Below are 143106 nucleotides of genomic sequence, written 5' to 3' on the forward strand. Positions count from 1 at the left end.
ATTAACAATCTCTATTTGGAAATACATTTTTACTCGGACTATTTTTTTTGTTTGCGAGATGTACTGCCTTAGATTCCTCGTAAAGTTATATTAGGTGGAATGTTCGCACTCAAAGTAAACTATGAATATGCGAGTAAAAAAGAAACAGGATCAGAGTGTGTTTTGTTGCTCTAATCCCCTTATGTTGGCCGATCTCTTCCTTCCAAGTTATCTAAGTTAAGTTTGATCTAGCTATAGAGATATCCGTATACTCCCTCCGTCAAAAAATAAACTAATCTTTCACTTTTATCTATAATATTTGATTTTTCGTCTTATTTAAAATTCTTTTACGATTTATATTTTGATTTTATTAGATGATAAATTATGAATAGTACTTTACGTGTGACTAATTTTTTAAAAAAATTCTTAAATTTTTTTCAAATAAGACGGATAGTCAAACACTGGACACACAAACGTAAAGTTTGTCTTATTCTGGACGGAGGGACTAACTGGTTGGTTGTTTGCATTGGTTTAGTCTAGCTGGCATGAGATTGTGTTTGTTGATTGTATGAGATATATGGTTTAGAAATAATCTTATTTGGTTGTTTGCATAAACTGTAGACATGGCTATCCTATTTTTAGGGGTGATCTTACCACCTATTTTTTTTTATGAAAATTCCTACCAATTAGACAAGATGAACTTTTTTCTATATACAATATTTTCTCAGTTAAATTCATTGAAGTTCATTTTATGGGCTTTTAGAAAAACAATTGTAAAAATTGTCAAATGAGGATGTACACTTGCACAAGTGCACAATATGTCAGTACATCAAATATATTTATTAGTGCTAATGGCATTCTCTGAGGGGATCTCTTATTCACTGGATTTGGCCGAACAAAGGCAAGCCGCGTTTGTTCCTTCGGATTAATAAGCTGGATTATCTTGTTTTTTACGCACACATTTTCTAAACTAGTAAACAATGCGCCAGAAAAGTTATTTTAAAAATTATATTAATATATTTTTATAATTTTTATAACTAATAGTTAATTAATTATATACTAATCTATTACTACGTTTTCCGTGCCGAATAGCCTTCTTACGTCCAAACGCGGCCCTAGGCAACCAAGCAAGATGAAGTTACATCCACAGACATGGGCCACCTGATGCAAGCAACCAAACACGTCTATAACTTAATTAAAAGGGCACCTCCGGCGTTGTTCTATATAATTATATATGCAATACTTCACCAGATATATATTGGCGACCTCTCGTGCAGAAAGTGTATTTAGGCAACTGAACACTGCAAATTAATTAAGATCAGGCCAGTTTATGTCATCTCCTCCTCCAGGCTGGTGGGTATCAAATATCGGCAAAGATTTGGTCTCCAGCTCACTTAGATATCAACAATGGCATCTTCTCAAATCTCAAGCAACTTATGCACGTCACCTTTAATCAGGTCTTATTTAATCCCAAGCCTAATTAATCATCCGCAATTAATACCTTCTCTTCCTTTCTAAAACACTAATATCTAAGAGCAAGTTCAATAATATAGCCAACTACGAGCTCCAATTCATCTATAGTCAATCTAATAGCCAATGCATATAATAGTTAGCTACAAAACATCAATACATGGTTCCATATGTCATACACATATTTTATCTTGGAGCCCGTGTGCAGCTGGCTATAAATTAATAGCACATCTCTTTTCTCTTTTTCCACTTATCTCTTTAAAATATACTTATAGCTGGCTTATAGCCTGCTATTGTACCTGCTCTTATGTAATCATATCTTAACTAAACAACCGAAGTAGTATCAGACAAGAGGGGCATACACTAATCCCTAATGCCAACCTATACACCACAAGGTATATATAAACATGATGCTATATGACCGGTAGAATAATTAATTAATTAATCAGTTAATTAATAAGTTAGTTAGTTAGTTAATTAAAGCTATCAAGCACTCCTTTATCACTTTGGTTCTAATCATGGAGTTTAAGCTAAATCAAGTTGTGTGATTAAAGCCCAATGACACACGATTAATTAATTAGCAACAGGTTTTGGTTCGGCAGATTGATTCCTGGTCCAGGTGCCCATGCCGTGTTGCCATGGAGACAATGAGGCAGTTGGACATAGGAGTGGCTACGCAAGTTGGTCCTGCTCCTTGTGACCTTGTCCTTGATGCGTCCATCAGAAGGGTTCAGCCGACAAGATCAGAAATTCCTCCGGTTTTCTTGAGATCATATCCATATGTGATTTGAGTGAGCTAGCTAGCAGCTGGCAGCAACCAAAAAATTTCAGGATTCCTTTGCAATTGCAAACATGCACAATGAGGTAATTGATTGTTTGCATAATTCATGGTCATCCACAATTCATATATTTTTTTCACACATCTTTCGCGCTACTGGATCTACTATAGATCCTATCTTATGGCTCGTTTAGAATAATGCGGTATTCTAACAAATGCATGAATGATGCAAAAGGATTTGGAGAAAGACACGAAACGAAATTACCATGAGGTTCGATCTCATGTTAAAAAGTCCTTCAAGTTCGATGAATCGAGTCGATTCGTATAAATTTCATACAATCTTGAGATAACTGTTTTTTTTTCCCAAATAAGACATAAGACAAATATCCATGGGTTTCATATCCTCCAAATATCATCGGTTTCAAAGAAGCACTTAAGCATCCGGTGCTATATATCTATGCACACGAGAGGCAGCCATGTCAATATTTTAATTTTCGAAACTGTCTATATCAAAATTTACACTGACTCTTAGATAATATGGAATATTATAAATCGATGGGTTGGATACCATGAATGAGAGATTATTAATGGGACCTACTTCCTTCGTTGCACAAATGTAAGTTTTCTAATCTTGTCTAGATTCATAATAGATGATAATAAATCTAAACAAATGGATGAATCTAGATATAGAGTTATCCATCTAGACCAGATTAGAAAGTCTTATAATATAAAACGGAGGTATTATGTGTTAATTTGTGCTCTCCTCTATAACATCATTTGTGATAAATAAAAAGATGGAGGAGGAAGTACATCCAAAGTTCATAGTACATGACCCATGCCTAGATGAGAGGACATCATCAAAGAGAGATTGAGACAGATAGGATGTGCCGAAAACTGACAATGTGCGCACTTATATGAATGATTGTGCTTACGAATCTAAGCATCTACATCTGCAGACAGCTTCAATTCTTATGCTTTTCTTTGCGTCCTTGCAAACGCCACACATAATCAGGGCCTAGAAACTAGCTTGTAGAATAGTTTTCTTGACAGTTCCAATTCCTCAATTCTTGAACATATATAATTAAGGACTGGCATTTCAGCTCTCATGGTTTATTTTAATAATTAGTGCATGTGAGATTAATTTACAAAACACTGGGGGTGATTATTTGGCTTTTTAGAAAAAAAAACCAAATGGCATATTTATAAATGAAAAATAATTTTTAAATAAAACTTTCATATATGTATTCTTAGCAATCTAAAAGACAAGGCTAGAACTAAAATAACATGAAAAAAAACCTCAAATCAACTCCAAATTTAAGGTTAAAAATTTAAATTTTGTCTTGTAAGCATAAGCAGAAGCAAAAATATGTGGATGATTAGCTTTATACCACACATAGTACTTCATGCACAGTCTATTTTTAAATGTTCTAATAAGACTGATGAGCATGTTTATCGTAACATCGTAGTCTAATTCATACTATAAGGAAAAACTATGAGAGACCAGAAGTGTTTTCAATGCTCTTATGTCATCTTTATATAATTTTTGGATATCAATAAAAGCTTTCAAATACAAAAACATATATTACGTATATTCGCCGAAGCGACGCGACGGAAGGATTATTGCCGTACGTGGACAACCGACGAGGAAAGCACCGAAAGCAAACCTTAGACATGGACGTCCAACACTGTGGGCTAGCTGGCTCACATCCAACGCTGGCCGTCGGTTTCCTACCACTAGCTAATTCATTGTGCTGGCAGGCATGCTAGGAGAAAGAAAATCATATTCCCCGGGTGCCATATATATATATGACACATATCCAAATCTCTCTAAGCATGCACACATATGACATATATATATCATTGTGTGCATGCATCACATTCATTCAGATCAGCCTATCGATCAGGCATCGTGCATCCAGAAGCAATAATTAAGCAGACATCTCCATGTGATTTGATCCGTTCGCCCTCTTTATAATGATGCTCAGTGTCGGCTAATTTGGACACGGACAGTTCTATGCAGAAGAAAAAAAAGAACTTAAGAAGTTCTCTGTAAGGAATGAAGGATTTAAAAGAAATTGATTTTGTGGAAACTAAACTAATAGCTACAAATCTCCTATATCGGAGCTTCGTTGGAATACAAGAATTTTGCAGTAATTAGCTCAGTTCCTACGAAAATCCCTTTTTTTCCCTTCCTCCACTCCAAATTATAGAATGTGCATGTTCTTTACACATTCTCCAATACAAAACTCTGACTAATTTTTGTATAATATATTATCTATGGTTATAAAATCAATATTATAATGAAAGTGCTTTCGAATATGAATCTAATGATGTCACATTCATGCATTTCATGAAATAAAGTGTGTGTTATTGGTCAAGTATTAGTCAAAAGATTGCATATGTTGATTCTACTAAAATTATGGACATCATTATTACCTCCGTTTCATAATACAAGATGTTTGACTTTTCTGGTTGCAACGTTTGATCATTCGTCTTATTTAAAAATTTAATACAAATATAAAAAATGGCAAGTTATGCTTAAAATTCTTTTGATAATAAAGTATGTCACAAGCAAATTAAATGATATTTTCATAATTTTTTAAATATGATAAATGATCAAATATTGCACGAAAAAAAGCAAACATTTTAAGTTGTAAAACAGCGGGAGCACAATTCAAGGATCGCATGCAACTCTCACACGCAGTGAAAGAAAATCAAATCAGACATTTTAATTTAGAATAAAATCTGCAGCGATGTACCACGCTACCGGCCAGTGGATCAGTGGATCTTTTCCAGCCAGCTAGATGCATATCCTGAACGATTTCATGTGTAATGACAGCCAATTGTCCATGGCTCCATGCGATACATTGGAATATAATACTAATTTCTTGATATTTAGATCAGCATGCATAGAGAGAGCGAGAGGTCTTACAATATATAATCAAATCATTTCAGTGTATATTTGGAGAAACTGCCACTCGCACATCTATATATTACACATGCATGCTTGAATATCATAAAAGACATGCATCAAACATATTCCTTTGTGTAGGCAAATGTGCTACTAAACGCGTACACATGTATATAATCCTAAAATTAGCAACACCAACATAAATTATATTTCTTTTTAAGAATCGTTACACATATAAAAAATATTTATAAATTATTTTTCATTACAAATATATCGTTTGATTTTTTTCATTAAAAAGCCAAATGGTCATCCTTTAAATAGCCTTGAGACAGCTAGCTGAACAAGTTGCTTCGTTGAGCAAGTATAAAGAAGAAAAGACCTTGCTCAGTTTAGTTCACAAAAACTTTTCCTAAAAACATCGTATCGAATTTTTGGACATCTAAATGAAACATTAAATATACATAAACATTAAAACTAATTACACAATTATAGAGGAGATAGTGAGACGAATCTTTTGAATCTAATTAGGGAATAATTAGTCATAAGTGCTACAGTAACCAACATATGTTAATGATGAATTAATTAGACTCAAAAGATTCGTCTCGCAGTTTCTAGGCGAAATCTAAAATTTGTTTTGTAATTAGACTACGTTTAATACTTCAAATATGTGTTTAAAGTTTTGATACGATGTTTTTTAAAAAAAATCAAACTAAACCAGACATTAATTATTGTAACATTCTTTGGCACAAGCATCCCATCGGGCGACGAGGAATTGAAGGATGCGAAGCCAACAGACACCCACGTAGGGCAGCTCCGGTCCAACCAATGCCGGCGCCGACGTGATTTTAAATTGCAGCGCGGCGATTAATGAATTACTATATCCAAGTCTGCATGTTGCTGTCGCTCTAAGAGTTAGTTATAGGTTATAATTAAGTATTGCTTAGTTATTTATATATTTTTAAAAGTATAAATTAATATATGAACAAAAATAATATGATGCTCATTAATAAATGTCCATTAAGGGCCTGCTTGGGAGCATTGTATTTTTTTACCCTTGTAAACACATTACCCTTGTAATTTTAGGTTACCAAGAATACTCTTGAAAATATTTTCCGGTTGTATAATAATGCAAGGGTGAGAAACATGTTGTTTGGGTAAATGACTGGTATCTTTCTTCCCCGAGTAAGGAGTGACGTTGATGTACTAATTGAAGCACATTAGAGGGCAATATTATAGCCTGAAACAAAAATCCAGTTTTCCGGTAGTATTAAACAAGTCGTCTGTTATTTTCATTATATGGCCAACACACCAAAATATAATTGGAGACTATATTTGTTACTTTAGAGCCCTAAAGAAGAAGAATTCTAAGTTTGGATGTGTGCATGGGATTTTGTTTGGTCTAGTAGATGCTAAATAAAGTGCTGGAAAGATGAGCAACATCATCTCGTCATCTTCTTCTTCTAGCTCCATGTCCATCAGTAAGAACCAATCTAGTGTAGGTGTAGGACAGAACTGTAATATGTGGGTACAATAATTGTATCATGCAGTGCTATTATGGTTTAAACCATGCAATTCAATCACAACATATTCTTTCACGCCTTGTAGAATTTAACAACAATTTTTTCACTAATTGCATGGCAAATTACAAGATTATGAACATAAATTTTGCACTCAAAGTGAATTGAGCAAGAAGTAAATATAAGCAAATTACTACTGAACAACAATTCAATCAAAAGAAAATTAAATTGCCTCGATTTTAAGTTCTATACCAGAAAATTAACTTGTGAACTCAGAAAATTACCATCTCATCCAAAGATGAATAAATCATTAGACACACGTACAAACAGAGAGATAAACACAGAGAGATTAGGAGAGAAGAGGGGGCAGCACAGTGGCTCACCTAGGCTAATGTGATGGTGGCATTGAAATTGAGCTACCTAGGTGCAGATCCACAACTCGTTGGCACTACAGATCAAGCTACGTTGTGCACACAAATCAACTCTGCCAAATCGAGCTAGGGTTAGGTGGTGGTGATTGAATGAGGGAGAGGGAGAGGGAGAGGGGAGGAGAGGGGGAGGGGGACTTACCAGCACAGGTTGTGGACGGCGGCTTCAACGGCGAGCGGAGCAGGCGACGTCGGCAAGGAGCGGAGCAGGCACCGGCGGCGGCGACGCTGGAGGCTGGAGGCACCGATCGTTCTGCCTGGAGCTGGAGCACGCACGCACGCGCGAGAGGGTGAGCCCGACAAATACTGGAAAAAAAATATGATCCCCTAGACCACACAATTATTCCGACGGATTGGGCTTAATACCACCGAAAAATTAAAAGGATACGGCCCATCCAAACACCACTTTAAATTTACCTATAAAAGTTTTTGCGGGCCTGTATTTTACACCCGGATTGGGCCAAAAACGGGGCATCCAAGCAGGCCCCAAAACATAAGTATTTATACGTTTGTTTAAGACAGTCGCTTGCACTGTGATAATACATACAAACAACCAAATTCCAGCTACTCAGCCCCTCCACGTCCCACCGTAGTTAGGTGTATGATTAACCCGATTATTATGATAAAATTAATTTTCTTTTAAACATGTAGGATCTTTTGACAGTCAAATTTGGTAAGCAATATGAATTTAAATCAGGTGCTGGCTAAACCGCACGCAAGAGATCAAAGTTTTCCCTTGAATGCCGTTTTTAACCACCAATATGGCCGGTCTGACTGGATGCCAATCACAATCTGACCGTAGGTGTCCAGATGCTTCGATCGGTATCCCCCAATCTGAATCTATCTAGGCCTTGTTCAGTTAATTCTAATCAAAAAATATTTAAAGGAATTAGAAAGAGATTTATTCCATACCTATTATATTATTGAATTATTCCTCCTCAATCATCTAAAATCTCTCCCTCTTAGAGAATAACCGAACAGGGCCTAAGATACATTTTTACATACAGTCCTTTTAAATTGGTTATACGTGTGAAAACGGATTTTTACAAACATGCCTTCACCAAGTAAGCCACGTACATTTTTACATACAACTCAATAAAAGAATGTCCACAAAAATATTTTTTAATTAGTAGAAATGTTATCATCTAGATGCAAGAAAGCGGGGGAACAAAGTTGGGCGTGCAATTAATGCACTTTGCTAGTACTTAAGAGTATATGCGAATGCACCGTTAATAGAAATTTGAAAGGTCGATTTACACATATATCTAACATCAAAAAGATAAGATCAGATGACGTTTGCCGCCCCCCACCCTAAAAAAAAAAAAAACAATTCACAATCATGATGTACAGTGACGTCGGTCGATATGAGCATAATTTGGCAATAATGCCAGATCCTGCCACCTCTTGTTGTCCTCTCGAAACCTAACCATTCCTACCCATTAAGCACGGTCGTTAACTGTCCATGCACCGAATTCAATTATGATCACTAACCCACTTGGATTAACGGAAACTAAACAACCAACTTGCTTAATGATGCGTAATTAATAACACCCAATCATGCTGCACATGAGATCGATGGAGAATTGAAGGGAACAATTAACTAACCAAGTGGCTAATTAAACTAGTTAATTAAGACCGGTGGTAATGCATAGTTTTATAACATAGTTAAACTAGATAACCGAGGCAGATGAGTTTTATGGAGATGAAACTTCTCTCATTTTATGAAACTCTCTTATTTAATGACCCTGCTAAGTCAGCAATTTTGCTGACGTGGCATATTTATTTAATATGTATGACATCCTCGGGAAACATACATTAATACTGATTTAATTGCACTCATTAGCACACTAATTAATTAAGCCTAGCCATATATAAGCAGCTCTCCCTCTCACCCCAAGAAGGCGAGAAGCCAAAAGGGCCAAGAGAACCATCCATCTCTCGCCATTGTTTGCTCGTGCTCTTCCGCCTCGTCGATGGACAAGGCGGCGATGCGGAGCCAGCTGAGCGGCGGGGAGTACCAGTACTACTACCAAGGCGCCGGCGGCGCTGGCGGCCTCGTCGTCGACCAGGAGATAGGCGGCGGCGTGACGGTGGCGGCGCCGTCCGAGGCAGCTGCCGTCGACGGGGTGGTGCTCCTCATGGAGATGCTCGATGACGACGAGGAGGAGGAGATGGTGGAGGAGGGCTACTACTCGCCGGCGCCGGCGGGGACCATCGTCGCCGACGCCGACCGGCTGAGCCACGTCATCCGGTCGCTGGAGGCCGAGATAGGCGGTGCGGCCGCCGCCTCGCCGGCGGCGAGGATCGACGTCGTCAGAGACGAGAGCACGGCGGCGAGCTGCGACGACGCCGGCGCAGCGGCGATGAGGCGGCTGGAGCATATGCTCTCGGACGATCTCGACGACGGCTACGGCGCCGGCGGGCCGTTCGGGTACGGCTGGCCGCCGGAGGTGGCGGCGGTGCACGAGGCGGCCGGCTGGTGCGTGTACGGCGACGAGCATCTGTACTATGGAGATGGCCCCGCTGATGAGCAAGTATATAGCCCACTATGGCAGCAATAAATTAGCTAATTAATTAATAATAAATCGAATATTTATTGTAGTGAGTAAAAAGTTGTTTTTTTTCTAGCGAAGAAATTAACTAAAGTTGTTTGATGCATATAGAGTTATGCTATAGAGTAAGGATGGGAAATATGTGTGAATATATGACACAGATACGTTAGTATTTCTCTATATACTCTGCTTGTTCAGGATGGTACAAATACTATGGATCGGATTGCATTGCATCACCTGCTGAAAGCTACAGTTAAAGTATCTTTTTTTTTTTTAACAGGATTTGTATGCGTCTTCTCTTTTAAGGGTGCATCGAGTAAACATGCGACCCACTCACTCCGCACATGCACACATACGTGCGCATCGAACGTACATTTTGTTTAGAGACTTGAGGTTTGAGAGCCATACAAGGGTGACCAAGCTCCGTACTTTGTAAATGAAAAATAATTCGTGAATAAAATTTTTATATATGTATTCTTAGCGATATAAGAGAAAAGGTGAAAAATAAACTTCGGCAAAATAATTCTCAAAATCAACTCTAAATTTAAGGTTAAAAATTTATATTTTTACTTATAAATATAAGCAGAAGCGAAAAAATGTGGGTGATCGGCTCGTGGGAAACAAAATCTTATCGAAATATGTACACGTGTATCCTATTATTAACTAATAGGGGCTAGCGAATTTAATTCTAACAAAATGGGTATAAAATTTCTAGCGTGACACCATATTGACCTCAACTATGTACCCGACCGTTCGTAACATGGATAAGCACTCACATGAGGCCCACCACCGGCCCACGGCCCATCTCCTCTTCACCTTATCCTCTTGCTGTAAGAGTATCCTAACAGTTCATCTAAATTTGATCATCTATATCTTCATTTGGATGACACTACAAGAAATATGATCTTCTATGACGAATTCCTCATGACATAAGAGCTATTCGTCATTAGCACATTCCATTTCATGACGATTAGAATGAGATGGGGTGGCTTAGTGACGAAAAAAGTGTTCGTCGTTAATACCAACTAGAAATCGTCATAAAGTATTTCAATGGGACATTATGACGAATTTTAAATTGTCATAAGGGGCAAAAAGCAAACGTCACAGATTTATATAATGCATTTCAAGAAAAAATATATTAAAAGTTGAAGTAATTTAATAAAGTGAATTAATAAGGAAACTAAAATTTTCCTTTAAAAATCATGGCTGAAAATATTTTTGTAATATTCTATATCGTCTAAATTATTCTTTGAAATTTTACGTGAATTTTCTAAGCTCAATAACAAATTTTAATACCACAGTGCATTTAAACTATTAAAATAAATAAAAAATAAATTAAAATCCCTCTATGTCGGACTTTTTTTAGTGTTACTCTCTCGCTTCCTCAGCCCGCAGCCTCTCCCTCCCTCCTTGTGCCGCCTTCCCCTTCCCCTCCTCCCTCTTCGGGCCGCCAGCCCAACCAATGTGCTCATCCCTCACCGAGAAGTCTATTTTTCCTCCCTCTTCTTAATTAAAATAATTTTGTGGGTACTAAATGATTTCACATGAAAAAGTTGTCAACAACAAAGTTGTATAACTTATCTAGATCTACGACTTTTATTTTGGTCATTTTTCTATATGACTTTGTTTCAATTATTTGAATTCGAATTTAAAATTATGACAACTTCAAACAACATTTTCAAATATGAAATGATTTGTATTAAAAAATTTATCAACAACAAAGTTGTATAACTCATCAATATATACAACTTTTGTTCTTGTCATTTTGCTATATGACTTTATTTCAATAATTTGAATTTGAATTTTGAATTATGACAACTTCAAATAATATTTTCAAATACTAAATGATTTCAACTAAAAAAGTCATCTAAAAAATTGTATAACTTATCAATATCTATAACTTTTATTTTGATCATTTCTTCATCCGACAAAGTGATAGTAACATTATTCATAAAATTTACATATCTTTGGTATAGTTTATAAACTATATAAGAGATATCTATATTTTATGAATAATGTTACAAATTACTTTGTCGGATGAATAAATGAACAAAATAAAAATTATAGATATTGATGAGTTATACAACTTTGTTGTTGATGGCTTTTTCAGTTTAAATCATTTAGTAATTGAAAATATTGTTTGAAGTTGTCATAGTTTGAAATTCAAATTCAAATTATCGAAACAAAGTCATATAGCAAAATAACCATAATAAAAGTTATAGATATTGATGACTAATACAACTTTGTTGTTGATGACTTTTTCGTTTTAAATTTTAGTATTTGAAAATGTTATTTGAAGTTGTCATAATTTAAAATTCAAATATTATATAGGACAATCAAACTCAGATGGAGAAATAACCAAAATAAAATTGGTAGATCTCAATAAGTTATACAATTTTGTTTTTCACGACTTTTCACATAGGTTCATCTATTATGTTTTTTTTGTTACTTCTCAATGGTATAATAAAATAAAAAGAAAAAGAAGGTAAAAAACTGATTTTGCTTCTCCATCATCGAGAAGTTCATTTTGCCTCCCTCCTTTCAATTAATTTTAAAACCTTAAAACTTCGAACTGATTTTTATCATACTAAATCAACTTATGTCAAAAAGTTGTCAAAAAGAAAGTTGTATAACTTATTGAGATCTACCTATTTTATTTTGATTATTTCTCCATCTGAGTTTGATTGACCAATATAAAATTTGAATTTCAAATTATGACAACTTTAAACAATATTTTTAAATACTAAATGATTTCAACTGAAAATATCATCAACAACAAAGTTGTATAACTCATGAATATATACCACTTTTGGTTTGGTCATTTTGATATACGACTTTGTTTCAATCATTTGAATTTGAATTTCAAATTACGACAACTTCAAATAACATTTTCAAATACTAAATGGTTTCAACTGAAAAAATCATCAATAACAAAGTTGTATAACTCATCAATATGTATAATTTTTATTTTGGTCATTTCTTCATTCGACAAAGTAATAGTAACATTGTGCACAAAATTTACATCTCTCTCCTATAGTTTATAAACTTTGTAAGATATATGTAGATTTTGTGGACAATATTACAAACCTCTTTGTCAGATGAAGAAATGACCCAAATAAAAGTTATAAATCTTCATGATGGATTACTTTCTCAGTTGAAATCATTTAGTATTTGAAAATATTGTTTGAAGTTGTCATAATTTGGAATTCAAATTTAAATTATTGAAACAGAGTCATACAACAAAATGACCAAAACAAAGTTGTATATATTGATGCGTTCTACAACTTTGATGTTGATGACTTTTAGTTAAAATCATTTATTATTTGAAAATATTGTTTGAAGTTGTCATAATTTGAAATTCAAATTTTATATTGTCCAATCAAACTCGGATGGAGAAATCATCAAAAAAAAGTTTTAGATCTCAATGAGTTCTATGACTTTGTTTTTGACAACTTTTTCACACGAGTTTATTTAGTATGGTTTTTGTATTTTATTTCAAAATGGTATCGTAAAATAAAATGAAAAAAAAGGTTAAACAAAGATGGAATGAGTCTAAGGCATGTTTAGGACCAAATGGCCCAAATATTTCTCGCCGTCTATCGCTGATCCGACGGCTCGGATAGCCAACCCTAACCCTAGCCACATATAAAAACATTTTCCCCTCCCCTCTCCCTCTCCTCTCCCTCTCACTTGCTCCCATAGGCAGACGGCGGCGTGCGCAGGGCATGGAGCGAGCGCGGCGACATGGTGCTGCCGTGGTGTGGCGGCGACGGCTTGGAGTTGGGCGGTGGCGTGGGGAGGGGCGGATCCGTCGCTTCCCGTCCTCTCTCTTGCTGAAAGGCACCGTCGGCCCAATATCAGCATCAGCCGCCGGTAGGTCCTCTAGATCCGCCGGCCGCAGCTCTTCCCCCAGGTCCGCCGGCCGCCGCACCCTCATCTCCTCCTCCGGACATTGTCGGACGCGATGCCCCCATCTCCTCCCCTAGATCCGCCGACCACCGCTCTTCCCCTAGGTCTATCGGCCGCCGCGTCCTCATCTCCTTCTCCGGACGCCGCCGGACGTCATGCCCCCATCTCCTCCTCCAGCTCCGCCGGATGTCGCGCCCTCATCTTCTCCTCCGGACGCCGCTGGCCGCCGCGCCGTCATCTCCTCCTACGTGACCACCGCTGGCAGCTGCACCCTCACCTCTCCTCAGGACGCCGCTGGCCACCGTGACGTCATCTCTCCTCCTACGCACCGCCGACGGCCGCCGTGCCCTCATCGCCTCCTCCTCCTACGCCGACCGCCAGGCCACCATCGGCTCCTCCAACCCATTATAGATTGTTCATGAGATGGATGCTATTCAATATTCATGCCTTATGTTGTAATTGATTCTGGTTTTGCTTCTTAATATGCACACGTCAATTGGGCTTAGATGTTTGCTGCTGACCCTGATTACTCGATTGCTTCATTTGTAGAAGTTCACATGAAGTTTGGTTTACTGACAATGTCAAATACATGGTACACTGACTATTTTGTGTTCCCTTCTGAGCAGAGGAAGAAGTTTGGGCTTCTCTTGGCCGCTGCCTTGCTAGAGGGAGATTCAGTTTGCTATAGACTTTGACCCAAGGTAAATGAGCTTATCCAAGTTGTTTAGTTAATGGTCGATTGCTGTGCTGCGATGTAATGTAATGGTCAAATTTGTTTGTGAAATTGGTCAAATTCTATTATTTAGCTCCTACAAGAACAAAAGTTTGCCAATAGTTTGGGTAAATACATACTGCATAGTGGTATTGTTATCATTAGTTGATCTGTCATAAAGTTAGGCTTGCCTAATAGTACTATTAGTCTATTGACTCTATTCATGTGGTTTACTAGGACTTCACTACATGCTTTGCCCATGGGAAATCACTAATGTTGGTAGTCTTGTGGATGTGGCCTTTGGTTTGGGTTTGGGCATGTTTCATGGTTGTCGTGGGCTTCACTTGCGTTGCCATCGTTGCCAAGCAGAGGGATTACCTCTACCTTGGTGGTCTGCTCTCTTCTGGCCTCTCCATCCTACTTTGGCTACACTCTGGCTGTTTACCGCATCCATCTTTGGTCACTCCAGCGGCAGCTTCATGTTTCTATGATTCAGTTAAAACAAAACGTGCACTCATAGTTTGATACAGGAGTTTATAGCGTCTACATTATATATTATATTTCCCGTGAACTAACTGGGATTTCATTATAGACTAGACTAGGATTTCATCACCGCGCTTTGGATTAGCAACACCATTCAAGATCTTCCTAGGTCTGTAAGTAATTTTAGTTAACTATCTTGATGACCTACATAAAACTAAGTTATTTGTCTTACTAATATTTGCCTTTTTGTAGGAAGTGTGTGAAAAACAAACTTGATCATAAGAATGTTCAATACCAACAAAAGGCAGGCTCCTACTGCATTGGTTGTGATTTGGATGACTTTGTGTTGACCAATTTGTGATCTGGACATATATATGGCTGATTTTGTTTGCCTGTTTTCGTCGATGACTAGTAGTAGTGATGTATTGTACTGGTCAGTGAACTTGTGATGTAACTGAACTAGTTTTGGTCCTAGTTCATATTGTTTATCTTCATGAATTTGTGAATTGACTATATTTGAACATGCTTAATTGGCAATCTTTCTATTTTATTCATTGTTCATTTAGTTCTGGATATACATATTGGTCCTATATGGGCCTTTAAGCTGGTATAAATATTGGGCGTACATGGGCCTTGAGACGGGCTATTAGTGTTTATAAATATTGGATCTACGTGGGCCTTTGAAATGAGCTTAGCCCATAAATTGATATACTACAGTTGGGCTGAAAATACTTTGTAAATTTCAATGTTTTAATAAGTTAGGCCTAAATCTAATTGGGCTTACAGTTGGGCTTAGGCCATTGATAGCCTGCTCACAACAAGGCCTTCAACATGACATATTGTGACGATTTTGGGCTCGGTACTGACGAAAATGATCGTCATAAACTCAATGACGAAATAAAGAACGTCACTATATTTATGATAAAAAAATAGGTTTTCGTCACAAAACATGATTAGAGACGCATGATAGGCGACGAATGAATTTTCGTCACATGAGCGTCACAGATTCTGTATCATGACGTTTTTTGCAGTGTTTATGACAAAAATGTAACGTCACCTATCATCAAATTTCTTGTAGTGTGATCATCTAAACTAGTTTCATCGTTCATATCTCTATGTACTTCACTAGATCATCCATATATGACATATCTATATCTCTTTGGAGGATGGAGAGAGATCATCCAAATATGAATGTTCTCTCTCCTAATATGGATGACATCTAAAAATAGATGATATGATAATCGTTCTGTTGGAGCTCAATTTGTAGTTTTCATCCTCTATTTTCATGATAGAGGATGAGATAGATGAGCTGTTGGAGATGCTCTTAAGGGTGTGTTTGGTTGGTTGAATTTACCTAGATAGGATATGACCGTCAGTTTTTAGGGGTGTTTGGTTGGAGGGCAAGAGTAGGATTTGATCAACACCTAAAGAATATTTTCTCTAGATGCTGGATATCGAGCTCCGGGCAAAATGGACGGACAATGCGAGCCAGAGTCACTTCTTTCTTTCTCACATCCTCCTTGAGACAATGATATGTTGCCTCTCGACAACATTAGCAAGCTCAAACTCCTAAACGATGCTAGTGACCCAAGTCCTCTTCATGCCCTTCCTCCAGCTTCACTGGCTAGTGGTGGGATCACCATTTTTCCCACCTCTGCTCTTCACCCTATCCAACCTAGGTTGCGTGTTCGGTACTTGGATGACTAACCGGCGCAGAAAACGTAGTAATAGATTAATAAATTAATTATTAATTATAAAAAATATTAATATGATTTTTTAAAAACAACTTTTCTATATAATTTTTTTCTAACAAATATGTCATTTAACAGTTTAAGAAGCGTGCGCGTGAAAAATGAAGGAATATGTGTTAGTTATGTTACGAAACAAACGCGGCCCTAGTCTCTCGTCACCATCTAATATGTGTTAGTTATGTTACCAAACAAACGCGGCCCTAGTCTCTCGTCACCATCTCTCGATCGAACGATCTGTTTCGCTCTGAAATCTTGAGGGTGTGGTATTTTACAAAATCTAACGAATTTGGTTTAGGACATGGTATACTAAAATCCGATTGACAAAGTGGGATAATTCAATTTTAATTCCGTATAACACCCTGCCATATGATCGGGACCGTATGCTGTCATGGTCCATACCAATGGTTCGTCCTCTCATTTTTATTCGTATAGACTCCTTTGTAATTTTGAAAGTCTAATTCATGGCTCTATTACATGGTGCTAAGTTATTTATATTTACCGCTTTAATGTTGTCTATATATGCACGTATTATTCGATAATGGTGCTCTGTTTATAAGCAGAGTTCATACTAATTTCGCACCATTTTTCGACACTGTATCTACACCAAATTCGAATTCACTATAAATAGCCGCAAAACCATGCTTTTTGGGTGAATTCCAGATTCAAGAATAGAAGAGCTTCCCAAAAAAAAATGACGAGAAGAGTCCAATAACAGCCTACTCCCTCCGTCCCAAAACAAATCAACTTTTCAGTTTTTAGATATAATGTTTAACTCTTCGTCTTATTAAAAAAATTTTATGATTAATAATTTTATTTTTATTAGATGATAAAATATAAATAGTACTTTATGTGTGACTAAATTTTTAAAAAAATTTGAAAATTTTTCAAATAAGACAGATGGTCAAACGCTCGACACAAAAACCGAAAAGTTGTTTTTTTATAGGACGGAGGGAGTAGTGATTAGTGAAGAAACTGGCGTAGGACAAATCTGGCCCAAGGGAGCACTACCGGACTTTGTTCCGTTGGGGCCGTACTTTGGGTAGGCCTATACAGATGCACATGTAATTATAGTCAGTGCAGGCCTCTAACATGGCAAGCAGCATCTTCTCTTATTTTTCTCTTGACCTGCTAAGCAAGGGATTATAGCTTTATTGGAGAAAGCTTCTTGTATCTGCAGTTTCTTGTAGATTTTTTTTATTTGTTACAAGCTCATCCAAACAATAATCAAATTCTAAAAAATTGCAGTTTCTTGTAGATTTTTTTATTTGTTACAAACTCATCCAAACAAGCCAGAAGTTAAAAAAAAATCAGCTTTTCTAGATTTCCACAAGTGAATTTCACTTGCTATTTGTCAGAATCTGAAACTCTTTTAAATATGTCTATATAGTACCATATACTGTTCACGTATATGTAGCAGCAGGATTATATGTTAATACCTCTATTTAATATTGTAAGACTTTTTAGTATTGTCTAAATTTATTTATTGATGAATGTATATAATTTATATATATGTCTAGATTCATTAGCATCCATATAAATATAAGCAATGCTATAAAGTTTTACATTGCGAAACGGCGGGAGTACTATGTTAGTGCTTGCTACTGTTTATGCTTATAAAATGCAAAGCATGTTGAAATCGCTGGCAGGGTAAAGGTTTCTTCATCTAGCTAGTTGTGTGCGTACAAGTGGCTCGCCCATAATATAATCAACAAGCTTTAATTTTTTTCTCACCTTTTGCAGTGGATGTGGATGGCTCGCGAAAGTTACATGGCCTAAAAGCCAGCCAAGTGCTCTAGCAAGGCGTGCTTGCTGTGCCGATCTGCTCAGTAAAAAAATAAATGCATATATGCATAGTACATGGAACTATATGTCTAGGCACCGTTTAGTTCTTAAAAACATCACATCGAGTCTTTGAATATCTAAATAAAACATTAAATATACATAAACATTAAAACTAATTATAATGTTTTGACGGAAATTATGAGACGAATCTTTTGAGCCTAATTAGGACATGATTAGCCATAAGTGCTACAGTAACCAATATTGCTAATGACGAATTAATTAGACTCAAAAGACTCATCTCGCGGTTTCCAGGTGAAATCTGAAATTTGTTTTATAATTAGCCTACGTTTAGTACTTTAAATGTGTGTCCAAAGATTTAATGTGATGTTTTTGCAAACCTAAGTCGTCAATATATATGATTTATTAAATATTTTAGTTTTAGCAAATGTTACTTTGATATTGATGAAAAACTTTGATATAAAGAAAAACTTTTTGCATGATGCATATTTTTGATTTAGCAGTGTGGTAATGAAAAACGATAGAATAGCCAACACAATAAACTGGTGTGAACATGTACCGCGTCAGACCTGAAAGAGCAATGGACTGTTGATCATGACCACCCATCATCGTCCATGTCGCTTTTGCTCATGACCCATCATCATCCATCCATGTCGCTTTTGCTAAGTTTCCTTTTAATTAGTTTTGTCGATCTCGATCTTTCTCGGATTGGTCTGTTAAGTAAGCACATGCAAATCGATAAAAGATGACGTTTGATTAAGAGCACTGAGATCTCACTTTTTTTTAGATTACACACACAGAGGCTCATGACACACACTCCCTCCTAAGAGCGCACGCAAACTCTACCCTTATGAGCAAAGACTAGCCAAAGAACTCGCGGACTTGGCGAGACCTAAAATACCGTCAGGTTCGAATTATGTGATGGGTTAGTTTATCATATTGATTGTGCTTAGATATAACTAGAGACCTATATATCCTGCACAATTTTATGCAGAGCCAGGCAATTAAATTAGAATAAGATTTAATAGATAATTTCTTAAACTTTATTTATATGAGCACAGTATGTTGTATTTTCTAATCAATAGATTTTAAAAGTATTGCATTTTATATACAACTTTTCCCTTTCATTTGTACAGCTACAATTGTATTTTAAACAAATACAACTAATTGAGTAACCTATACACCATTATACTTTGGACCTACAATTATTTATTGCTTTAAATGTCTTTCTTTTTCTGATTAATGTGATGATATATTGTCTATAAAACAAACACGGTGGCTTACTTTCAAGCAATCTTTAAATATGACAGATAGATGCTTGCCAAATACTGGCTGCCTTCGATTAAGGGTGATGAGAGAGATTGTGCTAAATGCTAGTAGAAAATAATTTATTAATATTACATCTATTTCACATTATAAAATGTTCTCATCATCCTTGGATGATGATAAATTCGAATACATATGAATGAATATAGATAGGATCAAAACATCTTAATAATATGAAACAAAAGGAGTAACCAAATAAGAGATATGATTGAGTTAGATCATCCAGAAATGGGAGTTGTCACTCACAGTTTTGTCCTATGTCACAATTTTTGTGTGCAATACTTGGGCACTAAGTATATGCATAGCACATGTATTGCTGGAATGATTTGGTTTGGTAGCTAGGTGTGGCCTTTACCTACACTCATAGCTTCTTTTTGTTGCTTTCGAGTACAATGCTGCTTTAGAGCAAAAAAGAAAAATCATGTCGGTCGATCGATCGTGTAACTGATCACCAAAGTACACCAAACATATTATGCATGCATATATGGTCCATCGATATATGGATCACCGACACAGATGGGATCAATCATCCCTACATTATTAATTACCTTTGCTGTGTAGGTAAAAGAGGGTCTATTTACGTTAGAGTAAAACTCCTCCTGACACCATCGGATCATGATGCTCCCGATCGATATATGTATAATTATCCAAATTGCATATATATAACGTATTACAAAGAAGAAGATAATTAATTACATGTGTCGATCAGGAGCATCATGATCCACCACTGACCTAACCTATATATGTGCAAATTAATTAAATTGGCCTCGAGGTTAGTGGCGGAGCTAGAATTTTATCAATGGAGGTTAAATTTGAACTTAATGACTTGTTTAGAGCGATATTTGTCAATAAATTAGTGAACTAGTTCATATTGTTTTGGTCTATGAAAGTTTAAAATGTTATAAAATCAATGGGATTTTCAGCTTGCACAACTAGCTAGACTTTTCATTGGAACATAATTGCATGCATTTCTATAGCACTGGAGTTATATATTTGTTACTGCAGTGTACCGGATAAAAAAGGGCACATATATACCCCCTACCCCTTTCCCTCCACCACTGCCGAAGATGATGAAAGCTATTCAAATATTTCCAAACTGTTGAAAGCACTACATGGTGGACTTGACCCGTTTGAAAGTTAAAAACACATTATTAACATATATGCTACGAAGTACATATTAGAAGTGGCTACTTTGCATCAGTAATTTTCATCTCGTCTAGTGATGTCATCCGAATAGTTTGTTCAATGGTTCAAAAGGCACGATCTGATCTAAAACAAAGTTCAGCCCTAAATATTAATTAGGCAAAATTTGCTATAGGACATCGAAAAAACGCGTAATTAGCTGGTGGACAACGTAAGATTATGAATTTGTTACAGGACACCACAAAAATATGGTAATTAGTTGGTAAACACTCCGACCATTATTTTATTTATTTCTAAGTTAAAAATTTTAAAAATGATGAGATTGCCCTCGGTGGTCAACCCGTTATGCCGACTGGGTCCAGTCGAATTAGACCCGGTCGGTCTAGGCGCCACACCACACCCGAACCCTAGCCTACAGGGCGAGTGAGCCGGTGGCAGAGGCGGCGACCTAGCTGCGACGAGGATAGCGGCGACTCGGCCACCGAGGGCAATCTCGTCATTTTTAAATTTTTTTGACTTAGAAATAAATAAAATAATGATCAGAGTGTCTACCAGCTAATTACCATATTTTTGTGGTGTCCTGCAGCAAATTCCTGATCTTATGGTGTCCACCAGCTAATTACGTGTTTTTTCGATACCCTGTAGCAAATTTTGCCTATTAATTAATACTGGTCATTATTATCATAGGCCAGGATACTGATCCTCCAAAACCCCAGCTTTGGCCACCATGAGGTAGCCCATCACCATGCATTATTTCCCTCAAAGCAAGTTGCTTTTCCCCCTTAAGTCCAACCCACAGCATTGCTTAGTGCCCCATAAAGCACCCTACCCACCTAGAGAACGACACACAGTCATCACTCATCACACCACACAAAAAGCAGACACATATCTATACTATTATAAAAAAAATAATGATTCTGCCTATACCTTTCGTCCGTCGTTTCGGCGCCTAACCACGACCGAGTCAGTCACCGATCGCCGCGGCGTCTGTTTCCGCTGTTTTGTCGTCCGTGTTTTATCGTGTTGTATTAATCTATAAATAAATATCGCGCTCAACTACGGCTCTGTGTCCTGGTGGAAGAGGTGTTGGTCTCATACGAGAGATTGTGGGTTTGATCCCCCGTTGAGATGTTTTGTATTTTAACTTCTTTTTCCAGCGGTAGTCATCCGTTTCTCCGTATGCGTGCACATCGTCAACCAGTAAAGTGAGTCAATTTACCTTTATTTATTTTTTAGAAAAACTGGAATTGCAAATTTGATTTTTTGCAATAGCTTCAGGGTTCTGCTTTTTTAAAAAACAAACCAAACAGATGTTTCGCCTAAACCGAACTTAAAAATCCACATTCAATTCATATCCGTTTTGATTTTACCGTTATAGAATTGCATAATTTATTTTTGAAACTTATTTTCAAAGTTTATTTTAGTGCGCACAATTAAAATTAACTTCACGCAATATAACACATGGGCATTTTTGTTTTATATATATAACTATTATAAAAATTAAAAGTGATTCTACGTGACTTCTGTTGCAGTTGTCAAAAATAAGCAAATAAAGCTTGTTAGCTCATATGGTTAGAGTGATGTCCGTTATATAAAAAACATCAGTTTTATGTTCTTTATCTACATAAGTATTTTTTTTATGTTTCTTTACACATTCTCATTTTTTTATATTTTGTATTTTTTACATTTTCTCATTTTTATGCGTTTTTCTACACAATCTCTTTTTTTGTGTTTTTCTACATATAATTATTTATGTAGAAACTTTTCATATGTTTTCTACTCATTCTCATTTTTATGTGTTTTTCTATATAATTTGAATTTTTTTTTGTTTTCTCTACTCAAATTTTAATTTGGTTGCATCAAATAAAAATTTAAAGGGAGTAGTAATTAGAGGAATTGGTTGAAAATCATATAACAGGGTTCAATGTAGCATCTCAAACCAACTATATATGATTACAATTTACTATTCATAACTCGATATACAATTATTTTTAAAATTTATTTAATTTAAATAATTAAAATTAACTTGACTTGGTGCAACGCACTGGTATTCTAGTAAAAGATTAAAAAGTAATACAAGATTGGAAAGAAAAAGAGACTACTAAAAAATCTCACTGCTAGACTATACCACCTTCCAAGACGAAAAAACAAGGTAACAAACCATAATCTCCAGGTACCAAAGCATTAGAAAATATTTTATTTAGCAACTTGAGTATAATAGACTTGTTTCTTGCGTGGCACCAAAGTGGGAACAAAAATTTTCGATAAATGATATTATAGTGTCATTCACTCCACACATTAATTTGCTGGAATATACCTATTGAAAACACACCACGTTTTTACCATTGGAATTATTTTCTCCTCTCAGTGTCTAAATTGAATTATATTTGCATATTTGCAAAGTGATATATGTGCCACGTTCTTATTGGTTGGTCATGAATATTTATGATTTTGGATTATCTGATTTTATATAGCGATTTAAGGATATAAACGACCTAATCAGCCAGTATAAAATTAAAATTTACCCTATAAAGTTTGGATAAAGGGCTTTTACATAGAAACTCTTTTTTTGCATGAAACCTCACTCGATTTATATGCTATAAAGCGTGCCAAAAAAATCAATACGTACATAAGAAAAGAATAAAACCATAATATTATAATCCAAATTATTTAGTTTTATTTTTTTACTCTAGGTTAGAGAAATAAGCCTATTTATTCTGACAAATCCTTGCAATAAAAACCTATCCAAGGCTCTGCCACAGTGCCACCCAACCAAAGTTCGAAAAAAAAAGAGAGCCGTTTGCCGCCACCGCCTCTCCTCGAGCCTCCTTCCCCTGCCCCTCCCCTCCGCAGAAAAGCGAAGCAAAATCTAATCGTGGCCAAGCCAAATCGGAGAGACCAATCGCCAAAAAGCAAAAGGCGACCACCTCCCCCTCGCCGGCGCAAAAGCGGTAAAGCTTAGTGGCGAAGGCGAAGGCCCGCACCCACGCAGGCGCAGGTGATAAGGGCATTCACAGTCGAGGAGGATGTGGCGTTTAGCCCCAGCCCTTGCTCACACCGCCTCCCCGGAACGGACGGCGCGAGCTCGCCTCCCCGGAGCGTGGCCTGGGCGCTGCCGAAAGCCTCGTCGTTTGCTGCCTCCGCCTGCGGCTTCCGAGCGGGTACGCGGGGGCAGCTTCGCCGCCGGCGCGCCGGCCATCTTCAGCCGCCGCCGCCCCGACCTCCGCCCGCAGCGGCTGCCGCCGCTGGCGCCTCCGCCGTCGCCGCGGCTGCCCCGAGCGCCCGCCGCCGTCGCCGCTGCCGCCGCCCCGAGCACCGTCGTTGCTGGGTGTCCCTCCTTGGCATGGCTGCGATGGAGTTGGAGATCGTGGAGGTGGGCCCGTCGAGCAGGCCGCTGAGGTTGGTGCCGGCGCAGCCGCGGTGGAGGCCTCCCCCGCCCGCGACGCAGCTTCCCCCTCCGCCTCCGCCACCTCCTCCTGAGGCGGAGGCGTCGTCGAGCGCAGGGGACGCGGCGGCGGCTGCTGCTGCAGCGAACCAGTTCGACAGCGAGAAGCTGCCGCAGACGCTGGTGTCGGAGATTCGCCCGTTCCTCCGCGTCGCTAACCAGGTCGAGCACGAGTCCCCGCGCGTCGCCTACCTGTGTAAGAGCTCACTTCCCCTGCCCACGCCCTTGCGTCTCTCTAGTGTTCGTCGAAATGTCCAAGGAGAAGGGAACATATGCTTACGTGGTTTCATGGTTTTGCCGTTTGAGATTCTATACGACTATACGAGATGGTGTACGGGCTACCGCGAATGGATTAGGAGATTCATGGTGGTTTTGGTGTCACTTTGATTCAGCCTGGGAATATTCTGCCATACTCTATCACCGGAAACTGATAGTTGGTTGGAGGCTTAAGCTAACCGAGATTCTGTTTTAGTGGTGACGAGTCATGATCCTAAGATTCCTCAGAGGGAGAGAGGGTGTTTGGCTGCTTTGGGAGCACATAATCCTTGGGAATATTCTGGATATCCCTTTTCTGGAGAAAAGAAGAGATAGGTATCAACAAATGTTAGCTGTCTATAAAACCTAAGGTTGAATGGTCTCTGCTAAGATTCACTTGTCAATTATCATTACCTATCCGTTGGGGTTTATTCTAAGTATGTACTCCCTCCGTCCTAAAATAAATCGATCTTTTATTTGTTAGCTACAATATTTGATGCTTTGTCTTATTAAAAAAATTTTATGATTAATATTTTTGTTTTTATTAGATGAAAAATCATGAATAGTGCTTTACGTGTGACTAACTTTCTTTTTCAATTTTTTGAAAAATTTTCAAATAAGACGGGTGATTAAACGCTAGACACAAATGGTCAAAAGTTTGCGTTGTTTTAGGACAGAGGGAGTAATTTTCTGCCACAGCTGTTGCATGCGTACCCATGATTAGCTGAATAGGTTGTTGGAAGCATTGAAAGTTGAAACCAATTGTTGGTTGACAAGTAGGCAAGTAAAAGGTACCATAGTTTGAGTTCCAAAAGGAAGCCCTTAAGCTTGGCTACAGCAGATAATTTATCCTACTTGAGGTGGCATAACTCGTAATGATGCATCATTAAAGTGCTTACTGGGAAATTCTTAACCTGCAAAATACGTCTATTGTAATCTTGTTCCGCTCTAGTTGAACCTTTCCTACTTTTCACTTTCACAATTGCTAAGCATTTTTTTGGTCAAAAATTTGTCTTCATTATGGAACAAAGATTGTGATCATTGGATGGATGCGGCAAAGAAAAAGGGAGTCCTGCGTACAAGGGATACTGGCAAAATACTGAAGAATGTGTAATTTTACAGGTCGATTTCATGCCTTTGAAAAGGCTCATATGATGGATCCACGTTCTACAGGGAGGGGTGTTCGTCAATTTAAAACTGCACTTCTTCAGAGACTTGAACAGGTACATATACTATGCAGATAAGGCACATGCTTACAGTATAATTGCATCCATTAAGGTTCGTGTGGTGCATTTAAGCTTCATTTGTGTGCAGTTATAGTGGTATACAATAGCTTAGAGAATTTCTCTAGTTCTGTAACACAAACTCACCTTTTTTGGGTCTCATATACACATACCTTGTCATTAATCAGTACCATTGTTGATTAAGAATATTCCTCATGTTGGATTTTCTTTCCATACAGGACGAGAAAAGCACATTTACCAAGAGAATGGCAAAGAGTGATTCTCAAGAGATCAGATTATTTTGCGAGAAGTAAGATTCTTCCTCAGATCATACAAGTCAGAATTGTGTGGTGTAGGCTAGTTTCTGCAATATTATTCAACTCCTGAACCCAAACCAAAATGTATTTCACTCCTTGCTTCTGTATATTTTACAGGAAAATACAAGCTAACGAGCTTAATGAACTCATGCCCGTCTTGGGAGAAGTTCTAAAAGCTGTTCAGATTGGAACTGGCATGGAGGTAGTGATATATTTAACAAAACAAGATTTAAATATGTACAAAATGCTCAATGTTTAATGCTTTCATTAAATTGCAGAAACGGATTGCTACAGAAACTTTTGCAGATAAGTCGGCCTTACTCCGATATAATATTCTTCCGTTGTACACTGGATCAAATAAACAAGCAATTATGCTTCTCCCTGAGGTTTGCCATATTTTTCCAACTGAAAAATATCAATAAGTGTTTCAGATTTTACTATATGCTAAATGACAATTCAAATATGACATGCTTATAATGCCAAGTTTCTCTTCATGTTTTGTATGGTAGAAAAAGCCTTTGAATCTTTTCATGACACTGTGATTTGTACCGAGTTGTCCATATATTTACTCTACAAATGATAATAGTGTCTAAGGAGCAGCATAAAGATCATTTTTCAATAAAATAATGGTTTATGTAATTTTAGTACAAAGCTTTTTCATAACAAAAAGCCATGCATTGGTGTATTCCAGTAAATTTATTGTCAGATGAGGTCCTTTTAACCTGTTAGTTAGAGCGGTTGCGGCCTGCCTTTCAAGTGAAAATTCATGAATTAACTTGTGTGAAGTTAATTATAATCTATACTCCTTTTATAAAAAAAGGTAGTGAATCTGCCATTTCACTACTCAACCCTACAATGTGTTGAAGTTTTTTGCAAGTACATAGTATCCTACCACATTGTTAAATTCTTACTTAGCCTTCAAATATGTGAATTTAACATGGAAACGTTCAAAGATAACTGGATCGTCACACTCATATATGCAATCCAATTTTATAACAAGAGTATACAATTTTGTAAACCTTGTCAGAATTCACTGTAACAAAAACCTGAACAATTTAACATGGAAATGTTCAATGGATCTTTCATTTGTTTAGAAAAATATTAGGACATGTATAATTTATTTTTATCTACAGAAAATGAATGGGAATTTATCCAGTATACTCTTTTACAGATCAAAGTTGCAGTGTCTGCGGTGTTTAATGTTCGCAGTCTTCCATTTTCTAACACCAAGGTTCATAAAAATCAGACAGATATTTTTATATGGATTCAAAGTTGGTTTGGATTCCAGGTAGACTTGTTATTTTTCTTGGTATTTAATTCTCAAATTAGTACCAAGTATTGTTCTCTTGCAAGTATTTTTTTTTTCTTTCGACTCAAAAAGGTAGAGAGACTCCACCTTTTAACCATTGTATTAAATGGTGGCCAAGATTTTACTGTTCATTAATTTGGTTTTGTTTTTTTTTCCTTTGGGGGCGTTAGAAAGGAAATGTTACTAATCAAAGGGAGCATCTCATTCTTTTGCTTGCAAATATGCATGCACGCCTGAGCCCGAAGTCACCCTCTGAAACAATGGTATCCATACGTGAATATTTTGCTTTGCCTATCTTATTTCCTCCATATAGAATAATATTCTGATATGTCCTTTTTAGCTTGATGACAGAGCAGTGGATGAATTATTGGCGAAAACATTTGAAAACTATCTGACCTGGTGCAAATTTTTGGGGAGAAAAAGCAACATATGGTAGACCTGCATAATGTCCCATTTCTCAAAATACTTGCAAAATAACTAAAAATCAGCTAAGGTGGATGTTTAAGAAGTATTGTATTAACAATGCTATGCCTCTTTGTACTGCATCCACAGGTTACCCTCTGTGAAACAGGAGATCCAGCAACATAAACTTCTGTACATAGCTCTTTATCTTCTTATATGGGGAGAAGCATCAAATTTACGACTTATGCCAGAATGTTTATGCTACATATTTCATCATGTAAGTCTTTGCCTTTCATATTTTTGTTGTGCTCTATGTACTAGTGATTCCAAACCATGGTTTATATTGGTATTTTCTTCTAATCATTTCTGTACAACAGATCTATGCTTAAGTTGCCTTGTCTGTCCACCTAAAGTTGCATTGGTAGGCAATAAAACTACCATGTAATGTAGTTCTTTTTTCAGTTCTATCTTGTTTTATGTAGTACTACTTTTTCAATAAGGATTTCTTTTAGCAAACTCTTAACATCTGGTTAGAGCTTTATATTTTCTATCTAGGGAAACGAAACTACTCCACTTACCTTTGGTTATAAGTAATTTCTGTTTCTAAGTAGTATACCTGGGTTCTCGAGTAAAAGTGAAGCACAACATGTTTGGCCCAAAAGGTGTTCTCACTCTAAGAGATAAAATAACCACACTTCCTTTTTCAGATGTCATATGAGTTATATGGAGTACTCTCAGGAGCTGTAAGCTTAATTACTGGTGAAAAAGTCAGACCTGCATATGGAGGGGATGATGAATCATTTTTGAACAAAGTAGTGACACCAATATACAGAGAGATATATGAGGTATGACATCACTTTCTTTTCCACTTTTGAACTCAGCTTTGCAATTGTGAAATGAAATGTTCATTTTCTTTTATCTAATGAAGGAATCACTAAAGAACAAGAATGGAGTCTCTGATCACTCAACATGGAGAAACTATGATGACCTCAATGAGTTCTTCTGGTTAGATACTATGCTTTATTGGCTAATAGCTATTGCTAGTAACAGTACTAATTGTTTTACGATGCAGGTCTGCTGATTGTTTCAAGCTTGGATGGCCCATGCGCCTGAATAATGACTTCTTTTTTACATCGACCAAAAAGAAGAATCCTCAGCTTCTCGTTGTTCCACCAGTTTCAGTAAATACATCTCAGCAAACTGAGCAACAAAATCCCCAATTGGCTCATGGATCCTCACCATTTCAAACTATGCCCAATTCAGAAGCATCTGAGCAAACACAACAGGTGCTTGTTATCTGAAGAAGAGTGTTCCTCAAACAATGCAGTATTTGGATCATATATGCTGGATTATGTACTTTATCAAACTAAAGAAACACCCGTCCACTATCATTGACAAAATAATGGCTAAATAGGAAATCCACTAGCATTTTATTATGTTGGTTGTTTCATGCACGTGCTAGTTCTGATAAGTTTTTGTGGGGGGTAATATTAGAACAATTGTTCTTTAGTTTGTAAAGCTAGTCCTCTCCCAATAAAAAACAATATGCCATATATGATGGGATACATGAAAAAGTAATTATATAATATTTTTCTTCATGTATAAAATCGATCGTCGACTTTATTGTACGATGCACTACATTTTCTAGTGAGAGAGGGAGAGAGAGAGAAGCATTTGTTATGCAGAATTGATATTTATTTCGCAAGTTCTCAAGCTTACACTATCATAAATTTCTGCATAGAAATATCTCATCATGAATTTGAATGTTTTTTCATGTGCATTCACATCTCACAGATTCATAGATTGAAGTGTATTTACATGAATATAATACTATGATTGTTCACTAGCTTTTGCTTAATCTTTCCTGGTATTGCATATAGCGTGCTCCAAGTGAGACATCTCAACAGAAGTGGCTAGGAAAGACAAACTTTGTCGAGGTCCGATCATTTTGGCATATCTTCAGAAGCTTTGATAGGATGTGGACACTTCTTGTGCTTGGGCTTCAGGTCTGGTTCTTACATTAATAGTTTTGGAGTGGGTTCTTTCATAATTAATCTTATTCTTCTTATTCTGATGGAACTTTTGGGCACATTTTTCTTGTTTATTTAATTTCAGGTTCTTATAATAATGGCGTGGCATGGATTAGAAAGTCCTGTTCAGTTAATTGATCCAATAATATTTCAGGATGTGCTGAGTATTTTCATAACCAATGCAGTACTTCGAGTTATTCAAGGTTAACTTGGCTTTTTGTTGTTTCTTATATACTGATGTACTTAGTCCTATAATATAAGGGATTATGTCAAAGATTGAGGAAGTAGCAAACACACAAGTCATGTCAGATTGTAGGTGGGGAATAAATTTGTACAAAAATTGATAAATTAGAAATAAAGTACTACCTCGGTATCACAAAATCCCTTATATTTTGGGATGGAGGGAGTAGCTATATTCATTAATTTCTTGTGCTCTATCTTCACTTCTCAGTAATATACTTTTTTTGTGCAGTTGTTCTTGATATTGCTTTCTCATGGAGAACCAAGAGAACGATGAGATTTAGTCAGAAGTTAAGATTTGCTGTAAAACTTTCAATTGCTGTGGCATGGGCCATCGTTCTTCCTATTTTTTACGCTAGTTCCCAAAGTTACATGTCTTGTTCAACTAGACGACCTAAAACTTTTCTGGGGATGTTTTGCTTGTCAAAATATATGGTAGTTGTTGCATTCTACCTTACAAGCAATGTGATTGGGATGGCATTTTTTCTTGTTCCTGCTGTAAGCAGCTTTTTAGAGACATCTACTTGGAGAATTTGCAATATGTTAGCCTGGTGGTGCCAGGTATGTCTAGCCCTTCTCAAAGTTGAAATGTTGAACATATGCTTATCGTGCCTTTCATTTGATATTGGACATTGTTTAATGTTATAATTAATTAAGTGGAATACACTGTGATTCATGTCAAGAAATCAGTTCATTAGAATACATTGCCATGATATTTTACTTTCTAACGCACTATTAGTTACTGAAAGTTCAAAAAAGAAACCTTATCCTTTTATGAGCTTCTAGGTGGCTGTGTGCAATATCTCAGTTGCCTTTCAATCTTTCATATATTGTGCATCGTGATATAGCAAAATGAAGTAACAATAATGATATGTGCAGCCTGAGTTATATGTTGGACGAGGAATGCAAGAAGGCCAAGTATCTTTACTAAAGTAAAATATGTGTATTATATTTCCTATACTTCATTTCAATATTTGATAAACGAGTTAAAATAGTCTTTCTATGCCTTACAGATATACAACATTTTGGACAATTCTCTTGTCAAGCAAATTTTTATTTAGCTACTACTTTGAGGTGCTCTCTCTCTCTCTCTCATGTGTGTGCATGCATGCCCGTCAAACTAACTCATATAGATGACGTCTGACCATTTTATTTTATAATTAAAACTCCACCCCCTTGACCATTGTTTTCAGAAATTTACTGCTTATTTCATAATTACACCAACTCCTGGCCATTGTTTATGCAGATTAAGCCTCTTGTGGAGCCCACAAAAGAAATTATGAAGGTCAATGTGAATAAATATGAGTGGCATGAATTCTTTCCTCAAGGTGCTTCCTATGCTCTTGATACATTTGCCCTTAATTCAGTATGTTATTTGCAGCCCAATCAATCATTCCTTTTTTTTTCTTTTTTGCACCAGTCAAAAGCAACGCTGGAGCTATTCTTGCTGTATGGGCCCCTATAATTCTTGTGAGGACTCTGTGAACCTGTATATTTATTTGCATATGGATTATAAATTATTTAATTGTCTTTACATTTCCAACAGGTCTATTTTATGGACACACAAATTTGGTATTCTGTATTTTGTACCATCTTTGGTGGTATGTGTGGTATTATTCATCATCTTGGTGAGGTGAGATCAAGTCCCATAAAAACTAGAATTTATTTCAAGAGTTTATACATTCTTATTTGTAATACTCATCTAGATTCGTACAATGGGAATGGTGAGAAGTCGATTCTGTACCTTACCAGAAGCATTCAATATCTATCTTGTTCCTCATTCAACTATGACAAAGAAAAAGGGAATGTTGCCTAGTTTCTTGGAAAATAAAATATTTAAGGTGACAACTGTCCATACCCTCTTTACTTGTTGTGTTGCATTTCTTCCTTATTGCTCTTTTCTCAGATGATGCTCAATTTCAGAATTTAGGTAAAGCTGAAAGACATGATCCGACAAAGTTTGCTCTTGTTTGGAACCAGATAATAAATAGCTTCCGCTCAGAGGATCTAATAAGTAATAGGTAAGGCCTGATCTTTCTACTGCAACTTAAACCTCATACTCTTTGTTAATTGTTTTTGTTGATTCTGTAGAGAGATGGACTTGATGACAATGCCCATGTCACTAGAGCATAAGTCTGGTTCTATTCGTTGGCCCATGTTTTTACTCGCCAAAAAGGTATGCTAGCATCTGGCATGGCAATATACTCACCTTTTATGTTGGCCCATGTTCTATTTGTTGCCATGGCAATGTACTCACCTTTTTTCAGATGCCATATAAGTTTGTCTTGTTCCAATAAACTATGGGCATCTGACAGAAGTTTTGTGTATTCGATAGTGAATCATAAAAGACACATCTTCAAAAATAATGTAGTTTCGCACACAAGCTGCCAAGACTTTTTTATCTTGTAATTTTTTTGTGTAAATACTTGAAAATTGTATTTCATCTTAGCAAAAAAACTTAAGGATAAGGCAAATATTGGGTTTATTTTATAGTTAGTCACAAGCACTAGCTACTTATTCTTTATCACTAATGAGTTAGCCCTAGCCACTAATGTATTGTGTCATCAATCACAACCATGTTGGACATAATTATTTTATCATTAGCTGTCATTTAGAAACTATTCAAAGTATTTACTAATTTCCCCCTAGCATATATGTCTATGTAATATGTCTATGTATCAAATCTACTAAAAGAACATATCATCTTATGCTTGTTTCCAATGGCAGTTTTCAGAAGCAGTGGATATGGTAGCCAATTTTACTGGAAAAAGTGTGCACCTCTTTAGGAAAATTAAGAAGGATAATTACATGCTTTGCGCGATCAATGATTTCTATGAATTGACAAAAAGTATTTTGAAATTTTTGGTTATTGGTGAGGTAGAGAAGAGGTAATCATTTTACTTCATCATTGCATGTACTATTACATATTTCTTGTTTCAAAGTTTTTGTAGTGCATGTCCCTGTGAATGTTATTATGATGTTCTACAGATTTATTCAGGATCATAGCTGCCATCTATACTGAAATCGAGAAGAGTATTCAGAATGCAAGTCTATTGGATGATTTTAGGATGGATCATTTGCCTTCACTGGTTGACAAGTTTGACCGATTGGCACAACTTCTGGTAACCACTTCACTAGTATTATTGTGATACTTCTCTCTTTCCCTTTTTGTGGTTTCGATCACTGTTTAATTATAGTGACCTATTGATATACTTATCTATTTTTTGTTTTTTGAAATTCGGAAGGTTTTACCATTCCATCTTGTCAAACCTTTAGCCAGGGGTAGGCTTTTGTCAGTCAAGTCAATTTTTTTTATAAATTTTCTTGTCTTATCAAAATTTTGGAAACTTAGGCCCCCTTTGATTTAAAGGAAATTCATAGAAATTTTAGAGGATTTCATTCCTATAGGAATTTTTCCTATAAAGCCCTTTGAAGCAAAGGAATGAATCATATGAAATCCTATGAAATTCCTATGGAATACCTCTTCCTATGCAAGTTTTGGAGGAAATTTAACAAAAGGTAGAACCTCATGAAAAAAATTCTTTGAGTCTTTATCTCTCCTCAAATTCCCGTGTTTTTCCTGTGGTCCAATCAAACGGTCATCCCTACGGTTTTCCTGTGTTTTGCAATCCTCTGTTTTACACTTACATTCCTGTCAGAATTCTATGATTTTCCTATTCCTCCGTTTTTTCATTCCTATGATTCAAAGGGGCCCTTATACTTTACAAGTTGAGTTTTGGATATGAATTAGAAGCAAGTTGTTACAACTCATACTGTCTAGGCCCATATTGGCCCGTACTTATCACTATATATACTACACAATCTAATTACTGATTACTTTCCTAATCCCAAAGTTAGTAACATGGTATCAGAGCACGTTTATGATCAGGGTTAATCCAATACCCTAATCCTGCCCCATTTCTTTCCTCTTTTTTGGCCTACAATCTTCAAGCCAATCTCGTGCCACCGTCACGACCAATCAAGCCCTCGTTACAACCATGATCCAGGCCGCATCGCAGACCCAACCACGATCCAGGCTATGGTTGCAGACCATGTTTTGGTCATCATCGTGGCCCCTGTTACATATCCTCGAGTCCTTGCCCATCTGTAGCTACTGCCATCGAAGACCCATCTTGGTGTTTTCTGTCTTCTGCCTAGGAGCATGTTCCTATCTTTCTCCACCTGTTGAATTATGTTGCAGCTCATACATGGTGGCATTTTTTCTGCTCCTGTTCTTGGTGCTGCTATTAGTGATAATTCTTGTTCCTTGCAATTGCAACATGTCGCAGTCTAATGCCATTGTAGTCAGTGTCATTCTTGATGGTTAGAACTATAGAGAATGGGCCTTCGGTTTAGAAACTTCATTGAGAGGTTATGGTCTTGCTTTTCATCTGACTGATGATCCACTTGTGCCCACTGCAAACAGAATAATGGTGCTGATATTAAAACTTGGAAAATCAATGATGGGAAGGTGATGGCTGCCATTGTCAATAGCATCAAGCAATCCATGATTGAGTCTTTCTTTCCATAGCCAAAGCCATGTGGTCCTGTTTACATGAGCACTATGTTTAGAACAGTGGTGCTCTTCTTCATACTCCCATGTAGAAAATTCACTCAATTGAGCAGAATGATATGATCATTGATGAGTATTATTCTGCCTTTGAGTGTTTGATAGGACCTTTTGCTCTCTATGGTGACTCAGTGTAGAACAAATGAGTCTTATATGACCTCAAGCAAGCTCCGCGAGCATGGTTTGAGCGCTTTGTTTCTGTCATCAAGGCTGTTGGTTTTTCACCCAATGATCATGATCCCACCTTGTTTATTCATGTTTCTTCACGTGGCCGTACTTTGCTCCTCTTATATGTTGATGACATGCTAATTATAGGAGATGATGTAGAGCGTATTTCTCTTATGAAAGAAACAACTTGGTGACCAATGTCAGACTTAGGCCCTCTTAGTTATTTCTTGCGCATTGAGGTTACATATTCGGCAAAGGGTTATTATCTTTCTCAGTCCAAATATATTCAAGATCTTATTGATCGTTCTGGTATTATTGATAATCGGACAGTTGCAATGCCTATGGAACACGATTTGCAACTTCGTCCTGATGATGGTACACCTCTCGAGGATCCCTCTCGATATTGCCATATTGTGGGAAGTCTTGTCTATCTCACCGTCACAAGGCCTAACCTTGGTGATTTCGTTCATATTTTAAATCAGTTTTTCAGTGGTCCTACCTCAGTTCATTACGATCATCTCCTTCGTGTGCTGACGTATTTAAGGGGTATGCCTTCTCGAGGCTTGTTTTATGCTCAAAGCAGTTCCCCTAAGATCCATGCTTACTCAGATGCTGCTCGGGCAAGTGATCCTACAGAACGTGGCTATCTTATTATTCTTGGTTCCTTTCCCCTTACATGGAAGACCAAGAAGTAAACTGCTACATCAAGATCTAGTACAAAGGCCAAACTTCGAGCACTTGCCTCTCTACCACAACTGAGATTATATGGCTTCGTTGGTTATTGGCTGATTTTGGTATGACTTGACTCCCCGACACCTGTTCTATGTGATAGTACTCGCGCTATACAAATTGCCAATGAACCCGTGATGCATGGCCTCACGAAGCATATTGGTGTTGATGTCTTGTTTACCCGCTCTCATTGTCATTAGAAAATAATTTTTCTCTAGTATGTGGCATCAGGATTACAAGTTGCAGATTTCTTCACTAAAGCACAAACTCAAGAACAGCATCGGTTTCATTTGCTCAAACTCAATGCTTCAAAACTGCCTTGAGTTTGGGATGGGATGTTACAGCCCATACTGTCTAGGCCCATATTGGCTCATACTTATGGCTTTATATATACTACACAGTCTAATGACTAATTACTTTCCTAATCCCAAGGTTAGTAACACAAGTCACACAACAATAAGCATGTTATATAGTTGAATGTGGTTTGAAGTGAATCCAGGCCAGGGTACATGTTTGACCATTGGACTATTCTATTTTTTTGTGAAAATATGCGAAAATGTAAATGATAGTTAAAATACATTTAGTAATAAATCCAATCAACAAAGAAATAATAAGTACATAAGTTTTTTCGAATAAGACGAATGGTCAGACGTATACCAAAAAGTCAATTATGTCATGTATTAAAATACAGAGGGAGTAGATAGTTCCTTGGAGTTCAGGGAATACAGAAATCTGTAACCATAGTTGTACTACAAAGTGAGAAGGTATAGAGTGCAATGCTATATGATGATATGTCAAATAAGTAATGAGGGGATGCGGCAACTTATAGCTAACACAACACTATCATACTGATGGAGGGTGGATGTGGCATTTTCTTTCATTTTGAATGCTATTATGTTGATACAATATTAATGAATTTTTCTCATGTATGATTCTTTTGTGTTGTATATGTTTTGGCCAGTATAATGAAATTTTCTCCTATTTGATTTGCCAGAACACAAATACACAAGAACTTCAATATGAGGTGACAATTTTACTCCAAGATATTATTGATATTCTGGTCCAAGATATGTTTGTAGACGCTCAAAGGTAAGAATGCATTTAATCATATCCTGCTTTCAATATTTGTTGGTAATCACAATGACCTCTTTTTCAACAGTGTGTTAGTTCTTATTAATTCTTCTAAAACTCTAATCTCGGATGATCATGGAACCTTTGAGTACTACAAACCAGAGCTCTTTGCATCTATTAACTCAATTTCTGAGAATGGTCCACTAAAAGAGCAGGTTTGGGCTAACTTCGGTTATTTAGACAGATATATTCATCTTTCCTTTGTTAATGGTGGCATACTATGGTATGAGCAGGTGAAACGCCTCTACCTTCTACTTAATACTAAAGAAAAGGCTATGGAAGCACCGTCAAATTTAGAGGCTCGGCGACGCATTTCATTTTTTGCCACATCCCTTTTTATGGATATGCCACTTGCTCCCAAGGTCAGCAGTATGCTGTCATTTAGGTAATATCTGTACTATAAATTTTTTTCAAAGAAATATTTCAGTCTGTTTTGATTGTCATCACTCTATAAAGCCTTTGAATTTAAGATAGCCTATATAGCAAGCATATCACCCACTTCTCTCTCACATTATATCTAGTTTTCTAGTCACCTTATGGTGATGGACAACCTTTCTAAATACCTTCTGTAATTTAGCGAACTTTGCAAAATTGTAGCTTTTTTATAATATACCAAAAGTAATCCTTTTGTCATAAACTACCATGCAATCCACGGAAGGCACCATGATTCTCATATGCCCTAACATGATGCATAATATGCTAAATTTTACACATTAACGAGCTGGCATGCTATATTTCAAGTTGTTTTCATGGCATTGTGTTGTCTTCATAAAAATCACAATACCTAGTGTGTGCACTGCCATATTATTGAAAAGATTTAAACCAACTCAGGCTAGATCATGTCTTCCTATAAAACCATCATATCACAATTCAAATGAGTCACAAACCACCTATAAGCTTGGGTAATGTTTCAATACATCCCTTTCCTCGTGCCGTCTAATCCATTTATGTCAATGTAGCTTGGTTGACCGAGCTCTGCTGATCTGCCTAACCACCACCCCTGGGTAGCTTGCTATACCCACACTGTTTGACTCATAAAAGGATGGTGGTTGACTAGCTTGGTGGTCCCTTGAGACCAACTTTTCCACAAATATAAATATCATCCTATAAATTATATATATATATATATAGCAAAACTAATATGTGCACCCCCTTAGAATAAGCTATTCTATGCCCCCCTCCCCTCATAAGGCCCAAACCCACCTCTCACCCCCTTCCAAGGGTCCAAAACCCCTCAACTAGCCTGATCAAAGTCCTCCCCCATCGGTCAAACCCGCTCCTTTGACCTTCCTCCACACCCCACCTAAGCAACTACCGTCTATCTAAAAAGTGCAGTAATACGAAGGCAAAAAATACAGTAACATGCCTTATAAAATACAGTAACAATGTCAAAATATAGTCATGGCAGATCTAGTTTTTAAATCACATTTTTTTAACCAATGTGGTGAAAACAGTTTTGAAAAATAATATAAAACACATGAGATATTGCTCTCTAAAGATTGGGAATACAATATTTTTAGCTCTCTCACATGCATTAGTTGTATTATAGCAACAATATACAGTCATAATGTTACTGTACTTCTATCGTGATGTTACTGTATTTCTATCAGGACGTTTCTGCAACTGTGTAACACACATATTACTGCACGTATATTGCGATGTTACTGTACTTTTATCACGACGTTACTGCACACATATTTTATAGCAACATAGTGTTATTACTGCATAGAAGGCACATTATTACTGCACTTATAGATATTTCTTAAGATTTTGAACTTTAAACAATTTTATCTCTCACCTCATATATTATTTAAGAACTTTTGTACCATATTGTTTGAAAAAATGTTCTAAAAAAGTAGATCCCTCATGGGTATGTCAACGTTGTTACTGCAAATTAGTTATCGTGTTACTGTATTTTTGTCGTCGTGTTACTGCACAATTCCTATGAGACGAGAGGTGAGTTTAGATAAATATGAGGAGAAGCCCATAAAGGGGTTGACCTACGGGATTAATCTTTTGACCAGCTTTTAAATAAGATGGGGGTAGTTTTTGGGCCTTGGGAGGAAGGTGGGAGGTGGCATGGGCCTTCGGAGGCCTAGAAAGGGTGGAGGGTATAGAATACCTTATACTAAGGGGGTGCACATATTAGTCTTGCTCTCTATATATATATGTGTGTGCGCGCGCGCGTGTGTATATATATATTGTTTTTGGAGATTCACATCAAATCACAACAATATCATAATAAAGCAAGTATAATGTACTTTTGATGGCACCCTAACATCAGACTGCTTTATACAGCATAATAACTCCCTATTTCAATGAAGAGGTGAGGTTTTCAGAGGACGAACTTCATTCAGATCAAGACGAGGCATCCGTTCTTTCCTACATGCAAAAGATATATCCAGGTAATTTATCTCCCATAGTTTGATCCTTTCTGCTTAATTTCATTTTGTTACTGAGATTCGGTACTCTTTTCCATAAAAGATGGTCATGTTTCCCGTTGTTTTAGATGAATGGAAAAATTTTTTGGAACGGCTTGGTCCAAAGGTCACCCAAGAAGAAATCAGATATTGGGCTTCTTTCCGTGGTCAAACATTAAGCCGAACTGGTATGTATAGAAATGTTATCATTTCTTGTAATCTTGTCATGTAAACCCTAGGCTACAAGTTGTCTGACTATTTCTGTTATGCATTGTTAGTCCGAGGAATGATGTATTACAGAAAAGCACTGAGACTGCAGGCTTTCTTAGACAAGACAAATGACCAAGGTGCGTGTAGAATTTCCTGCTTCATCATGTAATTTATAAGTAGCTTCCTATAGCAACAAGATCAAACAACATGTGATGTTTGATATCAGAAACCAAAATGCAATCAGATAATAGTTCTCACCTTTGCATTTTGGAAATACTTAATTTTTGAACGAGAAACTTGCACAGAATTATTCAAAGGACCTGCGGCAAATGGGCGACAGACTAAGAACATGCACCCATCATTGGGAACTGAACTAGACGCACTTGCTGATATGAAATTTTCATACGTCATCTCATGTCAGAAGTTTGGGGAACAGAAATCTAATGGTGATCCCCATGCTCAAGACATTATCGATCTAATGACAAGGTATTATTTGAGAAATGAAAATCTGTAAATTAATGATTTATCACTTACTAATGCTGATATTTGTCACTTCTGATGCGCCCAATAAAGATATCCAGCTCTACGTGTTGCCTACATTGAAGAGAAGGAAATCATAGTAAATAATAGGCCACATAAGGTTTATTCATCAGTTTTAATAAAAGCAGAAAATAATTTAGACCAGGTAATTATCTTACCTTATGATTTAGCAAATAGAAATTTTTTGTTCTTTAGATCGAAGCTTTTTTTAAATATCTTTTCGACCTTTCTTATTTATCATTATGATAATACCTTTTTTCATTATAATGTTTATTTCCATTGACATTCTTTATTTTGAGAACTTATGAATAAATCTCTCCAAGTTCTTAGACTAGTGTGCTTACTTGAAATTATTTACATAGGAAATATACCGTATAAAGCTGCCTGGCCCACCCCTTATTGGAGAAGGGAAGCCTGAAAATCAAAATCATGCTATTATATTCACCCGTGGAGAAGCTCTACAAACAATTGATATGAACCAGGTAACAAATTAACATTCTTCTCTCTGATAAAGACTTTGTGCTCATAAAAGATTTTATCATGCTATCAGGACAACTATTTGGAAGAAGCTTACAAGATGAGAAACGTCCTTCAAGAATTTGTTAGGCATCCTAGGGGCAAAGCTCCAACTATCCTTGGGCTTAGAGAGCATATCTTCACTGGAAGGTTTGTAACTTTCAACATATTTTTCAAACTTGTTTGGTTTGTAACTTTCAACATATTTTTCAAACTTGTTTCTATCTTTATATTTGAAGCGTATTTTCTGTGCAGTGTTTCTTCGCTTGCAGGATTCATGTCATATCAAGAAACAAGCTTTGTTACAATTGGACAAAGATTTCTTGCTGACCCCCTCAGGTGAAAATATCCTCTTTGTTCTTGATCTAAATAGTTTTTGCAGTGATGGCACAAACTAACTTTTTTTATATTTGAAGTTCTGATTTGTCATACAATTTATGTTACATGTGTCAGCGAGTTAGATATTTAGTTCCTTCTACATGAGAAGTATTCATACTTCAATAGAACTTCTATATAAGAGGCCTTTTTATCTTTTTTCAACAATTAGCCAGAACTTTTATACAAACAATATTAAAAGGTCACTCCCATGGCTGCAGGGTGCGGTTTCACTATGGCCATCCAGACATTTTTGATCGGATGTTTCATTTGACAAGAGGTGGCATAAGCAAAGCGTCCAAAACTATTAACTTAAGTGAGGATGTGTTTGCTGGTAAGCTGAACCTTTTCTTCTGTTAAAATTGAAATCTTACTATTTAATTGAAATGCAGTTGCAGCTTTAACATTTACCCTGCAGGGTATAATTCCATATTGCGCCGTGGACATATAACTTATAACGAGTACATTCAAGTTGGCAAAGGGCGTGATGTTGGTCTTAATCAGATATCAAAATTTGAAGCTAAAGTTGCAAATGGGAATAGTGAACAAACACTTAGCCGTGATATCCATCGGCTTGGGCGACGCTTTGACTTTTTCAGGATGCTGTCTTGCTATTTCACAACAGTGGGATTTTACTTCAATAGTCTAGTATGATCTATCTCCTTACCAATTATCAGAATTACAAGTACTTTTAATAGAAGTGATATGCAATAATAGTACTTTCTAATAACAAAAACATTAGGAAAGTATTCAGTGAACATGAGTTTTCTTTATTTGGTTTAACCTTTTGACTGTCAAGTATCACTTCCTTACCTATCTAGTGGTCCTTAAAATTCAAAAAGAAAAAAAAAACTATCTAGAGGCCATTTCTTCGAACCTTGCATACAGTAAAAGAAGATATTATGGCCCTTACAAAGGGCCATCTTGTTGAGCAATCCCATAAAGCCGATCTTCTTAGAACTCTCCGGTTCAATCGGCAGTCTTGCCTGTTCAAAGTTGGTTTGAGAATGACCATCCTTTTTATTTGGATGAATGAATGGCCAGTTCAACATGTCCATAATGACAGTTGAGATGCCACACGACAACTTCATCCTAATATTTAGATTATCTTTCGAACAGGACATTGAAATATATTACAATGGAGATAACTAGAAGGGTGAAATCGGAAGTTACCACATTTACCTTTTGAGAATCCTATTGTAAAGCATGGCATGAGTCATAATGATTTCACCTTTTTACTCTTCCATGTTTAAATTTCATCAAAAGCATATTTATTCAATAAGTTTTGAATGTTAAGGATTTGAATACTTTATTTTTTTAGATAATGGAAGCTTTATTAAATTCAATTAATTATAAACTGAGTCCACCCCTGCGCTCTGCATAACTAAGATGAAAACATTATATTGATATTGATAATCATGATCTCAATTGCATATCTGAAAATTGTTGCTCGTTGTCTCTGCTATAACCATTGAGATCATTGAATCTAATTTTCCCATTGGTCCATGTGTTTGCAGATATCAGTTGTAGGCGTTTATGTTTTCCTCTACGGGCAATTGTATTTGGTTCTTAGCGGCCTGCAGAGGGCTCTGTTAATTGAAGCTCAGACTCAAAATATGAAGTCCTTAGAAACTGCCCTGGTATCTCAGTCTTTTCTCCAGCTGGGTCTGCTTACAGGATTGCCTATGGTGATGGAGCTAGGTCTGGAAAAAGGTTTTCGAGTAGCTTTGAGTGATTTTATCCTCATGCAACTGCAGTTGGCTTCAGTTTTCTTCACATTTTCTCTTGGAACAAAAGCTCACTATTATGGACGTACCATTCTTCATGGTGGTGCAAAATACCGACCAACAGGGCGTAAATTTGTCGCTTTCCATGCAAGCTTTACTGAAAACTATCAGTTATATTCCCGAAGTCATTTTGTCAAAGGATTTGAATTGGTCTTCCTTTTGATAATTTATCATATATTTAGAAGATCGTATGTGAGCACTGCGGTGCATGTGATGATCACATACTCAACGTGGTTTATGGCAGTGACTTGGCTGTTTGCACCTTTTCTTTTTAATCCGGCTGGTTTTGCTTGGCGTAAGATTGTTGAGGATTGGGCAGACTGGACTATATGGATGAGAAACCAAGGGGGCATAGGGGTGCAACCAGAAAAGAGCTGGGAATCATGGTGGAATGCCGAGAATGCACACCTCCGTCACTCCGTATTGAGTTCTAGGATTCTTGAAGTGTTGCTCTCCTTACGCTTCTTCATCTATCAATATGGACTTGTCTATCATCTCAAGATATCTCAAGACAACAAAAATTTCCTAGTCTACTTGCTTTCTTGGGTTGTTATTATTGCCATTGTTGGGTTAGTTAAGGTGCATGCTTCATCTCCAAAGTTTTGATGCCTTATTGTATTCGTTCATTCTTGTGCCCATTTACTTAAAAACTCTTATGGTTGTGTAATACTCTCTGCAGCTTGTTAACTGGGCTAGCCGTCGGTTGAGCTCAAAGCACCAACTTGTCTTCAGGCTTATCAAATTGTTAATATTCCTTTCAGTGATGACCTCCTTAATTCTTCTCTCTTGCCTCTGCCAACTATCCATCATGGATTTAATCATATGTTGCCTCGCTTTCATACCAACCGGTTGGGGTCTCCTTCTTGTAAGTGTAAACAATATGGTCAATTTACCATTTACACAAGATTATTTTTTTCATTTCTGTCAACATAATAGTTTCTTGCTCGTACAGATTGTTCAAGTTTTGAGACCAAAAATAGAATACTATGCGATATGGGAGCCTATTCAGGTTATTGCTCATGCTTACGATTACGGAATGGGTTCACTGCTCTTTTTTCCAATTGCTGCATTAGCATGGATGCCTGTTATCTCAGCCATCCAAACCAGGGTTCTTTTCAACAGGGCATTTTCCAGGCAATTGCAGATCCAACCTTTTATTGCAGGGAAAACTAAACGCAGGTAACTAATGGTTTCGTTTGGATGCGAACTGGAATTGTAAATATGATCCATTGGTTGGTCAGGATAGTAATCTCTCCTTGTACATATTATACGGTATAATTAAGGTGATCCATCATTCTTTGGCCTATAGAAAGTTTGACAGATCTATCATCTTAGGCGTGATCTAGACTTGGTTCTATCTTCCACATACCATTTGTGTTACAAGAGAATTCTGTGTTGTTGCTGTTGAACAGAAGTCATGTTAGATTATGCAGTATCACGAATATTTGCTTTCTAATAACTGTACACATGTTTAATTGGGGGATTTCAGCATCAATTCGTCACGTTTCTTGGAGCAGCTTAGTTTATGTTATGCTTGCTTATTCTTTTTTCTTTTTGCTATGTCTGTCGTGGGGGTATGGACATTATGGAAGTTCACAGGACCGATATTCGCGTATGGTCCTCATTTGTTTTTTGTGCCTACAAGCTATGAAAGGTTTGATTGTTCTACCAGAGCAGCAACAAGAGTGTAACTTTTCATTTCCTTTTTCAGTAAATTTCACAAAACTATAGGTTCTTTGACCAAATTATCACAAACCTACATATTTAATTTCGTGTATCATGAAACTACACATTAGCAGCTAATTTATCAAAAAAAACATAGATCTAAGATCTTGTATATATTTAGTGGTAAAATTAGCGAAGAAAGATTTTAGAGTTCCACAATTATCATTCTTAAGTTACAAAAGTTGTAATTTTGTGCTAAATTTGATGTTAAATATGTAGTTTTTAGATTTCCACTAAAGTTTCAACAAATAAACCCTGTTCAAAGTTTAATCTAAAGTTAGAAGCCTGTTCTTGTCGGTTTTTTTCTTTTTCGACGTAGGTTTTCCCTTTGTGGGTTGAAAGCCAAGTTCGTCGGCCTTGGGCCTGGCCCAGGCTAGCCAAACCCCTCGGTCCTCCCCTATCCTAGCCAAATAACTCTCCCCTCCTCTCCTTAGTATGAATTTGCAATTCATATAGGATTCTATCTCCATCTATTCTTTCTTTTTCTTTATCCTTCCTTTTTTTCAAGGGATTGGATTCCTAGGTGGGTTAAGTTTCTATTCCTAATTTCCTATAAATAGAGGAGCCTCTTCTCACCTTTCCCCCACCTCAGCCGCCAGCCCTCCTCTCCCTCGCGCGTGCACCGCTGCTGGCGCCTTCGGTAGGCCGTTGTTGCTTGGCCGCCGCCTGCCTTCATCGCTGTTCAGCCACTAGCCCGCCTTCTTGCAGAGCTGCTGTCCAGCCACACCGCGCCCGGTCCAGTCGCTCCTCGCTGCTGCCTAGTGTCGCTTTGTGAAACCTAGATCGTTGTTGCTTACGTGGTTGTTGTTAGTTGCTGTTTTGCTTAGACTATCGCCGCGTGAAACCTAGCAAAACCAATATTGTTACCGCTAAGTTCTACGCGAGTCATTAACGGATTATTATGATAATATATCTACTGTGTGAATTCTTCTTTTCGTACATGTAAGTTGATCATCGTTAAAGTCGTGTTAACGAGTTGTTAATTTATCGTTTTTAATGGGTCGTTACATTATGTTTTTAGCGAGTCGTTTATCATGTTGCTTACCGTATCATTGTTTTTGCTGTTACACCACGTTGCGACATGCCCAACCACTCCCCAACGTTACACCACGTTGTGGCAGTCCCAAACCAATTCCATATTAATCAAATTATTAAGGTGAGACTAATCATAGTGAATTTGGCAATTCACCCATAACAGCGGGCATGACTATTAGAATAGGTTTATACTTTGATTAGAGATGTACTACTGTACCCACAAGACACAATTCCACTATACATGAACGTGCGCCGATGTGCCACCATGACACACTAGATAGGAATCTGTGACAGGACCTGTCGCAAAACCCTCCATATTCAATCACACCACACTTTTGGTTTTGCCCCCTCCTTTAAACTAAGTCGGGCAGCCTACTCCTATGCCTAGGTGAATCCAAAAGTAGAAATGACCGTCGCAGGGTCCATCCATACTCCATCACGCCCACCCTTGCCTGGGTACGTCGAGTAGTTCGAAGCTACACTTCAAATCCCGTCGTTGCCCATTCTGGCTTGTGGTTAGCACTAAATTACTTCGGATTTCCTGTGAACCGGTCATTAATTGCCATGGACGCGACCCTCAAAACCATACACCCACATCCCACCATTAATCAATGTTTTAGTTGGCATTAACCTTGATTGGGTCTTAAATCATGATCAGGAGCTATCCAAATCTATCATTGATTAAAGTGTGATCCCATGTGCTACTTGGACTAAGCCAGGCTAAGCATAACTTAGGCCAAATTTACATTAATGACCATGGTATGACATAAATAATGAAGGATAAATAACGGGTAATAATAGGTAAAGCTTGGAAATTAAATAAAGTAGATACATAAAATAACGGTGCATGTTTGAATAAATAAAGCGAGAACTTTGCAATAATGGGAGCAATATGTTCAAAGATGAATGCCACTTGCCTTGTTTAGACCCCTGGGGCACTTCTGCGATGATCTTGAAATAAATCAGTGCATTGACGGACTTCGAATCTAAGCGACAAATAACAAAAACAAGCAAAACATGTTATAAGTCTACTAAAAGAGCACAAGATTATATTTTCAATGGATTCTTAGATTTTTTTTCCGAATTTAATGAGAGTTGAATGGACTAAAATGGAGACTAGATGAATTAGTTATAAATTTTAGAAACTTTCTGTATTTTTACTAAACAAAAAAGGCTAAATAACATTTATTGCGCAATAAAGCGAGGTGCTGACGTTAGCCTAGAGAGGGGGCCGGTGCTGATAGGCAGGGGCCACCTGTCAGTGAGAGGGGGCTGACGAGTGGGCCCTCGGCTTGAGAGAGAGACCGAGAGAAAGGGGCCCACCTAGCCAGTGGAATGGGGTGTGCGAGGGAGGAGGCAGAGCCACGAGCAACGCCCAACTTAGGGAAGAAGAGAGGGAGCGGGCACGCGAGCACGGGGACACCGTCGGCCGCGATGGCTGTGGGCTGAGCGGGGAGGACGAGGTAGGCCAAGAGCGGAGGGGAGGGAAGGATTGGCTGCGGTCCAATTGAAAAAGAGGAAAAAAAGGAAAGGCCTATATTTTTGCCAATTTTTAAATTAATTACTTGAGGGGATTTCATTCACTGAAATTGAAGTTTAAATCATGTTAATAATTTTAGTGTTCCCGAGATATTTTAGACTATTTAAGTGAACCTAAATTTAATTAAATTAATTGCTTTAAATGGTTTATCTCCTGAGATAATTATACGATTTGTTTTCAGCGATTTATTAATTGACTTAGGGTTAGGATAAAGCTCAGGGCGTGACAATGTGTCACATAAGGCGCTTATCGGCTCCTGGGTGTGTCACCTAGGGATTCCGCATCGCCACCACCCCCGTCGTCTCTGCCACTGGCATATCAGCTGTCGGTGTCATCGTCGTCTCTAGTGGCTGCCCATGCCCCTGCAGAGGCTTGGGTGCTGGCGACCGTGTGTAGGGAGCAGTCCTAGAATACCCTAGTCTACAAAAGTGAAATGATAGTAAGTAAGAAGAGCCAAATTGGCAGCACTAGGAAATAGTTGGGGATAACCTGTAGGAACAACCCGAGAAGGACCATGCACATCCCGTATAGGGGCCAACCTGGTGCTTTGGTAGAGAACTGATGAAGAGGCACACTTCAGTCGTGGGGTTGAGCCCTCGAGGGTCGCTGTCATGCCGCTAGATTTGTGTCCATAGGGGTGTTACAGTTGCATTAGTGACACCAAGTCCTCATCTTAAACCAAGACCATGCCCTGGCATTCAAGCTTGGGTCGCTTCCCATTCCCACGACGCTCCCTAGCCTTCGAGGTCTCCTTGTTGCCAGGCCCCCACTCCGACTCGCATCGATGCATTCTCGGGGATAACCCCACCAGGGACTCTTGACGGTTGTTAATTGGGCTCAATTCTCTTCAATGGTTATCGTGTTGAAGCATTCCACGATCCCCACCAAGTTGAAGGCGGGGAGCTCCCACTGGATGCACGCCCGGGTGGAACTCATAGCTTTCACATGGCTGTTAGCGACGGCGAGGCATCGACCACCACTTGAACCCTACCCGGGGGTAGCTCTTCAGGCTTGCTCCGGGAGGTGTCATTGGGCCCATGAAAAGCCAGGCCCCGTGGCTTCATCGATGGACATGCGCCAACCGTCGGTCGGTGCAATCCATGAGCACCATAGACCTTGAAAGTGCATCTAGCCCCTAGTCAAGTTTTGGATGATTAATGACATTGCTTGTTGGAGGGTAAACTCCTCAAGCGGGAAGCCATAGGGCCCCCCTTTTGGGTTTGGACCAGGGGTACATGTGTGAGCATGAGGATCGAGGGCGGAATGAGAAAGAGATGGAAGGGATTAGGCCCCTTGGGAGCAATGCGGACACACTCGAGTTATACAAGTTCGAACCGCTGAGAAGCGTAATACCCTACTCCTGTGTGTGTGGTTGCTTGGAGCGTAAGGAATTACTGATGGCTTCGCTAGTAGCCAAGCTTACTAAGTGTCTATTGGTTGTCTACCAAAGAAGCCCCTTTTCATTCCCTAGGCAAGGGCATCCTTTTATGCTGCAAGGGGCTACCACAAGTGCCAGGATCCATCCTCTCAGGAAAGGAAAACATTATTTTACAAGTGATTAATGCACGTTAATTCTACCGATGTGCAAAGCGGCACACGCCTCACCGCAGCATGGGTCGCATCTAGTTGCAACGTGGGCGGAAAGACCCACATAATTCTTCATTAAATGCTAAAGACTTTTGGCTTCTTGGTCCCACTGAGTAGCGGCGAGGGAGAGAATGACCTAGCGAAGGTAGAATGCCAATTCAGTCTTGAGAGAGGGGCAAAAAAGGTCTCTCATTAATGGTCGATGAGACGGTGCTGACATAGGTCATGCCTACTGCCAAGGGCAGACGCATGTGTGTAGGGCTCTAACTCGTTTCTTGTCTGCCGTCACATCTGTCATTTCTATCCCAGACGACTTACCGCACCTCAAGCACATCGCATTCAATGTGGTGCCCTTTCTATCCTAGATGACTTACTGCACCTCAAGAACATCACATTCAATGCGGTGCCCCGCGAGGGGCAGAGTGCCCTTAAATATGGTAGTAGGGCGTCGAGTGCGCCTGCACGTGACGCTTTCCATGCCACGTGCCCCTTCGCAAACAGATTGAGGAGAGAGGGATTGGGCGGCCCGACCCTTGATGAGAGAAGGTGGTTGCCTCTCTAGCCTCGGGCCTAGCCCTTTTCGGGGCACGCCACATGGCCCAAGGGCGGCTCCCTTCTCTTTGGGTCATGCACATCAGATGATAAATATGTAAACTTGTTATTCTGTAGCAGTGACAAAGGTTGCCTCGATATGATGACGCTCGCTCTTGTTACCTCCGTTTCATATTTAGAGGTTCTGTTACTCACTAAATTTATACGCTAATAAACTTAGGTAATACTAAAACATCTTATAAGCATAAAAATTTAAACTTTTATTTTTTTCAATTTTTTGAGAGGCATATTTTTTGCGACTTGCTTTGTCCTAAAAGTATTTTAAGCACAATACTTATTTTCAATATTTGAACTACTTTTTAATCAAGATAAATGGTCTAACATTGAGTCTAAAAAGTAAAACGTCATATAGTGTACTAACTAGCGTGGTGCGAATATAGCATTGCTATATCTTTTTCACTCTAGGGGTCATATTTTTGCCTGATGAATTAAAAAGCCAAACAATTGGGCTACGACATTGGCCCATCGAAACCGCACTCCATACGCCGAACCTCTCAGACATAGGCTTCTATTTGTGGGTCGGAGCATTGGTACTCCTTCGAGACTTAGTTGATGACTAGTTGCAAGTCGCCTAACACAAGGGGGTGACGGATCCCTATTCCAGCCGCGGCCCTGAGTCTCGCAAGGAGTCCTTCGTATTCCGCGATGTTATTGGTTGCCCAAAAGTCTAGGCGACCACGCTCTAGGCTGACTTCGGCCTTAGGGACGGGAGCCCGAGGGGGTCATGATCGGCCAAGGGAGTCCACTCCGCTAGGAAGTCGACAAGGGCTTGGCTCTTGATGGCATGGCGTGGTTCGAAATGGAGGTCAAACTCTGACAGCTCGATGGCCCATTTGACCACTCGCCCAGTCCCCTCTCGGTTGCATAGTATCTGCCCAAGGGGGTAAGATGTTACCTTGGAAACCAGTTGCAATTGGAAGTAGTGGCGCAGCTTCCTCAAAGCCATCAGAACTGCGTATAGCATCTTCTGGGCCTGAGGGTAATGGGTTTTGCGTCCCTCAACGCCTCGCTGACGAAGTAAATCGGCCGCCGTACCTTGCGACGAGGCCTGGTCCTTTTGAGAGGGGTGTCGATTTCTAGGAGCCTGGGGTCTTCTGCGAAAGTGGCCTCAGGGTCGAGGGATGTCGGGCTGCTCTTCCCCTCCTCAAGGGCCTCGTGGCCACTTCGAAGTCCAAGGGCACTCGATGCTCATTGACAGGAGGGTTGAGGGTCATCCATACGCTGGGGGAGGGGCGGGGCCTTCACCAGCGTAGGGGCCTCTCTGTCCAACTCTGGCCCAGGCCTGATCTGCGTAGGTGGTGGGACCACGTGTGAGGGTCTTCCTCCTCGTGCTCCACCACTAATGTTTGTGCTGATGACTTGTGGAGTCACCCTAAGTGTAGTAGCAACGGTTCCTCCGATCTCGAGGCCACTTGGACCGAAGGGAAGGAGATCTCGGGGCCACTAGGACTGGAGGGAAGGAGAGGTAGGCTTTGAGCTCGCTCAGCACCTAATCTGACCGGAGACTCTTAATGGGTTGAGATGTGAACACTAAAGTTTAATTCTATTGAACTTAGTGGATTATAGGTTCCATCTGAGAATTTAATTTTAGTTTGGTATTTTCAGCGAACCGAGGAGATTTGAATCGATGACCAAATTTCTCTATATTAATCTCTATATTCGGTTAGATCTTCTTCCGTCCGCCCTACATGCATGTGCTACGTACCCTGGCTCCTCAAAGAGACACGTTCACGAGTAGTACTGTAAGTTATATTATTCTCCACAGAATTTTTTTCAATGGGTTTACGCACGTATTTTTCGAACTGCTAACCAACACATATTTTATAAAAAAAGGTTTATATTTAGAAGTTTATCATTTCATATTTCTAAAATAGATTTTCAACTTTGTAGCGATTATTTCATCGTTTATAGGTATCGCAAAAATCAGAAAACCGTTCATTTCAGTAGTAAATAAAAAAAGAACGCAGCCCTCCTGCACATGAGTAAACATTTCGAAAATTAACAAGGAATTCAGAAGCAAGCTAAGCTAGGACGACAGCCGTAGGACAGCAAGCGAGAGAGACAGCAAGAGACGGAGACGGAGGTACGCGCATCACGAACACGGCAACAGTGGCGACGCATAGCCCAAGGGATACGTACGTACAGTACGAGTTTTATATTATTTTATACATACAGGATGGAAATGGTGGTCCAAAATGGATCATGGAAATGCATGGCGGAATAATTAAGTGACGAACTGTATTTATTAATTTATATATGCATGTCACATGTGCACTCGTAAAGTGCATAAACGGCAGGGATATATATACTTTCACAGTATACAGGTATTTATATGATTTAAATCGTTCTTAATAATATAAACATTTCCAGCACTTCTATTAATTACTTTCTATTAAAACTTCTTCAAATTATTTAGTAACGAACGCCGAAAGTCCGTTCTTCTCAACCTTAATTAATCCATACTAAATAACCTTAAAATTCTTATATTTTAGAACGGAACCTATATATTATCCCAGTAAAGATGAAATAATTAATTAAAAGTTGTGTAGAGATGTAAATAAGCAAGTTGGGTAGATAGATGAGTGTACAGTACGCATGCAAATATAATGCTAGCTGGGTGGAGTGAGAGGGAGCAAGCAGTGAGGCCGTTGCATGTGACATGCATGTGGAATGATCAGCCTTGTTCGTGAGAATGTCCTACGGCCACCCACGCACACGCACATGCATGCATTCCTTCCTTCCTTCCATCCCATCGCATTATTTCCCCCACTAGGCTACCTTGCTGCCTTACCCTAGCTTGCTCCCCTCTTGCCATATACCCATGCCAATATGCCATTCTAAATAGACAATAGCGGTTTTCGTTGGTGGGCTGATTAAGGCCCTATTTGATTCAAATGAAATTTTATAGAAATTTTAGAGGATTTCATTCCTATATAAATTTTTTCTACAAAGTCCTTTGAATCAAAGGAATGAACCCTATGAAATCCTATGAAATTCCTATGGAATACCTTTTCTCATACAAGTTTTGGAGGAAATTTAGCTAGAGGTAGAACCTCATAGAAAAAATTCTTTGCGTCTTTACCTCTACTTAAATTTCTGTGTTTTTCCTGTGGTCCAAAAAACAGTCATTTCTATGTTTTTCCTGTGTTTTGCAATCCTCTGTTTTACACTTACATTCCTGTCAGAATTCTATGTTTTTTCTATTCCTCCATTTTTTTCATTCATGTGATTCAAAGGCCCTAAAGTGGTAACAATAGTTTATGATTAAAACTTATATTCAGTTTTTAGCGACTTAAACGTACGTCAAAGCCAAAATATATATAAGAAAAAGTTAAGGTACAGAATTCAACTCTTAGGAGTGGCATGTACATTTTAGTAAAAAAAATAGTGTCTGAGGTTAATTTGAGGAGTTGGAGATTCTAAGAAGCGACCAATAAGTATTCAATCAGTCAGTGAGACTGTGCGTGATAGTTTGGATACCACATATAGGTAACCAGATTCTACAGAGACTATTGAGCTATTGGAGGGTTAACTAGAGAATTTGTGACTAGCTGTAGGTATTCGTGATTGTTTGGGCTTTTTTTGAATTAAACGGAATATTTACAAACGAAAAGTAATTTATGAATAAATCTTTTATATACATATTCTAGTGATTTAAAAGTCAATGCTGAAAAATAAACTTCGGTGAAAAATCCTTAAAATCAACTCCAACTTTAATGTCGACTTATAAGCATAAGTACTGTAAGCAAAAGCATGGCACGATAATCTCCGTCCAATGGTGGTGTTGTAACAATATGCTCCTATTGTGACTATTTTTTTAATGGCCGATGTGATAGAAGGGAATAATTGATGATTAGAGGTGAGGGTTAGCTAGAGCCTAGAGGGGTGGACTTTGATATGGAGTCAGAATAATTTAACCGGCAAGCATGTTTTCTTGCTAACCACTTCACAGGCAGCATACACATCACCTAAACACGCGTATCCTTCGGTGCACGTTGAGCATATATGCCATGCTCTCTCTCTCTCATGTGCCTGATATGATATATAATATATGTATGTATAATTAACAGCCAGACAGCGCATGACAGTAGGGAGCAAAATAAAGCTAGGATTTGCAATGCATGCATGCCCACTGCTTCAGCCCCTGCCCTCCCGATCGATCGTCTTCATGCACCGGCCAGCATATAGATCTCTTTGAGTCCCCGTTTGGCACACGTCAAAACAAAACACAAAAAAATGGGGCATATTTTCAGAAACTAAACCGACAGCAGAACTGTCAATTTTATTGTTTAAGTAAGAGTTAAAATCTAGACAGGATTATATGAAAATAGAAAATCATCTATTAACGAGAAAAGTCTGGCCAAGCATTTGAACCAGGGACAAGCACTATTTATTTAAAAATAGAGCAATGTTTTCACCTAAAGATCGGTGTCTACAGTTTCGCCCCCGAGCCGCCTGCCTAGGGATGATGCAGGGGTCATAGACCATCTAGGAAAAACACACATAAATATAAAATACATAAATACATGTATAAAATAGAGGAATAGAAAATACAGGAAATACTGAGTTAAAGTTGTGTGGAACAATTTTCTCCCTCCATTTGAGAGGTAATAAACAGTAACACTACTTGGTGCTCTCTTGTCCGTACAGAAATTTTTCTATAAAATTTTCATTGAGTTCTGCTTTCATATGAAATGGTAGGAAAGTGCTCAAAAGGAAATCAAACCTGAAGAATACTATTCACAAATTCCTTTGTTCCAAACGGTGAGGAAAAGTGATTTTTTTCCAAAGGAATTAAATCCTTCACAAATCTGTTGAAATTCCTTCAATCCAAACAGGGTCTAAAAGAGTGCAGTAGTCGTGACAGCTAATCTATCACCCTGAAGAAAACTTTATCGTAAATACATACACCTTGAGCCTTTTAATATTAAAAAATAATCATATCTAAATGGATAGCCACATATAAAATCAACTTACTCTATAGCAAATGGATGGTTAACACATTTCATGGAATTTTATTTATTTTACATAATACTACAGTATTTTATTCATAGAAAAGCATGGTCAGTCAGCTCGTTACTTGTAATGCTTAGTTTGAGGAATCTATTTTGTGCTAAAGTGTACATGTATATATAGGGCATGCCCAACGTAGGCTACTAATGAATGATCTAAATGTGCCACCATGTAATACCACGTAAAAGCCACACCACACTCGATGGAGATCATACAGATGATTTTTCTTCGACCCTTGATCACTTAATATTAATAAATCAATTGAAAATATTGTATTTAGACCCCAATATAACCAAAAATACCTACATATATATCCTTAATAATTCTGTACCGGTCAGTCTCAATTTCTCCTATCCTTCAGCAAGCCCCATTCTCCCCGCCCCCTCCCCACACAATATAACCTTCTTCGCCCTCCTCACTCTACGCATTTCCTCCCTCGGTCTCCTATCCACCATCTGTTGGTGCCACCCTCTCCCTCCCTTCCCATCAGCGACACAATACAGAGAAGCTCGACAATGGGTGCAGACAAGCTCTTTAGCATGGACAAGGTCATTGGCAGTTGATCTAGAGCCCACTGACATAGAGGAACTCACCAACAACATACCTACTCAGGTCGTTGTCTAGTAACACAGCTCTCATCTCTATTGTTTCTCTTCCTTCATCCCCTCCCCCTCTGCTAATCTTATTATCCTAGTGCATCATGGGGGCCCCGGCATCACCCAATATATGTCTCTAAGCTCAGACCGTATAATAGCATCGTGACCTTTGCATGTCATGCGCAACCTCACAAAGCCACCGAGGTACAGACTCGATTGCCACAACATCGCAACTCCATGTGAAGTCTCGATACCACCATCCATGGTGAATCTTTAGTTGTGACCTTAGAATTTCGGTTTGTCATAACCATAGTTAGCTCCCCAAAATGTTGAACAACCCTCAACCCCCAACCAAAGGTCCGAATGTCGTCGAAAATCTAATCAAATTCAAGTAAGTCAATGCAAATGTTTCAAACAAATTACAAAGGGACCACCACCTTCGTCACATGCCCAAATTGAAGCCACCTCCCCTAGTAGTACACGCATGAAATGAATACGGAAAGGCATGTATTTTCCATAAACACCAGCAGCAAAGCTTTTCTCTACTCCTCTCTAGTACTCGTACGTTTTCATATCCTTGCAAAGAATCTGGATCTGGAAAGCAAACAGACGCCCGATTTGATGTCCATCCCAATGGCACATTGCCAGTGACATCTCACACACATACTGGTACACTGACAGTGTGGGCCCACTGGATGCAGCACGTGGATGAACTGCCAGCTGAAGAAAGCCTCAGCTCCAGAACCAGAAGAGGAGCAGTGCAACTCCATGATTAACAAGGAGTACTACTACTGCTAGTATACTGAAGAATTGCATCTACTGCAGCATGCATCTCAAGTACTACTGTCTCTCACTTAGCTGTTGCTAGCTGTCCCCTTTCCTCCCATCATGTGACTTCCTAGCTGCTGCATATGCTAACACTTTCCCATTATAAACAAATAAAATTAGTAGTAACAAACTCCTCTTCTGAGCTCTAACTAACTACTCATGTGTGAGTGATTATAGCTAGGTTAAACCAATGTCATCCTAACACTCAAAGGCTCAAAGCTAGCTAGCCTCCCATGCACATGCCATCAATTATCACACATATGCAACTTACCATGCACCTTGACTACAACTTGCAAACAGGTAACTAACTAACACATATCAATTCGTGCTTACTATTAGTAGTAGTTAATTTTGCATTGCAAAGCTGGGTTAAGCAACCCCTTTCTGCAAGTAATTAGAGTCATGCATGCATGCATGATGGTAGTAATTACTAACTACCAAATCTCTTGGATCTTGAGATACACTTTACATGCATGGCTCTTCTAATCACATGCATGATGCTAGCTACTATAGGTGACGATGGTATAGCTAGCTTGCACTCTCACACACAAACATAATAAAAGCAAGGCTAATAATATAGCTAACAAGCCGATTATAAGATTTTTTTTAGTTTTTTTCAGTCCATCCATATAGACTAATAGGTAACTCTTGATCATTAATGCATGATCCACTCGTCCCTCTCACATAGTTTTTTAGTTCTTGTAACCAAGCCGGATGTAAGTTTATAGTCCACTCCTCCTCTGAAATCTCTTCCACCTCTATATTTAACCCATTGGATTGCATATTTGGCTTCCATGTGCTCTCCCTCATCACAATATATACTCACCTCCACCACCTACACTCACCCCATACACATTCTTGCTTGCTTACCACATGCCATACAGCAAGACAGAGAAGACACTAGCCTATCTAGCTAGCTAGTAGCCTACTACTAGTAGTAGTAGCCTAGCTCTAGCTAGGATGGCGCAGCTGCCGCCGAGGGCGCCGAGCGCGGCGGTGGCGGGGCAGGAGTGGATGGCGGCGGCGGCGGCGCCGGCGGGGGCATTTCTTGGGTTCGCGGCGGCGAGGAGGGGCGCGCATAGGCGGTCGGCGAGCGACTCGGCGGCGTTCCTGGACGCCGTGCCAATGGACGACGTCATCGGCGGCGGCGAGTTCGACCGGCTCGACGACGAGCAGCTCATGTCCATGTTCTCCGACGTCGAGGCGCCGGCGGTGTCCGACGGCGGTGGGGAGAGAGGGCCCGGCGAGGCGCACCTCATGGACATGGGCGAGGGGGACGACGGGTTGGCGGCGACCTCGCCGGCCGGCGCAGGCGCAATGGCGGCGGCGGCGGCCGCCGCGGACGGCATTGCTGACCCCAAGAGAGTTAAGAGGTCAGTGGCAGTAATTAATTGCAGTAAAAATATTCTGTTTTCCAGTTTACCATCGAAGAATGATATTTATCCATAAATGGAGTAAGAGTAACAGTCGTGGGAAAGAAATCTAGCAAGATTTCACACAATTTAATTTTGTACAGCATGTAATTTTCGGAGACAGATGCACAACATTTTTAAAGAGAATTGTTCAGATCAAATTTCTGCATAAGAACTGACCAAATGTACATTCTTCCTTGTCAATCTGATTTACTGAAACATATACTTTTTCTACATAATTACTGTATAAGAAATACCATATGCATGAATCACTTTTAATTGCCCCAAAGACCGTGAATTTGAGTGACAAATTGTGTTGATTTAGTTGTAATTTGGTTGGTTGGCTGCATTTGTTTCAGGATATTGGCAAACAGGCAGTCGGCTCAGCGGTCAAGGGTGAGGAAGTTGCAGTACATCTCTGAGCTCGAGCGCAGCGTCACCACTCTCCAGGTGATCCATCAATTCAATCCTCTCCCAAAAAAAAAACATCAATAAAGAAAAGAAAAGGAGTATAAAGGGAGCACTGTTTGCTAAGTTAGCAAAAATTATGTGTTGGTTTAGTTGTAATTATTGGCAGAATCCATTCTTGTACACTCTCTGGATGATATAATAGTTGAATTTCTGCCATTTGTTGATCTTGAACCTAAATATTTAAGGAATTATTAAAGAGAGAACAAAGAAGAAATCAACTTGTATATCTGGCTGCGTATGTGATCCAATTGTGACTGATGGATCTTTTAACTGCAGATGGAGGTGTCAGCACTGTCACCTCGTGTGGCTTTCCTGGATCATCAGAGGTCACTGCTCACCGTCGGCAACAGCCATCTCAAGCAAAGAATTGCAGCCCTCGCACAAGACAAGATCTTCAAAGATGGTAACAAATCTTCCTATCCATCTTGATTACAATTCTTACAATTTCAATAACCACCATCCTAAATGTTTTGAGTTACTCTTTTGAAACAAACTGAAAGTTGATTTGAAACTCTGCAAAACTTGTTTATGGCCTCCTAATTTTGAGCTAGCCATGAGATTTCTCGTTAAACTGAAATTTGCAAGCAATGCAATGCAATGCAGCTCATCAGGATGCTCTGAAGAAGGAGATCGAGAGGCTACGGCAACTGTACCACCACCAGCAGATCAAGGCCACCGGCGGCACCGACATCGCCGCCGCCGCCTCGATGCAGGCCAAGCATGAGCTGCTGGCATGCGAGGGAGCTGCAATGCGATAGCGGCAGGCCGCCGGTGACCATCGACCGGCCGGTGGTGGTTTTTTTTTTTTCTTTTTTTGGCAAAATTGACCGTGTGTAAGATGACATGACACAGCTTGTCAGTAGTTTTGTGCAGCTTGTTCAAAGTTGGTTGATTTTTGTTTCGTTTCTTTTTCATGTGATGTTTTTGCTCATCCCTGGCAAAAAAATTGTGCTGGGGTGGGGGAATTGCTGTGGATGTATTGTTTGGACCGCAATTACATTTGTATGGAAAAGGTGGTTGATTTCTAAAAGTTTTTTTCTCTTGCAAACTGCAGCTAATCTAGTTTGTGCCACGAAATACTTCCAAGTTGAATCTTGGTTATGCCAACATCAGGTAGATACAAGATTTGTTTCTGCACATATTTACATTGTAACAATGTCAGATGTACGAATAAAAGGTCAAATGGGCATATAATTTACAATATGGTTGCCAGAAGGCTGGTGCAAGATCAGAAGCATCTCTAAAACTATGCCAGCTTTCTTTATCTCAAACTTAACTGATTCAACTGAATGAACAAAAGGAAAAGAAATTTCCAGACTCTATATTGCTACTTACATTAACACCAAACTTATAAAAGTAGGGCTGTCGATAAGCACGTTCGAGCTGGGCGACGAAATAGGACCCCAATTTTTTCATGTTTTGGTCAGTGCTAATGCATTCCAACCTGTTAAAACTTCTCTTTCCATTTTTTAAAATGTTTCGCTCTTCCTTTTTTACTAATTTTTCATCATCTCCGAGGCTCGTAACGAAGATGGGAACGTGCATTCCAAGCATCGAAGACTTCATTTTCCCGCTTAACAAAAATTCAAAAAAAAATAATTATCATTATTCCCTCCTTTTCAGGTTAAGATATTTTGGTTTTCCCTAACTTCATCTATGAACCAATTTATATGTTTTATGTATATGTTCAGATTCATTAGCATATATACAAATATATGAAAACCAAAACATTTTATAACCTAAAATAAGCGGGAAAGTGAGTCTAGCCTGGTGAATTATGCAACTTTGGTGAATATATATAGCAGCCTGAAGTAAAATTTACTCTCTACATTTCTTGGCATTTTCTATCTATAGAACATCATTTTGTATTTTGCACCAGGCCTCAAATTCTTACATACAACGTCCCTGTGTAAAGAGTACAATGATCAAACAGGAAAAAAAATCTCACAATTTTAAAAATTGAAACACAAACCGTGCCGCGTTAGAATACACAAAATATCAATTAGAAGAAAGCTCATTCAGTACTCAATTATGTAAGCAGCACAAACATGACTGCCGGCCATACAAACTGACAGAAATACAACGTTGCGCTGGCAAATGATTCTAAAGGCTACCACAAAAATTTCAAGAATTTTGACAGGTTGATTTATATGTTAGGTAAGTGCGGCTGATGCCTTCATGTGCCATTCTACTCTGGGATCATCTGTTCGTTGTCTGCGCCACCCTCTTGTTCTATTTGAGGTTGCTTTGGAGCTGAACTGGCTCCAGGAGCTTGCTGCTTCTTGATACCACTGACAATATCATCAATCCTCAGGAGCATACAAGCAGCCTCAATAGCTGTCTTGAACGTCTGCGCCTTGACACTGTATGAGTCCCAGATCTGAAAAAGATAGATAGACAGTGAGGTTTCAAGATGAATAAACACATGCAGAAAAGCACATACATGAAGAGGGTGGTGAACCTTGCGCTCTTTCATATCCACAATATCACCACTGCTTCCATCAATGCCAACCCAAGCATTTTCACCATTTGCGTGCTGCAATTATTTGGCACATTAGTGAAAATAATACAAGATAAATCACAGGAAACTGCAAAACAGTATATTATTCAACTAAAAAAATTATAATGTGTCTTACGTATGAAGGCACAAACCTAAAGCCAACTTACGGAATTAATGAAAAATCTGATTGTACCTTTCCCTGAAGTTGTGTCATCGTCCTAATAACATTCAGACCACAATTCTGTAAAAGAGTTCTTGGAATTGCCTCAAATGCTAATGCGGCAGCTTCGTAGGGCCACTGGTACACAAACAGAAAAAAGTGACTTAAATCAGTTCATGATCATATAGACAATGAAACTAAGTGTAAGGTCTACATAGTACTTCCGTATATTATACATAATCACTCAATCAGAATATTTTGAGGAAGAATACTATTGAAAGTATTCACGCACATACAGGAACAGGTTCGGTATCTGGCAGGTTAATCATGTAACAATTCGTATGTTGGCTATCTGAAATCTCAATCATACCTTCTCGATACCTTCAACTGAAGAACTCTTTTGTTTCAGTGTAGCAGATACAGTTAATTCAGTCGCACCACCTCCAGGTAGCAGCTTAGGGTTTTTCAGAATGTTCCTCGCCACAGACATTGCATCCTACAAACTATAAATGTTAGACAAGACATTTCCACTATAGAATATAACAAAATAACAGGGGAAAACACAAGTGCACACCTGCAAGTTCCTCTCAACCTCATTTAAGAGGTCCTTGCTTGCTCCCCTCAACAAAACAGTACATGCCTTGGGATCTTTGCAATCAACAATGAAGGCAAAGAACTCATCACCAATCTTCTTGACCTCAAAGAGGCCAGCTCCTGTTCCAACATCAGATTCTTGAAGTTCCTCTGGCCTATTCACTATGACTGCTCCACAAGCCTTTGCAATCCTGTTATTGTCAGTCTTCCTGAGCCTTCGAATTGCACTTACACCAGCCTTGCCTAAATAATGGACAGCAAGGTCACTCAATCCTTTCTCTGTTATAACCAAATCAGGCTTAAATTTTAAAATCTGTGCACAGAGGTTCTCTATATATTCCTCTTCCATCTTTAGCATCACCTCCCTGCAATAAGCCATTAAACCAAACTAAAATATATACACACACACAAGCATTTTAATTGCCTGTATTTTTAATCAAAAGCTGTATTTAGATCCCTTACCAATCTTCTTCTTTCATCAACTCAGCATTGGTCTGATTTTCTCCTTTCTTGTATTCAAGAGGACAATCCAAAAGAATGATGCGTGGGTTAATTATCTTTCTTCTCATTTTCCCAGGAGCTACAACATCTTTGTTGATCATGACTCCTTTAAGAACCTTGGAATCTTCCAGCTGACCTCCAGGAACCTTTTCTACTTTGATGTACTTTTTGATATCAACTTCACGAATGCCTTGACCCAGGTCAACACCAGCTGTTGTGGTAGCATCAATAGCAAGATCCTGAAGCGAGAAATGTTAGCAGCCCTAAAAAAGAGCTATACTGGAAGAAAATGGACCAAACCAATTTCATGTAAAAGAAAGGTACTTACTGCAATAAGATCACCAAACTGACCGGTGAGCTTTGTGCCAATGGAACTCTTCACCAGACCAAGCATCGCAACACCTAAAGTATGAATTATGAAAAGCCTTACTAATTCATATCTCCTAGAGACCTTAAAGAGCAGATAATGATTTCTGATGCGCTAAGATCCAAAAAAAATTATATGCCAACTTTAACTTACGGTCATCGACGTTGACAGGAATAGCAATCTTATCAAGAACAGCTATAGCATCATCAAGAGCTTTGGTGTATGCTGCAAATGAATAAATACAGACTTCTATAACATAGAGGTCTTAATTTCAAAGGACTGATTATATTTTTACAAGAAAATTACCTCTACAAATAACAGTGGGATGGTAGTTCTTGTCAATGAATGTTTGTGCAACATGGAGCATTTCACCAGCTAAAAAATTTCCAAAACATGACATATGTGGATTAGAAGGGCATAAATCAAATGAAATTTGCTCATTTCAATAATTGGAAGGGCATAAATCAAATGAAATTTGCTCATTTCAATAATTGATTGAGTACAGCAACAAAACAGATAGAGCATACATCAAGACTAAACTTTTCTACCCTTCTGAATAGGTAAAGTCAACCTGAAATGTCTTTATTCAGGACATATTAATTTAATATGATTTGTTAAATTTTCTAATACTACTTTTGCAGCATATGTGTTTTATCTATTGATGCAGCGGTCAGTTATGATCCAGCTGAAGCATATGCAGTAATTCTATGGTTTAATTTTGTCAGATAACCCTAGATTATTTATTTCATGAAATTCAAATGTAAATACAGCATGCCATGCTATTCTGCCATATTAACCAATTTAATTGTTTACATGAGCACAAAGGACAATAAAAGGAATACCAAGAACAATAACAGACGTCGTGCCATCTCCTACTTCTTCATCCTGTGTGCGGCTTAGCTCAATCATAGACTGCACGGACAACTCATGAAGTATTAGGAACACATGAATGTTGGTGCCTCCAATAGAGGACGACACTCTTGCACCGAGAATAGGACTAATCAAAGAGCTTAAGGTTCATGCCATGTGGGTTTCAGTCTTTCGGGTGGCATATGACCAAACATTTCGTATGTAGAAAGCATACCCCAACTTCTAACCTGATGCCCGCTCCTAAGGTTCTAATCTGACACCTAGCACTATGGTAATTGATCCAGCTCCTAGTATGACTATATTTCAGCCCCATCTATGATATAGTGTAATTCTGCCAAATTAATCGCACATGACTATTTTAGCATGTGACAACATAATGTGATTGTTTTGAAATTTACTTTTCATGCGGTTGATTCCTCAAAACAAGTGAGCAGCTTAAGGTACACATAAGGGTGTGTCAACAAAATAACCAGAGCTTAAGGTGAATTTAAACAAAAAAATGAATCTAATTCAGTTGTTTTGTCTTCAATGGAGATAAAATTAACCAGGTCTTCGTCAAGAGTGACTACCAAAACTATGATAACTTAATATCAGAGTGGACCAACCTTTGCAGCTGGGTGTGCAAGGTCTAACTCCCGCAACATACAGTTGCCATCATTAGTAACAACAATACCTGCACAACCAAAGAATTAATTCAAATATGGTGAAAAATGTCAGGACATTATTACAAAAGTAGCATATATTTGTGTGTTTTATTAACACATGAATGCAAAAATCTATCAAACATCAACTCCCAATTAAATACTTAATGCAGAATTCAAACTATTCCTTGAAACATCTGTATTACAGATAGAAGTTACATTTAAAGAACAAAACACTTAATGCATCGTCCAAATTATTAGATGGATTGATCTTATTAGATAGAATTATTGGATGAGTTGGATGCAAATAAAGGTTAAAATGGGTAGTTAAGAATTCCAAATAAGTTGAAAACAAATGCAAAGGTTGGTCAAAAGATAAATATGTAGCTTCTCATTATGTTCTAGAAAGGGTAAAGAAAAATAATCCTCCCCACATCACAAAGTAATTTCCATGAAACTGATTATACTAGAGATCTACAACGCACTTGAAAAGTTCTGTGTAAAACAATAATGGTACAGATAAAAACTGAAGATTCATGAACAGGTTAATTGTAAACTGCAACTCGTACAATGCTATCGCGGTGCAACATGAAAGTTAGCAATATCATGATTGCCATCTATATATTAAAACAATGCTACGAAGTCATTCATTCAGTCCAAGCTAACATAGAATAGACAATCATACAAACTGCGAAACAATAATGATATAAACAAAAAACTTCATATGTTGAGGTAGGCACCTCCAGCAGCATCAAGCAGCATCTTCAACATCGACCGAGGTCCCAACGTAGTGCGTATGATGTCCGCAACAGCCTAAAGAACAGATATGATACTTTATAGTACACTACAGCAAAGAATATAGTAAAGCAGAGAGGGATGGCGTAAACAAGGTATGATTTTACTCATATAAGGTTTCGCCAATCTCCTAAGAATGATACCATCAAGCAATTCCAAAAGGTAGTGCTCGGGCATGGAAAAGTTCATAATTTTTAGCAATTTAGCTGCTTAAACCAATGATCTTAATTAACAAACATTGCAACGACATCAAACATTTACACTACAGGAAGGAAGGCTAAAGAGGCGGCCAGTTCTACTACCTTGGCTGCCTGGATGTTGGCATGGTGCACCTTGGTGCCAGATTCCCGCTTCAAAGAATCCTCTGCGTTGCCGAACAAAGAACGGGAAATAACTCAAATTAGTGACCAACCATAGATTAACATAAAAGAGCAGCCGAGCGAAGGATCAGCTCAAGAACCGAATGAAGGCTACTAAGCCAGCGGCGGATCACGAGACCGACAGAAGCAAGAGCAGAGTTGCGAACGCGAAACCGGGCACCGGATGAACAAGCCAGCCCTACCCCAGCAGCGAGCTGCCGGCCTGCCGCAGCGGTGAAAACCAAAAAAGAAAAAAGAAGAGGACGAGGAAGAAATCGAAGGAAAGGGAGAACAGTCCCACCTTTCGCGGCAAGAACCCTAGCAGAGGGGGAGGAATGGATGGGCGACGAAGAGGAAACTTACTGAGAACGAGCACCGGCGCATGCAATGCCATGGACGGCGGGAGGTGGCTGCGGCGGCGGCGCGGGTTGGTTTGCGGGAACGGGAAAGGAGAAATTTCAGTATTTAACACTCAATTCATACCACCTTCAGGATTTAACATCTAATTCGCATGGCTTTCGAATTTCACCACTGAAAGTGTGAATTCTTCTATTTGGTACCCCTTTCATCTCTTTTTCTGAATTTAATTTCTTTTCTCTCACTTTCTTCTCTCAAGAAACATAATATTTCCCTCTTGCCCCTACGCCCACAGCACAGAAGTGATCAATCTCTTCTTTTGGGATCGATCGATCCAGATTAAGACAAAGAGATGCCGTATTGACCCTCTTTAGGACGCCGTTCTGCCACTTCCATCCACGGGACATCGTCATATCATCCTTCTCCAGCGCTGGCTCGACCTGCTCCGGCTGAAGCGCACCCCACCGTTCACCGTTGGAACCACGACATGATTGTGTTGCAAGTAGGTTTCCATTGTGGCTGTAGGAAATATGTGGAAAGGTTAATTCTATTCCATGTCAAGGCACAGGTATATATTGAGGCTGGGGTGGCTGTAAGCCAACCGCACAGCCTTGGTACATGCCACTAATCAAGGACATCCTACTATAATTACACTTGCTATAATTACAATAGGCTAACACTCCCCCGCAGTCTAATCGGGAGCATCGCGAACATTCAGGCTGGATCGAAACTCCTGAAACAGTGAGGTAGGAAGGCCCTTAGTGAAGACGTCGGCGTACTGCGATGTCGTAGGAACATGAAGGACCCGAACATGACCGAGGGCGACCTTCTCTCGAACAAAATGGAGATCAATCTCAACATGCTTCGTCCGCTGATGCTGCACTGGATTGCTGGAGAGATATACAGCACTGATATTGTCACAGTATACCAGGGTGGCACGACGAGGTGGGTGGCGAAGCTCAAGGAGCAACTGACGTAGCCATGTAGCTTCAGCAACACCATTTGCCACAGCACGGTATTCGGCTTCGGCGCTTGATCTAGAGACCGTGTGCTGACGCTTGGAGGACCAAGACACCAAATTGTCCCCAAGAAATACTGCGTAGCCAGATGTCGACCGACGAGTCTCAGGACATCCGGCCCAGTCGGCATCCGTGTACACCACAAGCTCAGCAAGTGACGATCGGTTCATGGTCGACCCAAGTGACAATGTCCCCTGCAGGTAGCGCAAGATCCGCTTAAGAGCAGCGAGATGTGGCTCCCGAGGATCATGCATATAGAGGCATATCTGCTGAACAGCAAAAGCAATGTCTGGACGGGTGAAGGTCAGATACTGCAGGGCGCCAGCTAGACTGCGGTACTCTGTAGAGTCAGCGACAGGAGGTCCATCAGCAGATAATTTGGAGTGTACATCCACAGGCGTGCTGCAAGGCTTGCACGCACTCATCCCGGCGCGCTCCAAAATATCCCGAGTGTACTGTCGCTGAGAGAGAAACAAACCATCTGTAGAACGTGTCACTGAGATGCCCAAAAAATGATGAAGCGGACCCATGTCGGTCATAGCAAACTCACGCTGGAGTGCACCAATGATATGCTTCAGAAAATCATCCGAGGAGGCAGTGAGAACAATATCATCCACATACAGCAACAAATAAGCCGTGTCTGGTCCACGACGATATATGAAGAGCGAAGTGTCTGACTTTGTTTCAACAAATCCAAGTGATACAAGGTGAGAGGCGAACCTGTGATGCCAAGCACGAGGAGCCTGCTTCAAACCATATAAAGACTTGTTGAGCCGACAGACATAATCTGAGCGAGATGAATCCACAAAACCAGATGGCTGCACACAATATACTGTCTCCATAAGAGTGCCATGTAAAAATGCATTCTTCACATCCAGTTGATGAATGGGCCAATTCTGAGATAATGCCAGTGAAAGAACGACACGAACTGTCGCGGGCTTGACAACAGGGCTGAAAGTCTCATCATAGTCCACCCCGGGCCGCTGTGTGAAGCCCCGAAGGACCCAGCGTGCCTTATAGCGATCTAGTGACCCATCTGCAAGCAATTTGTGTCGATAGATCCACTTGCCAGTCACAACATTGACACCAGGAGGGCGAGGCACAAGACTCCAGGTGTCATTGGCGAGCAGAGCATCATACTCAGCCTGCATAGCAGCGCGCCAATTGGGGTCTGACAGGGCATCACGAACAGAGCGCGGGAGAGGCGACATGGGCACAACGTGGAGGTTGAGACGATCCACGGGTTGTGCGATGCCAGCCTTGCCCCGTGTGCGCATCGAATGCGCATTGGTGACCGGAGGTATGGCGGTCGGTCGAGTCGCAGTTGTACGGCCGGTGCCGCTGGCAACAACCTGGGCGCGAGCACCAAGGGCAGCAGAACCGGCAGTACTCTCGGGTGTCGTGGAGGTGCTGCTGGCAGCAGCCTGTGCGGGGTGCACAGGGGCAGCAGCACCAGTCGACGTGGACGGAGGCGCGGAGAAAGCCCCATGGGAAACAGTGCTGGACCCAGGGGACTGAGGTCCTACGCCAGGACTGGGCGGCGCAGGGGCGGCCTCGGGCACGGGGTGTGTCACCGAGGGATCAGCACTACCTGCACGCACAAAACGAGCTCCAGGAACTGAAGCGGTAAGATCATGATCATCGACTAGAAAATCCAAGGCTGAGGAGGCCATGGGTGTGGTAGACATGTCGGAGAAAGGAAAAAAAGATTCATCAAAAACGACATGTCTAGAAATAAGAATGCGATTCGACTGAAGCTCGAGACACCGATAGCCTTTGTGTTCCGAGGAGTAGCCGAGAAAAACGCATAAGGAGGAGCGTGGTGCAAGTTTGTGGGGCGCCGTGGAGGACATGTTGGGATAGCAAGCGCACCCAAAAACTTTGAGGTGATCATAGGAAGGCTCGGTAGAAAATAGGGTAGTGTATGGTGTGGAGGAAGCGAGGGTCGTAGTGGGGAGACGGTTGACAATATATGTGGCAGTGTGAAGGGCCTCAACCCAGTAAGCTGGAGGGAGACTCGCCTGAAACAAAAGGGAACGCAGAGTGTTATTGATGGTGCGAATGGAACGCTCTGCTTTACCATTTTGTTGTGAGGTGTATGGACACGACATGCGGAGTGCAACACCGTTGGAGAGGAAGAACGTGCGGGCCTGGGAATTGTCGAATTCACGGCCATTGTCGCACTGGACGCTCTTGATGGTGGTGCCAAACTGCGTGCGGACATGAGCAAAAAAATTAGAGAGAGTGGAAAATGTCTCGGATTTAAGGCGAAGCGGAAAAGTCCAAAGATAATGTGAACAGTCATCAAGAATAACAAGGTAATATTTGTATCCTGACACACTAACAAGTGGAGAGGTCCATAAATCACAATGTATTAAATCAAAATTATGAGTAGCTCGAGAGCTAGATGAACCGAAGGGTAGACGTACATGACGGCCAAGCTGGCACGCATGACAAATGTGATCGATATCATCTTGATTACAAGAAATGACATTGGACCTAATGAGTTTGGACAAAACATCACGCCCAAGATGACCGAGACGGCGATGCCAAAGGGAGGTAGGTGCAGCGATGAACGCGGAGGCACTGGTGGAAGGTGCATAGAATGGGTAGAGGTCACCAGAACTATTGCACCTGGCGATCACGTTCCTGGTTTGCAAATCCTTCACAGAAAGACCAAATGGATCAAACTCAATGGAACAATTATTGTCGGTGGTAAAACGACGAATGGAAATTAAATTTTTAATAATGTTGGGTGACACAAGAACATTATTAAGAGCAAGGGTACGATGCGGTAAGGAAAAAAAGTGTGATCCAGTGGCTGTGACAGGAAGTAAGGCACCATTTCCCACAACAATAGATGAAGGAGTAGACAAAGAGGGTGGGGAAATGGTGGAGAGTATACCAGCGTCCGAGGTCATATGCGAACCAGCACCTGAATCAGCGTACCACTCAGAGGTTGGCGGGTTCAGCGTCATGGTGTTGAAGGAGTGCGCCAGGGAGTCCTGGTGCCAAGAGCCGCCGTGAGTGGGGTTCCAGGGCGCTGCCTGGTAAGCTGGTGAGGGCGAGGGCGCCTGGAAGAGCGGCGGTGCAGCTCCCCCGTGGTACATGCTGTACGAGGGTGGCGGGCCAGCGTATGTGCCACCATAGGCACCGGGAGGAGCACTGTACCCACCATAGTGCGGGGCTGTGTGGAATGCAGGTTGCGGCGGCGGAGGACGTCCTGACGGATCGTACGGCCACATGCGCACGCTGCCAGCCCAAGGGTGCATGAACGATGGGTGCACACCAGCACCGTTGTAAGCGCTGCCCTGTCCACCAGGTTGTGCACCAGCGTTGGGTGCAGCAGGAGCACCACGTCCACCGCGGCCACGACGGCGTCCGTTGCGTTGGCCCCCAGTCGGTGCAGCGGGGCGTGGAGGAGGGGGTGCGCCCGGACGTGGAGCAGCAGCTGCACCTGGTGCCGCTGGACGCGACGGTGCGACGACGAGGGCGGCTGGCGGGGACGGAGGACGAGCGTCGATCTCCATCTCCTCCAACAGGAGGTGTGTACGGGCTTCACTGAACGTCGGGAACGGCTTCTGCATCTTGAGGATGGACACCATGTGGCGAAACTTGCCACTGAGGCCGCGGAGGAGCGTGAGGACCATTTGTGTATCACCGATGGGGTCGCCGAAGTCGGCGAGGGAGGCAGCCATGGACTCAAGGCGGCGGCAGTAGTTGGTGATGCTCAGGGCCTCCTGACGAAAGGTACGGAACTGTGTCTCAAGGAGAAGGGCACGGGACTCCTTCTGCCCGAGAAATTCATCCTCGAGGTAGCACCACGCATTGCGGGCAGGACCTTGCCGCATCATCAACGACTGCTGCAAGTCGCTGGAGACGGTGCCATAGATCCACGTGAGGACACAGCAGTCCGCCTGGATCCATGCCGGGCGGGCGGGGAACGCCTCATCCTCAAGGGCGTGGCGGGTGAGGGCATACTTGCCGAGGACGGTGAGGAATATGCCGCGCCACTTGGTGTAGGTGTCCGTGGCCTTGTCGAGGACGATGGGGATGAGGGCCTTGACGTTGACGACGGCAGTGGCCTGCGCCCAGAGAGCCTCATGCGTTTTCTCATACTCGTCTAGAGCAGCAGCACGAAGACGGTCTTCTTCAGCCCGGCGTGCTGCATCAGCACGGGCAGCGGCCTCGGCCGCGAGGCGATCGGCGGCCTCCTTGTCCTTGGCGGCCTGGGCAGCTGTGGCGTCGTCGTCGTCCGCCATGGCAGACGGGACCAGCGACCGCGCCCGGTGACGATGTCAACGACGGGGCGGGTGATCGGGAGCGAACTGGCGGCCACACCCGGCAAGGAGAGCAGCACGAGGTGTGGGCGATTGGCTCGGGAAGCAGGTGCTGGCGATGAGATCGCGACGTCCGGCGACGAAATCTGCGGCGGCGTGGGGTGCGGAAGAACAGGATCGTTACGTGATTGATACCATGTAGGAAATATGTGGAAAGGTTAATTCTATTCCATGTCAAGGCACAGGTATATATTGAGGCTGGGGTGGCTGTAAGCCAACCGCACAGCCTTGGTACATGCCACTAATCAAGGGCATCCTACTATAATTACACTTGCTATAATTACAATAGGCTAACAGTGGCGACTGCTCCAGACGACGGCGCGGTCGGCGGCGCGCGCGAACCAGACGGAGAACGTGAAGAAGGTGGACGACGCAGCCCGTGGCGAACGTGCCGTCCGGCGAGCGCAGGACGTCGTCGGCGTGGTCCTCGGCAGCGATCGAGGCGCCCCGGGCGAGCCACTCACGCACCGGCACGGCGTCGACGCGCCATGGACATGGAAGCATGATCACAAACAGTGTGGCGCTGCTAATTCTCCATCTCGCCTCTTGCTTGAGAACGAACAGGCACGGGACGAAGAGAAGTTGGGTCGATCTCATCTGTCCAATGCACGTGAAAGCAAGGGGCAAAATTGTAATATTATATTTTCAGATAAAAGAAAAGAAGAGAAAATACATTTAATTGGGATAAAGAGAAGAAGGGGTAGCAGATAGAAGAATTCACCTGTTTAGTGGTAAAATTCGAAAGTGCTGCTAATCGGATGGTAGATTCTGAAATGGGTGCGAATTGAGTGTTATGTTCTGAAATTTCTCAACGGGAAGGGGGGAGAGAGACGAGAGGAGCGGCGTTTGGGGGGTTTTGGAGACGAGAGCATATGGAGGCCTGCCAGGCCCAGTTTCTGATCACGTTGGGCCCAACAACACTTTTGGGCCTTACTGCTGCCACTTGTTGGTGGCAAAACTGTTACATGTCTTCTGGGATTTGTAAATAGAAAAATGTCTGACTTGCCCCCCTAAACTTCTGCAATATTTCGATTCCCTTCCCCCCTCCCTACGTTTCGATTCGCTAGTCGAACCAGAACCTTAAATACTGTAATACTCTTATGTTCTGGAACATACATTAAATACTCTAAACTCTTTAAATTGGACTAATCATTCCCCTCGGTTACATAGAAGGTGATTTTAGTCCAACGTGATTATACAGCCAGCAACATTTAATAAAATAAATATTTCTTAGAAGTAAACAGATAAGAGTGATAGATGGTAATAAATCTAGACATTAAGACATACATATAAATTATATATATTAGCAACATTTAATAAAATAAATATTTCTTAGAAGCAAACAGCGATAGATGGTAATAAATCTAGACATACATATAAATTATATATATTTATGCATCGATGAATCTATCGGGGCTAGAGAGTCTTATAATATAAAATGGATGTACTAATATCTTTTAATAGGAGATAATTTTATAATGACGATCCAGTGAAACAAGAATCATGTTCGTGTTGCGCACATGTGTCCACACTCTTTCGGGGCTAGAGAGTCTTATAATATAAAATGGATGTACTAATATCTTTTAATAGGAGATAATTTTATAATGACGATCCAGTGAAACAAGAATCATGTTCGTGTTGCGCACATGTGTCCACACCCCAGCGTTACACATATACACCAATAGTGTTCCATCGCTTTTGTCCCAGCGACCGGCTCTGCGTACGTAGGTGACAGGTTTATGTTGGCTAAAAGTAGATCCTGTTGCATACCTAATCTCTTGTTTTCATGACGCGGGGACACGGGGGTGAGGTTGAAGAACTCGTGCAGAGGGATCCTGTTGCATATCTAATCTCGAACCATACATGAGATTTTCAACTCATACGACTACTCGTTCAATTCTTTCGAAGGGATTCTTTTCCTCGTTCGAGAGTCTCCGACGAGGAAAAGACCACTCGTCGCCCACCCGCACATGCCTTTGCATTCCCATCTAGGCCACGTGCGTTTCGATGAGGTATGTTAAATGTCAATAAATTAGTACATGATTTATTAATTATGAAGAAAACATAAATTAGATTAATATGATTTTTTAAAAATAAGTTTTCTATAGAAAATTTTTATAAAAAATACACCGTTTAGCAGTTTGGGAAACGTGCGCGTGGAAAAGAAGGTGATAAGTTAAGGCATTCGTAGCTCGAGGTTAGTTATCTTATCACTATCTTTTTCATACGCACGCTTTCCAAATTAATAAACAGTATATTTTTAAAAAAATTTTCTATAAAAAACTTATTTTAAAAAATTATATTAATCTAATTTATATTTTCTTAGTAATTAATAATTACTTAATTATGTATTCTATTAGTACGTTTTTTATGCGGGGTAAGTTAACCTACCCACGTCATCATCGAACGCGGCCCTACTCGTGTGATCGATCCCCACTGTGCCGTGTGCCCGATATGATATAGCCAAATAGCCCCCAATAGGTAAGGACCCCGTATGCACATACGTCAACGGAACACGTGCCCATTTGGGCGCTTGCCCGGCCTGCCGGTGGGGCGTTCACGACGCGCGTGTCGCACGGTGGGCCGGCACACGTCGCCTTCTACCAAGCCCCAGACTAGTCAGAACCACCGTGTATGTATGTTCCTGTGGACGTGGCGTCATCGACGGCCATGGACCCATGGTACCGTTAATTAATTTGTTCCGGTCCATAAAAGGTACTCTACCTTGATGCTGGTATCATGAGATCCATATATCTCGCGGGTGGTTATTTTTTATCGAACTATAGCAAATCTCTAGCGTTAAACTCCGTTTATCTTTTAAATTTTAAACATATGACTGGTTCAATATTTTAGAGATACAAGTGTAAATGCGAGCACCCGCGTTTCGAATTCGCATAAGGAAATGTCACTGCCTCCGTTTACAAATAAACTGGAAGACATACATTTTTTAAAAGAAATGGATCCAAAGTTCCAAACACCCAGTCATCTAGATTTACATTTTAAATTGATTTTTAACGGATTTTCTACTTTCTAAAAAGCTATAAATAATTATAAGATCTTTGTTGACATGAAATATGACCATAATACCTTCGTTAATTACAACCTAATAATCATTTTAAATTATTAATGGTTAAATGAAATATTGAAATTTTAAATTCTCAAGTACTACCTCCAACTCAGACCAACTTCGTTTTATCTTATCTTTTTTTTCGTTAAATAAGTTTATTTTCAGCTGTCGTTACATTTATTTTTTAAAGAAGACATTATAAAAATGAGATACATATATATTAGCATATTTTAAAGTTTGAGAGTACTATAGTAAGTTTTCTGTTTGTATTGGTATCGAAAAAAGATATACTAGTATAGATTTATAGTATTAACAAATGTCTTGTCCGATAATAGATTTGTTTATCTCATCTCTGCCGCTTAAAAGCATACTCGTCCGTCCTTCTCTCTCACATCACATAAGAAACATCACTTAAAAAACCAGCAAAAACAAAGTTTAAACTCGTATTTTTCTGCCCGAGCTCGCGTATAGTTTCTTCTTATTAGCATCTCCGTTTCATATTATATGAGATTTTGACTTTCTATTTATAATGTTATTTATAATGTTTGACCACTTGTCTTATAAAAAAAATTAAAAATATTATTTATTTTATTTATTTAAGTATTACTTATAAATTTTGCACTAAATGAATAATCGTAATCCCATATAATCTGGAACCGAGGGAGTTGCGTATAATCCATCCATTTATTATGATGCACGATTATATTTTTTTTATTTGACTCAATTTGGCTTTTGAGTCAATATTGATTATTTTATCTTATTTAAAAAATTATATAATTATTAGTTACTTTATTATTAAATAAATTTTCGAAATAATTTATAATTTTATACATTTTGAATAAATGAACGTCATGGCTCCAAAAGTCCCCGGTATCGAGTAGTGCGTGAAAAGAGGGAGCTGCAGAAAAGAGCGTGAAACGAGAGAGAGAAAAAAAAAAAACAATCCAATTCCGGCCGCCGCGGCGCGCCCTCTCATATCTATCCCGCCGCGGATGCGTCCCCCACCACCGCGCCGCTATCCCGCCGCGACTCGCGCTCTCCTCCCTCTCCTCTCCTCCCCCCACCGGCAACGATGCCGACGCCGCCGCGCCTCGCCGTCCCACTCCTCCTCCTCCTCTTCGTTGCGCCATTCCTCGCGCACGCCCGCCCCTTCATTTCCGACGGCGCCGGCGGCGGCGCTTCGGGTTCGGGGCGCGGCAACGCGACGGTCTCCGTGCTGCGGCTGCCGTCGGAGGCGGAGGCGGGGTGCGAGATGTCGTACGGGTTCCTGCCGTGCACGGCGACGGCGGGGGGCAACCTGTTCCTCGTGCTCGCCTACGGCTTCCTCATGTTCAAGTCGGCCACCTACCTCTCCTCCGGGAGCGAGATGCTGCTCCAGATCCTCGGCCCCGGGATCGTCGGGGGGCTCTTCCTCCCCATCCTCGGCGCGCTCCCCGACGCCCTCCTCATCCTCGGTTCGCTCCCCCTTTCACTCTCTCTCCCTCTCTTCTCTCATCTGTTAGGCTAGGCAAGCCATGGCGATTTCCCTTTCAAGACTTTTGCAGCTTTCGCGTATGTGGTGGGATCCGCACCGGCGGTGTTCGCCCTTGGCCGTGGCTACCTCCAAAGCGCACTTATGTTCTGTCTCGCGATAGTTTAGGCGTCTGATAGTTCAGAAACGACGACAATATCCTTCAAATCATACGAAAAGGTCCAACTTGGACTGTTTCATGGTAGAAAATGTTCACTTTTTGCTTGACTGATATACAAGCTGACGTAATTGTTGGGATTCAGTTCAGCAGAATATGCTTAATTGTTTCACTCTTTATTCTGATTTTTATTGGATGAATGATACCAAAATAGTATAATGATTACATAATTATGGTTTATTGGGCCCTTGAGGTCTCATACAGTGCCAAAGGTGGTCACCAAGGCCACTTCTGAGCTAACAGCTGCTTTAGTTCTTCACTTGTAACTAGCTAACTTAAGCTTGCACAAAATGCCTATAATTAGACCATCATGTTATTTGTTGGTACCTACGTGGAGTTTTGTCTTTAGTTGCTTGTGCATGCAGATTGCTTAATTTGGCCCACGTTTTTGTGTTTCAGTTTCTGGGCTCTCTGGCACTAAAGAGGTTGCTCAGAGTCAGGTTTTGATTGGAATGGGCCTGCTCGCGGGGTCAACGGTTATGCTTTTAACCCTACTCTGGGGATCTTGTGTTGTGGTTGGTAAGTGTGATTTGTCAGAGGAATCAACCGCAATCGATTCACAGAACACCAAAGGCTTCAGTCTATCAGGTATGCCAGATACTTATGCTATATGTTTCATTTTCTTTTGTTAATGTCATTGCATTATGATCTAGATTTACGGTCAACTTAGAACCAGCCTGAAGAGCGCAGGGAAGATGATTTTAAGTTCAATTGACAATTTGGTGTATGAACTTACCTACTGATAGATTGATACACTTATTAAGGATTAGCATTCAGGGACGTGACACCCTGCATGCTTAACAATGTAGTTATGCAGATAGTGTCTGTCTTTCTCTAAGTGTTCTGATAAGTTAGTGGACATCATGAAGTTTAAGGAATCTGCTGATGGCTGGAGGATATTGTGTTGTTCTTTCCTCAATTTAATCTAATTTGCATATTGTGAATTGCTAGATGCATATCATTATAACATTAGTTAAAAGAATAACATGTATATAATTGCAGGCTCTGGTGTTTCAACTGATAAGCAAACCAGCTATGCAGCAAGAATTATGGCAATATCCATTCTTCCTTTTATTATTGTTCAAATACCAAAAATTTTTAAGCTCCATTCTGGTCATCGGGTAACAGTCCTTATTGGGCTTATTGTGGCAGCTCTACTTTTGCTTTCATACTGCCTATATCAGGTATTGTAATGACCTTGGCATATACTTCAACCTCATGTTTTAGTCAGTATTAATGCCTATTTAATTTTGTATTAAAAGATTAGAAATGTTCTTGCATCAAGACACTTGATGACTTGTTAAACATGAGGTTGAATCAGAATAATGGTGCCCTTCATCCACATGGATTCATCTGATTTTTCTCTAGACACTGCAATTGGTCAGGACTCAGGAAATGAAATCTGGTCGCAAATATATGTAGTGTCATTTGTAGGCAGCACTTTTTCCTAGGGACAACTGTACATTTTTTTAGTTGATTACAATCATATTTTTATCTATATTGCCCCATTAAACAGGACTTGTATTTTTTCACAAACAGATCTTTCAGCCATGGATCCAAAGGAGAAGATTAGAGTATTCAAGACTGAAGCATGTAATGTCTGGTGTTCTGAGACACGCTCAAATGCATGCTTTTGGTCGCCTTCTTGATGACGAGGGAAAACCTAATGTTTCTGTGATAGAGAAGTATGCTTCTGGTCCTCGTTGTATGGTGTTTTAGCTATATTTCATAAAGAGGTGCTCTGTTAAATGAAAACTGAAAAATTGGCAGGTTATTTCACAAGATTGATCTGGACAATGATGGAAAGCTAGAACACGGCGAATTACGAGCTTTCATTGTTGGTATTAACTTTGAAGATATTGATTGGGACAGTAACCTTGCTGCAGATCAAGTCATGGCTGACTTTGATACATCACGGAACAATGTTATTGAAAAGTGTGAGTTTGTTAATGGAATGGTGAGATGGCTGGATGAAGCTAAGCGTACTGTTGCATCTAGTGCCTACTCCAAAAAGTTCTTGAATGATTTTCACGCGGTAAATTTTTCTGTCACTTTTTTATAGAGTTGTTTTTTTCATGGGAAGATAAATAATCAGCATCTTATAATGTTTCAGAGAACAAGGGATGAACAAAGCCTTCTGCCAGACAAAGATGAAGAGGAAGGTGAAGCTGATGGAAATTCAACCTGGACCTGCATTAAGGCTATCTTACTTTTGCTTCTGGGAACTGCAATGGCAGCTGCAGCTGCAGATCCACTTGTTGATGCTGTGCACAATTTTTCAAATGCTACACATATTCCCTCCTTTTTCATCTCCTTCATTGCAATGCCCTTGGCTACTAATTCGAGCGAGGCTGTCTCAGCAATTATCTTTGCTAGCCGGAAGAAGCAGCCGTACTCTGTCACTAACCTTTTCTGAGGTATATCTATTGGGTACCCTGCGCATCTTATTGACTACTGAACCACCTAAATACATACCATAACTATTTAATTCCTTGCACCCGAGGGTGTAGGTGTTGCTTCTGTTATCTTAAAATACACATTTTATTGCTACTTTTTTCTTGATCGAAACATTTTGTTACTACTCAGGCTTCATTATCATTTTCCTTTGTAACTTATCTTCATTATCATTTAATTATCATTTTAGGGCAGTATCACCCATCACCGAACACCTTTCATCTGACGCCATCTTTTTAACTGCAGGTCTATGGTGGAGTGACCATGAACAACACACTCTGCCTCGCCGTGTTCTTGGCCCTTGTTTACCTGAGGGGCTTAGCCTGGGATTTCTCATCAGAGGTCCTCATAATCATCCTTGTGTGCATCATAATGGGTCTCTTTGCCAGCTTCCGGACCAGCTTCCCTCTCTGGACATGCTTCGTCGCCTTCCTTCTCTATCCATTGTCGCTGATCATGGTCTACATCCTGGACTACAAGTTTGGCTGGTCGTAAGCCTACAACCTTAATATGTCCGATAATACATATGGATGAGAAGAAGCAGTATAACCAGTAAAGATTCATCAACCTTTTGTAAATCACATCGTTTACCATGTTACCCTGGGAAGGATGTTCTGCTGCAGGCTACCTATACATAGCGCTGAAAAGCACTGTCTAATTCCAAACGTACGCATCATACTGGTTCCCTTTGTTATTTATTTTATCTAAGGATAGGATCAGCATGTTGCAATACTGCACTGAAGCTATGAGGACTTGAAAGTTAATAATTAATCCGTGAAAAATCGTGAGATTATTCTTTTAAGCCTAATTAATCGATGATTAGCCATAAGTGCTACAGTAACCTGCATACGCTAATAACAGATTAATTAGCCTCAAAAGACTCATTTCGCGGTTTCTAGGTGAGCCGTGAAATTTGTTCTTTTATTCGTGTCCGAAAACCACTTTAAACATCCGGTTAAACGTTGGATGTAATAATCAAAAATTTTCATTTCCGCAACTAAACACCCCCTTTGGTTGAGCCAAGCAATTCATGTCAGCCTACCTGTTCAGAAGACTAGAAATGTTAAAGCTTCGATAAGTTAGATATAATATTCAGCTGTATTAAAATATGAAAAGATGACGCATCCAGAGTCAAAATTCAGAGAAAAATACTCTCTGTTTGGAGAAAATCAATCAACAAATGGATCCATCTCAGGTAGATATTATGCAGATGAAAGTAGTAACATCAAACAGATCAAAACACAAAACAAAAACTACAAACACACGCATGATCAACAAGACTGCACTTGCACGCGCACCTCCACGGTGGGGGCGGCGTTGCCGGCGCCGGCGCCGGCGTCCACCGGAGAGCGGCATATCGGGCACGTGGCGTGCGAGCCGAGCCACATGTCGATGCACTCATCGTGGAACACGTGCAGGCACACTGGCAGCCGCTTCGCCGCCTCCCCTTGCCTCATCTCGCCCAGGCACACCGAGCACTCCTCGCCGTCGACTACCCCGTCGTCGTCGCCGCCGCCGCCGCCGCTGCTCCCTCTCCTCTTCGTCTTCTTCTTCTCGTACGAGTACGCCGCCAAGAGCGCCACATCGTCGGCGATCGGTGGCGCAGAGGGCTGCACCGCCGCCGGCTCACGTGGGAGCGAACGCTGCGCCGGCGGCGGCGGCGGCGCCACCACAACAACGACGGTGCTGCTCGGCGGCGCCACCACCGGTTCTTGATCACCCTGAACCACTCCTTCCCCCGCCTGCCTGGCGCCAGACCGGCGACGGCGCGACCAGTGCACAACAAGGACGACGACAACCAGAACGACGATGGAGATGGCCCACGGGACGCCGGCGACGTACATCAGCACGCCGGCGACGACTGCCAGCGGGACGACGGCGAGCGCGAGCTTGAGCAACATCTTGAGACACGACGCTTCCTCTCTCCTCCACAACAATGGCAATCAAACCAAGGCAGACGCGGCTGCAAATGCGTGTGGTTAATTTGGAGTCGCAAGCAAGCGATCAGGTCAGTCAACTTCGTTGATTAATTCGGCTATTTAAGTCTACATTTCGATCGCAATTTGGTAGTGACACGACGAGAGCTGGACTTGGGGCAACAGCGTACGTACACGTCAGCAAAGAAATTTTTTTATTAAATAAATCTTTTTAGCAAGTAATTTTATTACTAATCCATCGGACAAAATATTTTTAACGCTGAACCTTTTGGCCACGCCAGTGCCTGTGACGTGGCAAGACAACACTACCACGCAGCCTGAGCGGCGTGGCATGGCGTGACAGCCTTGCCACGCCAGTATCAGTGATGTGGCAAGACAATACTGCCACACCACTGACATGACATGGCCAGCCATTTCGCCACATCAATGTTGGTGGCGTGATTAAAAGGTGAAGAAAATATTTTTGCTGGAGGTTTAGTAATAAAATTATTTGCTAAAAATGTTTAAAAAATAAAAAAATTCTCCAGCAGACTGAGCTGTTTGGCTCTTAGGAGAGATCTGGCCATCTGGGCCGTTCGTTTCAGCGCAAAACTTGGAAAACGAGGCCTTCTCTGTCCACGCGTCACATCGCCGTGCCGTTTGATTTGGGTGGATCTCGATCTTGACGCAATCGGGTCAGCTAGATTTGGACCCCCAAGAGTTTTTAAGGAATAGGTTCGTGGCCGTGCGTCGCTACGGACAGCAGAATTTATATAACGTATATAACTTCACATAAGACAATAATTTAATATTAATTTATGTTAAAACGAAACGATCAGGTCTATCATATATTTAGACCCATGATGTAATTAAGATAATGCTTTATAGGTGTTAGAACCATCTTTCGATATATATTTGCTTTGTGTGTCAACACTTTAATGACGAAATTTTGCTGCACTTACATTGGATACTAAATACAGATGGAGTCTATATACGTTAGTATATTACGCATGATTGACACAATCGTATCCTGAATATTTTGGTATATATAATATAATAAGAAAAGTACACTTTTTTAAATCAAATTATATGTTGATCATAATTAATATTCTCGACTCAATGCGTAATATATTTTTATTTACATAATTAAAATTAACTTAATCCTGTACAACGCACCGATATCTTCTCTAGTATTAAAAAAACTAATCTCAATTACAATTAAGTACTCGCTCCGCCATCCAGTTTAGAACACAGAGTATACGAACAACAGAAAGAAAAAAAATAAAATGATTGTCAGGAAGATTAGAAATTGACTTACGTCATCTGTTAAACATTATGACGTTTTAATAGATTCTCATTAACAATTATGATCAAATTCTATTTGATCGATATAAAATACTAATCTCAATTACAATTAAGTACTCGCTGTGCCATCCAGTTCAGAACAGAGAGTATATGAAGAACGTAAAAAAAGAAAATAAATGTCTTAAGAAGATTGGATTTTGAATAACTTCATCTGTAAAACATTATGTCGTCTTAACCAGATATCTTTACAATTATGGCCACCTCCTGTAATGATCTCCTAAAAAATGACAAGGATGCGATAACTCAGAATCAAAAAGAAAAGTATCGGGAATGAATAAAAAACTTGACCAAACACATACAGGCGGCGGAATGTACTCCTCCGTGCCAACAAATGAATTGGATGCTCGCATAGGTTCAGCAAAAAATATGGTGTAACTCCTGCTTTTCCTCCTTTTCTCATCAGCATCTTCTTGAACCAATATAAGTTAATGAAAAAAAATATACATCAAAGATAAAAGCATTAGGTCTGTTCCAAGTATTAAATATTCGTAGGCAGAAGCTAACGGTAACAGTTCCATATAAATATTGTTTTGTTTCTTTTATGTCACTATATATAGCATAACTCGAAGCCAGAAGTGCACCTTGTTTCTTACTGCACCCATTCACCCAGAGTCAAAAACAACCAATTCACCATCGAACTCTTTTCCAGTATGTTAATTTCACAGGTTTTTTAAAAAATGGATTTGAATCCTAGTTCATTAAAAGGAGAAAGGAGATAAAATACTAAGCTTTATCCTAAGCATTAATCATGTGTGGTTTGCTTGACCTTATTGAACACCTCAAAAAGCTTATTCACTCGTCTCTCACAATAAAATTTTTCGTAGGCAAGAGCTAGATCTAATTGCTATTTGATTCTTAGCTGCATCAACACCTCTAGACAAATATTGGTTTAACTGATTGATTAGCCAAATTTTAGAAGCAACAATAAGTACATTTTGTCGGGTAAATTTTAGAAGCAACAGTAAGTACATTTTGTCGGGTAATAGTGGTACCTTGGATGTGCAAATTGATCAAAATCTGATTATCTGAAACTGTGTTATTTGAAACATTAATACCTCAGTCCTCAAACTCTGCTATCTGAAATAAAACACCTGAACATATATGATTAGTATTTAGAACCATTGCAAAATAACAGAAATAACATAGTTGTTTGCTATGTGATTCTTAGCTGCATCAACACCTGTACACTGAATAGCAAAACATATATATTACCAGATCGTTGGAATGGTTCATTGAAGGCAGGCAGTTTCATGGTGGATACCAAAACTGACATTGATCAACCCAGAAGCAACCTGTACGCTGAATACCAAAACATATATATTAGCAGATCGTTGGAATGGATCATTCAAGGCAGTGCAGTTTCATGCTGGATACCAAAACTTACATTGATCAACCCAGAAGCTGCCTGAGACCATCAATAACCTACTCCCGGTTTGAAGGATTCATCATCTGAAAATCTGAAAAAGAATAAAAAACAGAATAACTTATGATGTAAAACTTCAGAGAAGGCCAAAGACCATTTGGCAAAGCTTTCAGCAAGATGTAAAACTTCAGCGAGGTGAATCCAGTGGGGTAGCAGCGAGGTGAATCCAGTGGGGTTGGGAACGGCCGGTTGGGTTAGCAGCAGGCGGCGGCGGAGACATCGTCGAAGACGGGGATGTCGTCGAGACCGGCCGTCTAGACCAGCTTCGGCAAGACCGGATCGATTAATGGTAGCGGGGAGAAGGGGAAGCAGGGAATGGTAACCTGGTCGGTGTGGTCGCTCGGCGGCGATGTCGGCAGGACGGCCGCGCGCGGCGGCGAATGTGCTGATCGGAACCGTCGCGATCGGCTGCTCGTCTTGATCTGCCGTGTACGTCGGAGGTCCCCTCGCTGCAGACGACAAGAGCGAGGCCGCGCGGCCCGTTGTCGTCGTCGGACAACACACTGGCGCTGTGATACGGACGGGAGGAAGGAGAGCGCGCTAGATGCCGCCTGCGATACGGACGGGGAGGAAGGAAAGCGATGCGACATAGACGGGGAGCGAGATTGATGGATACGATCGGTTTTTGGAGAGGAAAGGAAAAGAAGGTTGGGGTGCGACGCGACTCGCCCATAAGTGTTTTTTAGGAGCAGAGACTTTCGTGTAGGCGATTTTTTAATTATCTTATTCTTTTAATAATAATTAAGGATACAAATGAGTGAATTAAATACCATAAATCAAACTTTCGCTTTAGAAAATGTTTACACGGAGTACACAACGTTTATATGTATGAGAAACGTGACAACAAAATAAAGATGAAATTCTGAAGAGAAAAAATAACAGGGCCGTGGTGTATTTCACCTTGTCCCCCCTTTTTTTTTTCTGCCCTCCAAAAATTTTGGATTATGGATTATATCGAAAGTATTAACAGTTGATTGAAATTAACTGAAGTCAAATTATTTCTTTGAAGAAAATATCAGTAATATCTCTCCATCTTCTTCCAACAAAAAAAAAATAATTCATCGAAGATTTCGCCCAAATCCAACGGCAACTTTACATCAAGAATTGACGTCGACCACCATCTCCGGTGGCGGCACCACGGTGCACCGGCAAACCGGACACGTGGCGCTCGCGCGCAGCCACCGGTCGATGCACGCCGCGTGGAACACGTGCAGGCACCCCGGCAGCCGCCGCACCGCCTCCCCATGCTCCACCTCGCCGAGGCACACCGCGCACTCGACGTCGCCGCCGCCGCCGCCGCGGTGCACGTAGCTCGGGATGCGGCCCGCGGCGAGGGCGGCCTGCAGCTTGACGCCCAAAATCACCGGATGCTGCTCGGGGCGTCGTCCCCCGAAGCCGTCGCGCGGCGATCCTTCGTTCGCGGGCACGGCAGCAGCAACGCCGACGCGGTGGCGGGGCCACGGCGGGCGCTTCAGGTCGGCGTAGAAGCGGAAGCAGAGGATGAGGCTGACGGCGGTGAAGAAGGCGGCGACCACAGCGAAGAAGATGGCGTGGGCGGAGCGCGGCCTCCTGACGAGGTGGAGCGCCGCCACCGGCGCGGTGACGAACCCGCACGCGAACACGGCGTGCGCCACGGCGAAGTCGCAGCCCCACCGGTAGCAGCCATCCTGCTGCACCGACATGCTTTAGCGTTCGTGCGCGCCTCGTGGAATGGAAGCAAAGCAAACGCGAGGAGCAGTAGAAAAAAAATTTAAATGGCGGCGAGGCGTCCTAGTAAGATTCGCGCGCGCGCGGCGTTAAGCGAGTTAAGGAGATGGAAACGATGAGCATTATTATCCTGTTTACTGCCTTTTTTTGTTGGTTAGGTTGGACTGGACTTTATTACCTCCGTTACATATTATAAAATTTTTTAAAGTTGTATTCATTTATATGTCAATGTCGACGTATATGTTTTGTATATGTGTCTAAATTCATTAATATGTATATAACTCAGGTAAGAGCAAAAAGTTTTTATAATATTAAACGGAGAAAATACTACTGTACTCCGTAGTCCGTACTCATATTATAATCATGTCATCTTAGGATTTCCCATCTTCCTGTGACAATTGTATGATACTCCCATCGTTTTATAGCAAGAATTTTTAGCTATACCTGTATATTCATTGATCAATATATATTATGTATAGATTCATTAGTATCCATGAGTCTAGACAATATTAGAAAATATCATACTGTAAAATAGAGTTATTAGTAATACTCGTTGTCTCAAAATAAAATAAATAAATATTAAATTAGATATATTCTAGTTGTACAAATTAGATAGATGTCCTTCACATCGATATTGCTAGGATATATTACCTCCGTCCAATATGTTATATAGTTTAGTAGAGATTAAGATTAAGAAGGAAGACCATAGCACCCGTTAATAAATAAGAAATGATTATAAGTGAGACGGTAGGATTAGATAAAATAAGAAGTGATCGATAGAATACTATTATAAATAGTGCCATAAACACTTAGATTTTAATATAAAATTTAAATACTGTAAATACTAACGGAGTATCGATTTTTATACCTTAGGACAGACGAAGCAATTCACCAACGGTTCACTTTTATATTTTTTTGGTGTGGGAGTATCTGTCACATAAATGTCAGCTGCCGACAGTATCCATCCTTTACTGACCAACTTCTATTATTTTTTCAGTTGTTAACTGGTTAATATAGTTAGTTCTGACAGGTCTTTAGGATATAGTAATACTACTATCCGTATGTGCCTACGGTGTAGTAGTAAGACGGCACTATATTGGCATTGCTGGTAAAAATTTGTACGATGCAGATCCACAGCAGCACGTCCGTCATCTTTGTTAGTTCCGTACTCCTTTCGTACATCGTTGACTTTTAAATTTACGTTTAATTATTCGTTTTGTAAAAAAAGTTATATAATTATTGATTATTTTTGCTATGATTTAATTTATAACTTTAAGTATGATTTATAATTTTATATATTTGAACAAAATTTTTGAATAAGATAAATGATCAAATGTAAACTCAAAAGTCAACTGCGTAAATGAAAGTGAGTATTCACGTAGGTATGGCATGTACGGCACCAATGACAAAATGTACCGTGGAGCCAACAAAGTCCTTACAGAGGTGGGAAAAAAAATTTGGACGGCCCTATATAGTTTTGTTGTGAGCTTGGTCTGTATATGGTGGAAATTTGTGTAATCATGGCTAGGCATGCCAATAGTATGAAATCCACCCCATCCTTGGCCCAATCCACAGTACCATGCTAAAGTAACTCGAACCAGTCCAATCCATTCGTTCCCTCATGAGACCCAAGCCAGCCCAACCCATTTGTAGCCTAAAACCAAACCAAACCAGACCGATCCATTTCATCTTTATACAGGTTGAAATGAATCCACCAACTAATCCATTTGCAATCCACCCTACAAGCACTCAACCAATTGACCTATTCACGTAGCAGCAAGCTACCTGGGGTGATGCTCCAATTGCTCGGTGGCGCAGCATGACCCAGGGGCGGCGGCAGCAATCACCGATGAGTTGATTTGCAAATGACTTATAAAAGATGGGACTGTGATATGGAAATGAGTGATGGTTAGGATGAAATGAGGTGGAGGGCATGGATGGCTAGGATACAGTGTTACTATTCTTTATAGGTGTGAATGTCGTACATATCATTCTCCTATTCCAATTTGTCAACCAAGCATTAGGATTTACTATAAGTTTGCTCAATTTGTTACCGTTTCTATGCAATATGAAAAATAATTGGATACAATCTTAACTTTGTTTGAGCAAAGGCATTATTTCAAAACTAGTAAGAACAACCTATAGAAGACAGAGAAAAACCATAGTCTTCTCCCGCCTTTGCCTCTAGTGGTTCGCCGGTGGCTACCGATGGGAATTGGTCGTGTTACACCATCTAGTAGGCTAGTAATGCTTAGGCTTAGTCAGGTTTCTCACGTATCTCTCATATGAAGTAGTGTGTCTCAAGTACGGAGTTATTGAGTATGATGGCAGATCGGCGGGTCATCATCAAGCTCTTGCCGGAGTTCTCCTTCTAGCCTTCTTAGTCTCCAGCCTCATGCTAAGGGCTAGAAGGAAGCTCAATGTGCATAAATAATGGCCTTATCGCTCCTCTCTTCCTATGTCTGGATTCCATTTCCTCTTTTTGGTTGATTGGTCATGGCGATGGAGGTGTTGTCTTGATGTGTGTTCTAGAGGCCTTGGCGTTATCAGCTGGTGTCTTTTCCAATAACTAAGCTAGCTTTGTGTTGACGCAAAATTTGTACTAGTATTATTCAAAAATCATGTTGACACATAAAGGTCTAGGACACCTGCTGAACTTTAGTGCAGGACCTGAAGAATTGGATTCAGGGCGTGCTAGTCAATTTGACCTATGCAATTGACAATGAGCATAGAAAGAATTAAATCGAATAGTTAATCGGTCAATGGACCGATAAGACTAGCTGATTGACCTATGAGCATTGTAGTAGGGCAGTCGACTGTGTTATTGATATAAACACAACGAGTGCGAACTGGCAAGGATCATCGTCTACAACCAACTGATAATCAACAAAATTTATAAAATATCTAAACTAACTTACTAGGAGTAATCTTGATAGGTCAGATCAAACTGATGTAGCATTAGACTATGCGTAGCAATGCTAGATTAGATACTAAAAAAACAAAATTGATTATCACCAAGTAGACAAATAGCCAACGACTGCTGCTAGGCGATAGCAAACATATATATATGTATCAACATGATCTACCTAATCTAGCTTATTAAGGATAATCTCGATAGGTTGGACCAAATCAATACAACAGAAGATCACACTTAATAAGAGATAGATTGACCAACTACAAAACTAGGTAGGCTATCAATCTGACGAGTCGATGACGTATAACTCTAAAACAGTGAGCCTGATAAATCAATGTGATATAAATTATTTGATAAACACGATTTAATAGATCGAATCTAACCAAGACAATACGAGATTGAAGCTATCAAACGATAAATATCAAGTCAACATAAATTAGTCAGATTAACCGACCAGATTAATCTAAGATACAAGAGTAACTTAGAACTGAGCCAATAGAATCACTAGGACCAACACATGTTTGATTAGAATATTGAACCTAACCAAAAAAAAGTCTCAATCTAGCCAATACGATTACTAGATTAATTAACCAGAATGATTGATGATACAAAAGTAACTTGAACTAAAACTAATACTAATAGTTGTACAAACCATATTAGATTATCGGACATAACTAAGAAAATTCTGATTCAGCCTATACGACTGTCATAGTGACGAGAACAAACTCACATGTCGTAGGTTAGACCTAACCAATACAGCCTGATCGCAGAGAGCCCACTTCATCAAAATACTACTTCTAAAGGTGACAATACGCCGAAATTGTACTAAGATATGTGGAGATGAGTTATAAAGGTGAACCTATTTATACCCTCGGGTTGATACAAGTACACATTACACAAGATAAAACTTTCTAAACAAGAAAAGAAAAATAAGTAATTATATCTAATTACAAGAGATATTTTAATAAAGGGTAAAAACTGTCTGGCAATGGTCTTCTCAGTTCCATTTTTGAATTCGGTCTTTTCATATATCGATGGGTTTTTTTCTTAATTGAATCCACTAATTAATTTTATCAAATTTTGACAAGAGTAAAAGAACACAAACAAGAGGCAGTTGGATGGATTCATTGCAGCGCTCGTATTTCACTAGTCAGGCCCTTACACAATGTCTTTTTGTTTCTACTTATATTATAAGCTAAAATTAAATTTTAAAATATAAATTTAGAGTTGATTTTAGACCTTGTAGTTCGCTAATATATATACACACATATATCTTTTTCGTTCAGAAACAGAAAAGCTGCTAATGCACAAGAAAGGGGAAAAAAAGAAGCAAGATCACTCCGTAGATAATGTCACCCGCTACACCATGTCAGGCGGCAATGGCGGCGCCGCCGCCGCGAAGGCGTCGCACCGGCAGACCGGGCAGGTGGAGTTTCCCCGCAGCCATGGATCGATGCACCGCTGGTGGAACACGTGCTGGCACGCCGGCAGCCGCTTCACCATCTCCCCCTTCTCCACCTCGCCGAGGCACACCGCGCACTCCGTCGCCGCTGCCGCGCCCTCCTCGCCTGCGCCCCCACGCTGTGTCTGCTCCTGCTCGTACGCCGACGCCGGGATGTCGTCCGCCGTCGCCACCCGCGCGCCTCCGCCTCCACGCGCCGGAAGCCCCCTGGGCAGCACGTCCAGTTGGCTCCGTTGGCTTTCTGATACAGACTGCGGCAGACCAGAGACATCGCCGCCGCCGCCGTCGCCGTTCTGGCGGGGGAGCAGCCTGAGGACGCACAAGCAGGGCGAGCAAACCACCCGACGGGCGCGGCGCGCGCACAGCGCGACCGACGGCACCCACGGGAAGAACGCGCCGCAGAAGGAGGCGCAGACGCACGAGCCGACGGCGACCCAGAGCGCCAAGAAGAGGGCCAGCACGACGACGGCGCGCGCGCCGCCGCCCGTCCGCGACACCTGGACGATGCCGTAGATGATCATCGCCGCGCCGCCGAGGAACACGCCGTTGGCGACCCCGAGCATGCCGCACCTCGGCGACCAATCCATGGCTGCACTGCACCGCCCGCCCGCCGGCCGGCGGCGTACGGATCACGATGCGATTTATTTTCTGACCTCAGAAGGGCGCGTCGTCACGTAGACGCCAATGGCGTTGACAGCGATTTTTGCCGCGAGATTTTGTAAGTTTGTGCGTTTGTTTCGTGCTTTTCTGAGTGTCACTTGCTTCGGATAGGCTGGAACCTACTAATTAATCTATGTGAGCATATGACAACATAGTGACCTGTTTCTCTTGTGGACTGAATTTGTTCAGTGTTTGAACTATGTTAATCACTTAATTGGTAAAACATTATTTTTAAAATAAAACTATTTTCAGAGCTGAGTATTAGAATTAACAAAATAGGTTAAAATAGTCGTTGTGATTAGTTCCGATATGGTTGGAAAATTGATTTTATTTCAATACAATTATTACAGTTAGTAAAAGTAGTTTCATCTTATGGCGGGACAACATGTTTCGTTTTATTTTTGACTATTTTGTATTTTATTTGCTTTCTGCTTTCTTTATTAATTAATAGATGAATATAAGGAGAATTAAAACGTCTTAAAAGTACGGAACTCAAAGGCAAAGCGTGTTTTTAGATTCCACCGAATACCTGTAAAATTTGATGTGACATATGTCAATATAATGTCGACATGAGCATCCTTGGTGTATGTGCATTTTCCAAAGGCATCAACAAACGAAAAGTCTATCGGTAACGAAAAAAATAATTATATTCTACGTATATAATAAAGAAAAAGGGAGAGGTCTGACGGCGAAGACGTCACACCATTTGCGCCGACAATGGCGGCGCGGCGAAGGCGTCGCACCGGCAGACGGGGCAGGTGGAGTGGCCGCGCAGCCACGCGTCGATGCACCGCTGGTGGAACACGTGCAGGCACGCCGGCAGCCGCTTCACCATCTCCCCCTTCTCCACCTCGCCGAGGCACACCGCGCAGCACTCCGCCGGCGCCGCAGCCGGCTGCTCGTACGCCGGGATGTCCTCCGCCGTCACCCGTGCCCCCCCGCGCCTCGCCGGCGGCTCGCGGGGGAGCAAGTACATGCGCGGCGGCGGAGCGGCAGCAGCGGCACCGCCGGACCCGGAGGCGTTCGCCGCCGGGCTGCTCCGCCGTAGCAGCCCGCGCGCGCAGCGGCACGGCAAGCAGAGCGCCCACCCGACGGCGCGGGGGAGCGGCGCGAGGCAGCGGCGCAGCGCGGACCACGGGAAGAGCGTGGCGCAGAAGACCGTGTAGACGACGGCGTTGATGGCGACCCAGAAGAGGAGGAAGAAGGAGAGCGCGACGACGCCGCCCTTGCCGCCCGGCCCCCGCGACAGCCTGACCAGCTGGTAGACGAGCAGGCCCGTGCCGCCGACGGACACCGCGTTGGCGATGGCCAGCGCGTACACGCGCAGGCAGCAGTCCATGGCCCCCGCCGCCGCCGCCGGCGAGTGATCAGTGGCAGGCTTCCTCGCCTCGGAATTTCGAGGTCGTTGTGCAAGAGTTCCATTTCGACTTTTGGAGGAAGTAAAAACAAAGGCGATTGATTTGCTGTTCTCCACTGCACTTCGTTAAAATAACGCATTATGAACAAATCTTCTCCGCGTAACGAAAACTTGTACGTTAGGGTTCTATTAATATTTACCGAGTACGTACTTCCTCCATTCAACAAAGTCAGAGGATTTATATTTATTTTTCTAAACAGAATGTCTAGCGTACGTCCGAACGAATCAAATTGAACCGCTACGTTTTGCTTTTCCGACAAACCGCTGCCAATTTGTTCCACCCCTCCTCGCCTCGTTCCCCGCCGGTGCTCTCCCCCGCGGCCGCACCTCCGTCTCCGTGCCGCCGGCGCTGTCTCCACCGATGCTCCCGTTCCTTCCCTTGCCGCCTCTGCTCCACGCTGCTCCCCTTCACACCGATCTCCGACGCCACGCTGTTCTCCTCTGCCGGCTTCGCGCTTCATCACATGCCTTCCCTGCGGTCCGCCCCACCCTCCGTGCTGGATCGTCACATGGCATCGATAATTCCAAATGATACTGTAATGACTGTGTTCGAAACAAGCTGTTGCAAAAGAAAACGATAAACGTAATTAGTATATGATTAATTAGGTATTATTTATTAAAAACTTGAAAAATAGATTTATTTGGTCTTCTAAAATAATTTCTATATAAATATTTTCGCACAAAATATATCATTTAGTAGTTTGAAAAGTGTGCTAACGGAAAACGAGAACCAGCAATTAGTATTATGTGCTTCATAATATTTTGATTTATTGAGATAATGGTTTATCAAATATTACTTTGTTCATATACTATTTATGTTGCATAAAAGTATAACTATAAGGGAGTACTCTCGGAAACGAATACAACAATATTATTTTTGTTTATCAAAATTATATTTTTAAATGAATATAACAATATTATTTTTTATCAAAATTATATTCTAATAAGGTAATCTTTATTTAAAACCAAAAAAAATATAAAATATATTTTAAAATTGTGGAGGGAGTATTTATATTTTATAAAAAATTTACAATGAATTAATATCATAAAGTAATATTTGTACCTGCTCGGCTGGAGTTCCATTTCGTAGTGATCGAGGAACTAAATTGAACAAGCCGGTTGATTCATGGTTGTATAATCTACTTTGCTTAATTAATAAGTACGCTTTAATATTTTTTCTCCGCGTAATAAAGTTTTGCTATCTGTGTATTTCTTTGACTTATAACAATATGTGATTTACTTTGCCGCCTATAATAAAATACGTTGCTTGATTGTTGATGACCATCTTCAGTATATTATGCCTTTTCCCCTCAAACTACCTTAAGCATTTAAAATATATATGGTGTAATATACTCCTAATGTCCATTCTTGCGATGTGTACACAGAAGAATTGGCGTTTTTGGTTCTCTTCTGCATGTTTTGACGGATTTTGTTTCCCTTGTCCTCTGGGGGTGGTCTCGGTGCCCGGGACCCCACACAAGAAAAAAAAATCTAATATAAGACATATATGTATGGAAAGAAAACTCCGAGGAGAAAAAAAAGAAAAAAAATCTAATATAAGACATATATGTATGTAAAAAAAAACTCCGAGGAGAAAAAAAAGAAAAAAAAACTCAATAAAATGTGATGTAATTTTTAATTAATTTTATACTCATATGGTATATTTGACATGGTACATTTATAATATTTATAAAGATAAATTAGATCACCCAAATTATAATTTTAGATATGTCACTGCCTCTCACACGTAATGTACAAAAAGCACGTCCATGAAACCCGACGCCAGAGGAGTTACTATAATTTAAGTTTACGGATGTACTGCTACTACGTTTGGGGAATTTAACTTTTTGTCACTTTTACAAGTGATGATAATAAATTTATCGCTGAACTCATATGTCATAGATTTATGAGGGCCCACGTATTATAAACAACAAGTGATAAATCTATTTTGATCACTGGCAAAAAGTTAAATTCCCCGTTGACGCGGCGTGCATATATGAAAATAGGTCTCTTAGTTGGTACCCAGAAAATCAAGGGCAATTCAAATTGTTTTCCCATGAAAATTTTACAATACAAACTTTGAACATTAAGGCTATAGCTGGTTTAGTATCAGAGCTGTACGTGTATGATTAAATTTAGCATGTTTTAAATATTGACGACCTAATTATATATATACATATACATCTGGATGAGTCTTGACAGGTTTATATGTTATATCTGGGACTAACTGTATTATGGCGCCACTTTTGAAATATCAACATGTATTTTACACTATAAAATCCATATATTTATATGGTAATTAAATATCAACCAGTATACTTTAATTACTACCCGTTTTATATCTACTTGAATTGCGACGTGTAACTAAAGCATTTTTTTCCATATACATTTGACACATGAGCAATTTGTCGGTGAAAAAGGGATATCTTATCTCCGTCTCTTAAGCCTCTGTGAAGAACGAGGGTGTTTGGTTGGAAGTAATGGTTTGCTACAAATTTGACATGTGAGTTTGATCAGCTCAGCCGAACGTTCGATTTGATGCTATAATTTTTGGCGTACTGCAAAATCTGAGACCAATATCTAATATGTCAGAAACAAAATTCAACCACCTTCTTGCCTTAGCTTGTGGCTAAATATTTTTTAAGGACAACTTTACTGTAATTGAGAAAATACTCTTAGTTACCAAAATTTATACTACCTTTATATTTTTTTATATGACGCCGTTGACTTTTAGGTTCACGTTTGACCATTCGTCTTATTCAAAAGAATTATATAATTATTAATTATTTTGTTATAATATGATTTATTATTATAGGAATTTTAAGTATGCATTATAATTTTGCATATTTGGATATAAATTTTGAATAAGACGAATGGTCAAACGTAATCTTAAAAGTCAACGGTGTCATACATAAAAATATAAAATTATGGAGGGAGTACTTAGAATTTTGGAATCTCAAGATAATTGAATGTATTAAATCTTACAGTAGGAAATATTATGCATTCCGGTACTTTCTTAACGACATGTTCTAGTGCACTGTGCACACCACACTTTTAAATTAAAATGTTTGCCAACTTCAAACATCAATCCAAACAGGCCAAAGAAAATGCCCCACCTGATAGGGATAAAAACGGCTCGGAAACGGACGGAAACCACCTTTATCGTTTCCGTTTCCATATCTTTTTCGGAATCAGAATCGAAATCGGAAATCTCGGATATGAAAACAGAATTCAATATTATCGAATACGAAAACGGAGCGAATTTGAATCGGAGCGGATACGGTAACGGCAATTTATCATAACATAAAACTCTCAAACCGAGGTTTTAATTTTGTTAAAACAATAGATCAAAAATTTCAAATATTAGCAACTAACCATACCACCTTTTATCATTACAACCAAGTTCATAGGTCACTTTGTTAATTATTGTCTAAATACCAAATAAAGACTATAATTTAAAAATTATTATAGTAAAAAGCAAATCACGCGAATTATTATAAAAGTTTACATAACATATTATAAGTTATTACAAAGTAAAATGTTTGTATATATGTTTTTATTAAGGACTTAAGGCTAATTTGCTGAAGTGGGCTAGGCTATTTAGGCTGATATTTTGGATGGAATAAGCCCACTTAAGGTCCTTCAACTTGTCACGTAGTTTGATTTTCGTCCCTACGTCGCAAAACCAGATATAACAGGTCCCTTAACTTATAAAACCAGTACAAACAAGGTCACTTGGCGGTATTGTCGCCGGTTTTGGGTGACGTGGCGTATATGTGGCCTCTTTGACTATGTGATCGTTCCACGTGGCACTGACGTGGTGCTTTCTCTAGCTTCAACTTGTTTGAAACAAACTGGTACTAATCAGTAGACAACGAGGGATGAGAAAGAGGATGCGCGTGTACAAATTCTCACAAGCAAGGATTAGGCGAAAGCAGTAGGATTTCCACGGGGCGTCAATGCCGGTGCTCACGGGGATTGGTGTTGCTTGGCTTAGTTCGGCGGCATGAGGCAGAGGTGGCTGTGACATCGAGGTAAGCAAGCAGCTAGCTTCTTGGCCAGTGAGAACGCCGGCGAGTGGGAGGAGTGGCTCCATCTTGAACCCGTTGGGCACCACCACAGCGAGGAATGGCCTCTGCCGGTTCACGCGTCTCACATCCCGCGCTGTGCTCGCCGCCACGGCCGCTTCCACCACTGCACCCAGCAGTAGCAATGGCACCAGCAACGACGACTTGCCTCCACCCCCACCACCCCATTGCCGGCAAAGCACCACCACCACACTCACTACCTTCGCCGCCACCATCACCCCTTGCCGAGGCTTTCGATGACTACCAGCGCTCTAATACGGCGAGCTCGACGTCGTTGATGCCCTCCTCCTCGTCGGTTGCCACTGCCACTTAATCTCACCAGCTGCCCTCGCTCCCCATTTGATCTGCCCTTGCCGACGGCGAAGGGGAGACCGAGTGAGAGAGAGAAAAGGACAGAGAGGCCTCCCTCCTCGCCGGTTGCTGCCCTGCCGACGAGATGGCATGCTCGCCGGCCGCCACCGCCGCTTAATTTGGTCGGCTTGCCAACGGTGAAGGGGAGACCAAGTGAGAGAGATGAAGGGGTAGAGAGATATTTTATCTTTTTTTGAAATATCTGATTGACAGGTGGATCCCATGCTGACTCAACCGACTGATGTGGGGAGCCCACGTGCCACATCAGCTAAAATGATCCATAATACTGCCGAAGGACTATGTTTATACCGGTTCAAGGACGAAAATTAAACTGGGCAGCAATTTAAAGGACCTCAAGTGAACTTATTCATATTTTGGATTTATATCATATATGCCTGCAGAAAAATTCTGAGAAAAATTTCGGAAAGTTTCCGAGAAAATTTCCGGAAAGTTTTTGACCGGTTCCGATTTCCGACGGATAGTGCCCTTACCGTATCCGTTTCCGTTTCCGAGAAAAAAATTCCGAATCCGTTTTCTTTTCCGATAAATTCTGAAAAAATTCCGACCGACGATTTCCGTTTCCGAAAACTGGTCCAGAATCCAGAAAGATTTCGAACCGTTTTCATCCCTACCACCTAACGCAAATTCGGTCAGCGCTCTTGTTGACTATGCACCATTAGACCAACCCCACAGTTTCACTCTGTGCCTATTTGCAGGTGTTCTCTCAGCTGCAATACCGGTGTGCCTGCGACCAACTCTGTGCCGAAGTCTAACCAAATGCATCAACTGATAAGGGCTAGAATAGTAGTCATTGTCTATTGCAAAATTTGCAATTAGATCAGCCTAGTCTCTCTGCAGCAGCTATCATTTCTTCCATGATGAACAAAACACAAGTCGGCAAGTAGGTTGGATTCAATATATGAACAGTTTTGTGTTCTTTGTGTAGATGTTACAGTTTATATTGGCTGATCAATTTAGGATCAAACAATCCATGCTTAATCTGAACTACTGTCACTTCTCTAATCATTTTCTCCATTATATATGGAGTCACACCGGCGGCAACGTGTCAGTCGGTTGCTGCGCCGCGGCGGTTGCGGCTGTGGCTGTGGCTTTCACCACGGTGGCTGCCGGCGGCGAGACGTTGCACCGGCACAGCGGGCACGTGGAGTGGGAGTGCAGCCACATGTCGATGCAGTCCACGTGGAACAGGTGCCCGCACGCCGGCAGCTGCCGCACCATCTCTCCGGCCTGGACGTCCTCCAGGCACACCGAGCACAGCGCGCGCCTCCCCGACTTGCTCCCGCCGCCGCCGCCGCCGTCGTCCGCAGGGCGCGCGTACGCGAACGCCGGGAGCGCGTCGATCGCCGCGCCCACGAGCCCGCACGTCGCGCACACCGCCACGGGCGCTCTGGCCGCGGCTGTCGTCGGCAGCGCCGGCGCCCCGCCGGCATCCCCCACGCACAAGCACAACCGCGAGACGCAGCAGATGGCGCCGAACACCGCCGCGGCCGCCGCGGCGAACTCGCACGCCCTGGCGATGCTGACCGCGGCGGCGAGCACCGACAGCAGCAGCAGCGACGCGCAGACGATCATGACGGAGTAGCACGCGAGGTAGCCGCCATCTCCGCCGCCCCCGCGCCAGCTCGCCGCCGACGGCCGCCGTCCACCGTTCAGCATGACCAGCTCCGACCGCACGTCTCTCGGCACAGCTCCACTGACCACGCCACGAAGCGAGCAGCGGCGTCTCGGTGCCAAGAAATAGCTCGTGGCGCGAGCGCCGGGTGCGCGCGCGGCGGTGGCGTTGCCGGTTTAAGGTTTGAGCCCGAGGTATTAGCAGCTGATGGCCGCAGATTTGGGCGAGCAACAGTGAGGATTGATCGTGGTTTAGATTCTCGAACGGATCACCTAATCAATCGATAATGATAGCTTTGGAGATGATCATTGACGACACGTCGGAAAGCCACTAGATCAGTCCACGCGCAGGTCCATCCCGACAGGTCCATTAGACTTGACAATTTTTTTTCGCCGAGAAGGCTATTGGGCGGACGTTCGTTTGTTTTCTTAATCGGTGGACGTGCTCTACCATGGTTATGATTTGTTTGTGGGTTAAAATGGATCTTAAGATTTTGTTTGCACTCAGAGCAAGATGAACAGTATGTTTGTATAGTGTTTGTAAGCTTGATTTTCCTATGTGTAATGCAATGGGTCTCTGTTTTTTTTCTTCCAAAAAAAGTATGATATGGTGGTTCTTATGGGTTCTAACACCATCGTCTTTTCACTTCTAAAGTTAAAATTTAAATTTTTAATCTTAAATTTAAATTGATTTTGAGAATTTTTCACCAAAGTTTATTTTTCGGCATAGACTTTTAATAGCTAATAATATGTATATGAAAATTTTATTCAATAAATTATATTTTATTTACAAATATGATGTCACAATCATCCTCTTAGATTATAGTTAGAGTGAAGTGCACTAGCGGTCTCTAAACTTGTATGCACGTGTCATCTATGTCCCCGAACTCTCAAAATACATTTTTGGATCCCCGAACTTGTCCGGGGTGTCATATAGGTCCAAACGGGCTCCGACCCGCTCCATTCACTCACATGGCATGCCACGGTGGCGCCTACGAGAAGGGAGAGAAAAGAATAAGGAGGAGAGAGATACTGACATGTGGGACCCACATGGCACCACCAACATGTAGGCGTCACCGTGGTATGCCACGTCAACGGATGGAGCAGGTTGAAGCTCGTTTGGACCTATATGACATCCCCGGATAAATTTGGGGACCCAAAAATACATTTTGAGAGTTCAGGGATCTATATGGCACATACATATAAGTTTAGAGATCGCTGGTGCACTTCCTCTTATGGTTATCTTTTGCATTGCGTGGTTGAATCTCTCACGTGCTCAGGTTTTGTTAAGAAAATGACAACTAGTTTTCTCGTTATATTGTTATGTAGCACTATAGCCACTAGTTTCATCGTTATTATTGTTATGTAGCCTTATAGCCATGCTACTAACCTTTGATTGACACATCAAAGTGTTGCTTTTCTTGCTCTACTTTATTGATTTAGTATGGTGTATAAAATGGCCTGGTGTACTTTTGGACACTCCCCTGCCATTCTGCTCCCGAGGTGTCCCACAACTTCCAATTTGCGGTCAACATATTTCAAGAAGTTACTATGGATATGAAGAAAAAGTATCTAAAAAATGTCTAGATATTTCCTTTGTGATATGACATCTTTGCTTTCTAAAGCTTCACACATGTTCCAGTTAGGGTGCGCTTGAGAGTGAGCAAAAAATGAGTAGATGTGCTAAAACGAGATAAGTTTTAATACATGATTAATGATTAATTAAGTATGGTTATTTCAAAGTTCAAAAACGATTAATTTGATTTTAAAAGCACTTTTCTATAATTTTTTCTTATACAAAACATGCATCGTTTAGTAGCTCGAGAATCATTGTTACGAGAAAGGAGTGACTTGTCATCTCTTATCATCACCTCAGAACACTCCCTTAGGTAAAATGAATATGCATATATTTCTATGAATCATATTGATTAATCGATTGAAATTTCCGAATCCATTGATCGATTGATATCCAGCAATCGGTATGTCATCTTCAACCTTGGACCATAGCATGGAGAAGAAATCAACGACAACCCCTAAACTTTGGTAGAACACCTATAGATTAGCGTTTCAGGGCTAGAAGCGGTCGGAGGAGGGCGACTTTAGAGGGATGATCGAAGCTATGGAAGACCTCCGGTGGGTGACAGAGAGACGGGTTGCGAGAGCAAATCGATGGCTAGAGATGAAAGGAGATAGTTCTATTGTTCACGCACGAATCTTGACACAACTTGGGCAGTCCAAAAATTAGTTGATGGATTAGTTTTTTTATTAATCGATTGATTGATGAATTGGAACACCCTAAATTAATTAGTTATTGTATTGACTTTGCAAACATAATTAACAAATTGTTAGAATCTCCGAGCATGAGTAGTGGGGTTTTGAGCGCCCGGTACTTGTTCGATCTTCAAGTTGAAATTGCCTAGAGTTAAAAACAAGGCAATGCACCCCCCATCTTTTTCTAGCTGGATTTGCCCCTGTTCTAAGTGGCTTAAACTATTCTGTATCGAACCATGAATACTCCGAAAAATATATACAATAATTCACTTGAGTTGTAACGAATTTTTCCCATCCATAATCACATATACAATTTCCTATCTGAAATTTTGTTGAGTGAGTTCTAGTTCACAATGTTGAGAACTCACATGACACAACCAATTTCGCCAGCAAATGTGCAGGGCAATCAATTCGTCAGCTCTAACACTGCAATGTACAAACCCAAGAGAGCCGCCCTCCGATCGAGTCCGACGACGAAGGCTACACCGGCGGCAGCGCATCGGCATCTGCGTCGGCCGACGTCGACTCCGCCGCCGCCGCCGTGGGTTTCGTCGCAGGCCGTCGCGGCAAGACCTCGCAGCGGCAGAGCGGGCAGGTGGTGTGCGAGTGCAGCCACATGTCGACGCAGTCCCTGTGGAACAGGTGGCCGCACGCCGGCAGCCGCCGCGCCGTCTCGCCGCGCTGCACGTCCTCCAGGCACACCGCGCACAGGACGCTCCCGCCGTGCTTGCTCCCGCCGCCGCCGCCGCCGCCGCCGCCGTCCGCGTGGCCCTCGTACACGAACGCCGGCAGCGTGGCGATCAGCGCCGCGCCGACGAGCCGGCACGCGGCGCACCGGGACGCCCGCGCCCGCGCCGCGTCGCCGACCGGGCCAGCGGCGCGTGGCGGCCTCCCCGCGCCGCACAGTGGCACGAACCACCCCATCACGCCGAACAGCAGCACGACGAGCCCCGCCACGGCGCAGGCCTTGGTGACGCTGACGGACGCCGCGAGGACGCAGAACAGGAGCAGCGACACGCAGGCGACGGACACGCCGTAGCACGCCCTGCACTCGTAGTCATCGTCCCCTCCCCCTGCCCCGACGCCGCCGGCCGCCCTCGCCACGCCGACACCGCTCATGCCGTCCGTACACAACAAACAAATACTAGAGCTCTTGCTCCTCTCGCCGCTGCCACCGCCATGGCGGTGGTAAGATATAGGTTGGCGCGGGCGGTGGCGGAAACGGATTAGGCTGTCATGTCGGGACCGCGCGCGCCGGAGTTAGGTGAGGTTGGAACCGGGAGCGGACGCGGGCCGGGGCCGGTTTGGGCAGAAGCAGCGCACAAGGTTTGCGCGGCGGCGGCGGCGGCGGGTGTTACCGCTTACCGGGGTGACGGTGACGGCGATGGCCGCAGTTTAGGAGCGGCCGTTTTCGTTTTGGTTTGCGAGATAAAAAGGCGGCTGGTCGCAATGCAACGCAGGTGAGGTGGGGTGCGGGTGCGGGTGCGGGTGCGGGTGCGGTTCGGGAGCGCGACAGTTTCGTGTCGTGTCGGGAGAGTGCAAGTTGTGTGATGTCGACGCGGCGGCGGCGGGGGGGCCTGGTCGACACTGAGTTTGTGAACGGTGGCCGCGTGCGCCGCTGTAACGAGGATTTTGATCGGGACAGGCCGCCTACGGCTCATCTTCTCGTTTATACTTATAGTTTTATAGTTTTATACTTATAGTTATAAGGTAAAATTTAAATTTATAGTTAATTTTGGCTTTTTAAATTGTAAATTAATTTTTAGTTTTTCTTGCTTTTAGCTCATGAGATACGTACGTATGAATGTTTTATTCACAATCATTTTCTGTTTGTGAATATACCTTTTGATAATTATTGAAGAAAAACTAAAAGACGAGAGCCGTGATTATCCGAGAGTAGGAGAGGAGTTCAGTTCGAATATAAGTATGTTTTTAAGTTGTTTATGAAAAAAAATTAATGTCAACAAGAATATGCTTCGGTGTCTCTCAGTAAATAGGAAAATAATGGTTGTGACAGGTATTCATATTATGATGTGATGAAATTTAAGCTGAAAATGTCAATGTGACAACTAGCACTAAAAATATAATATTTATATTTTAATTTTTTTCTAGAGGTCATTATAAATAAGCACATATCTTTTACACTCTCGTTGTTATTAATCAACCTATGATTGTATATTTCGGAATATTGGGTTGATTTTGTAAATTTTTGATCAGGTGTTGCTATTGCCTATTGGATTGGTGGGCTTGAGGCGAGCACTTCCCTTTTGAATAGTATTGGATAGGAGCTGCTACTCAGTTTGATTAAATTACTATCTCAGAGTAGTAGCATATTGCAAGGCAACAAAAGTAGTGAGAATTAGAGCAAGTCAAACGATATACTCTCTTGATAGTACAAGTCACTTTGGTTTTGTTCTAAAATGAACCGTTAAGTTTAATTAAATTTATATAAAAATATAATACTATTTTCAACATAGAATAAATACTATAAAAATATATTCGATGATGATTTGATAAAAATAATTTGATGTTGTAAATGTTAATATGTGTTTATATAACTTGGTTAAACTTTAGAACGTTTAACTTGGAACACGAATTTAAAGTGACTTATGATATAGAATAGGAGTAGTTAGTTGGAACACATTTAAAATAATTTCTAATATGAACTGGAAGGACCAGTTGGATGCTAGTTATAAAAACTATCACGTAATATATATTTGACATGAAGTTGTTGGCTAGGAGACAACTGACAAATTGTTGGCTAGAAGACAACTGGACCGACCGTGCAGCTAGCTTTGTTAACCTGAGACAAGTATATACTCTGACTTAGGCCGCGTCTGAAGTGGGGTGGATAAGTTAACTTACCCCTTGTCACAGAAAACGTAGCAATAGATTAATACATGATTAATTAATTATTAATTATTAAAAAATATAAAATAGATTAATATGATTTTTTAAAACAACTTTCCTATAAATTTTTTTAAAAAAATACACCGTTTAGCAGTTTAGAAAGCGTGTGCGCGGAAAATGAGAGGAATAAGTTATCTAACTGGAACCGCCGAACGTGGCTAGTTTGCGTTCGGCTCACCCACCACTAACCCTAAGGGATTGTTTAGATGAGGCTAAATTTTTTAGCCCCATGTCACATCGGATGTTTGGACACTAATTCGAAGTATTAAACATAAACTAATAAAAAAACTAATTTCATGAATGAGTGCTAATCCATGAGATGAATTTTTTAAGCATAATTAATCCATAATTAGAGCATCTTTACTGTAGCATCACATAAGCTAATCATGGGTTAATTAGGCTCAACAGATTCGTCTTGCGAATTAGTCTAAGATTATGGATATGTTTAATTAATAGTCTATGTTTACTATTTATAACAAGTGTCCAAACATCCGACCCAAACAACCCTTAAATTTCCTAGTTTTTTCACTGGTATATTTTCCAAACTGTTAAACGGTGTATTTTCTTAAAAAAATTTTATAGAAAAGTTACTTTAAAAATCATATTAATTTCTAATTTTTTTATAATTAATAATTAATTAATCACATACTAATATATTACTATATTTTCCGTGCCAGATAACTAACCCTCATTCTAACAATTTTTCCCCGTAACCTTGTCTAATTCACCTAAATAGAAATCTTATGTATGGAAAAACTTTTATAGCTTGCGGCTATTGGCTTACGAGTTGGTGTTCAATTCGGTGATAGGAGCAGAGGTTATTGTTTGGTTTTTTTAATAAAAAATGCTAAATAACGTATTTATAAATAAAAAATAATTTGTGAATAAAAAAAATATATATATATATATATTCTTAATGACTGAAAGCAAGATTAAAAAATAAACTATGATGTAAAAACCTCAAATTTAACTGTAAATTTAAGGTTAAAAACTAAAATTTTATCTAAGCGATAAAAATAAGAAGTATTTGACTCCTCACAGAAAAACAAGAGAAACGTTGACAAGAGGATGAGAAAGCCGTGCGAAGACAAAAGAAGCCGTTAGTAGGGAAACACGGTTATGGGGGCTTTGCAAATTTTTTATTGATTTTTTTAAATTGTTAGGATGCCACTTGAATAACAATTGTATAATAGTGGTACTGTCATAATATAATATTCTAGTGATAATTTTACAATAAAGTTTCAAAGCAGTGATAAACTTGTAATTGTCCCGTTAAGCTGTTAGAGGGAAGACGCCGTTAACTTTACTTTGATTAATTCAAACCAGGCAAGAAACATGTAGGGGCAACTGCAACTCAGTGGTGGCGGCCAGGTGGGAGCAGCAGTCCGCCATCGGCGCCCATCCCCTCGCCACTCCGTCGCTACACACCCAAATCACCCACTGCACCACCATAAGTCCCTCGCCTCCAACAGATCATCCAAGAAGGGTGAACGCTCATCGTCGACGGTCGACCTCCATAGCACCCTGGTAGCTAGCCTTTGGTGCGCCCCTGGCGCCTCCAAGGCTCCAATACAGGTGCTTACGTAACAAAATCAGTATATTGTTAAGCACCTCATTAAGCACTCTGCATTGGAGGTGTTGCTACCTCCAGGCTCCAAACCTTGCCAAGCCATCCCATGCCAATGGTTTCATTTCTCACGGAAGGGGCTGAAACCGGTCCTAGGCAGAGTGACGATAATCACGATTATCGTTAAAAAACCATGCGAATTCAAAATTAAAAAAATCAAAAAAAAATCATAGTTTTGGATGTCAAACCACATGGTTTGACATAATTATCATGTGGTTTGGTGTGATTATCGTGGCGATTTTGAAGACAACGGTAATCATGGCTTCGATCACGATAATCATGCAGTTTGCTACGATTATCACAACGATTCTGAATTCCTCCGTATTGGGCCTTCAAAATTGTGATTTTTATTTTTTTTCTCTCTCACACATTTTGACCATTTTTAATTGATTTATGCCTTGCTTTTGAAAATTTTCTTCATCACTAAGTTTAGGATAAACATAACTGTCATCATGATTTTTTTTTTGGATTTTTCTACTATTCTTTTTCAAAATTTTTGAATTGGGACGACCTTTGCAAAACTGTATCATCAAAAACCGCTACTGTATCTTGGTGATTTTGAGTTTATAATTGAGTTCCTCATGTAGTTTTTGATTTCTATGATTCTGATTCTTTTCCTGTTAACTCAATCAAGTACTCATGTAGTACCAAGTTTTATGATAATTTTTCTACTATTTTTTTTTTCAAAAATTTCTCAGTGATGATTCTTGTAGCAAGTGCTTGTCCTGCTTACTCAGCTTATCGGTAATGCTAAAAGGATATCCATGTCTGCCCGAGAGGAGAATTAATATTTCATTATATTTGATGTTTATTCATGTTTGCCTGGGATGGGAACTACTGTTGAGTTAAATTTTGAGTTTCTTTTTTAAAAAAAAGAATTTATTCTTGTTGCTCTCTTTTCTCAAATATACAGTATATGTTTTAGTTCTTTATTATACTTGCCGAGTATTTTATACTCATCATTGTGTTTTATTTGGTTTTTAGTTACCAAGTATCACTGGTATGCATGGGCGGGAAGTAGCACCATATTACTCAATACTTACACACATCTTTAACTCTAATTTAGTTTTAGTGTATTATGACAGTTTACATAGTGATTAGATGATCTTATATATGTGACTCCGTGAAGTTTGGGATTTAGTGGGGGTTTTTGAGTGTTTTATGTTGCATTCCAGGTTGGTAAAAACCTAGAGTGCTATAGGAAGTAAGAGTTGGAATTAGATAGATAAGCAGTGTCCAAGACGAAATTGACTGGAAGGGGTCTATTTGCTGAAACAGACAATGTAAATAGACAATGTAAAATAGGATAGTTTAGATTTATTTATACATTAGGAAAGTTTAGTTTGGTTATGTGAAATAAGTTAAGATAGAATCCTTATCTATATCTAATAAGGACAATTATGTTTTTCGGGTACAAATATGTCCACCTTGGTCCATGTAACTTGTTATATTCAGATGAATACACAAAATTGGTGCATTACCACCAATTTCGATGGAGCAAGCTATTGGAGAAAAAGTTGGGTTGATCAGACTCGTTTTTGTGGTGTAAGTTAGGTCTCGTCATCCGCATCGAGTAGATTTGATTGGACTTTCTTGGTTAAGTTTGATATTCTATCTAATTTATTCAATGCATCAATCACGATTTGTATGTATTATCAACCGGATTAAGGGTTGCATTGGTTTCATGATCAATTATGCCTCAGTTCAGTCCGATCAATTATGCATGTTTTCAGTGGTTAATTTAGATCAGGTTGTACATAGATTTGAGTCATTTATAGGAGTTTTAGCCAATAATCTATTTAGTGGTGTATTGACTAAGTGTTTAAACTAACAAATCATTGGTTTAATTCTTGTCTTGTTGAGTCCAACCCTATACTGTTTCGGCTCAGTCTGATCTGTCATGGTTGCTTTCAATAAGATCAAGGATTACTTATAAATTTGCTTAGTTTGAGGATTCAGGCCGATAGGTCACCCTAGGTCATCAGTTAAGAATTGAATATATATGTTTAATCCTAGTTTAAGCCTATTTTCACTAGTTTCAATCTTAAACTGTCTCGATTCGGTCCGATCTTCTTAAATTATGATTAGTGACTATTGGCTTAGCTAGTATTACACATGATTTAGTCCTTAAAGCGATGAGATATGTCTTTATGAGCACAATTACAGAAATAATCCTATCGATTTACGCTTAATGGCATAACATTGATGATATTGGTTTCTATTGGCATCAATCTTGAACCATCTCGATTCGGTTCAATCTTCTAATATTGTTTACAATTTCGCGCCCATTCCTCACCGGAGGAAGTATAAAAATACTACAGTGTCAAAAAAAAGCTCCCACTATCAGCTATTTCTCAATCTAAACATATACTCCCGGAGTACTGTTTTTTTTGTTTTACGTGTCAAAAAAGCTTATGATTGGCTCTTTACAATCTAGTCATATTTTTGTAATCCATCCCCCGGTGATATAGTATTAAGATTACTCTAGTAAAAAAGATTTATATTTTAATTTATCAGGTAGAACATTATATTTTTCAAAAACAACGATTGATCTTTAATTAAGATATTCTTTTCGATAGGGTTACTAAATGACATGGTGAGGAACTCTTATATATATTTTATTTATAACATTTTGATTAAGAAAGTTTCTATAAACAACCGAAACTGTTTTCATATAATATTATGGGTTTTCTATAAAATGTTGATATACACTTCTTAATAATGTAGTTTCTATAATTATGCGCTATATATATTTGCAACGTTAATGTAGAGATAAATTTATGCTAGAGTCATCGATGGAGTCTAGACGTTAGATCACACGAGCAGCCGCCTGGACAGAGCAAATTACTTGAGCTGAAACAATAGTGTAGATGCTAGAGTTCTACATTTGAGCCTGGCCAGCTAAATCGATCAACAAACACGTCAACAGGTTAGGCAGCGGCAGGTAGCTCCGAGTTGATGCTAGTTGCAATTTGTTCCTTCTATTTATTTTCACTTCTAAATGAAAATATGCATTTCAATATTCAACAATATCATCACTTATATGTAAATAAATTTTAGCAAGTGTGTCTTGTTTTGTTGTAATCTGATTCCTGATTCAGATAATTCATTTAATTAGGACCAAAGATTGTTGAATGATATATAATCTTTCACACAATCTTGATTACAGTGAGTTATTCAATACAACAAACGATAAGTTATACTCCATATTAATTAGAAATAGGTTGTACTATTTATATGAAAATAAATTTGAGAAATAATAATCCATAATGGTACTTTATATAATCAAGCATATTCTGATACCGTAGTATTAGCACATGCACATTACTGGTTAATATAATAACGCATAATGGTACTTTATATAATCTAAGAATATATGAATGTAAAATAGTACTATCTCCCCTAGAAACATTATTAAGTGCATTTTATATTGATTTATTTATTAGATGCCAAATGTTTTAATAGTTTAAGAAAAAATATTTTATTTGGCCAGATTTATCATTATAAAAAAATTTCATACCATCAATGTGGGTCATGCTGCTACATCTAATAATTAGTATTGATATTGATAGAATCGTACGGAATGATGTAGAATGATTTAGAAAACATGCAATTAATTCGTATTATAAGATAAGCATAAGAGGCACATTACTATGTATGATACGATTTGTGCTTATGGAGAGAAAATCAAGTTATTTATAAGTAAAATATTACAATTTATCTTTATTTCATATTTTTGAGTAAGATCTTATTACTATGAGCTGTAAAAATGAAAATATTTTTTTATAGAAAACTTATTATAAATTAGAATATGTACAATTAGAATAAGTTATATGTTCATATATTGAATAAACAAGTATCACTATAATCACATAGGTTTCTTTCATGGTTGGATTGAATTCATAGAGTATTATATTTTTACACTTTATGTATAGTATATTTGTATAAGATCCGAATCGAATTAAAACTTAGTTAAATTGATTATACGAAAATTATTTTGACTAACATGAAATGTAATAACTTAGTAAGAAACATATTATGATACCAAATGTGAGGACGTTCCAAAGTCTAGGTGGTGCAATGCTCCGAGACATGTCAGCGCGAAATATCTGGATGGATGGGGTCTCAAATTAAACCCAAATAATTACGGTAACCATCCAACCTCATCGCAGACCCCGACATGTCTTGAAGAGGGCACTCCAAAGGCTCTAAGCCATCGGATATGAAATAGAAGACATAACCATTGGAATAGCCATGCCAGTCATCTACGTCATACGCCTGTCAACCACTCGATGGTGGCAACCAAAAGCGTACCCCAGAGACTCGATCTCAACAAAGGCATATTCCCCGGTTATCTCAACCATTTCAAACCCATCCTCATGTGGGACTAGTTGCCCAGGAATGCAACATAGTCTCACATAACTCATCTCAAGCACGATATCCGAATCATAAGTGGTTCTAAGCATAAAGCATAATAGTCTTAATAAGTTCTAAGTAGTACTTGGCGACAAGCCATACATATTGGTTCATGCGGTAAGCGTGCTACCCAAAAGCCCATAGGCAAACCGGCTAGGGTAAATCCCTAGTTAGAACCATCCTGAAAATCACAAGCTGCATCAAACTCCTCATCCAAACAGTCAATACCTGCAGCAGGGTCTGAGCCAAAAACAAATAAAAGAAAGCAAGAAATCAATACATTAATCAAATTAATGTACTGGCAAGTCGGTGACAACCCTAGCATGCTACATGTTGGCCATATTCAAGGATAAGCTGTGTATAGGTTAATTTGCATAAATGCCAGTTTCAGTTCACAACCTTTTCTTAACAGAAATTTTTTTTTAACAATAGTATAGAGTTAGTAAAACTTGTAATGTAAATGAATAAATAACACGCGTCTACCTCTCAAGGTAGATCATCACCACTTACCATCATATCATCACCATTCACCGAACTTTACCCAAGTTCACCAATAAAACATTCCAACAATTTTCCAAGTTCACAAGAGTTTATCAAAATCACAAACTATACTCATGACACTTCACCATGCCGCTCATGACCGTGAGCACGGCTAATCGATTAGTTTAGACTCTGCAGAGTTTGTACAACTTTTAAGCCCACATGATATGGTTCGCTCTAGTTTGTCCGATACCCGTCGGTATCACCACATTCTACACATTGAGTGTGATCTAGAGGTCATAACAAAACCGTTACATTGTTTATTGTCTAACCTTGCACCAGCCCGATGTGTGTTTTACCCACACTACTAGCAAAGTAGCGCCACTAGATAGCGGGCCCACGCTTTAACCTAGCGCCGTAAGGAACCCTACCCGGAATCCCTCACGAGGCACGGCACCGTTGTATTGGACAGACTGCCCGCTCAAATCATCACATATCACATGCCATTAATCAATTTCAACAAATCACAATCCATAGGAAGTTCCGATAAGTTACCAAAACCCGGTAACCCATACCCTTCGGCCTACCCAGATGCAAGGCTAAACTCTAAACAACTTAATAGGTTATGGCCAGCCCATACTTAGCACATGTGGTTTGTACTGTTTTCATTAGTTGGTGACATAGAGTGAGGTCCTTAATCGACCCGGGCGAACGCTCCCCCTATCGGTGCACATCTACTACCATATGTACACCACTCGCTGCCCAAGTCAAAAAAACAAGTTTCCTCCATTTTCTATTCACAATACTCACACATTTAAAATTCTGTTCAGCAGCATCAAAATAACCTTTTTCACATATAACATTTATCAAAATGAGTAATTTGTAAGGCGGTAACCGAATATATAAGCATTTAGCGGCAATATAAGCATAGCATAATCCCAAATAACACAATAATTGTATCCAAGAGCACCCTATGGTTACAACCAGCAAGGATTCAATATTTCAAGGTAGGTTATGCAGCAATTTGGTCATATCTACCATTCCCATATTTATAAAATTTCTTTTTCTAAAATTAATACTAGCTAACGTATGCATGTTTGCAATAGAATCATTTAGCCCATTAAAACATAGGATCAAAGTGGTCAAAGGAGGGACTGACTTGCCTTCGTCCGCAAACACCTGAACCTGGTCTTCAACAAACTCACCCTCTTCTTCTTCGACGTATTCTTCCTCTATTCAAAATACGCGTGTACGATAAATACAAAAATGCATAAAAACCAAAAATGCATGAAAATGCATGAGACTTATGCCGTGAGTGTGTGCTGGTCTCAGGTGGCCTCTAGTAAAGAAATTTTTATTTTATCACTTTGTTTTACAGAGATATGCATTTAATAATTAAAAAGGTTTAAAAAGGGCTAAGTTTTATTAAGCAACATTTTTGTATAGAAGTGAAGAAAATTACTTTTACAAAGTTACAGAGCATGATTTTAGAAAACTAACAAAAGTGGTTTCACAATTTTTAGAGCTATTTTCAATTTGTTATGGATTTAACAAGCTCTAGGAGACATTTAGGGAAAAACAAAAATAAAGGAAAAGTTTGTACAAAAAGTACCAAGTTTTATATTTTTCTAAAATAGTTGACAGTTCCACGGATCTAACAAAACTGGTTTCACAATTTTCGGAGTTAAAATGAATTTTCTACAAAATTTTGAAGTTCTGCTCATTCTCAGCTAAAAAAAATAGAAATCAGTTTTCAAAATTTAATTTCAGCCGGGCCCACATGTCAGTGAATGGCGTTTTCTGAAGTGAGGGGCATTTTGCAGAAAGGCCCTCGTAAGATAGGAAATCAACCCGCACTCCCGTGCTACAGTAATATGTGTCTAGGCAGTTTTCGGATAGGACCCTAGCTTTAGTCGAATTCTCCGAAGGAGGTCCCTCGTCGGCTCAAACAAGGGGCAGCCATGGGTGAGTTGGATTTTCAGCTCGCCGGCGACGATCGGTGGCCTGAATCGATTCGAGCACAAAAGAGAAAATGTAGAGGGGGTCCTTGCGCATCCGTGAGTGGTGGTGGTGAGGGAAATGGTGGTCCGTAGCCCATGGAACGCGAGCAACAACAGTGTTATGTCTTGGTATGGCCATGCATGTGCTTGTAATGGCTTGGTTAGTGCATGCAAGGGCTCGGTTAGAGCAAAATAGTTAGTGCCAGAGATGTCTCAAGGTACTAGGGTGCTCACCAAGCGAAGAAACGGATGAAACGATGTCCACGGAAGCGGTGAAGACGTTGGCCGGCGGCGAGGTCGGTGACGCCCACCACGTGTTCGATAGATTGCTTCTTGGGCAAAAGAGGCACGAATGAGCTCGGCGTGATACATAGATCACATTCCATAGGAAGAAAGTGAGAGGGACTCACCGGGGATGGAGAACGACGACGCCTAAGTTGCCGGTGCCGGGAAAGACGGCCGAGCTCCGGGCAATCTGGGCATGGGATGCTTTTGCTCGGGCTTGGAACGTGATGGGGGGAGGATGCCCTTGCTACTGGCGCGCTGGCTTGTGAAATAAGCAAGAGTGAAGTGGGGGGGAGTGAGAGAGAGAGGGGTGGCTAGTGAAATCATGGGGTTTCTTGGGCTCCCATTGGGCATGGAGGGCGGTGGAGGCTGTGAGGAGAGATTGGGAGGCTGCCATGTGGGTCCTAGGAGTGTGGAGCCCACTTGCAAGTGAAAGAGATTTGAAATCTGGTTTGGAGGCTAAGTCATGGAAGGTTGTCTGCCATGGATCTTTGGAGGGGATTGAAGTGAGATTTTGTACAGCAACAAGCGTGTACTAGTGGTCCTCTTGGTCGGGGGTGATGTGGAGAGTGAAAGGGCTGAAGTGGTTTTGGTTAGAAGTCTTTGGTTTAGGCTTAATAAAGGGATGAACATGGGTTGACAGCATGATTAGCAGCCGTTGACAGTGCAGTTAGTAGCTGATTCGATTTTTGGAGGGAGAGAAGAAAGGGTTAAAGAGTGATCTATGGTGTGCCACTCCTCGTAGTGTTAGAGGAAAGTTAGTAGAAGACTTTGGATGAAACCAAACTTCAAAAAGAGGTTTTGAAATAAATTTTACCAAGAGAGCAAGTTTGAATCTACTAAGCAGTTTTTCAGGATTTTCGAGAGATTAAAATAAATCAAAGAGATAGCAAACCTTAATGAAAAATTTTGAAACTTTGAGGGTTGATTTCTGACATACCAAGGTATTTTTCAGAATTTTTGTAGAATTTTTGGATGCACATAAATACCAAATTAATTATTTTTGTGACTCTAGGTCTATTATTGTATGTGATGATGAGATGATTAAGATCCAAAAACAATTAAAATCACTCCCAACCACATGATGCATTTAAGTTAAATTTAGTTCTCGGGTTTACGGGCTTGGGTATGTTACACCAAAATGTTAGCACGAGTATATTACTGGTCACTAAATAATATTTGAACCAAATTATATTGGTTGTTTAAAGGGTTAATTAGATCCATGTCATTATAAATTTGCTGGTTTTAAAAAATACCATTATAATTCAATTATTTGTAAACATGCCATTATAGTTATTTCTTTATCATAGATATGTCATTTTTTACTATAGTTATTCCTCATAGATATGTCATTTTCTACTATAGTTATTCCTCATAGATATGTCATTTTCTATGCTTTGAATTACGGTGGACCACATGACAGTCCGATATATTTTCATCTCACCTAAAATGCCCATGGTCATCTTGCCGCACTCATCTTTGCGCCTCGTCGTCGCGCCGTCGAAGTGCCGTTTGGCCGCCCGTCGCCGTCGAGTTCGCCCGGTCACCGCGTCGGGCCCCGCCGTCCTAATGTTGAGCTGCCTGACCACCCTCGTCGTCGTCGTTGCGCTGGCCGGTCAGCTGCCGCCGTTGACTCCGCCGTCACCGCTCCAACCTCCGTCGAGTCCACCCGTTGCCGCGCTGGCCACCAGCCGTCCGCGTCGCCGCGCTGGCCGGCCGCCCTTGTCGTCGTCGCACGGGCCGACTGCCCGTCATCCTCGCGCCCCGACCGCCGTCGAGTCCGCCCGTCGCCTCTCCGGCCACCCGCTGTCAAGTCCTTGCACTGGCCGGCCGCCCTCGCCGTCGTCTCGTCGGCCGGCCGCCTGTCACCACGCCGACCACCCGCCAGCCGAGATGACCGCCGTCGAGTCCGCTCTTCACTGCGTCGGCCACCCGCTGTGGCCGACCTCTTCTCCACACTGGTCGGCCTCCCTCGTCTCCGCGTCATCGCTGCGACGGCTGGCTGCGCTCGCCGTTGCGGCGGCCGCCCGTCACGCTCTGGCCACCCGCCCTCCGCGCCGACCACCGTCGAGTCCGCCCTTCACCGCGACGGCCACCTGCCGTCCTCTTCTCCATGCTGGTCAGCCGCCCTCGTCTCCGCGTCGTCGCCGTACGGGCTAGCCGCCCTCGTCTTTTGCGTCGGCCGCCCGTAACCCGTGCAAACCACTTGCCTGCCGCGCCGACCGCCATCGAGGTGCGGGTGGCGGAGAAGACAACACAGGCGAGGTCGGAGGTCGGGGGACGTGGCGGAGAGGACCCAGAGCAGCTCGCCAGCGGGGAGCGGTGGGGTTGAGTGGGTGGAAGAAGAGATGAAGCAGGTGCTTTTTAGGCAATACGGAAATACATTAGTCTGTATGTGGGTCCAATAGCTCTCAAGTTATATAACATGGCATGTTTCTGAAAGAGTAAGAATTGCAATGACATAATTACGATTAGATGAATTGTAATGATATTTTTCTAAACTGCCATATTTGTAATGACATGGATTTGATTAGCCCTTGTTTAAAACTATTAAGATGGTTGCTTCGGTTTAGCATGCTATGTTTTCGCACTTATATATTATATGCAAATGAGAAAAAACAAAAAAATTATGGTGTCTTAGTGCTATGTGAAACTCTTATATGTAATGCTAAATAGTGGTTGGATTTGTTCCAAGTGATGACCATCCCATGTTCTCCATAAGCACTTGCATATTCTCATAGATAATCCTAACTCTAAAGTAACTGATATCAATACTCCTTCATGAAAAAAAAATTAACTCTTGTAACTTGCACACCATTATCGGATTTTCTCATGTCTAAGTATTGCTTTATTCTCAATGTGTAGTTAATATTGACATCCATCCATCCATCACTACACATGATTGCAAATGTAGAACAAGACATACGTAAGGAAAATGACTACAGACTAATGCAAGTGCATCATAATGATTAAAAGAAGGGTAATTTTACTATACTCGAGAAGATTTCCATGGCGTGCCATACTTGCTAATGAAAGTTTTTGGTACTTTTATATACTACATATATGAAGGGACCAAAATTTTATCGTAAAAATCAGTTACTAAGATACTTTATTAAGGATCATTAAATTTCCTATAAAAATAGCTATACCCGGCTAATGGTAAAGACCCAATTTAGTGATGTAAATAAGATATCCTAAATCCAAATCAATCATATAAGCCAAATATTTGAAGGTGTTTATCTATCTAGCATTTGTTAATTTGATTATCTAGATAGACTATGATAAAATAGCAGCAAACCAAAAATAAATAGTTATTATTGTAGTTTTGTACAATTAATTATAAGATGCACACCTTGCAAGTGCAAGGTTTTAAATTTGGACGGTAATTTCAGAACTTGGAAGACTATGTTTATACACTAATTTTAGAAATATTACAACATCATGTTCATACACTAATCTAAGGTCAAGTTCTCACGTTGTAAGGAAATTTTAATTCAACAACTCATTTACATTATCTAAGATTAGCACAACATTTAAACTTTATAAAGCTAAACATAATGAAAGCTACTTTATGAAAATATGAATTGCATCCCATACACCTTACCATTTTCTGAAATGAAATAAAAAAATATTGACATTTGTATATATCAAATGAACAAAACAATTGTGTAACGCTCAAATAACACGTAATTCAAAGTTCAAATTTTCATGAGTTTAAAAACAAATATCATTGTGTCTCCTTATATTACATAAAAATAAATGAAATCAAATATGACAGTACAATGCCTAGCAAATAGTTTTACCAAAGGGAATTACGTGTGATGTTTTTAATGGTTGTGTTTTCTATTCATTATTATCAAGAGGTTGACATATTCTTCGATGATTAAAAAATATTCAATAGTAACGCAACAGTTTACATATCAGCGATTTTACTTATTTCATATAAAAAAGATGGTGGCAACACAATATTCCTAGAACCCCAAATACTTATTCTTTTTTACCATATATTTAATTATCTCCGATATTATTGTTAATGATTTGGTCATTTTTGCGTTCGATAAAAATGGTCTAGAACCTTCGTCGATCTGATGATGAGCGCAAATGCGACATGATGATGAACATAAACTTTGTTGTCTTGCCATCATTGTTGGCGTTTTAATAGTATTTTGTGTTGGCTTGTGCTACTAACACTAGTCGTGTTGATGTTGTGATTGAACTTTGATCCTCAAAATATATATTACATATTTATATAACTGTATAATTGAAAAGTTTATATAATTTTCTTAATATAAAGTCTTTTATATATATAATTAATATTTGTATTTGTCTTTTTCTATTCGGAATGGTAATTTATAACATATGGAAATTCTAAATATGGTAAGATAATTTATAAAGTCTCCAATATATAAAGTTTGCGTAAAAAGTGGTAAAAAATCCATCATACAGATCCAATCTTATGAAGATAATTTTAGTCATCGGACATAGAGTGATGATTAAATTATGAGTTAAAGTAGTTGGTACACTGTGGGATAGAAGAAAACTAAATTTTGCAAGGCTCTGGGCTGAGCTTATTGGCAAAATGGAAAACATATGCATGTCCAACGGAGCCCGACATTTGAATTATCGGAGAGGTTCATGTTGTGTTTTTTGTTAATGAAAAATAAATAATGAAATAGTTTTTGATGTTTATGGTAGTCATTTAATATTATAAATGATAAAATTAACTACTATAAAGATGAAAAATCTATTTTAGCAATGTGTGATGATAAACTTGTGTGTTATAAAAATACACCATTTAACCATTCGAAAAGTGTGCAAGTTAAAACCGAGGTGAGGAAAAATCTAGGGAAAGTACAAAACCGTAGTCCTCACTCCTGAATCCATCTCTTGGTCTCCATAATTCCGGTCTTCAAAATTGTTGACAAATATTACATATCTTCGAAATTTCCTAATTGTACAAAAGAATACCCAAAATAATTCAACACGGCATTTTCCGACAATGTGCAGACCATGCCGCCATTTTTTAGCCCAATGATCTACACAGCCGGCAAGGCGTCGTCAGCCGGCGGCGCCGTCTCGGCCGCCGCCTCTTTGGCGGTCACCTTCCGGGGCGGCGAGAGGTCGCACCGGCACATCGGGCACGTTCGGTGCGAGTGCAGCCACATGTCGATGCACTCCACGTGGTACAGGTGCTCGCACTCCGGCAGCTGCCGCACCATCTCGCTGGCGTGCAGGTCCTCCAGGCACACCGAGCACTGCTCGGCGCCGTTCCCGGCCTCGAGATCGCCGTCGACACCGGACGCGTACGCGAACGTCGGCAGCGCGTCCACCGCGGCCTTCTCGAGCCCGGACAGGCTGGAAGCTCCCGGAGTCCGCCGTTCCGCGGTGCCGGTGGCCGTCGTCCCGCCGCGTCCGCACCAGCTCGCCGGCACGAGGTAGCCGGCGACGCCGAGGGCCAGCAGAAGCAGGCCGGCGAGCAAGAACGCCATCCACACGCTGCCGATGACGGCGAGCACGCAGAACAGGAACACCGACGCGAAGGACGCCGCGATGCCGTAGCAGGCGCGGCGGCCGCGGCCGCCGCCGCCGCCGCCCTCCTCCCCACCGCAGAGCGTCGCCGACAGCCTCGCGATCACGTTCGACATGATCGCCGCTCCCCGCTCGCCCTTGCTTGCTACCTTCGCTGCAGGCTCGCCGTCGCCGGTCAGGTGGTGCGTCTGCGCGGTGAAAGATATAGGAAGCCGCCGGCGTCCGAGGTCGTGAGCTTGAATGGCACCTCGGCGGCGGCGCCGGCGGCACACAAAACCGGTGGCTTTTTTGACGAGAAATGAATGTTTCCGGTCAAGTTTAACGCGCCCGCCATTGGCTAATTCTTGGCTTGGACAAAAACTGTAAAATATGAACTCAAAATGTCCGTTGACGGCCACGGTGGAAAGCTACGTCGGTCAATATGTGAGGTCAACAAGAGCGCAATGTTTATGACTGTCATGAGAATTTATAAAGTGCCCATAATTTCGAAAACGTTTTGTCAGTCTAGACAGAATTCAGCTAAATTGGGAAAAACTAAAGAACGGAATACCGTTTGGACGGGATCGTTAAATCTCACTTGTATGCGTGTAAGATCAAGGAGTGATCTACATGTTTTTGTGATAAACAAATTGGTGGTTTGCGAGTTAAATGTTTTTGTGAAAATTGATCGGGCGGTCAGACTGTAGGTATATGGGTGGTCAGACCTTTCAGATAACTGCGGTCAGATCGCAGGTATCTAGGCGGTCAGACCGGCAGGTCAGCCCCGAAAGTTTCAGCTTTCGGTTTTCTTTTCGGTTTCGTATTTGTTCTTCGTGAATTCGACTTCTAGTTGGTTTCTATACGTATGGGTACTGTTGTTTTACTAATCATGAGTCAAGTTGGAGTTAGCTTGGTCTTGGAATATGGTTTCTTTGTTTGATTTATGTATAGGTGATTTGATGCCTCGGGAGAGTATTGCCGGTGATCGATCGGGAGTCAACATGGAGATAAGGTGATGTCTGGCGGTCGAGATATCATGCGGGATACTTAGGCTAGAGTTCAATGCACGTGGTGGTGAAGATCCTATGTGGCATACGATGAAGATATTGTGTGCGTATGGGATATGGAAGTTGAGTTCGGATAGAGTCCGAATTTCAGAAGATTTGTTGTATTAAAGATAGAGATATGGTTAGTTACGGATAAGTATTGGTTTCCCACGAGATTGGGAGTTCTAATTCGTGCTAGATACGTGGGCCTTGCAAACCCACGTCGAGGTTATAAATACGTACCGAGGGGTACGCCCCCGGAGAGCTTTTTATGCCGTTTGAGAGAAAAAGTTAGGGTTTCGACTTTATTTCGATATTAGATCGAAAATTTTGGTTAGGAGTGCTTTCTATGCACTTTGTAAACACTGGTTGATCAATAAAAGTCGAGAGATTCAATCTACATCTTGAAGCTTTGTCGATCGACGTTTTTTCAGGTTCCCGACGGTCTAACCGCAGGTAGGCTGACGGTCTGACCGGCCACACAACGTCGGTCTGACCGAGGTTATGCGAGCGGTCTGACCGGCCACATAACGTCGGTCTGACTGGTGGTATATTCGCAGTGCGACTGGAGGCTTCGGTAAGGCTTTTGTGAAGGTAGTCTTTTATTTCCGCGAAAAGATTTGGGTTTTTGATCTAGCTACTATTCACCCCCCTCTGATAGGTGTTTTACTCTGTTACGATCCTTCGAGTGGTATCAGAGCCTCGTTTTCTTCTTTGCATTTTAACAGATCTAGAGATTTTTTTTTGATTGTAACCGATCTAGAGTTTTGTTGCCATGGCTCACAAATTCACAACGAAGCCTCATGTTTTTTATGGATTGGATTTTCCTTATTGGTGTGATAAGATGCAATCGTATATTATGGCTGAAGATTATGATGTTTGGCAAAAAGTTGCACAATCATATGTGATTCCTGAATAGATTAATACTCCTGCTTTGAAAACTGAGTTTAGCAACAATTGCAAAGTTTGTAATATTTTATTGAGGGGGATTTCTCGTTCAGATTTTTATCGTATTTCGCATCTTAAAACTGCTAATGAGATATGGAACGCTTTGAAAAACTTTTATCAAGGAAGAACTAACATAAAAGAACTTCATCGAGATCTTTTCAAAAAGGCTTATATCAAATTTGAGATGAAACCTTGAGAAGCTTTGGATGATTATCTTGCTAGGTTTAATAAAATTTTCAGTAATCTTAGATCTGTTGATTCTTCCTATGATGTTAATTATTCTCAATCTGAGATCTCTTGTCACTTTTTAAATGGTCTCAATATGTCTCTTTTGGGAGATGAAAGTTACTACCATTCAAGAATCTGCTGACTTGTCTACTTTGACTTTGGATTCTATTTACACAAAACTCAAAACACACGAGATGAATATCCTCTCTCGTAAAATTGATTCTAAATCCAGTGCTATGGTTTCTCCCTCAGCTTCTTTTGATGTTGGTGCTTCACCATCTAATTCTACCGCTCTTGCTTTAATTAATGCCATGTCCGATGAGCAACTCGAACAATTCGAGGAGGAGGATTTGGCTTTGGCTGCTAACAAGATTTGTCGAGCTATGAACAATGTCAGGTACAGGAGAAGAGGAGGACCAACTCGTTGCTTCGAGCGTGGTGCGCTTGATCACATCCGCTCGCATTGTCCTAAGCTCGGGAGAGGCAAGAAGGAACATAAAGGAAGATAATGATGGAGACAAGACCAAGGACGATAAGCCCAAATTCAAGAGCACATTCCAGGGAAGGAGGACCAAAGAGAACCTTAAGAAGATGTTGAATCAAGTCTACGCCGCTTTTGAGCCTCTAAGCGATGTAGATGGAGGGAGTGAAGATGAAGATAAAGCAAAAAACATCTCTGGTGTCTGCCTCATGTCGCGTGGTGAATTAGATTCAGAATATGATGACAATGAGGTGAGTTCTCTTGAAGAAGCGATTCATGTTTTGAGTGCAAAAAATAAGAAGTGTGAGAAGATGTATAAAAAACAAGAATTTATCATTGAATCTTTCTAGATTGAAATCTCTTATTCCAAATGATGATGATTGCAAAAAATTGTGAGGTTTTGATGCATGAAATTTCAGAAATTAGAGATGTCAATGTTTCACATGATTTGAAAACTAAATCTTCTGTTGCTCTTGGTTTTGCTTTGCTAACCCGCACTTGTGATGAGTTGTTTTTAACTAAAAAGATGTTGAAAAAATATCAAACTGCGTTTTATGCTAGTTCGATGTTTAACGTGCTTTGTGCTAAAAAGTTGAAACAACATCGTGATGTTTTAGATTGCTCAACATGCACAACAAATAAGATGAAGCTAAAATTTACTTTAACTCGTGTTGAGTACATGGAAGAAATTATGAAAACTAATGAAGTGACGTCTTGCCCCAAGTGTCGTAATAGCAAAAGTGTCAAGATTTATTGCAAAAACTGTGCTAATCTTGAAAAGGAGGTTTCTTATTTGAAAAGTTCTTTGAAAAGATTTTCCGATGGTAAGAAACAACTTAACATGATTTTGGATCAATCTAAAGTAACTAGCTGCAATAGGGGCGTTGGTTTCAAAACTTTGACAAAACCAAGTAATGAAAAAACTGTGTTTAAGTCTGCTGGCTTTATTTCCTCTCCTTCTGAAACACTGAAAGAAACAAAAACAAAAGTTCCAAAACCATCTATTTCTAAACAAAAATATAATTGCTCCTTCTGTGAAAAATATGGACATCTTGTTGGTTTTTGTTTCAAATTAGCTCGTAAGCAGAAAAGGGAGAGAGAAATTGCTTTTGCAAAATCTAAGCTACAAAAATCTGCTTTTTCTTCGAGGAAACAGGTCAGACCGCAGTGGGTTGCACGGTTAGACCGAGGACCGGTCAAACCGGCTACTGAGCCACAGTCAGACTAGAGGTACTGTAGGATCGAACAAGATCAAACAAACCTACCAGAGGGGGGTGAATGGTAGGGAAAAACAAAACCCAAAAATCTTTCGCGGAATAAAGGATTACCTCTGTCGAAGAAATTGACGAAGACTTGCTACCTTGATCACGTCGCTCCTGTGTCGCCGCTACCTTGATCGTGCCGCTCATGTACCGCCGAGCAGATCATCGAATCGCGCCACTCCTATGACGTCGATCGGATCGTCGGAATCCAAAAAATCACCAGTAGATGAAAGTCGAAAACATAGATTGAATGATCTTGACTTTATTGCATCAACTGGTATTTACAAAGTGCACCAACAACACTCCTATCAAAATCGTCGATCTAGAATCAACAACTAAGTCTCACAAAAGCACACCAGGGGCATACCCCTCGGTCTCTATTTATATCGAAAAGTCTATCACCAAATAGGAGTAGGACTCCTTATACTAATATGGTTCATCTCTTAGTTTTTCTAATCAAATCCAACATGCCAAAATCAGACACAGCCGTAGAAGTCTAAACGTGCTACAGTAGTCCGACTGCTACAGTACCCGCCGCGCTACAGTAATCCGGGTACTACAGTAATCCGATCCGGTTGCTACAGTATCGCGCGCTACAGTAATCCAGGTGCTACAGTACCGTGGTGCTACAGTATACGGCGCTGCTACAGTGTCCGAACCTGTAGCAAATTCCTTTCCTTTTCTCATCCAGTTTTCATCTGATTTACTTCCCGATTTTTCCGGCGCTTACACACATAACATGTGAAGCCCGTTACGATTCCATCCCACACGGTGTTGCTCCACCATGTGCCAACTCGTATTCAATATCGTCACTTGGCATTCTCGATCGTCCGGACCTAGGTCCTCCCTGAGCCTAGTCACGATCCCACCGCCATTGACCGATATTGACCTCAAGTCACCTGCACAACTAGAGACAAACCAACCGTTTCCGAGCACAGATATCGCAACCTGACTCACATTAGTTACACACACTCGCACCAACACCTTAATTTTTTCCAAACCAAATTCAATTTATAAACCAAATCGCAAGCCAATTGTTCATCAGAAAATATTAATCATGCTTATGATCTTACAGGTACAGAAGTGGTCAGACCAGCCCTCGGTCAGATCGGCTACTGCACCTCGGTCAGACCGGCCTAGCAGAGATTTTTCTAAAAATTCTCGAACTGTTTTTGCACGACGATATATGCCTATTGGATCTACTGGTCGTGTGTCTCAGTACTGGATTCCTAAATTTCTTTTATCTAACCCCAGTACTGAGGCTTCGACGTCCTCTCATGTGTATGCTTTGGTGGCAAGGAAGGAGAACGTGTGGATCGTGCATTTCGGTTGTTCGCATCACATAATCGGTGATAAAAATTGGTTTTCCTCCCTTAAACAGGCATCCAAGACTGAATCGATTATCTTTGTTGATGCTTCTACTAGTGCCTATGGTCAAGGTAAGTGACAAGTTTGAATTGAAAAATGTAGCTTTGGTTGATGATTTGAAGTATAATTTGCTTTCAGTTTCACAAATTGTTGATGAGAGTTTTGAGATTCATTTTAAGAAAACTGGAAGTAAAATATTTTATTCTTGTGGTGATTATGTGCTGAATATCTCTCGCTGTGGAAAAGTTTTTAAAGCCGACTTTGATAATCCTGTTTCAACTGTGATAACATGTCTTGTTGCTAAGTTTAGTAAGGATGTGATGTTTTAGCATCGTAGACTTGGACATGTTGGCTTTGATCATCTCACTAGGATAAGTGGTTTGGATCTTGTTCGTGGTTTGCCTAAAGTTAACAAGGATCCTGATTTGGTTTGTACACCGTTTCGTCATGCTAAGATGGTTGCTTCTTCACATGCCCCAATTGTTTCTGTGATGACTGATGCACCAGGACAACTGTTACACATGCACACTGTTGGTCCAGCTAGAGTGCAATCGGTCGGAGGAAAGTGGTATGTGTTAGTTATAGTTGACGATTTTTTTCGATATTCTTGGGTTTACTTTATGGCAACTAAGGATGAGGCATTTCAACACTTTCGTAGTTTGTATCTTCGATTGAATCTTGAACTTCCTGGTTCTTTGAATAGAATTCGAAGTGATAATGGTGGTGAATTAAAAATGCCTCTTTTGAACAATTTTGCAATGAAAAAGGTCTTGAACATGAATTTTCTTCTCCTCGTGTCACTCAACAAAATGGTGTTGTTGAAAGAAAAAATCGTTCTTTGGTTAAGATGGCTAGAACAATGCTTGATGAGTATCACACTCCAAGGAAATTTTAGGCTGAACCAGTTAACACTGCGTGTTATATTTCAAATAGGGTTTTCTTGAGATCTAAACTTGGAAAAACTACTTATGAACTTCGATTTGGTCGTGAACCCAAAGTTTCTCATTTGCGTGTTTTTGTTGCAAATGCTTTGTCTTGAAATCTGGAAACTTGGACAAATTTGAGGCACGCTCTACCGATGGATTGTTTCTTGGTTACCCCAGACATTCACGTGGCTATCGTGTACTTGTTTTGGGAACTAACAAAATCATTGAAAGCTGTGAAGTTACTTTTGATGAAGCTAGTCAAGATACTAGACTAGAAATTGCAGGTACAATGTCACAAATTCAAGGGGAGGATGGTCCTATTTTTGAAGACGAGAGCGACGACGACGACGAGGTCGGCTCGGCCGGTCAGACTGGGCGCCAAGCCGGCCAGACCGCCGACCCACCTCCGGTCAGACCGACACAGGAAGTGCGGTCCGACTGGCCACGGTCGTCGAGTTTTGGTTCTGTTGGGGCAAATCACAATGGTCCTCCAGAGGCTTCAACCTCGACCAGTGAGAGTACAGAACGTGAAATAACTTCAGAAGTCGCTGCTACTTTGCACATTCAACGACGACATCCGCCAGAACAAATCATTGGTAACAACTCATGATGTTTGTGCAAATTCTGCATTTGTTACTTCTTTTGAACCCAAAGATGTTACTCATGCATTAACTGATGAATCGTGGATTAACGCCATGCATGAAAAACTTGAAAATTTTGAAAGGAACAAAGTTTGGATTTTGGTTGAACCACCTTCTGGTCATAATATTATTGGAACCAAATGGGTTTTCAAAAATAAACAAAATGAGGATGGTTTGATTGTGAGAAACAAAGCCAGACTTGTTGCTCAAGGTTTTACCCAGGTGGAGGGTTTAGATTTTGATGAAACTTTTGCTCCTGTTGCTAGAATTGAAGCAATTAGACTTTTGTTAGCTTTTGCTGCTTCCAAAGATTTTAAACTTTATCATATGGATGTGAAAAGTGTCTTTCTAAATGGTTTTATACAGGAGAAAGTTTATGTCAAACAACCACTAGGTTTTGAAAATCCCGATTTTCCCAACCATGTTTTTAAATTGTCTAAAGCTTTGTATGGCTTGAAACAAGCACCTAGAGCATAGTATGATAGGCTTAAGAACTTTTTGCTTGCGAAAGATTTTCGAATGGGACAGGTTGACAAAACACTTTTTGTTCTTAAACATGGTGATAATCAACTTTTCGTTCAGATTTATGTTGATGATATTATCTTTGGTTGTTCATCTCACACCTTGGTTGTGAAGTTTGCTGAGGCTATGCGTAGGGAATTTGAGATGAGCATGATGGGTGAGTTATCGTACTTTTTGGGGTTGCAAATTAAACAAACACCTCAAGTTACGTTTGTGCATCAAACGAAGTATATTAAGGATCTTTTGAGACGATTCAAGATGGAGAATTGCAAGCCAATTTCAACACTAATTGGTACTACAACTGTGCTGGATCCTGATGAAGATGGGGAAGCAGTGGATCAAAAGCAGTATAGAAGTATGATTGGATCTTTGCTGTATCTAACTGCTTCTAGGCCAGACATACAATTTGCTGTCTGTTTGTGTGCACGCTTTCAATCTTCTTCTCGTGCTTCACATCGTCAAGCCGTCAAGCGAATAATGAGGTATTTGCAACTTACACTTGAGTTTGGCATTTGGTATTCTACATCATGTTCTATATGCTTGAGTGGATATTCCGATTCTGATTTTGCGGGGTGTAGAATTGATAGGAAAAGTACTAGTGGAACATGTTATTTTCTTGGTACTTCATTGATCGCATGGTCTTCTAGAAAATAGTCTAGCGTTGCTCAATCTACTGCTGAGTCAGAATATGTTGCTGCTGCTAGTTGTTGTTCATAGATTCTTTGGCTTTTATCAACTTTGAAAGATTATGGTCTTACTTTTGAGAAAGTATCTCTCTTTTGTGATAATACTAGTGCTATCAACATTGCTAAGAATCCTGTACAACACTCACGCACGAAACACATTGATATTCGTTTCACTTTTTGAGGGAGGTATCATGTCAAGAAGGGAGATGTTGAATTGATATTTTTTGATACAAAATTGCTACTTGCTGATATTTTTACTAAACCACTGGATTCTTCTCGCTTTGCCTTTCTTCGTGGAGAATTGAGAATAATTCATCCTTTTGGCATGGTTTGAGGGGGAGTTTTGCACCTCTTGGTTTTATCAAGCAAAATATGACAACAAGAAAAATTGACAAATAGAGCTTTGTTTTATACATATGGTATTTCATGTGCATGCTAGCAATACTATGAAGGTCTATTTGTCTCTAGCATAGCTCGTATGTATTCTAGTCTTTTTATGAAGCTTAAATATTGCTTTTAAGGGATATGATGCATGACACTTAAATTCTATACTTGAATTAAGAAATTATGTAATATTGATGCTAACATATGGTTTGATTAATAAATGCTTGTATATATACTTTATTGATTTGTTATTCCTCAAATAGCTTTTAAATTGCTCATTGTGCAAGAGAATAAAAAATATGAGAGAAAAGATGAATATCGAATCATTGGACAGTCTTGAAGACAAGGACGTATTCGATGTGAGAAAAAAATAGGTGCCAAATCCTTGGACAGTCTTGACGACAAGGACGTACCCGGAATAATTGAGAGAAAAATATGAGCAAAAAGGCTCAAACAAAAAAATTATTAAAAATTCTCTTGAAAATTTTGTGCTAAGGCTAATTTGAGAAAGAGTGATAAATGCAATAGGTATATATGTCTAGTGTTTATTCTTCAATCTATGTGCCTGTAACAGTGTTGCATTATAACTCGTTTGAAATCATGAATTATGATTGTTCAGTTGAACTTAATTGTAAAATCTTTGGTTCATGATTATACTTTAATCCATGCTTGCAATATTCTAGATGAGTTCATCTTCTTTTGATTGCAACACATGACTTGATATGCTATGTGTATGCTAAGCTCTTAAATATTAATGAATATAAATTCTACGCTTGATGAAATCATTGTCAAAAGGGGGAGAAGAATTTTGGAAGAGAGAAAGCATGTTTTTGGAAATTTGGAAATTTCTTTCTTTTCAAAAGTGAAAGATGTTTCTTTTAAATGCTTTTTGGAGTTGCTTCATAAAAATAACAAACAATTTTGAAGTGTTTGCCAATATGTTCATAAAGGGGGAGATTGTAAGATCAATGAGTGATCTACATGTTTTGGTGATGAATAAATTGGTGGTTTGCGAGTTAAATGTTTTTGTGCAGGTATATGGGCGGTCAGACTTTTTAGAGAACTGCGGTCAGACCGTAGGTGTCTGGGTGGTCAGACCGACAAGTCAGCCCTGAAAGTTTCAGCTTTCGGTTTTCTTTTCGGTTTCGGATTTGTCCTTCATGAATTTGACTTCTAGTTGGTTTCTGTACGTATGAGTACTGTTGTTTTACTAATCATGAGTCAAGTTGGAGATAGCCTAGTCTCGGAATATGATTTCTTTGTTTGATTCATGTGTAGGTAACTTGATGCCTCGGGAGAGTATTGTCGGTGATGGATCAGGAGTCAACTTGGAGATAAGGTGACGTCCGGCGGTCGAGATATCATGCGGGATACTTAGGCTAGAGTTCAATGCACGTGGTGGTGAAGATTCCATATGGCATACGATGGAGATATTGTGTGCGTATGGGATATGGAAGCTGAGTTTGGATAGAGTCCGGATTTGAGAAGATTTGTTGTATTAAAGATAGAGATATGGTTAGTTACAGATAAGGATTGGTTTCGCACGAGATTGGGAGTCCTAATTCGTGCTAGATATGTGGGCCTTGCAAATCCACGTCGAGGTTATAAATAGGTACCGAGGGGTACGCCCCCGGAGAGCTTTTTGTGCCGTTTGAGAGAAAAAGTTAGGGTTTCGACTCTATTTCGATATTAGATCGACAGTTTTGGTTATGAGTGCTTTCTATGCACTTTGTAAACACTGGTTAATCGATAAAAGTCGAGAGATTCAATCTATCGATAAAAGTCGAGAGATTCAATCTATATCTTGAAGCTTTGTCGATCGGCGTTTTTCCAGGTTCCCGATGGTCTAACCGCAGGTAGGCTGACGGTCTGATCGGCCACACAACGTCGGTCTGACTGAGGTTATGCGAGTGGTCTGACCGGCCACATAACGTCGGTCTGACCGGTGATACATTCGCAGTGCAACCGAAGGCTTTGGTAAGGCTTTTGTGAAGGTAATCTTTTATTTCCATGAAAAGATTTGGGGTTTTGATCTAGCTACCATTCACCCTTCTCTGATAGGTGTTTTACTCTGTTGCGATCCGTTTACTCTGTTGCGATCCTTCACACGCATGCCTTTGCAGCTTTGCTGCAGTGTGGTAGGGCAACACGCGGATGCGTGGACGTGATTTGTTTTAATCATCCCGTCCGTACAGGATAACGTCGGCTAGCGGTCCTCAGCTAAATTTTGTTGAGACGATTCAACCACAATTCAGTAGCTCTCCTTTCTGGTCTTCATGTAGTACTGAATTTCCAGCTTCAGATCGCACTCCGGATTGTAAAATTTGCTATCTGCTTCTTAATTACGATACTCCAACTCTCGCTTATAACAGCGCGTGAGGTTGTCTTCTCTGTTACTAGCGCCTACATGATGCGTTGATGCCGTGAGTTCATGACGCACAGACGCGTGAACAGGGGCAGAGCTACAGCGTTCCGAATAGGTATTTGGTGTAGAAAATTTTTTTAGTTAGAGTTAAATGGGTGCCAACGCTAGGCCGGTCGTCCCACGCTGACCAATGGGTAGTTCTGCTCCAGCCTTTATGTGGTGGTCTCTGCTCCGCCATCTCCATTGATATCGTAGCAACCACACATCAATTGCTCCGCTGTGTGGATTAGAGGATAATGCATACCTTGTCTAATTAGGTACAGTGGGAGCATAGTGAAGCTTGTCGATGGTGTAGTATACTACTACAAATATGATTTTCATCGATGTTCCCTCATAGATCTTAGGCGTATTTATAAATACATTATCTATAGAAATCATGGTAGACACTGTAGATCTAGCCCCGCACGAAAATTTATTTTTACCTATAGTTCCCTTACGAAATCTATTTGTAGATGGATCACTTAGGTCATACATAGTGTGAGGACATGACGAGTGGTCTCATTATACCACGTCCATCACTGTCTGCCATGTAGGAGAGGTGCGCGAGGACGAGTACCTTCGTTAGGGCTGACGCATCTTTCGTAAGACGCAAGTGGCCTTGGCAGAAACAATGCAGTGGTTTGGCAGGGCGTGCGCTAGGGAGGTCGTACCTCTGCCTTGTTGTGCTCCAACGTGGCCACACCGTCGTCGGCAGCGATATTTACACTGGCGACAGCTGCATCGATATGCACCACCCTAAGTCCTGGCGCCCACCGTGGCGCCGTTGCCCCATTCTACGTCGTTCTCGAGCGCCACCGTTGCTACCCGGATCTATGTCACCTCCACCTACTGATCTGCACCACTGATCAGTGCTACATCCGCCCCGATCTCCACCGCGTCTGGCCCAATCTCCGACAAGGAGGGACATTGACAAATGGATGGAAGGGATGAGGAAAAATAAGAGATAAAGAAATAATACTAGTCTTTGTATTTGTTTTGATTTTAGAGGGGCTAGACACAAAATACTGGACTTGATGTAAATTAAGAAAAAAACATAGGGGCTTAAAATGAGACATATCAAGGGCATATAAACATGAAGCTACAGCTAAAGTCACTCGCACTGTAAAACAATATTTCTTAGACAAGTGGTCTCCATCTAGGTGGCATTTAAAACCACTTAGTTGATGTTACTTTCACGGTAAATACCTTTAAAAAGAACATGCTACAAAAAATCATTTCCGTACGCACCGGCACTCACCTCTCACGGTCTCACCGGCCCGTCCTCATCTATCTTCTTATCATCCATTCCTCCTCACCCACTTATCCACCTCTGTCCTGGCCTATTTTGGGCTTAAGTTTTTGCTAGTACCAAAATCGAAATAAGTGTGTGAAAAGAGCCAATTTGTCAAACATACGGACAACAGTGATATGGTAAAAAAAAATCATTTGAATTTTCAAGAAGACTACACACTTCGATCAATCGTACAAACTCTAACTAATCAAGTAAATTTGACCGAAGTAATTAAGCACCGTACGTTTCTCTGTAACATGTTTTACAATACACGATCAATGTAATTAATGCCAACAGTGGGGAGGATTGGGAATTTGAGATCCCTCATCTGCAGTCGACTTCTCTCTTCTCTACAGCTGCCGTTGACACGTGGGCTAAGGAGATGCTGGGTCCACGTGTCACCGACCTGTATAGTCAACTGCAGAGGATCCGGTTCTCAGCAGGTAGGCTACACCGGTGGCAGGTTGTCGTCGGTCGACGGCTCCTCCTCCGCCGCGGCTTTCGCCACCGCCTTCGTCGGTGGCGGCGAGACCACGCACCGGCACGTCGGGCACGTCCGGTGCGAGTGCAGCCACATGTCGATGCACCCCACGTGGAACACGTGCCTGCACGCCGGCAGCCGCCGCACTGTCTCGCCGCCGCGCACGTCCTCCAGGCACACCGAGCACGCCACGCAGCTCCCGGCCGTGTCCGCCGCCGCCTTGCCGCCGCCGCTCTCGACCGGGCACTCGTACACGAACGCCGGCGGCGCGTTCGCCGTCGACGTCCGCTGCCGAGCGGCGCCGGGCGCAGCACTGGCACCTGCAGCCAGCTCCGCCTCCGCGCTCCCACTCCCGCTCCGGCTCCGGCTCCGGCTCCGGCGAACCCATCTCTTGGGAGCGAAGAAGCCGACGACACTGAGCACCAGCGCGGCCATGGCGGCGTAGGCGCACGCCTTCCAGACACTGACCGAAGCGGCGAGCACGCAGAACAAGAAGATAGACAGGCAGACTACGGCGATGCCGTAGAACACGCGGAAGCCGCCGTCGACGTCGCCGCCGTCGCCGGAGCTCGCCGTGGATGGCGGCCTCGGGTACAAGTTGAGCATGACGAATAGCGATCGAGAGACGAGTGCAAGATCGTATAAATACGCGCTACGCAAACCTAATGCTCGATCGATCTCGCGATTGCCACGACTAAACTTGATTAGCAATTTCTAATTTGCTTGCTAATTATGTTTTTAATTTACAGCTATAAATAGCGTGTAGCTACGTGGTATTGCACAAGGTTTTAGCGTGTTACGGCTGCCGTCATGGTCAATTTGGTAGCAACTAAATTAACCAGCGAAAATTTCAGATTTAGACTGAGCTGTACTAGGTTAGTTTTGTGTGGATTAATTTATGTAGATTGATGGCTACCCGGATGAATTAAGGATTAATCCTTCGTAATCACGGTTAACACATCCCTAATTGAAAGCTTCGGGAAACCCCCTGAAGTGTTTACTCGGCGGCATTCAGAACTTCAGATGAGATCTACGTAATCGGCACGGTATACTGTTTTATTTTCTCATCTAAATGGTGAAACTGTGTGAAGCTAACCACGTCCACTGTGGTGCACAATGGAATACTATGGCATGAAGAAAGTTAAAACTTTTATTTAGAGCATTTTGAGAAAGTTGGAATTTTATATGATTTTCAAACAAGATAATTCATCAAATCCTTCATTTTTTTCTTTAAAACATTATCCAAACCAAAAGGACCTTAGTTCTGGTTATATAAGATATGTCGAACCGCTCAAGTGACATATATTTTATTATGGGCCAATACTAATAGTTCTTCGTTACTTTGCTCTGAATTTTCGCTCGCCAACTCATTTGAAAATCACGGTTAGATTTGTTGTTGAAATCTAGGAGTGAATGGGCCATACTCTTCTACCCTATTGTTCTTGAGGCTTCGGGCTTGCTCCCTTGAGATGCGGTATGCATTAGCTATCACATCAACTGGTAAGGCACGTAATACCGAATCTTCCCCTGCGAGGTGACCCCGAAGGCATTAGCATTTGTCTTGATAGCAATATATTGGTATCCTTCACGCTGTGTTTTATTTAAAACAACATAATATTGTGGGATGACCAATAGTTGTCCTGGAGGAAGGACACCATCAAACACCATCTTTCCAAGGTTACTAATGACTTGAACTTGAGAACGCCCTTGAATAATATAGATCAAACTATGAGCATTAACATTCCAAAATGGTGTGAGAATAGCATTCTGCAGAGAGAAGTTGAGGACAACATTATATATTATGGTATAAACATAATTTTCAAGAAACTAAAAAAAAGGAAATGATTCTTTTATAAATACCTGATATAGGTTTACTCTGGTAGCACTCATTTGGATGACATTAAGGATTGGGAACTTCTGACCATCAAGAGTTGTCATCCTTCCAGCACGTGGAGTGTAAGAATCAGCAAGCTTAGGATTTTCAATGTTTAACCTTGGCTTGATTGTGCAAAAGTTCTCATCCAAACCATTCCATCGGGAAGATGTTTGTTGGTCTTGACTATATTGAACTTCTTGGTATTGAGCTTGCACTTGTTCTTGACGTTGTGTCAGAGTTGGTTTCAACAATTGTAGACCATTCTTTACATGTACGATCTCTCCTCTTTAGTCATTTTGGCTTTGTAGCCTCTTTGATGTTAATGTATTGATGCCTAAAGCCTTACTTAGTATCTCAACACTAAATCCGTTGAATATGTTTTGCCCAGAGTGTCGTTGAATTGATTGACTATATACTTGTTGAACCCTATTGTTACCCGCCAACAAGAATTCCTAAATTTTTTATCAATGAAGAAAAACATAATTTACAATGCAAACATATGAAAAATATAAAGCAATCACAAATCTGAAAGATACATTTGTTGAAAAAATAATTACCAGTTGCCTTGACTCAAGCTGATTAGCGTTATTGTTTATGTCATAAACATATATGGCAACAACAGGTGCATCACCATCATTGTAGAACCAATGTGCAACACCAGCAGGGAGTGCAACAACATCACCTTTCTTAAATTGATGAATTTTTTGGTGTTCGTCTCTAAACTTTTGGCTCTGACTTTGGTCTTAAGACGAAAATTGTTGGAATTATTGATGGCAAGTCGCAGGGCAACCAGGGAAGGTTAAACCCATAGAACCACTCCCTGAAATTATAATGTTCATATCAAGTGCATGAAACTTAAAATCATATTATTTGACAACAAAGATCTGCTAGTTCTATCGATAAAGTTTTGTACTACATTTGTTATTCATTCATTATACACACCTTGGATGATGTAGACCATGCCAGGAGTATTGGCGTATCGAGGTACAAGAAGACCACGTGGCTGAATGACGCGTCGTATAACAGATGTACCTGTACACTGGAACAATTCGTTCGCCTCATCAAAGTACTCGGTCACCCCAGCCTCTGACGTTACTTTTCGAAGGGGCTCAAATGCTTGTAGCCTATCAAATCTACACTTTTTAAAACTTCCTTGCCGAGGACTATGCCATGGGTTTGTGTTTGGATTAAATAGTTGGGCCATAGAGCCATGGTATAAAAGAAAAACATATAACTATAGGGAAAGCTGAGAAAAAATAGTAGTTGCCATAGCTATTTGTATATGCTAATGAAAATTTAAGCTAATTGATGTGAGTTCAAGGACAAATCAAACTAGTTTATATAGCAAAGAAAAAGTATGTAGGAGGCAGTGATAGAGTTTGTAGCATTTATAAACAGTATTTGATTTGTAGTGTTAAAACTTTATATTGGGAAAGGCAACTTTTCAAGACTGATTTATACATATTATGACTCAGCTACGACACATTTCTTGTGCTTTTGGAGTAATACAAATGCTTTGTGTCATTGCCTTGTCATATATTTGTCTTTCACTATAAAGTTTCTAGACCCTATAGGTTGAATTTTACTTCAAAATTACAAACTTGTAAAAATGTTGTCTTTATTTTGTGACACATCAAACTTTGATAAAATACACACTCCTTCAAAATAACAAACTTTTAGGTTTATTGTCATTTGTACACGACACACTACACTTGATATTTATTTATCTTAGGAAATTTCATCTAGCATCATATTTTGGTCGGTACAAAGTAATACTACAAGAATTATGCAATTCCTCAAAATACAAAGTATTGTGTTTAAATGTTCTAAAATTTACACTGCCATTAGGTCTTGCCATCTTGGGTTGTTTTTTTTTTCAATTTAAGGTTGAATTGTAAAATTTACACCGCGTTACCATACATTAATTATTATTCTCTAGATTAAACAGGTACTCCCTCTATTTTTTTATTTGAAGTTGTTAACTTTTAACTCTATGTTTGATCATTCTGTTTTATTTAATTTAAGAAAATATGCAAAACTATAAGTAATGCTCAAATTTTCTTAATAAACCAAATCATAAAAAATAATTAGTAATTATGTAACTTTTTAAATAGGATGGATGATACCCAAAAGTTAGTGATGTTAAATAAGAAAATAAGAAAAGATTGAAGAGTATATTACATGAGCATGGGCAAGCCAATCCGTTGTCTGTCTCATTTGCCATATACAATAACTTAACGTTCAGATATATGTAAAAATTTAGTCAGACATCTTCTGTCCTAGGGGTGCTGGGTAAGTGGACAGCAGCGTATCCCAGAAATGTCCCCCTTTAAACATGAATACAGTAAAAGGGATAAATTACCAATGGGCTCACAATCAAAGCCCAAGAGGCCTAGGTGGAAGAAAATTTCACAGGACATCAGTCCTTAGTTGGAAGGAATGACTTCGTTTTCAAACCACATGTGTCCACGATCACATCAAAAATTTGCTGGTAAGTGAGAAGGTGCCAAGGAGGACGAGTAGAATGAAATTAGCGAAACTTGCTTTAAGATTGGTACGTACAGGACACGTGTCGCTTGAAAAATAAATTCCTTCCTTCCAGCGAAGAACTGAAGTTGTATGAGATTTTCTTCCGCCCCAGCACATAACAGGCCACCGAATATACAACGTCGGGCCAATTTGGGAAAACTTTGAGAAGTAGTTGTTTAGCCAACTTCGGAGAATCTACATAAGCTCTGAAACCTAGCTTTTTCAGCTTTTAGTTTCTTAAAGCATCCCCAACAGCTTATCTAAATTTGGTTATCCATATCTTCATTTAGATGATCATCTAAAACACTTTCATCCTTTATATCCTTTTATACTCCAGCAGATCATCTATATATGACATTATCTATATCTATTTGCAAGATTAGAGACAGAACCTCTAAATATAGAGTTTCTCTCTCCTAATATGGATGACATCCAAAAATAAATAATGAGATAGATGTTCTGCTGGAGCTCAACTGTTACTTTTCATCCTCTATTTCTAGGATGAAGGATGGGATGGATGAACTGTTGGGGATGCTCTTAGTTCATTTTTCAGAATCCGTGACTACAGATTCTCAAATGGTGTGGATTGTTTGAGACAGCTTCTAGCAGAATCAGCTTTTGGGAAAAACTACAGCTAGAATAAGCTCCCTCAAACAAGCCCTTATGCTCATAGCGTGCGCAAGATTTGCCTTGATGCCAGGGCCAAGGTTATCGTGCCCACGCGATAATCACAATAATTGGGAGAAAGCAAGAAAAATTAAATATTTTTTAAAAAAATAAATTGTTTTTAGTTTAAATTTGATTACCACGGTTGCTTAACGTGATGGTAATCGTGGTTATTATAGTAACCATGCATGTAAGGTATGGGATAAAGGCACCTCCAATGCTAAGTGCTTGGGAAGGTGCTTAAAAGCAGCGTTAACTCAGCACTGTACTTAAGAATAGCACCGCATTGGAGGTGGCCTAGCACACAACAAACAGGTGGTTTTCTCACCTCTCTGGTGGTCAGGGGTATTAGGTCACCATTAAGGTTTGCAAAAGAATTTGACTATGAATTTGACTTCCAAAAATTTAAATTCAAAATCCATGGTAGGATGGTTTTATCATGGTTTTACCGCGGTTAACGTGGTGTGTTGAACAAATGAAAGATTGAAATAGGAAAAGGTTAAAATGACTAAAAGACTTAAGGTAAATTGCAAGTAAGTACCATAATATGCATGATACATGTTGGACAAATTAATTTCTAAATAGAAAATTTTGAGTTACGTCCGTTATTTTGCAAAATTTCTTTTATTCTTTTAGGTATTATTTATATTGTGTTTTGAGCTAGAATTTGAAGTGACGAACATTATTTTTGCGAAAATTCTCCACCGGAGGGCTCTACAAGTTGATAAAAAAATTAATTTTTCACTATTTATAATTGTTTTTAAATTCAGGCAAATTTCATCCTAATCTAACTACTGTGTCTATTACAGTAGTAACCGGTGGTTTCATGAACCCTAGTCACTGCTATTGGCGACTAGGAGTCAAGGAGCAACAACTCGCAAATTATTATTTTTAACCTTTTTACAATTTTACTGCGATATCTTCCTCTAAGTGGTATTTAAATTGAATCAACTAATAAGAGGAACATGGGCATTGTTTATTTCTTTAACAAAGCGCCAAAGTTTTCTGCGTCACATAGACCTCATGGTGATGGGGAATTCCAAAGCAAGAGTAATTGAATAGAGTACAAATGAATTGCAATTGATGTTGTTTTGTCCTACTTTTGATATATCAAGACTAAAATTGCGTTTATCTACAAGAATGCTTTGATTTAGTGAGGTTTGCGTGCGCACGTCACCTCGGACAAAAATCTGAATGTGCCACTTCGTTTATCCTTCGAGGTGGAAATGACAATAGCAATTAATACTATTGAATACACACATTCAAGCACTGAGTTCCTATACATTTTAATAGTAAAGTCAATTACTAACTATGAACACACTATAAAGCTAACATATATATAATATATTAGATATAAAGTTGACTTCACTATTTTTCTTCGTTTTAGGTTACAACGCGTTTTGACTTTGGTTAAGGTCAAACTATTCAAATTTGACTAAGTTTATATGAAAAATTAGTAATATTTATAACCCAAGATACACATATTATAAAAATATATTCAGTTATAGATTTAATAAAACTAATTTAGTGTTGTATATGTTACTATATTAGTCTATAAATTTGATTAAACCTAGAGTAGTTTGACTCTGACTAAAGTCAAAACAACTTATAACTTAAAACGGATACAATATCTCTTTCTTTCACTTACTTAGGGGTTGTTTAGTTTGCAAATTTTTTTGCAAAAACATCACATCAAGTTTTTTAATACACATTTGAAATACTAAACATAGTCTAATTACAAAACAAATTTCAGATTCCGCCTGGAAACCGCGAGACGAATCTTTTGAGTCTAATTAACCCATCATTAGTACATGTTGATTACTGTAGCACTTATGGCTAATCATGCACTAATTAGTCTTAAAAAATTCGTCTCGCGGTTTCTTACCTAACTATGCAATTAGTTTTTTGGTTTATCTATATTTAATACTTTATTTAGATGTCCAAAGATTTGATGTGATGTTTTTAGAGAAACTTTTTGGAAACTAAACAAGGCTCCTTTATGAGATTTAATGCTTCTTATTTTTTGAAGTACGTATAGCACTAGCTCCTGTATGAGATTTAATGCTTCTTATTTTTTCACTTATCTTGTTCTTTACATCTACTTGTAGTTAAATTATAGTCTTTATATCGTTATTTCTCTTAGGAGTAGCCTTTTGTTCTTGTCTCATTTATTTCGGGCAAACTATTCTCATTTGTTGCATCATCTGCCTATCTTGGATGAACTAATACTACTGATATTACATATTTTAATCACCTAATGCATAGTTGGTACGGCACGACATGGTATGCTAAAAGAATATTTGGTCGGCTGAAATATGCGTGCACCATAGATTTGATAAATTGTTTCAATCAGATCATCTTATACGGTGACTGCAAACTCATGCATAGATCCTAGAATACTAGATGGAGACTGAAATGCAAATGTGACATTTATTATATTCTTTTTGTGGCTTCAGGGCACTGTCAGCCAGCTCATCAAGAAAATTAATAAGCATGGTGTGTATTTATTGTAACTTCTTTCATTGTTTTAGCACTTAAAATTCGGATGGTAATGATAAGATATATATTCGTCATTGGATAAATTAAAATACTAGATCGATGTTATGAAATCGACAAGTATTTACAATTCGATCGTAACTGCATTAATTTCTCCACTATATACATTGCATCGGTATTTTCATTAGAATTATAATGTGGCGAGATCACAAATTCACAACGGCGGCAGCAACGACTCGTGTGTCACTGTCAGCTGTGGCCGCGTCCGGTCGCCGTAGCTCTTCGCCGCCGCGGCGACAGGTCGGAGCGGCACAGCGGGCATGTCGTGTGCGAGCGCAGCCACGCGTCGATGCATGCCGCGTGGTACAGGTGCCCGCACGCCGGCAGCCGCCTCACCGTCTCGCCGCCGCGGACGTCATCGAGGCACACCGAGCACGCCGGGGCGCCGCCGCTGCCGAGCGGGCGCTCGTACTCCGACGCCGGCAGCGCGTCGATCGCCGCGGCCGAGAGCCCGCACTCGGCGCCGCCTGCCGGCGTGGCCGCCGCGCCCACGCGCCTCCTCCAGCTCCCGGGCGCCGCCAACACTCGCCAGCCGACGGCGAGGAGCGCCGCGGCCATGGCGACGAACGCGCACGCCTTCCAGACGACGACGGACACGGCGACGACGCAGAACACGGCGACCATGCCGCCGCACGCGCCATCGAGCACCCCGTAGCCGCCGCTCCCGTCGTCGTTGTCCTCGTCGTCGACGACGACGCCGGTGCTCGCCGTGAGCCTCGAGTACAGGCTGACGAGCAGCATGGTCAGCACGTGGAGACAAGAGAGAGCAAGGCAAGAGTAGAATTAACGTTTTGGTTTAACGCAACCCACTCTTTGGCTGGTTTAAGTACTCCTTAATCACCATCAGGTTTACACTATGTCGCGCTTAATTACACATACTTAACGAAGTAATTAAATGCTTTCTGTTAATCGCACGGCGGATCAGTGTCACAAACCGCGTGTTCTGTGTGTGTGCTGCAATGGCGTGTTCGCGGTGCACGTGCCGTCGAGGCGCCGGCATGGCCACGACGTGTTTCCACTTTTCAGAAATTTTGTCCCTCACCATTACGTTGTTGCAACCGCTCACAAGTTAAATTTTAAATTTTAATTTTAGACTTCATTTTGTAACTTTCTATTATGGTTTATTTTTTAGTTTTTACTCTTAAGTCGTTATAGATATATGTGTAAAAGTTTTATACGCTACCGTGAGAAGGCAACATATTAATGAGAGGTGAGCGGCATAAACAGAGCATGAACCGAATACCAGCATTTGCAATTCCAAACAAAAATCCACAGCGAAACTGAAGATGAAAAATAGATAACAATGGACTGAATCTTATTTTGTACCCATAAATATTCCCACCCGCAAATAAAAGCACTCCAAAACTATATTGCCAAGCATCCACAACCACAAGAAGCTTAGTTAGGATGCATTATTATTTCACTCAAATACACTTCTCGTAAACCAAAACTCTTACATACCAATTAAAGAGAGGCTTTCAGCGAGGAACTGGTAACCCCGTCGGCTCTTCCGCGGAGAACGACGGGGAACGAGAGCGCCGATCTCGTCCGCCATGCTGCTCTTGAGCCGCCGGGCTTCGCCTCTCGAGACACGGTAAGCACCGGCGACGACGTCAACCGGCAAGCCACGCAGCACGGAGCTCTTTCCGGCGACGCGGCTCGCCGTGGAACCCCCTGGGCTCGTGTTGATCGCAACGTACTGGCACCCATTTTGCTCGGCTTTCTTGACGACGACGTGGTGTTGTGGTATGATCAGTAGTTGCCCCCGACGAAGAACGCCATTGAACACTGCTCTTCCTTGGTTGTTGGCCACCTGCACCCGTGCGCTCCCTTGGATCATGTACACTACGCTATGGCCGTGGATGTTCCAAAAGGGCGAGAGATGCAACAAGAGCGAAAAAGAGTGAGCTATGTCACTATGTCAACGATATCACATAGATTATAAATTTTGGACTAGAGAATATGAGAAGTTGTCAAACAGCACTATCGTTATCAATATTCGTATTACCTGATATAAGTTTACTCTTGCAGCACTCATTCCAGCCAGGTTCAGAATAGGGAACTTTTTGTTGTCGAGACGGGTTATCCTTTAGTCAGCATGGTTAGGGTTTTCAATGTTTGCCCTTGCTTTTATTGTGCAAAAATTCTCGTCCAATCCATTGTATCGTGCCCCTTCGTGATATTGGACCTGTTGGTATTGCTCTTGTTCTTGTTGCTGTGATAAAGTGGGTTTCAATAGTTTGAGGCCATGCTTCACTCGAATGATTTCTCCCCTCTGGTCATTCTGATTTTGGAGCCTTCTAGCAGTCTCGGTGCTTATTCCTAAAGCCTCGCTAAGCAACTCACTATTGAATCCATTGAATATATTATGTCCAGAGTCTTGCGAGATTGATCGTTCAAATATCTGTTGCCCCCTTTGGTTGTTGCCAGATAACAAAAACTCCTAAACATTTGAGTAAAAAATAAACACCATGATGTATTGCTAAAAGAAAGTTACTTTTGATACTATTTACAAATGAACCGATGCTATTTGAGAGAATAATGAATAAAAATTTCATACCTTATGCCTTGGTTCAAGCTGATTGGCATAACTTTTTATGTCATGAACATAGAGAACAACAATAGGTGTATCACGAGCATTGTAGAACCAATATGCAACACCAGCTGGAAGTAAAACGACATCCCCTTGTCTAAATTGGTGAATCTTTTGGTGCTCATCTATAAACTTCTGACCTTGATAGCTTTGTCTTTGCTCAAATAGTTGGAATTGTTGTTGGTGGGTTGCCAGATGACCAGGAAATGTCAATCCTACGTAACCATTCCCTATAATAAACACATGTATGTTAGTATAATAAAAGTGCAAGAATATGTCTCCTCTGAACTCCAGTACAAATTTGCTCCCCTCACAGGTGTTGTGTGAGAGGTATTAAACTCTACCCGTAAAGAGTGACAAAAAGTTTAAAGCCCCATAAATATTCTTGTGCCTTCACAAACCTTGGATTACATAGGCTACAACTAGAGTGCTGGAGTAGCGAGGCACCACAAGACCTTGTGGCTCCACCACGCGCCGAATGATAAACACACCAGCACATCGAAACTGCTCACTTGTCTCATCAAAGTACTATGTAGTTTCAGCTTCTGATCGTACCCTTCTTAGGGGTTCGAATGCTTGTAGCCTATCAAAATTACACTGCCTAGAAGATCCTTGTCAAGTTGCCATGCATCTACACTCTGGCTAAACAATTGGGCCAAGAGAAGGGCACATGAACAAAAAGATAATAGAAAGATAGTGGTTGTCATAGCTATTTGGAGAAGCTAAATTTTGATATTTCGACGGCATAGGTGTGGGTTTTATATATAGAAAAAAAAGTGACTTTGGGATCGAAGATGCTTATGAAATTTGTTAATATGTACACAAGGATAACATATAATGCGAGATTTATGGTCCAAAGAAGTCACTACATATAAGCTAGTTTCGTAGGATAGAGTTATACATAACAAAACAAAGGATGTTGTTGAAAACAATTCATATCATTATACTTTTGATGTGTGTCCTACATGCCTAATTTGTTGATGCTCCCATTAAATGCTCTTTTGCAACAACAAACTTGTTAGCTTCTAGCATATATTTTATATGTAGACTCTTAATTTCGTCCTTTATACTTTACAAAGTTTTACAAGCAAACAAAAGGTGATACGCTTGTTTGTTTCAACAATGGCATTCTGACCCTTTATTTAATCCATTTACTTAAGCTAGTTAGTTAAATTTTTATCGGTTCTTTGGAAACATGTCTTACTTTTGATACTTTTTCTTATTAGTTGACAAATATTTATGACTCATGTTTATCATGATCTACACAGTGTGGTCATATCTACAAACTTAATGAATCATCAAAATGTGTCCAAACCGCTAAAGCTGCTTTTTTTAATAGATAAAGTATGGACCAAGATAAAAGGAATCTGATTCTTCTGTTAGTTAGTTTACCATTAGAGTATCATTGTATTCATCTATAGTTCTATACCTTTTATTAGAGTTTCGGCGACTAAAGACAACATGATCATTAAGACTAACCATATTCGCTAATTGTGCCAGGAAAGTTCTGTTCTTGGTTATTTGAATGTGCTACAAAGATTGATCCATAAAGAGAATTAGTGTGCACTTTTACGAGTAAAGGAAAAAAAAATCAAGGACCCTCTGATTGCTAATTTGAGGCAAGAAATGCGTGGTGAATGATGCAGAAAATAGAAAAAAGTACGAATTATCCCCACGAACTTTCGCGGTCGGCCGAATTACCCCCTAAACCCAAAAACCAGACATTCTTTACCCTGAACTTTCAATACCGGACAAATTACCCCCCTCGACCCAATTCAAAGCGGTATTGTCATACGTGGCGTACACGTGGCAGCCTAGTCAGCATATTTTATTTTTTTAATGGTGGGGCCCACATGTCATACCCTCTCCCTCCCTCTCTCTCTCTCCCTATCCCTCCCTCCCTCTCTCTCAGGTGAACAGGGCGAGGACAACAGGTGCTCGGCAACTCGGCGCGGGCAACGGGCAAACGGCCGCGCCGCAATGACGACTTGCCACTCGGCGCCGCACGGGCGCGTGTGGGCGACGGGCAGATGGCCACGCTGCGACGACGACTCGGCGCCGCGCGGGCGACGACTTGGTAGCTCGGCGCCGCATGGGCGGGCGCGGGCGTGCGGGTGGTGAGCAACGACCGCGCCACGATGACGACTCGGCGGCTCGGTGACGCGCGGGCGGGCGCGGGCGTGCGGGTGACGGACGGACGACCGCGCTGTGACGACGAGGTGGCGAAGCGGAGGTGCCGCCGTCCGCCGTCCTCTCTCCCATGCGCCGCAGCGAGCGGGAGGGCGAGGGCGTCCGGACGGTGTGCGGGCGGTGTACGGACGGCCGGCGCCGCGCGGGGACGGCGTGCGAATGGCCGGCGTCGGGCTGGGGCGGGCCGAGGGGCGCGGGGACGGCGTGTGGGCCGGCCGGCGTCGCGTCGGGGTGGCGCGCCGATGGGCGTGGTGTGCGGACGCGCGGGGGTGGCAGGCCGACGGGTGCGGGGGCGGTGTGCGGATGGCGCGGGGGCGGCGCCGCGTGAGGATGGCGTGAGGATGGCCGGCGCCACGCTGGGGCGTGCCGACGGGGGCGGCGGGCATGGAGGCTGTGTACGTGCGGATGAGCGGCGCCGCGCTTGGGTGGCGTGCGGACGGCTCGGGGGCAGCGCGCGGGGATTGAACCCGCCATCGCCGCTGCCATGAGACCTTGCCCTGTCGTCGCCGCCGTCTTCACCGTCTTCCGCGCGCCACGCCGCCGCCTCCGCTATTTGCCGCCGCGCTGTCGCCGCGCCATCGCCGTCCGCCTCCCTCGCCTCTGCCTGTGCTCCAGCCAAATGAAAGGAAGAGAGGAAGCCTATGACAGGTGGGTCCACTGTTAAAAGGCTGACTGGATTGTCACGTGTACGCCACGTAGAACAAAACCGCTTTAAATTGTGTCGAGGAGGGTAATTTGGCCTGTGTTGAAAGTTTAGGGTAAAAGATGTCTGGTTTTCGGATTTAGGGGGTAATTTGGCTGACCGCGATAGTTCAGGGGGGTAATTCGTATTTTTTCCTGCAGAAAATAAATAGAATATGGCTTGCTCTATATTCACCGTACTTTGCAAAGAATGGAGTTGAGAACTGAGCGTTGCTCGGATGGCTAGCCGCGCAGGCGCGCGAGCAGCCTACGCGAGTTCGATACCTGCGATTGCAACTCACGTGTCTCACCTGGGAATTTTCTCCTCACATGCGTGCGCACCCTAAAATACTAAGCGTGTGATAGGGATGTGCTTGTGGTGTGAGTATTGTGTGTATTTGTGTGTGTCTAGTTGTACATTAAAAAAAGAACGAAGGGAGCAGCTCGATTAATTCTTACGAAGCCAGAAAGCTAGCTGTAGTCTCAAGAAAATTGGTAATACGAGATATCGGATCCTAATCCATTTAAATATAACTAATCTATCTGAATTGATAGTGATGTTATGGGCCTTTGATAAGGCATTGGGCCTTCATTAATTCGGCCTATTCATAAACGTGGAGTTCAATACGTTTTAGCCCAGCAAGCCCTACCCATGGGTTTAATTAATTCCCAGTTCATGATAAAACCATGCAGTTATTAAGTAGCTGAACGAAGCCTAGGGTATTTAGGGCTTGACCCCTTGGTTTGTCTCCTTAATCAATTCCTAGTAAAATCATTCAAAACCTTAGCCAAAATCTAAAGATTCAATAAATCCTTAATCAATTTCTAGTAAAATCATTCAAAAATTTGGCCCGTTATGGCTGGTGTTCTAGGCCGGTCCGCCATTCCTTTAAAATTATGTAAAATTACCATATAAATTTTAAAAACACAGTTAATCCTACATTAACTTAGTCCTGCTCTTTTAAATTTTTTTCCACCGCTAGTTCCACTGCTCTACCCTGTGGTTACATATGGTTAGCACGTACGGTTTTTGCATACAGCAAGACAAAGCCAAGAACCAGTTCCAGTTTTCTGGTTAAACCGTTACTTCGGCCGGGTTTTGTAAACTATACTCATATCTAAATTATTTTGCAATAAACTATGCACATATCCCTTTCTCTTCTACACGAACACGACTGAAAAACAAATTGATTATGTTGGCATGCACACACAGATATAATACTCGATCACTTTAGTGCCTACATATATAATTAATCCCCAAAATTGCTATGTCAAGGTGAAGCGATGAGATCATCGAAACTATATATATATATACGATATACTCAGTTTGCTTCATCGTTGAATGATTTCCACTATAGTATAAAAGATTGGAATACAAGGACAAAATGCATTGACTTTGAAGTGATCAATACTCTATTGATTACACACCTCAGCTCTCAAGAACCGATCGGAGTCGACGTCACATGTACACCCTCTCTCGTCCTTCCATTTCCACACCAAACACCATGAGGATTCAAATTTCATGTTTGAAAACCGATTCGCATGTAGCAAAAAATGGATAGATATGTTCCCTGTTTTAAAATATGAGACGTAATTTGTTTAGTTAGAACAAATGTTTGACAAATACATCACTCTATATTAAAATGCAACTTCTACGGCACAAGATTTATGCTATTAGATTTGTATTCAAAAGCATTTTTTATCGTGTAAAGATGATATTAGCAAAACAATTTTTTGTCAAAGTCTTATCGTATACTAACATAATAAAATATGTTCTATATTTTTGTGTTTTGAAATAGAGAGAGTTTAAACCGAAGACACGGCGCTATGCTCATCAGCATGCAATACATTCTCTACTTACATCTAAAGCATTGATATATTTGTACACACTAGTCAGCTAATTTTTTCTCGAACGCACAAAATAATTGCACATCAAAATATTTGACTAGTCAGCTAAT

The 143106-nt window shown here is 40.7% G+C and overlaps 15 protein-coding genes, 2 long non-coding RNA genes and 2 pseudogenes across 17 annotated transcripts; 5 read left to right on the top strand and 14 right to left on the bottom strand.

Annotated features, from left to right (window-relative positions):
• The first annotated feature begins 8988 nt into the window (after positions 1-8988).
• LOC121053602 lies at positions 8989-10055 on the top strand. Its single transcript, XM_040521197.1, has one exon. The coding sequence runs from the start codon at positions 9057-9059 to the stop codon at positions 9642-9644; it is 588 nt and encodes a 195-aa protein (XP_040377131.1). The 5' UTR covers positions 8989-9056; the 3' UTR covers positions 9645-10055.
• Positions 10056-13437: 3382 nt separating this feature from the next.
• On the top strand, positions 13438-15098 carry LOC107303662. Its single transcript, XR_001549605.1, has 4 exons — positions 13438-13508; positions 14171-14245; positions 14849-14908; positions 14992-15098. It is a non-coding gene; the product is annotated as an uncharacterized LOC107303662 (long non-coding RNA).
• A 9013-nt stretch (positions 15099-24111) lies between these two features.
• Positions 24112-44055, top strand: LOC102709529 (putative callose synthase 8). The gene is made up of 41 exons (XM_040520497.1): positions 24112-24400; positions 25582-25682; positions 25922-25992; positions 26117-26201; positions 26278-26385; positions 27171-27287; positions 27479-27571; positions 27649-27740; positions 27861-27987; positions 28418-28555; positions 28639-28715; positions 28783-28996; positions 29591-29716; positions 29826-29943; positions 30213-30541; positions 30860-30912; positions 30994-31054; positions 31227-31308; positions 31401-31450; positions 31527-31613; positions 31687-31821; positions 31904-32001; positions 32072-32156; positions 32708-32868; positions 32979-33102; positions 36442-36536; positions 36607-36733; positions 36812-36963; positions 38877-38983; positions 39088-39186; positions 39277-39345; positions 39514-39694; positions 39782-39893; positions 40111-40230; positions 40299-40414; positions 40520-40603; positions 40861-40973; positions 41058-41287; positions 42157-43005; positions 43106-43291; positions 43379-44055. The coding sequence occupies exons 1-41, from the start codon at positions 24112-24114 to the stop codon at positions 43607-43609; spliced, it is 5892 nt and encodes a 1963-aa protein (XP_040376431.1). The 3' UTR covers positions 43610-44055.
• Positions 44056-56228: 12173 nt separating this feature from the next.
• LOC102720492 (basic leucine zipper 19) lies at positions 56229-58270 on the top strand. Its single transcript, XM_040521283.1, has 4 exons — positions 56229-56735; positions 57134-57224; positions 57522-57648; positions 57849-58270. Exons 1-4 carry the CDS (start codon positions 56323-56325, stop codon positions 58001-58003), a joined length of 786 nt encoding a protein of 261 aa, XP_040377217.1. The 5' UTR covers positions 56229-56322; the 3' UTR covers positions 58004-58270.
• Positions 58271-59219: 949 nt separating this feature from the next.
• LOC102709808 (T-complex protein 1 subunit gamma-like) lies at positions 59220-64464 on the bottom strand. Its single transcript, XM_006647056.2, has 14 exons — positions 64396-64464; positions 63976-64037; positions 63619-63691; positions 62843-62910; positions 62210-62279; positions 61674-61742; positions 61521-61592; positions 61329-61402; positions 60962-61239; positions 60480-60864; positions 60276-60401; positions 59939-60043; positions 59707-59781; positions 59220-59625 (listed from the first exon to the last, which is right to left on the bottom strand). The coding sequence occupies exons 1-14, from the start codon at positions 64424-64426 to the stop codon at positions 59434-59436; spliced, it is 1680 nt and encodes a 559-aa protein (XP_006647119.1). The 5' UTR covers positions 64427-64464; the 3' UTR covers positions 59220-59433.
• Positions 64465-67979: 3515 nt separating this feature from the next.
• LOC121053533 (programmed cell death 6-interacting protein-like) lies at positions 67980-70038 on the bottom strand. The gene is made up of 2 exons (XM_040520710.1): positions 68314-70038; positions 67980-68071 (listed from the first exon to the last, which is right to left on the bottom strand). The coding sequence occupies exons 1-2, from the start codon at positions 69668-69670 to the stop codon at positions 68034-68036; spliced, it is 1395 nt and encodes a 464-aa protein (XP_040376644.1). The 5' UTR covers positions 69671-70038; the 3' UTR covers positions 67980-68033.
• Positions 70039-73709: 3671 nt separating this feature from the next.
• Positions 73710-77736, top strand: LOC102721052 (sodium/calcium exchanger NCL2-like). The gene is given in 8 exon segments (XM_040520275.1): positions 73710-74269; positions 74903-75091; positions 75506-75687; positions 76043-76188; positions 76274-76538; positions 76617-76889; positions 76891-76920; positions 77204-77736. Coding segments are annotated over 8 exon segments (1716 nt in total). The 5' UTR covers positions 73710-73887; the 3' UTR covers positions 77453-77736.
• Positions 77737-78130: 394 nt separating this feature from the next.
• LOC107303505 (RING finger protein 11-like) lies at positions 78131-78953 on the bottom strand. The gene has a single exon (XM_040521342.1). It carries the CDS (start codon positions 78856-78858, stop codon positions 78229-78231), a length of 630 nt encoding a protein of 209 aa, XP_040377276.1. The 5' UTR covers positions 78859-78953; the 3' UTR covers positions 78131-78228.
• A 1221-nt stretch (positions 78954-80174) lies between these two features.
• Positions 80175-82263, bottom strand: LOC107303620. The gene is made up of 6 exons (XR_001549578.2): positions 81985-82263; positions 81623-81695; positions 81451-81537; positions 81231-81329; positions 80538-80644; positions 80175-80455 (listed from the first exon to the last, which is right to left on the bottom strand). It is a non-coding gene; the product is annotated as an uncharacterized LOC107303620 (long non-coding RNA).
• A 495-nt stretch (positions 82264-82758) lies between these two features.
• Positions 82759-83343, bottom strand: LOC121053461 (E3 ubiquitin-protein ligase EL5-like). The gene has a single exon (XM_040520395.1). It carries the CDS (start codon positions 83341-83343, stop codon positions 82759-82761), a length of 585 nt encoding a protein of 194 aa, XP_040376329.1.
• Positions 83344-87302: 3959 nt separating this feature from the next.
• LOC102721338 (RING-H2 finger protein ATL72-like) lies at positions 87303-88476 on the bottom strand. The gene has a single exon (XM_006648439.3). The coding sequence runs from the start codon at positions 88329-88331 to the stop codon at positions 87642-87644; it is 690 nt and encodes a 229-aa protein (XP_006648502.1). The 5' UTR covers positions 88332-88476; the 3' UTR covers positions 87303-87641.
• A 521-nt stretch (positions 88477-88997) lies between these two features.
• LOC102721618 (RING-H2 finger protein ATL74-like) lies at positions 88998-89796 on the bottom strand. Its single transcript, XM_015833054.2, has one exon. It carries the CDS (start codon positions 89741-89743, stop codon positions 89102-89104), a length of 642 nt encoding a protein of 213 aa, XP_015688540.2. The 5' UTR covers positions 89744-89796; the 3' UTR covers positions 88998-89101.
• A 5511-nt stretch (positions 89797-95307) lies between these two features.
• On the bottom strand, positions 95308-95937 carry LOC121053462 (probable E3 ubiquitin-protein ligase ATL44). The gene has a single exon (XM_040520396.1). It carries the CDS (start codon positions 95935-95937, stop codon positions 95308-95310), a length of 630 nt encoding a protein of 209 aa, XP_040376330.1.
• Positions 95938-98643: 2706 nt separating this feature from the next.
• On the bottom strand, positions 98644-99282 carry LOC121053463 (RING-H2 finger protein ATL39-like). The gene has a single exon (XM_040520397.1). The coding sequence runs from the start codon at positions 99280-99282 to the stop codon at positions 98644-98646; it is 639 nt and encodes a 212-aa protein (XP_040376331.1).
• A 15635-nt stretch (positions 99283-114917) lies between these two features.
• LOC121053445 lies at positions 114918-115744 on the bottom strand (annotated as a pseudogene).
• Positions 115745-128024: 12280 nt separating this feature from the next.
• On the bottom strand, positions 128025-128663 carry LOC121053464 (RING-H2 finger protein ATL39-like). The gene has a single exon (XM_040520398.1). The coding sequence runs from the start codon at positions 128661-128663 to the stop codon at positions 128025-128027; it is 639 nt and encodes a 212-aa protein (XP_040376332.1).
• Positions 128664-129380: 717 nt separating this feature from the next.
• On the bottom strand, positions 129381-131203 carry LOC102722187 (annotated as a pseudogene).
• Positions 131204-135862: 4659 nt separating this feature from the next.
• On the bottom strand, positions 135863-136308 carry LOC121053465 (E3 ubiquitin-protein ligase ATL15-like). Its single transcript, XM_040520399.1, has one exon. It carries the CDS (start codon positions 136306-136308, stop codon positions 135874-135876), a length of 435 nt encoding a protein of 144 aa, XP_040376333.1. The 3' UTR covers positions 135863-135873.
• An 829-nt stretch (positions 136309-137137) lies between these two features.
• On the bottom strand, positions 137138-138984 carry LOC102722464 (glutelin type-D 1-like). Its single transcript, XM_040520400.1, is given in 5 exon segments — positions 137138-137575; positions 137693-138127; positions 138245-138507; positions 138679-138894; positions 138897-138984. Coding segments are annotated over 5 exon segments (1440 nt in total).
• Between the last annotated feature and the right edge of the window lie 4122 nt (positions 138985-143106).

The sequence above is a fragment of the Oryza brachyantha genome, chromosome 2 (genome assembly GCF_000231095.2).
Source record: "Oryza brachyantha chromosome 2, ObraRS2, whole genome shotgun sequence".
In the NCBI taxonomy this organism is placed as follows: Eukaryota; Viridiplantae; Streptophyta; class Magnoliopsida; order Poales; family Poaceae; genus Oryza; species Oryza brachyantha.

Bases quoted from the DNA above. Each gene is read 5' to 3' on its own strand.
- LOC102709529 (XM_040520497.1), top strand. From the start codon at position 24,112: ATGGAGTTGGAGATCGTGGAGGTGGGCCCGTCGAGCAGGCCGCTGAGG. The intron at 29,944-30,212 runs GTTAACTTGGCT...TTTTTTGTGCAG, and splicing joins AGTACTTCGAGTTATTCAAG to TTGTTCTTGATATTGCTTTC. The intron at 32,157-32,707 runs GTATGCTAGCAT...TTCCAATGGCAG, and splicing joins TGTTTTTACTCGCCAAAAAG to TTTTCAGAAGCAGTGGATAT.
- LOC102709808 (XM_006647056.2), bottom strand. From the start codon at position 64,426: ATGGCATTGCATGCGCCGGTGCTCGTTCTCA. The intron at 61,593-61,673 runs GTAATTTTCTTG...ATTCATTTGCAG, and splicing joins TCCCACTGTTATTTGTAGAG to CATACACCAAAGCTCTTGAT. The intron at 60,402-60,479 runs GTGTGCACTTGT...TATAGTTTGTAG, and splicing joins AGGTTGAGAGGAACTTGCAG to GATGCAATGTCTGTGGCGAG.
- LOC121053464 (XM_040520398.1), bottom strand. From the start codon at position 128,663: ATGCTCAACTTGTACCCGAGGCCGCCATCCACGGCGAGCTCCGGCGAC.
- LOC121053465 (XM_040520399.1), bottom strand. From the start codon at position 136,308: ATGGTCGCCGTGTTCTGCGTCGTCGCCGTGTCCGTCGTCGTCTGGAAG.
- LOC102720492 (XM_040521283.1), top strand. From the start codon at position 56,323: ATGGCGCAGCTGCCGCCGAGGGCGCCGAGCGCGGCGGTGGCGGGGCAG. The intron at 57,225-57,521 runs GTGATCCATCAA...TTTTAACTGCAG, and splicing joins GCAGCGTCACCACTCTCCAG to ATGGAGGTGTCAGCACTGTC. The intron at 57,649-57,848 runs GTAACAAATCTT...AATGCAATGCAG, and splicing joins AGACAAGATCTTCAAAGATG to CTCATCAGGATGCTCTGAAG.
- LOC102721338 (XM_006648439.3), bottom strand. From the start codon at position 88,331: ATGGATTGGTCGCCGAGGTGCGGCATGCTCGGGGTCGCCAACGGCGTG.
- LOC102721618 (XM_015833054.2), bottom strand. From the start codon at position 89,743: ATGGACTGCTGCCTGCGCGTGTACGCGCTGGCCATCGCCAACGCGGTG.
- LOC121053602 (XM_040521197.1), top strand. From the start codon at position 9,057: ATGGACAAGGCGGCGATGCGGAGCCAGCTGAGCGGCGGGGAGTACCAG.
- LOC107303505 (XM_040521342.1), bottom strand. From the start codon at position 78,858: ATGTTGCTCAAGCTCGCGCTCGCCGTCGTCCCGCTGGCAGTCGTCGCC.
- LOC121053463 (XM_040520397.1), bottom strand. From the start codon at position 99,282: ATGAGCGGTGTCGGCGTGGCGAGGGCGGCCGGCGGCGTCGGGGCAGGG.
- LOC121053533 (XM_040520710.1), bottom strand. From the start codon at position 69,670: ATGGCGGACGACGACGACGCCACAGCTGCCCAGGCCGCCAAGGACAAG. The intron at 68,072-68,313 runs GTATACTCTCCA...CTTTCTGTGAAG, and splicing joins GCATATGACCTCGGACGCTG to GATTTGCAAACCAGGAACGT.
- LOC121053462 (XM_040520396.1), bottom strand. From the start codon at position 95,937: ATGCTGAACGGTGGACGGCGGCCGTCGGCGGCGAGCTGGCGCGGGGGC.
- LOC121053461 (XM_040520395.1), bottom strand. From the start codon at position 83,343: ATGTCGGTGCAGCAGGATGGCTGCTACCGGTGGGGCTGCGACTTCGCC.